Source organism: Coregonus clupeaformis, chromosome 8 (assembly GCF_020615455.1).
Source record: "Coregonus clupeaformis isolate EN_2021a chromosome 8, ASM2061545v1, whole genome shotgun sequence".
NCBI classification, from domain to species: domain Eukaryota; kingdom Metazoa; phylum Chordata; class Actinopteri; order Salmoniformes; family Salmonidae; genus Coregonus; species Coregonus clupeaformis.
In genome coordinates this window covers 38,138,099-38,282,277 of record NC_059199.1, presented here as the reverse complement: position 1 = coordinate 38,282,277, position 144,179 = coordinate 38,138,099, and the positions used below count along the sequence as shown (strand labels likewise).

The window sequence follows — 144,179 nt, the reverse complement described above, 5'->3', positions numbered from 1 at the left end:
CTAGAGAAATTTATCGACAAATATTACAACAACACGCAACACCCTAACATGACGGAAGATAAACGAGGAGAATCAATCTCCAAGAGAAAACGCGACTCCTCGACTGATACAGATGATTTATGCTTAAGTGTGGAAAGCGACCTGTTGAAATCGATAAATGACAAACTGAGCATACTAGAGTTGGTCAGTAATGATGTAAAAGAGTTGAAGGCGAGTCTTGAAATGAGTGATGGAAAAGCTGCGATAACGGAGAGCGATACAAAAAAACTAAAAGGGACAGTCACTAGGATGGAAACGGACGTTAAGGAACTTAAAAAGGAGAACAACTTTCTGAGAGAAGCCTTACTAGACATACAAACTAGATCGATGAGAGAAAATCTAGTACTTACGGGTATCCAGGAAAAAGAGGGAGAGATTACAGAAAAAATTGTGAAGGACTTCTTTCTTACAATGCTTCAAATTCCACTCGAGGCTGTCGACAAAATCCAACTCAAACGTGTACACCGTTTCGACTAAGAGGACAGAGATATGAGCATCCAATCGTTGCCAACTGTGCTTTTTTTAAGGATAAAGTAATGGTTAAAAGCCTAGGTAAAAGACTTGCTGGCACGAAAATAGGCATGAATGATCAGTTCCCGAGGGAGATTGCAGAACGGCGCACAGTTCTGTACCCAATCTTCAAGGAAATTAGATGAAAAGACAAGCGTGTTGCTCTTGTTGTCGATAAACTGTATATTGACAACCAAATGTTCCGCGACACAAAGACTACTCCATGGCTATTCTGAAAGTTCTAATAGAGGAGTCGAATAATAGAACACCCAATACTAGCCATGGTAGGGAGGGTAATAATAAAGCACATTTATTGTAGGTATAGTATTTTATAAAGGGATAAGAGTATTACAAGAAAAGATAACAAGCAAAAGAATACATCTTCAAATACAACAAAATTAGAACACAAGTACTCAATCAACATAGTGGAGATAAAAACATAGCAAACAGAAGACATAGTGGTCCTCTGAAGCTCAATGTGGTCCTCTGTAGCTCAATTGGTAGAGCATGGCGCTTGTAACGTCAGGGTAGTGGGTTCGATCCCCGGGACCACCCATACGTAAAAATGTATGCACACATGACTGTAAGTCGCTTTGGATAAAAGCGTCTGCTAAATGGCATATTATTATAGAAGGCACAGTATGTGTGGATGAATTGTGATGGAAGGTGTGGTGTGCGCTTTGGTGTTTGAATAAGTGTGGCGTTAAGTGAGTGAGAAAGGAAATGGTTGCATATCCCAGAACCAACGTGTGTCTGTGAGCAGGGGTTGTGAGAGAGAGCTTTCAATTTTGTGCAGATGAGGGATATACATTTTAAAATATAGTATCCATCTAATATATTTTTTTATTGTCCTATCATGATGGAACGATCCCCAACCCTATATCCTAGACACCCACCTGAGCGACCCATACATCAAAGAGAAGTCCCCATCTGTTTTATGGACCTGCTGTGAGTTGCCTACAGTGAGGGAAAAAGGTATTTGATCCCCTGCTGATTTTGTATGTTTGCCCACTGACAAAGAAATGATCAGTCTATAATTTTAATGGTAGGTTTATTTGAACAGTGAGAGACAGAATAACAACAAAAAAATCCAGAAAAACGCATGTCAAAAATGTTATAAATTCATTTGCATTTTAATGAGGGAAATAAGTATTTGACCCCCTCTCAATCAAAAAGAATTCTGGCTCCCAGGTGTCTTTTATACAGGTAACGAGCTGATATTAGGAGCACACTCTTAAAGGGAGTGCTCCTAATCTCAGTTTGTTACCTGTATAAAAGACACCTGTCCACAGAAGCAATCAATCAATCAGATTCCAAACTCTCCACCATGGCCAAGACCAAAGAGCTCTCCAAGGATGTCAGGGACAAGATTGTAGACCTACACAGGGCTGGAATGGGCTACAAGACCATCGCCAAGCAGCTTGGTGAGAAGGTGACAACAGTTGGTGCGATTATTCGCAAATGGAAGAAACACAAAAGACCTGTCAATCTCCCTCGGCCTGGGGCTCCATGCAAGATCTCACCTCGTGGAGTTGCAATGATCATGAGAACGGTGAGGAATCAGCTCAGAAATACACGGGAGGATCTTGTCAATGATCTCAAGGCAGCTGGGACCATAGTCAACAAGAAAACAATTGGTAACACACTACGCCGTGAAGGACTGAAATCCTGCAGCGCCCGCAAGGTCCCCCTGCTCAAGAAAGTTTGCCAATGAACATCTGAATGATTCAGAGGAGAACTGGGTGAAAGTGTTCTGGTCAGATGAGTCCAAAATCGAGCTCTTTGGCATCAACTCAACTCGCCGTGTTTGGAGGAGGAGGAATGCTGCCTATGACCCCAAGAACACCATCCCCACCGTCAAACATGGAGGTGGAAACATTATGCTTTGTGGGTGTTTTTCTGCTAAGGGGACAGGACAACTTCACCGCATCAAAGGGACGATGGATGGGGCCATGTACCGTCAAATCTTGGGTGAGAACCTCCTTCCCTCAGCCAGGGCATTGAAAATGGGTCGTAGATGGGTATTCCAGCATGACAATGACCCAAAACACACAGCCAATGCAACAAAGGAGTGGCTCAATAAGAAGTACATTAAGGTCCTGGAGTGGCCTATCCAGTCTCCAGACCTTAATCCCATAGATAATCTGTGGAGGGAGCTGAAGGTTCGAGTAGCCAAATGTCAGCCTCGAAACCTTAATGACTTGGAGAAGGTCTGCAAAGAGGAGTGAGACAAAATCCCTCCTGAGATGTGTGCAAACCTGGTGGCCTACTACAAGAAACGTCTGACCTCTGTGATTGCCAACAAGGGTTTTGCCACCAAGTACTAAGTCCTGTTTTGCAGAGGGGTCAAATACTTATTTCCCTCATTAAAATGCAAATCAATTTATAAAATTTTTGACATGCGTTTTTCTGGATTTTTTTGTTGTTATTCTGTCTCCCACTGTTCAAATAAACCTACCATTAAAATTATAGACTGATCATGTCTTTGTCAGTGGGCAAACGTACAAAATCAGCAGGGGAACAAATACTTTTTTCCCTCACTGTATATGCAGCCAAAACAGAAAAATAAATGCTGTCAGAGACCTACTTGAGCAGCACTGCCCCCTCAAGATTCTGAGCCTGCCTGGCAGGTTTGGTCCTACAAAGCCAGAGCCCCCTGATGGGAGAGCATAATATACAAGGAAATTCTCAAAGCTGCTAATGAGAGCCTTGACGACCTTGTACCTAGCCGGTGGGGATTCCGGTGGGGTACCCCCACCCAGGTAGTGGCAGTGCTGGCAACACTGGCTGCAGTAACTCATGGGGGGGGGGGTCACACTCTGACAATCAGAGAGGGCGCTTATCATTGTGGCCCAGGTGGCACAAAATAATCAAAGATCTGACTGCACGGAGATGCTGGGGGAAAATGGTTACAACGGGGGACCAGAGTGTTTGTGTCTCAGGTGAAGAGGGTGGATCTGATCTCCATCACCTAGGACTTTACATAGATTAAATAGATTAATCAAATCTCACATTGTTGTAAATTTTTGCTCAATCTTGCATGCTTTCTCAAACAGCTGTAACTGTATATGCATTCGTAAATCAGGTCCTTTCTTGAGTTGGGCTCTGGGATGTAACAACCGTTGAGTATCTGATTTTATGGTTGATTGTGGAGGAAAGGGGTTGAGTGTGTTAGAGTATGTGCCTGTGTGTTTATCCCACATCTGTTGCAAGGGAGTAAGGATGTTAGGGAGAATATAGGATGAACCACAATAATTGTTTGCTAAAATAATAATTGCTTGTCAAAAATGTAATGTAATACAATGGCAATCCGGGTTATAGGTTAAAATCCTACGCATGAACTGCCGACATTATTACGCATATTAATTGATAATGATGGAAAATAAGATATATTAAAATATCTTGCATATATATATACAGTGGGGAAAAAAAGTATTTAGTCAGCCACCAATTGTGCAAGTTCTCCCACTTAAAAAGATGTTAAATATTTTCCTCTAAACACCAATAACCAGTGGCAATTTTACAAAAAATATTGGTGGGGAAAACGCAATCAACAAAGCTCATACAGTGGGGAAAAAAAGTATTTAGTCAGCCACCAATTGTGCAAGTTCTCCCACTTAAAAAGATGAGAGGCCTGTAATTTTCGTCATAGGTACACGTCAACTATGACAGACAAATTGAGAATTTTTTTCTCCAGAAAATCACATTGTAGGATTTTTAATGAATTTATTTGCAAATTATGGTGGAAAATAAGTATTTGGTCACCTACAAACAAGCAAGATTTCTGGCTCTCACAGACCTGTAACTTCTTCTTTAAGAGGCTCCTCTGTCCTCCACTCGTTACCTGTATTAATGGCACCTGTTTGAACTTGTTATCAGTATAAAAGACACCTGTCCACAACCTCAAACAGTCACACTCCAAACTCCACTATGGCCAAGACCAAAGAGCTGTCAAAGGACACCAGAAACAAAATTGTAGACCTGCACCAGGCTGGGAAGACTGAATCTGCAATAGGTAAGCAGCTTGGTTTGAAGAAATCAACTGTGGGAGCAATTATTAGGAAATGGAAGACATACAAGACCACTGATAATCTCCCTCGATCTGGGGCTCCACGCAAGATCTCACCCCGTGGGGTCAAAATGATCACAAGAACGGTGAGCAAAAATCCCAGAACCACACGGGGGGACCTAGTGAATGACCTGCAGAGAGCTGGGACCAAAGTAACAAAGCCTACCATCAGTAACACACTACGCCGCCAGGGACTCAAATCCTGCAGTGCCAGACGTGTCCCCCCTGCTTAAGCCAGTACATGTCCAGGCCCGTCTGAAGTTTGCTAGAGTGCATTTGGATGATCCAGAAGAGGATTGGGAGAATGTCAGATGAAACCAAAATATAACTTTTTTGGTAAAAACTCAACTCGGTCGTGTTTGGAGGACAAAGAATGCTGAGTTGCATCCAAAGAACACCATACCTACTGTGAAGCATGGGGGTGGAAACATCATGCTTTGGGGCTGTTTTTCTGCAAAGGGACCAGGACGACTGATCCGTGTAAAGGAAGGAATGAATGGGGCCATGTATCGTGAGATTTTGAGTGAAAACCTCCTTCCATCAGCAAGGGCATTGAAGATGAAACGTGGCTGGGTCTTTCAGCATGACAATGATCCCAAACACACCGCCCAGGCAACGAAGGAGTGGCTTCGTAAGAAGCATTTCAAGGTCCTGGAGTGGCCTAGCCAGTCTCCAGATCTCAACCCCATAGAAAATCTTTGGAGGGAGTTGAAAGTCCGTGTTGCCCAGCGACAGCCCCAAAACATCACTGCTAGTGCTAGAGGAAATCTGGCCTAGCCAGTCTCCAGATCTCAACCCCATAGAAAATCTTTGGAGGGAGTTGAAAGTCCGTGTTGCCCAGCGACAGCCCCAAAACATCACTGCTAGTGCTAGAGGAAATCATCACTGCTACTGCTAGAGGAGATCTGCATGGAGGAATGGGCCAAAATACCAGCAACAGTGTGTGAAAACCTTGTGAAGACTTACAGAAAACGTTTGACCTGTGTCATTGCCAACAAAGGGTATATAACAAAGTATTGAGAAACTTTTGTTATTGACCAAATACTTATTTTCCACCATAATTTGCAAATTCTCAATTTGTCTGTCATAGTTGACGTGTACCTATGATGAAAATTACAGGCCTCTCATCTTTTTAAGTGGGAGAACTTGCACAATTGGTGGCTGACTAAATACTTCCCCCCCCCCACTGTATTTGTAAAAAGGATATGTATGTGTGTATATATATATATATATACACACACATATATAAGGCCCCGTGTAGCTCAGTTGGTAGAACATGGTGCTTGCAACGCCAGGGTTGTGGGTTCGTTTCCCACGGGGGGCCAGTATTAAAATGTATGCACTCACTAACTGTAAGTCGCTCTGGATAAGAGCGTCTGCTAAATGACTAAAATGTCAAATGTAAATATATTTGCGAGAAAAAAAACTTATGGGGGATTGGAAGTGATGCAGACAATTACATTGATGGAAGTTACAATCTGCAATAGTAAAGCTGATCTACCACCTAAAAGAACACGATTATTAATATTATGCGGAAACATTTGTGTGTGTTAACCACTTTTGTTACAGTATACGGTTATTGTTATTTCTAATATAAAACTTTAATTCTGAACTTTAAGCTTCTGGTCAGAATGTGAGCCTATTTATATTATTCAATTATTCAACGCATCAGCAGCTGATTAGTCCAGAAGTTGGATTAAAGACATCCATGGACCAATCACCACCGACGGTGTTGCGTTACGATGAACAAAAAGGAGGTGTTCCTGATTTTTCAGACATGCCCTATTGCTGCTTGGATCACATCAGAGGAAATTATACATTATAGTTACACAACTTCTTGACTTTTTGGTAGTGATGGGACACCAAAGTTTTCTGAAGCCTTTGGGGCTTTCACCAAAATGTGCCGAAAAACGGATTTGAACACAATTAATGACATCTGTTGGTCAGGAATAAACATCAGCATGTTTGATGTTTATATAGATGTTACCCTCCCACATCCATCAAAACCTCATGGTGCAATGGATATGTGTGAATTTTAATCAACTAAAGTTAGTTTGAATGTGGGGTTCACAATTTTTTTAACTGAAGATCGGTGGTATTATTTAGGATGCTGAAGACAAAAGATTATCATATGCTATACTAAATAAAATTAATTATTTGAACAACAATATGCAGATAGTGTGGTTTCACAGAAAATAATTGTCCGAACTTAGCCAGGACTCAATCCTGTACCTATGGTATCTGATTATTTCCTAATCCTTGACCCTTCCTTACCTGCTGAGCTACCATTCAGGTGGTTTATAATGAAAAGCACATTTGTCTATAGAGTACCACAGTATGAGTCATAATACCCATAAAATCTAGCAGTCAAACAGGGAAATGGTTCCAATCGTTTTCCCACCAATTATTGTTCCCGTAGGGGATTTTAGAAACACGTAAAATAAGGGCTGTGTTTTGTGTAGGCTTACCCTTGTGTGACGTATTGATAACCGTGTAAATCTCTCTAGGACAAGGTGACATCAATATATTCGCCTGTATTTACCCCCCAAAATGAAATGCTAATTAGCTGCTAATGTGGCTATCATAAAGAGCTACAAATGCCATGATCTGGATGAGCCTGCCGAATCGAGGCAAAAGTAAAAATCTCTGGATTAACTATCTAATGTTAGCTAAATGTAGTAATGAATAAATTGGCAAAATGTATTTAAATGGACAATTCGGTGAACTGTCTTGTGCAAGTTTTAAATTGACACAATACCTGTTAGCAAAGGTGTCAGCTAGAGATGACGTGCAGGAGCTTGCAGGGATTTGTAGTTTTGCATGGTGTCTACTTTGATGCTAATTAGCATTTTTGAATCGGAGAGTAAATAGAGACCAATATATTGATAAAAGTCACCTTGTCCGAGAGAGATTTACATGGTTATCAAAACGTCGCGCCAGGGTAAGCCTACACAAAACACAGCCCTTATTTTAAGTGTTTCTAAAAACGATTGTCAAGGAAGTGAGTTTGTGTTTATACAGGATGTACGGTCCCCACCTACCGTCAACCAATCATAAAAATGCGGAGCAATACGGAGCCCTCCACATTGCTACAAAATTTGAGAGGCGCACGGCAATGCAATATGAAGCTTGATTAGGCCTCTGCATGCCTCCAGAGGCTCCGCAATTGAGTCACCCTCCATACGAAGCTTCCGACCACATTAGCAGATCAAGCATAAATTGGCTTTAACTTCAAAGCAGTGTGCCCATGCGTGTATCACTTTATCAGAAGTAAGTCATCAATGACGTCCGAAGCTTCGTTTGATCACGTGCTTTTTCAAACCGTGTATAAAAGTTTCATCTGACCAGTAGTTTAGCAAGTAGAGAAGGGAGCTATGGAACATTCAGAGAAGTGGGGGTATGGGGTCGAATCCCGTTGAAGGCACATTATTTTGAAAATGTTTCTTTCTGCACTGTTGTTCAAATAATTTGTTTTATTTAGTATAAGCTTCTGTTTTAAGCATCCTAAATAATACCATAGATTACGTTTTTGAAAAATAGTCAATTTGAAGGAAAAAAAGAGAAGCATGATGAGAACCTGGTATTCCAACTGATTATAGGCCACTATATCCAATGATTTACCGTTGTGCCACCGTGTTACAATTAAAAGAACAGAGTCAAATACCTCTCTGATAATCCCACGCTGCTATTTATTGCTGACCAGCAGATGTCACTAATGTGCATTGTGAACAGATAATGACGCTCTGAGTAATTAACCGTTTTCCGGCACAATTTGTTGAAAGAGCCGAAACCTACAGAAAGTCTCGGTTTCCCATCACTACAGATTGCTATAGCATATGATGTGTTAGCTGATATGTAAAATACCTATCCAGGCGTTTTAAGAGCTGGCATGCATCAGCAACGCCTGGGCAGAGGAACACGCCCAACATGCATACCAATTAAAGATCTTGACTAATCAGATGCAAGGCCCATTTAGGGCCTAATCCAGCCCAGGTGTGCAGCCTGGTTGGTTGTTAAAAGCTACCTCAGTTTCATCAATTGTAGCATAGCAGAGGCACGCTGTCCTCTAACCTACAGAGTCACATTAGTTGTTGGCGGCATGGGCTTTATGATGGCAAACGCGCTCAGGGTGTTGTTAAAGCAACTGGTTTTGTTTTTACTGGTGGAAAACTTAATCTCTCCTACTTTTTCATATACTTACAGCACTGACACATGGCAACAACAACTTCCAAGCCGAACGTCGCAATTTGACAATCGTCCACCCTTTAAACAGCTTCCACTTCACCAACAAACAGTTTCCAGACCAGTTCGAGTAGAAACGGTCGCTGTGACGTGCTTTTCAGACTACATGGCGATAGTCGTGAAGGCTGATCTGTTTAAACTCGGTAATCTAATCGACGTGGATGACCTGCGCCTTGGAGTTGAACAGTACGAAGACCAAGAGCCTTGTAGGGCTACAGCAGCCGGAGACGAGTACAGAATATTTGCAGCACTATCGGACTGTGGAACCAAGCATTTGGTAATTGTTTTGTTTGTTTCAGTAGTTGACTTCTTGAAACAACCTTCCCTAAATTTTGTTTTGTGAATCCACAGATTAACAAAGACTCCTTGATCTACACAAACCTCCTGAGATATACACCCAGAACTACTCCAGATGGGGTTATTCGAATGGATGGTGCTGTAATCCCAATTGAGTGTCATTATGAAAGGTGAGTTTAGGCTATACTGTTGTGTGACGATCATATGAATACTGCATAGCCCTATTGGTTTGTTTACCGGCCTGTACTTTTTGTTTCAGGAAGTATAGCTTGGACAGTGCCTCTCTCCAGCCGACCTGGATCCCCTTCACCGCCGCAGTGTCAGCTGAAGACACCCTGCAGTTCTCATTGAAGCTTATGACAAGTGGGTATTAAATCCTGGAATGCATTGAATAGGGTACAACTTTGTTGACCCTTCAGATAATCAAAAGGATACCATCGCGCTCTCCCAGTAGCTTGGTTGAACCCGTGATTTGAATGTTCATATACTATGTAGCACAAATGCCCATCTGACATGCAAAATACGCAATCACATCCGACACCTTTATTAGTGACATTTCCATCAGTAATGTTATATAGTTTGCCTACTAAATATGGCCCTGTAAAAAAAAAAAAACTAATTTTAACCCATTATTAGATGCCCCTTTTGTCAATGTATTCTGTCTGGGGTCGCTTTAAAGAGCGACGCGCGATAACGTTAAAAGGCATCGTTGCAGTACGGTTTTGGGAACGTATCTTTCATATCAGCGAGACATATTCAAAAAACAAAGTTAAATTACTACAGCTTTTATAGGTTTCCCTCAGACATTTCCATGTGACAGTGCTTGTTAATGGAAAACATACAGAAGACAGAGGCGTACCTGTGGTAATTAGTTATCTGTATCTTCGAACACCTGGGTAAACGGAAGATTGACGCCACAAACGTGTTGTCACTGAAATACTGTCGGCTACAACTGTTACTGTGTTTTGCAGGTGTGAAATTACTTTGTGATTTGAAATAAGGCTTTGTTTCTAGAACCATACTGCAATTGAAAATGTAATCACATTTAGATGCTTTTGCTGCCAGAGGCAATTCACATCTAAACAGAACATGTAAGGTCCTTGGACTATAAGGAGTAACATTGGGCTCCTTTTTAGTTCATTATTGGATAACCTGTCTTTACTGCCACTTCCTGTCCAGGTGACTGGCTCTATGAGCGGGGTTCTGGAGTCTACTTCCTGGGTGATCCCATCAACATGGAAGCATCTGTCAGGGTTGCTCACCACACCAGGCTCAGGGTCTTTGTTAGCAGTTGTGTGGCCACACTGGACCCCGACAGCAACTCTGTCCCCAGATATGTCTTCATTGAGAATGATGGGTAAGCAGGGGGGAAAATGGCTTATCAAACTAGTGGCTACATAGAATGACTTTTCTGGCTGGCCCATAGAGAATGATAGAGGCCTCTTGGGACAAACGCTATTTGAGGGCTTCCACCATTTAAGACAACTGGGTGGGGATATCTATGGGTTGTAGCCTCAATGGTGCTGTCATACTCTATAATGGAACAGATATAAAGATGAGTGCTCTGTCTATGCGCTGTCCCTGTATAAACTATTTTCCCCGACATGGTGCTTGGCGGTTTCTTTGAGGGTTCTTCATTGGCTACCAAGGAAGATGAACCAATGCCCCAGTATGTATTTTCTATTGTCTCCCTCCAGGTGCTTGATGGATTCCCAGCTGCCTGGTTCCCACTCTGGTTTCATGCGTAGAACCCAGGACAACAAGCTCTGGTTCCACATTGATGCCTTTAGGTTCCACCAGGAGGACAGGGCAGAGGTGAGGGCAGTATTTTAAAAATGAGATGTTGTGGAGGGCATTATGGGTACTGTAGTTGGTAAATGATGCTACAGTAACATTTACAGCCATTATGTAGGCTACTGTGATTCTGTATCTTTGTTCTACTCATCCTGTTTTTTTTAATAGCTGTACATCACCTGCCACCTTATTGCAGTCCCTGTCATGGACCATGCAGAGCCTAGCAACAAGGCATGCTCCTTCATTGATGGCAGGTGTGAGACGTGATTTATTTCCTTAGCTACTCTTACTGGGCTGTGACCTATCCACTGGCATAACCATAGCATTTGTTAAAATTGTTCCTTGAATACTTCTTTCATACATTTCAGATGGAGGTCTGCCGACGAGAATGATTTGCTATGTGGCCGTTGTCTAAGCCTGAAGGGGGTTGATCAAGCTCCAGCACGACGTCCCCTCAGTCCAAGACTAGGTGGTAGCCGACCTGAACCTCGTGGCTACAGCAGCGAGTCCCCAGCTTCTGGTGACAATTGGAGGATTGGGATGAAGGCCAAGAAAGGTGTATTTGGCATCTTAATCCCTCTATTCCCCCTCCCCTCCATCTCAAAACACATTGCAGAAGAGGGTTCAAAGGGTGGGACCTCCATGGTAGAGATGGGAATTGAGGAAGGACTAATTGAAAGTGTCTTCACTGCAAATGTGTTAGTGACGCTTACCTTGCCTGTGTCCTTTTAGTATGGGACCAGGATACTACTTTGGGCCCCATGATGGTCTTCCCAACTAAACAGAAGAGTACACCTCTATCTCCACGGATGAGGGAAGGTATCGATATACCTGGCTTCCCCTCTGCAACAGGGGACCGGAGGCCCGTATCACCTGGCAGTCGTTGGAAGAGTGGCATGGACTTCAAGAGGGGTAATGTGACTATCTGAAATGGCATGACCTTATTCCTTATGTAGTGCACAACCTTTAAACCGGTAGTCTTGCTAACCCAACTCCAGGCAACCGCAGTGACTAGGGTCTGGTTTCAATGACTGACTCGTTTGGCAACTTGATGAAAAAATTAATAATAATCTGGGGTGGGTCCTCTTCACAGATGGCTCCCAACAAATCACGAGGCAGACATAACAGAACATCATGATTTGAAACCAAATTTGGCAGGGAACCTTTACAGTGGTTTTAGTGAAGGTAGTTTATGCAAACTAGCCACTTGCAAAATGCACTCATTTAAAAATAACCTCTGCTCTCCATCTTGCTAGCTACTATTTTGTATTTATTCAAGGGGATAAGGTAGTGATTTAGGCAGACTTAGTTCCTCTATGTCAAACTGACATTCTATTACGTACAGAAGTGTTAAGCCAGTGACATTTGTGGAAGGCAACCAGGATGTCTAGACTACTGCCCAGACCATGAGGCACTGGTCAAAAGTAGTGCACTCTCTAGGTAATTGGGTGCCATTTTGGACACTTGTCTTTTCATATCCATATAGGCTAGCAACACTGGCTGTGTTAACCTGTTACATTTAATTCCAGGACCTAATTTCGCCCAATCCCAAAATTCGGCTAGTCCCTTGGGCCTGAGGGTTGGACCCAACAACAAGCATGGCTTTGTTAGCTCTGCAACATATGATGGCTTCATCAGGCAGAAAGAACTAATTGCCCAAAGAGGTAATGACTGTACGTTACTGTTTTGCATGTATGACAATTGCATGTAGGCTCTGTGCTAAATAGTCTGTCCTCAGAGCTGGAGCCCACTCCAGACCCAGAGTTGATTCCTACACCTGAGCCCATTGAAGACCTTGGAGCAAAGGTTACCACAGAAAGAGGGTCTGATTCAAGATCTGGGTGACGATCGGTCTAAGATTGGAACCTATTGAAGAGGTATGTATGGGCTCGTGGTACTGCAATTTAGAAGGAAATGACCAGGGCATGGCAAGCAGGTTGGCATTCATTGGGATGGCTCAGCAGAATAGTCACTAGCTGCCACAAAGTAATAAGATCTGATTTTTAAACCTTAACCACACTAATGCCTAACTTTAAATTAAGACCAAAAAGCATACATTTTTACAATGTAGCCAATTTTGACTTTTCAGCTGGCACATCTAGTGGAAATTGCTCAGTTCCGCCTCCAGGACAAGATCCGTCCCAATAAATGCCAACCTGCACATAGCATTTGCCAGTATCACTTGTACATATCAGCCTCTGCCTTCAGAGCTTTTGATGTGGTTTCATAAAGAAGTTATGAAATGTTCCAGTCCACTAACACTTTTGTATTTCTAGAATTGAAGGTGCGGTTGCAGTGTTGGCCCATATTAGACTAGCTCCAAACAGCAGCACGTTCCAACTCACTGAGGGTGGTGCCGATCCTGATGTCCCAGCACACAAGGAGGATGACCCTACAACTATCAGCACCACCACATCTGCTCTTGGAGAACTAAACCAGTGAATGGACTACCACAGTACCACCAAACACTGATGTAATCTCAATCAGATATCTGAAAAGAACACGAGAAACTCAAGCGATGCCTGTTAACCTCTTTGAGAAATAAATTATTTAATGCTACTTTGACTTAGTTTGTCTTTACCATTATGCACGACATGCAGGAGTAATCTGAAATATTGCCTTCATTTGTGACGTGAATGCCCAGCAGGCTCAACCAACAATGTTGCACTTGGTCTGGAACACCTTCACTGTTGCATGTTGCTGTAAACTGACATTGCCAAGATTCACCTTTGGTTTGCATAGCCAGACATCACATCCTGGATTAATGTGAATCTTAAGGTTCCTGATTGAGCATGGAAGTCACAGGGCATTCCTAGGAAAATTGGGCTTGCAATGTGAACTCTAGCTGTAATGGGTGGACTGCGCAGGAGGTTGGTGGCACCTTAATTGGTGAACGGACTTGTGGTAATGACTGAAGTGGAATGGTATCAAACATGGTTTGCTATTCCATTTGCTCCGTTCCAGCCATTGAGCCATTTTCACCTCAGCAGCCTCCACTGGCGGACTGGAACTGTAAATCGGCACTGGCATTTCTAACTGGCCCTTCTCCTTAACCCCCCCCCCCACTACACCTTTTTTCGTGACTCCCATTAGCCAGAATGATTAAGTGCAAAATCCCAAATTAGACAGGCTCATTGGGCTAAAAATGAACCAGCCCAAAACTCCCGATGGCCAGTCTGCTCCTGAGGAATTTACATTTTAGTCATTTAGCAGACACACTTATCCAGAACAACTTACAGGAGCAATTAGGGTTAAGTGCCAAGTACACTTATAATACTGCACTTCTCCTGACATGCATCTTGTTCTTGCCTTCTCAAGGGATGCCATTTAACCAGCTGTCACAATCTCCATACAATCAGCACAAACCCCTCGGAATTTAGCGGTCAACAGTGCATCCCACTGAGCACATATTGATGTTCTTTATCAATATCTACCAGGACGCTTTTCCATTTCAAATAAGCGCGCTCTCCACTCCCATTTCTCCTCTTCAGCTGCAGCAAAATACAGATATGACTGCCCTGACGTCTTACCCACAATGCACCTTTTGATGCTTCTCCCTAGTCATGTTGATTAATGAGGTGATTTACACATTTGACTGTACAGGATTTTTTGCATCTATCAACAAGCATGAAGATTATATTATGCACAAACGTACATTTCTCTGTGTGTTAACCATTACAGTATAAGGTTGTTTTAAATATAAAAATGTAATTCTGAACTTTAAAACTCCGTCAGAATGTGAGCCTATTTATATTATTCAATTATTCAACGCATCAGCAGCTGATTAGTCCAGAAGTTGGGTTGAAGAGACCTATGGACCTATCACCGTCGAAGGTGTTGAGTTACCCGAGGAACAAAAGGGTGTAACTGATTCTTCAGACACGCCCTGTTGCTGCTTGAATAGCATCGGAGGAAACGAGACATTTTAGTTAAACGTTTTCAAGTCTCACTTGTTGACGTTTTGGGGTTTCTACGTTTACTTAGGACTGGAGTATACATTCTAAACTGAAATGGGAGCGTGTATGGCATTGTGTTCAATCGCCAGCTGTGTAAGTATCAATTATTGAACTTCCTATTTGTCGTTTTGCTCACTTTGTTAGAGTGAGAGTGTGCAATGACATTTGTTTGTGGGTGCTCATGTAAACACAGACACATTTTCTCTGTTTTCCCAGCAGGTATATTCTAATATGTTTTATGTTGATCTGAAGTCGTTTTAAATACTTACGTTTGGAAAATAAACACATGTTTTGTCGGTCAATGAACATGGTTTTATTTGCTGGAAAAGTCAGCAGTTTCATATTAGCCTAATTTCCGGTTTCTGTACAGTTTCAGTGCGTCACGCTGTAACCCTCCCCCCCACCCCAAATTACCCGCGTGACTGAAATGATTCCCTTTCATATTTCATGCCATGTTGCGGGCGAGTTCAATAATCATGTTAAATATATTTGATTTGATAGTCACTGAAAACGTTTTCTAGGCCTACTGGAACAATAAAACGTGAATGTCTTCCAATTTTGGGGACCCCCACACCACTATAATTACCATGTACAGAGTGATAGGCCTACTGACCCTTTATTGAAGAGTTTATACCACATTCTCACGTCACCAGAAAGCCCTGTCTGTCTGATTTTACCTACAATGTAATGGTTACACCCTCAGAGGCAAGGCTTGTGACTGCTGCTCCACTTTATGGCCTGCCCTGGTGCATACAGCCTGCATACAGAGCATTCGGAAAGTATTTAGACCCCTTTACTTTTTCCACATTTTGTTACATTACAGCCTTATTCTGAAAATGGTAAAAAAATAATAATCTCATCAATCTATACACAATACCCCATAATGTCAAAGCGAAAACAGGTTTTTAGAAATTTTAGCAAATGTATAAAAACAACAACAGAAATACCTTATTTACATAAGTATTCAGACCCTTTGCTATGAGACTCGAAATTGAGCTCAGGTGCATCCTGTTTCCATTGATCATCCTTGAGATGTTTCTACAACTTGATTGGAGTCCATCTGTGGTAAATTCTATTGATTGGGCATGATTTGGAAAGGCCCACACCTGTCTATATAAGGTCCCACAGTTGACAGTGCATGTCAGAGCAAAAACCAAGCCATGAGGTAGAAGGAATTGTCTGTAGAGCGCTGAGACAGGATTGTGTCGAGGCACAGATCTGGGGAAGGGTACCAGAAAATGTCTGCAGCATTGAAGGTCCCCAAGAACACAGTGGCCTCCATCATTCTTAAATGGAAGAAGTTTGGAACCACCAAGACTCTTCCTAGAGCTGGCCCTACGGCCAAACTGAGCAATCGGGGGAGAAGGGCCTTGTTCAGGGAGGTGACCATGAACCTGATGGTCACTCTGACAGCGCTCAAGAGTTCCTCTGTGGAGATGGGAGAACCTTCCAGAAGGACAACCATCTCTGCAGCACTCCACCAATCAGGCCTTTATGGTTGAGCGGCCAGACGGAAGCCACTCCTCAGTAAAAGGCATATGACAGCCTGCTTGGAGTTTGCCAAAAGCCACCTAAAGGACTCTCAGACCATGAGAAACAAGATTCTCTGGTCTGATGAAACCAAAATCGAACTCTTTGGCTTGAATGCTAAGCGTCACGTCTGGAGGAAACCTTGCGTGGTGGTGACGGCATCATGTGTGGGGATGTTTTTCAGCGGCAGGGACTGAGAGACTGGTCAGGATCGAGGGAAAGATGAATGGCGCAAAGTACAGAGAGATCCTTGATGAAAACTTGCTCCAGAGCGCTCAGGACCTCATACTGGGGTGAAGGTTCACCTTCCAACAGGGCAATGACCCTAAGCACACAGCCAAGACAACGCAGGAGGGGCTTCGGGACAAGTCTCTGAATGTCCTTGAGTGGCCCAGCCAGAGCCCGGACTTGAACCCGATCAAACATCTCTGGAGAGACCTGAAAATAGCTGTGCAGCGACGCTCCCCTTCCAACCTGACAGAGCTTGAGAGGATCTGCAGAGAAGAATGGGGGAAACTCTCCAAATACAGGTGTGCCAAGCTGTAGCGTCATACCCAAGAAGACTCCAGGCTGTAATCACTGCCAAAGGTTTTATTTTATTTTATTTCACCTTTATTTAACCAGGTAAGCCAGTTGAGAACAAGTTCTCATTTACAGCTGCGACCTGGCCAAGATAAAGCAAAGCAGTGCGATAAAAACAACACAGAGTTACATATGGGGTAAAAAAATACATAAAGTCAAAAATACAACAGAAAATATATATACAGTGTGTGCAAATGTAGCAAGTTATGGAGGTAAGGCAATAAATAGGCTATAGTGCAAAATAATTACAATTAGTATTAACACTGGAATGCTAGATGTGCAAGAGATTATGTGCAAATAGAGATACTGGGGTGCAAAAGAGCAAAATAAATAACAATATAGGGATGAGGTAGTTGGGTGGGCTAATTTCAGATGGGCTGTGTACAGGTGCAGTGATCGGTAAGGTGCTCTGACAACTGATGCTTAAAGTTAGTGAGGGAGATAAGAGTCTCCAGCTTCAGAGATTTTTGCAATTCGTTCCAGTCATTGGCAGCAGAGAACTGGAAGGAATGGCGGCCAAAGGAGGTGTTGGCTTTGGGAATGACCAGTGAGATATACCTGCTGGAGCGCAGACTACGGGTGGGTGCTGCTATGGTGACCAATGAGCTAAGATAAGGCGGGGATTTGCCTAGCAGTGATTTATAGATGGCCTGGAGCCAGTGGGTTTGACGACGAACATGTAGTGAGGACCAGCCAACAAGAGCGTACAGGTCACAGTGGTGGGTAGTGTATGGGGCTTTGGAGACAAAACGGATGGCACTGTGATAGACTACATCCAATTTGCTGAGTAGAGTGTTGGAGGCTATTTTGTAAATGACATCGCCGAAGTCAAGGATCGGTAGGATAGTCAGTTTTACGAGGGGCATGTTTGGCAGCATGAGTGAAGGAGGCTTTGTTGCGAAATAGGAAGCCGATTCTAGCTTTAACTTTGGATTGGAGATTCTTAATGTGAGTCTGGAAGGAGAGTTTACAGTCTAACCAGACACCTAGGTATTTGTAGTTGTCCACATACTCTAGGTCAGACCCGTCGAGAGTGGTGATTCTAGTCGGGTGGGCGGGTGCCAGCAGCGTTCGATTGAAAAGCATGCATTTAGTTTTACTAGTGTTTAAGAGCAGTTGGAGGCTACTGAAGGAGTGTTGTATGGCATTGAAGCTCGTTTGGAGGTTTGTTAACACAGTGTCCAATGAAGGGCCAGATGTATACAAAATGGTGTCGTCTGCGTAGAGGTGGATCTGAGAGTCACCAGCAGCAAGATCGACATCATTGATATACACAGAGAAAAGTGTCGGCCCAAGAATTGAACCCTGTGGCACCCCCATAGAGACTGCCATAGGTCCAGACAACAGGCCCTCCGATTTGACACACTGAACTCTATCTGAGAAGTAGTTGGTGAACCAGGCGAGGCAGTCATTTGAGAAACCAAGGCTATTTAGTCTGCCAATAAGAATGCGGTGGTTGACAGAGTCGAAAGCCTTGGCCAGGTCGATGAAGACGGCTGCACAGTACTGTCTATTATCAATCGCGGTTATAATATCGTTTAGGACCTTGAGCGTGGCTGAAGTGCACCCATGACCAGCTCGGAAACCGGATTGCATAGCGGAGAAGGTACGGTGGTATTCGAAATGGTCGGTGATCTGTTTGTTAACTTGGCTTTCAAATACTTTCGAAAGGCAGGGCAGGATGGATATAGGTCTGTAGCAGTTTGGATCTAGAGTGTCACCCCCTTTGAAGAGGGGGATGACCGAGGCAGCTTTCCAATCTCTGGGGATCTCAGACATTACGAAAGAGAGGTTGAACAGACTAGTAATAGGGGTTGCGACAATTTCGGCGGCTAGTTTTAGAAAGAAAGGGTCCAGATTGTCTAGCCCAGCTGATTTGTAGGGGTCCAGATTTTGCAGCTCTTTCAGAACATCAGCTGTCTGAATTTGTGTGAAGGAGAAGCGGCGGGGGGGTGCAGAGTTGGTGGCCGGGGTAGTGGTAGCCAGGTGGAAAGCATGGCCAGCCGTAGCAAAATGCTTGTTGAAATTCTCGATTATTGTAGATTTATCGGTGGTGATAGTGTTTCCTAGCCTCAGTGCAGTGGGCAGCTGGGAGGAAGTGCTCTTATTCTCCATGGACTTTACAGTGTCCCAAAACTTTTTGGAGTTAGTGCTACAGGATGCAAATTTCTGTTTGAAAAAGTTAGCCTTTGCTTTCCTGACTGCTTGTGTATATTGGTTCCTAACTTCCCTGAAAAGTTGCATATCGCGGGGCTATTTGATGCTAATGCAGTACGCCACAGGATGTTTTTGTGCTGGTCAAGGGCAGTCAAGTCTGAGGAGAACCAGGGGCTATATCTGTTCTTAGTTCTGTATTTTTTGAATGGGGCATGTTTATTTAAGATTGAGAGGAAATTACTTTTAAGGAACAACCAGGCATCCTCTACTGACGGAATGAGATCTATATCCATCCAGGATACCTGGGCCAGGTCAATTAGGAAGGCCTGCTCGCTAAAGTGTTTTAGGGAGCGTTTGACAGTGATGAGGGGTGGTCGTTTGACCGCGGACCCGTTACGGACGCAGGCAATAAGGCAGTGATCGCTGAGATCCTGGTTGAAGACAGCTGAGGTGTATTTAGAGGGTAAGTTAGTCAGGATGATACAGTGGGGAAAAAAGTATTTAGTCAGCCACCAATTGTGCAAGTTCTCCCACTTAAAAAGATGAGAGAGGCCTGTAATTTTCATCATAGGTACACATCAACTATGACAGACAAAATGAGGAAAAAAAATCCAGAAAATCACATTGTAGGATTTTTTATGAATTTATTTGCAAATGATGGTGGAAAATAAGTATTTGGTCAATAACAAACGTTTCTCAATACTTTGTTATATACCCTTTGTTGGCAATGACACAGGTCAAACGTTTTCTGTAAGTCTTCACAAGGTTTTCACATACTGTTGCTGGTATTTTGGCCCATTCCTCCATGCCGATCTCCTCTACAGCAGTGATGTTTTGGGGCTGTCGCTGGGCAACACGAACTTTCAACTCCCTCCAAAGATTTTCTATGGGGTTGAGATCTGGAGACTGGCTAGGCCACTCCAGGACCTTGAAATGCTTCTTACGAAGCCACTCCTTCGTTGCTCGGGCGGTGTGTTTGGGATCATTGTCATGCTGAAAGACCCAGCAACGTTTCATCTTCAATGCCCTTGCTGATGGAAGGAGGTTTTCACTCAAAATCTCACGATACATGGCCCCATTCATTCTTTCCTTTACACGGATCAGTCGTCCTGGTCCCTTTGCAGAAAAACAGCCCCAAAGCATGATGTTTCCACCCCCATGCTTCACAGTAGGTATGGTGTTCTTTGGATGCAACTCAGCATTATTTGTCCTCCAAACACGACGAGTTGAGTTTTTACCAAAAAGTTATATTTTGGTTTCATCTGACCATATGACATTCTCCCAATCCTCTTCTGGATCATCCAAATGCACTCTAGCAAACTTCAGACAGGCCTGGACATGTACTGGCTTAAGCAGGGGGACACATCTGGCACTGCAGGATTTGAGTCCCTGGCGGCGTAGTGTGTTACTGATGGTAGGCTTTTTTACTTTGGTCCCAGCTCTCTGCAGGTCATTCACTAGGTCCCCCCGTGTGGTTCTGGGATTTTTGCTCACCGTTCTTGTGATCATTTTGACCCCACGGGTGAGATCTTGCGTGGAGCCCCAGATCGAGGGAGATTATCAGTGGTCTTGTATGTCTTCCATTTCCTAATAATTGCTCCCACAGTTGATTTCTTCAAACCAAGCTGCTTACCTATTGCAGATTCAGTCTTCCCAGCCTGGTGCAGGTCTACAATTTTGTTTCTGGTGTCCTTTGACAGCTCTTTGGTCTTGGCCATAGTGCAGTTTGGAGTGTGACTGTTTGAGGTTGTGCACAGGTGTCTTTTATACTGATAACAAGTTCAAACAGGTGCCATTAATACAGGTAACGAGTGGAGGACAGAGGAGCCTCTTAAAGAAGAAGTTACAGGTCTGTGAGAGCCAGAAATCTTGCTTGTTTGTAGGTGACCAAATACTTATTTTCCACCATCATTTGCAAATAAATTCATAAAAAATCCTACAATGTGACCTTTCTGGAAAAAAAATTCTCATTTTGTCTGTCATAGTTGACGTGTACCTATGATGAAAATTACAGGCCTCTCTCATCTTTTTAAGTGGGAGAACTTGCACAATTGGTGGCTGACTAAATACTTTTTTCCCCCACTGTATCTATGAGGGTACCCATGTTTACGGATTTAGGGTTGTACCTGGTAGGTTCGTTGATAATTTGCGTGAGATTGAGGGCATCTAGTTTGGATTGTAGGATGGCCGGGGTATTAAGCATATCCCAATTTAGGTCACCAAGCAGTACGAATTCTGAGGATAAATGGGGGGCAATCAATTCACATATGGTGTCCAGGGCACAGCTGGGGGCTGAGGGGGGTCTGTAGCAAGCGGCAACAGTGAGAGACTTATTTCTGGAAAGGTGGATTTTTAGAAGTAGAAGCTCAAACTGTTTGGGCACACACCTGGATAGTATGATAGAGCTCTGCAGGCTATCTCTACAGTAGATTGCAACTCCACCCCCTTTGGCAGTTCTATCTAGACGGAAAATGTTATAGTTGGGGATGGAAATTTCAGAATTTTTGGTGGCCTTCCTAAGCCAGGATTCAGACACTGCTAGAACATCAGGGTTGGCGGAGTGTGCTAACGCAGTGAATAACTCAAACTTAGGAAGTAGACTTCTGATATTTACGTGCAAGAAACCAACACTTTTGCGATTACAGAAGTCAGCAAATGATAGCACCTGGGGAGTAGGAGTGATACTGAGGGCTGCAGGGCCTGGGTTAGCCTCTACATCACCAGAGGAACAGAGGAGGACTAGAATAAGGATACGGCTAAAGGCTTTAAGAACTGGTCTTCTAGTGCGTTGGGTACATAGAATAAAGGGGGCAGATTTCCGGGAGTTGTAGAAAAGATTCAGGGCATTATGTACAGACAAGGATATTGAAGGATATGAGTAAAGTGGAGGTAAACCTAAGCGTTGGGTAACAAAGTACTGAGTAAAGGGTCTGAATACTTACAGTACCAGCGTTTGGACATACCTACTCATTCAAGGGTTTTTCTTTTCTTTTTTTTACTATTTTCTACATTGTAGAATAATAATGAAGACATCAAAACTATGAAATAACACATATGGAATCATGTAGTAACCAAAACAGTGTTAAACAAATCAAAAATATATTTTATATTTTAGATTCTTCGAAGTAGCCACCCTTTGCCTTGATGACAGCTTTACACACTTGGCATTCTCTCAACCAGCTTCATGAGGTAGTCACCAGGAATGCATTTCAATTAATAGGTGTGCCTTGTTAAAAGTTCACAGCATCTCTAGACTTGAGTTTGCATGAATCATCAGAGAGCGGCGAGAGATGCCTCCCAAGGACCATTATCCTTCTGTGACATCATACAACACGTGCACAGCACTGGGTCTCTTCCTCAATTCATCTGTCCTGATTCCTCCCATCCTCTTCTCGCTTCTTCTTAAAACACTTTGGAAAGGGACCTTGGATCTCAACCAATGTGTTTATAGAAGGAGGCAAGGAGAGGGAAGACGAGGAATCATGGAAAGATGTTGATTGAGAAAGAGCACGTATCAGGCAGGGGGCTGTGTTAGTGTTCTTTGCTGTAATGTAATTTAATGAGTGGCAGCTCCTGTCATTGTCACTGGCAGGATTACCTTCAATAGAACCAAATCAAATTGTATTTGCCACATGCTCAGATTACAACAGGTGTAGACATTAGTCTTATGGCTTGGGGGTAGAAGCTGTTAAGAAGCGTTTTGGACCTAGACTTGGTGCTCTGGTACCGCTTGCCGTGCGGTAGCAGAGAGAACAGTCTATGACTAGGGTGGCTGGAGTCTTTGATAGTTTTTATGGCCTTCCTCTGACACCGCCTGGTATAGAGGTCCTGGATGGCAGGAAGCTTTGCCCCAGTGATGTACTGGGCCGTACACACTACCCTCTGTAGTGCCTTGCGGTCGGAGGCCGAACTATCAGTTGTCTGAGCTCGTTTGGATGGAAAACGCAATGGTTGCCGTGCCAATAAAAATAAAATACAGAAATGTGTCACTTTACAGTGATATGTTTGCTTATGAATCTTTCCCAACGATGCAGAGTTTAATAATATAAAATAGTAACCAACACAATAAATAAAATACACAAGAATGGAGCTGTATACAGGGAATAACAACAGGCGGTGGCGCACAGTAGATTTGTTGCACACACACACACTCAAACCATGCACGCATTTGCAAGATTATCTCATCTATCCTCTTATGCCTTCCTTCTCCCTCTGGCACACCAAAAATATGACTAGTTGTCTGTGTTGTCCTATCTATCTATCTAGGCATCGTGTCTGTGTGGCTCAGCTCCGTGTCTGCTGTCAGGATGCTGTCCCTCCACCTACAACTCCACTGTGTCCCGGCTGGCCTTCTCCTTCCTGCTACTGCTGGGGTCCCTGGTCTCTGTCATCATGATCCTACCTGGCATGGAGACTCAGCTCAAGAAGGTAACACCACATAACACAACCCTGGTCTTAGTTGCTTGATGAGGAGCCTTGCCTGAGACCTACACATTTGTGTTAGCTCCCTGAACTAATGCTAAGGGTTTAGCTCAGCGGGCTAACACAGACTTAGCTTGCAGGAGACCCTGGTTCGAACCCAGTTGGTCACACAAGCTGGTGTAGACGGCCCTGTGGTTGACAACGTTTTGACCTGTGTCATGTACATTGTTGGTTCTATTTTTACTATGTTTCTTCACTGATCTATCAGATACCAGGGTTCTGTGTGGGCGGAACCTCCATACCCATACCAGGCATCGAAAACAAGATGAACTGTGATGTCATCGTGGGCTATAAGTCTGTGTACCGCATGTGCTTTGCCATGGCCTGCTTCTTTTTTCTCTTCTCCATCATCATGATCCGCGTTCGCAGCAGCAAGGACCCCCGAGCCTCACTACAGAACGGGTATGTAGCGGCTTTTATAGGAGTGGATAGTGATGTTCGGGAATACAACGTTGCCCTCTGCTGGCCAGACCAGGGCAGTGCAGCATCCCCCACACCCTTATTTGTTTACATACCAGCTGAAAATATTAGGGCCGGGAGGATACCAGGATCGCAATACTCTTTGTATCATGGCAAGGAAACAAAACACGAAGCGGATTTAACTTCTTTAGGAAAAAAGCACTAATGTTGGAAACAAACATCATTATGGTGTCATCCAGAGTCACATTTATTGATATTCTAATCTATAGCACACAATGTTTTACATACAGCAGGTTAAGGGAGCAAATAGGTTGGGGTCTGCTTCATTTTTGATTTTTTTTGCCATGGAAAAAATATTGCGATACTGCCCTATAAAATATTACCGGTTTTTATTATTTTAATTTTTATGGTGCACACACGCACAGACACAACTTGTTTTTGTATGATGTTATGTATTGAATGAATGCCTGTGGCTTTGTCCACTCAGATTCTGGTTCTTCAAGTTCCTTATACTGGTGGGGATAACTGTAGGAGCCTTCTTCATTCCAGACGGGACATTCAACACAGGTATGCACTATTATATTACTACAATGTAAAATATTTTCCTCTAAACACCAATAACCAGTGGCAATTTTACAAAAAATATTGGTGGGGAAAACGCAATCACAAAGGTCATACAGTGCGGAAAAAAAGTATTTAGTCAGCCACCAATTGTGCAAGTTCTCCCACTTAAAAAGATGAGAGGCCTGTAATTTTCATCATAGGTACACGTCAACTATGACAGACAAAATGAGAGAAAAAATCCAGAAAATCACATTGTAGGATTTTTTATGAATTTATTTGCAAATTATGGTGGAAAATAAGTATTTGGTCAATAACAAAAGTTTCTCAATACTTTGTTATATACCCTTTGTTGGCAATGACACAGGTCAAACGTTTTCTGTAAGTCTTCACAAGGTTTTCACACACTGTTGCTGGTATTTTGGCCCATTCCTCCATGCAGATCTCCTCTAGAGCAGTGATGTTTTGGGGCTGTCGCTGGGCAACACAGACTTTCAACTCCTTCCAAAGATTTTCTATGGGGTTGAGATCTGGAGACTGGCTAGGCCACTCCAGGACCTTGAAATGCTTCTTACGAAGCCACTCCTTCGTTGCCTGGGCGGTGTGTTTGGGATCATTGTCATGCTGAAAGACCCAGCCACGTTTCATCTTCAATGCCCTTGCTGATGGAAGGAGGTTTTCACTCAAAATCTCACGATACATGGCCCCATTCATTCTTTCCTTTACACGGATCAGTCGTCCTGGTCCCTTTGCAGAAAAACAGCCCCAAAGCATGATGTTTCCACCCCCATGCTTCACAGTAGGTATGGTGTTCTTTGGATGCAACTCAGCATTCTTTGTCCTCCAAACACGACGAGTTGAGTTTTTACCAAAAAGTTATATTTTGGTTTCATCTGACCATATGACATTCTCCCAATCCTCTTCTGGATCATCCAAATGCACTCTAGCAAACTTCAGACGGGCCTGAACATGTACTGGCTTAAGCAGGGGGACACGTCTGGCACTGCAGGATTTGAGTCCCTGGCGGCGTAGTGTGTTACTGATGGTAGGCTTTGTTACTTTGGTCCCAGCTCTCTGCAGGTCATTCACTAGGTCCCCCCGTGTGGTTCTGGGATTTTTGCTCACCGTTCTTGTGATCACGGGGTGAGATCTTGCGTGGAGCCCCAGATCGAGGGAGATTATCAGTGGTCTTGTATGTCTTCCATTTCCTAATAATTGCTCCCACAGTTGATTTCTTCAAACCAAGCTGCTTACCTATTGCAGATTCAGTCTTCCCAGCCTGGTGCAGGTCTACAAATTTGTTTCTGGTGTCCTTTGACAGCTCTTTGGTCTTGGCCATAGTGGAGTTTGGAGTGTGACTGTTTGAGGTTGTGGACAGGTGTCTTTTATACTGATAACAAGTTCAAACAGGTGCCATTAATACAGGTAACAAGTGGAGGACAGAGGAGCCTCTTAAAGAAGTTACAGGTCTGTGAGAGCCAGACATCTTGCTTGTTTGTAGGTGACCAAATACTTATTTTCCACCATATTTTCCACCATTTTCCACCATAATAGTCTCCCGGTTGCGGCCGGCTGCAAATAAATTAATTAAAAATCCTACAATGTGATTTTCTGGAAAAAAAATTCTCAATTTGTCTGTCATAGTTGACGTGTACCTATGATGAAAATTACAGGCCTCTCTCATCTTTTTAAGTGGGAGAACTTGCACAATTGGTGGCTGACTAAATACTTCCCCCCCCCCCCACTGTATGCATCAAAACTGCTACACATTGAATGCACTAATCACCAATCCCAGAAATTAGTTTTGAGCCACACACACACAAATGTTATAACATTTGGGTTATGAACAGTTAATGGCTACTTCCCATATCTTTAGCTCATATTGCATGGAAGACCACGGTAGTCGAGCATACTTTTATAGAGTAAACTAGCTAGTAATTGGTCTGCATTATTGCAACACTGCGTGCGTCTGCCTGCCTGTTACAAATGGGCCCGGTTAACAATATGCAACATTTTATAACGCTATTCCTTTGCTTCATCTATTGAACAGTTACAGTTCCATCAAATTAATGTATAACTAACCTTTCTTTTACATGTGGTTCCATGGGTATTAGTCTGCCATCAAACATCAACAATAAGACATGTAGCCTATAGGATATTATAGCTAGCCTACCTCAAAATAGATGTTAGCCACTGCTTCATGATCCACCACCAACCACATAATGCTAAGTTAGAAAATTATTTGCTAGGAGATAGCAAAGCTAGTTGACATGTTTCACCTAGCTAAGCTACCTAGCTTGAAGATGGTGGTAACAGTGTGTGGTAAACAACTAGCTAGCTATGACGTTGACACATCAGTCCAATCAAAGTTACCGAGCATAAGATGTTGCTTTATCTGTGGCCAATGGCAATGAGCCTTCTTGGGCGGGCACTTCCACTGTAAATCAATGGAGCACCGAATAAGGGCTTTTGATGGCTAGCTCTCCCAGCAGGTGCTGCGGTGAAGTAGTGTCCCCACGAGTGACCAGACCCTCAGCCAATTACGCGCAACCAGAGAAGTTCAACGACGCCAGCGCTCTGTACTTTCTTTGTCTGCCTCTCCACCACAGAAAGCACTGAGCGAGGCTGGAACAGTTGCATTTTGGAGCTGCCTGACTAAACGAAAATGTACCAATACAATGAGAAAGCGACCACATACTTATTAGATCAAGCAATTTTTAAAAATACAATTAAATTGTTTGCTTACTGATATGCTATATTGTTGTGACATGAATTATCAGGAGTGAATGCAAATCTCCTGGATATTGGTGGGCCCGGCCCAAGTGACGCATTGTCACTGCCAATAACGTGTAGTCAATTATGGTCAATTAATCACCCCTTCCACATTTGACTTTTAACAAACTCACTGTGTGTGTGTGTGTGTTCCAGTGTGGTTCTACTTTGGCGTGGTGGGTTCCTTCATCTTCATCATCATCCAGCTGATCCTGCTGGTGGACTTTTCTCACACCTGGAACCAGTCTTGGCTGGAGAATGCTGAGGAGGGAAACAGCAAGTGCTGGTTTGCAGGTACTGATCGTTAATACAGTCTACTGATTGAAATGAGTGTAGTCTATCTCATTTAAATTCTGCCACAAGAGTCGCTAGAGCGTGATGGGACAAGGACATCACGGCCTGCAAAACCCTCCCCTAACCCGGACGACACTGGGCCAATTGTGCGCCGCTTCATGGGTCTCCCGGTTGCGGCCGGCTGTGAAACAGCCTGGGATCGAACCCGGGTCTGTAGTGACGCCTCTAGCACTGCGATGCAGTGCCTTAGACCGCTGTGCCACTCGGGAAGCCATAATCGGATGTGTTCTTATGTTTCCCCTCCCACAGCTCTCCTGTCGTTCACGGTGCTGCACTATGCCCTGGCCTTCTCTGCTGTGGTGTTGTTCTATGTCTACTACACCACAGGAGATGACTGCACAGAACACAAGGTCTTCATCAGCCTCAACTTCATCTTCTGCATCATCATCTCCATCATTGCCATCCTGCCCAAAGTTCAGGTGATGTTTCAGTCTCGAAAGAAAGATTGATACCTGCACACTGAAAGTTCCCATAGTTTTATTGAGTACGATGTTTCTTTGCAGGCTGTTTCAGTCTTGTTCCTCACTCTTTGAAATACATACACATCCTGAAGTTCATTCAGGAGTGTAAATATTAGCGATGTTTGCAATTATTAAAGATCATCAAAATGTTAACGCTGCAATATGTAACTACAATATGTAACTGAGTTATAGATCTGTCATTCTCATTGAAAGCAAGTCTAAGAAGTGGTAGATCTGTTCTATGTGCTATTTCTATGCTTTCCGTTCTTAAGTTTCGTTTTTGTCTTTTACTTTAGGTTTTGTACACCAGCTTCAAGCAGCTGAAAATACAATATTTTTGGTCATGGAAATATTTCAGTCGTTTAGATGGTACAAGGATTTTCTACACAATGACTGCTTGTTTGGTCACAAACTGAAATTAGGCGAACTAGTTGAATTTTAGCAACCAGGGAATGGCGGCGCAATTTCTGCATATTGCACCTTCTAAACAATGAGTGAATTATTTTTTAATGTGAATGTTGTTGAACAAAATTAGACTAATGTGTTTTGTGTGTCTGTGTCTTGTTTATTTACTTATTTATTTTCCACCAGGAGGCCCAGCCCAGCTCAGGCCTGCTCCAGGCCTCCCTCATCTCCCTCTACACCATGTATGTCACATGGTCCGCCATGACCAACAACCCCAGTAAGTTTCATCATGACCCTACTGATGACCCTGTTCAGCCATTGGTTCAGAGTCATGGTTCACAATGCTCGTAACCCTGACCCACATGGCTGCATACTGACTCATGTAAATCACTTAATGGGAAGTCTGCAACAAAGACTTTATGTGAAGAACCATATTCTACCCGAAAGATCAACTTGGGTCAGTGATCACTTCATCCAACATTAGATGAGTTGCAGCCAAAAATCACAAGAGAAATAGAAAAATAAACGTGACTCTAGCTCAGAATTAAAAGCTGATGATTTGTAGTTTTATTTAGGTTAAAAGCATAACATTTTGGCCTTCAATAGCCTTCATCAGATTGGCAATATTCTATCTCTCTCCCTACAGACCGTAAGTGTAACCCCAGCCTGCTGAGTCTGGTGAACAACACCCTCAGCCCTACACCTGCCCCAGGGCAAGATGTCCAGTGGTGGGATGCACAGGGCATCATAGGACTGGTCATCTTCTTCTTCTGCACTCTCTACGCCAGGTATGACATCACAACCTAGAGTAGGGTTCTCTCCAATCCTGGGGACCCACAGGACAGGACCGGGCACTCTTTGTAGCAGCCCAGACCAGAGACGCCTGATCTAAGTACTGGGCTAGATTAAACATGTGCAAGCCTGTGGATCCTCAGGACTGGATTTGAGAAACACTGGTTCAGAGCTCTGTTTCAAATGAAATCCAGACTATTCAAGCCTGTCCACGTCATCACTTCTCTGTTTTCCTAACGGGTTTCCTGCTCTTTCCCACTCCTCGCCTGCAGCATCCGTTCGTCCAACAACACCCAGGTGAACAGGCTGATGCAGACAGAGGAGGGCCAGGGTCTGGCTGCAGACGACCACGAGGCGGCCACGGGGGATGACGGGGTCAGACGGGCCGTGGACAATGAGGAAGATGCGGTCACCTACTCGTACTCCTTCTTCCACTTCAGCCTGTTCCTGGCCTCCCTCTACATCATGATGACACTCACAAACTGGTACCAGTAAGTAGCTCTGTTTTCTTTGGTTATATCTGAGGGGATAGAGGAACAGGGATGTGTACAGGTATAACTGAGGTGACTCACATTGTTCGACGCCTGGACACATGCGTCAGCTCCCCGACTTAATGCCTGGGCTTTAGGTCAGCAGGCTAAGAGTCTTGTGGGACTCAGACGACCCAATTTCAAACCATCACACATGGTCTACTATGTGTTTTTGAGATGGTAAATAAAATGTGATTGATCCTGATTTCTCCCCAGACCTGACGCAGACTACCAGGCCATGCAGAGCAGTATGCCAGCTGTGTGGGTGAAGATTAGCTCTAGCTGGATAGGCCTGTGTCTCTACCTCTGGACCCTGGTAGCTCCTCTCATCTTCTCTAACCGAGACTTCAACTAAAGGCATACACATTCCATCCAGGGCTAAGTCCCAAATGGCACCCCTATTCCCAAGTAGGAATAGGGTGGGTGTCTTTTCAGATTTGCTAAGGGACTTTATTGTTTGGCATGTTTTGATTTACATATTTTCATTGTGCTGCTTGAAGAAGGGGACCACTGTCATAATTATTATTATTAATTTTTTTTTTTGGGGGGGGCTGGTCTCATTGACTAGACATAACATAGTAAACAAATGTCCGGGACACTCAAATAAGTATTATATGCAACGTTTGGTATGGTTATATAAAACAGGTTACTTAAGGCAAAAACGAAAGGAGGGTGGTTGGACGGGGTGGATGGGTGGGCGAATCTCATCACTGACAACTTTAGCATTTTAGCTAATTGGCAACTTTGCAACTACTTAATACTTTTTAGCTACTTTGCAACTACTTAGCATGCTAGCTACCCCAAACCTTAACCCTTTAACCTTAATCCTTAAGAGTCTAAATAGTCATACCAAGGATCATTTAGTGATTTGATTTAGAATTTTATATAACATGGAATTTGGACTTGCTGCTATTTGCCCATAGAAACTCATTGAATAACAGATTCATACAATAAAAAATAGTAAAAAAAATGTATCAAAAGGAAGTTTGTTTTAAAGCGTCTGTCCTATGTCTGAGAGATATAAGATCAGGAAATTATAGTGAATTTTTTACCCATATTTAAAGATGCACTATGCAGAAATCGTACCTCCATTTACTAATTTCAGTTTGTGACAAAACAAGCAAGTATAGTGTAGAGAATCATTGTACCATCTAAACCACAGTGAAATATATTTTCCATAAGCAAAAATATTGAATTTTCAGATGTTTGAAACTGGTGTACAAAACTGAAAGTAAAAGATGCAAAAACTAAACTTAAACGGAAGCATAGGAATAGTGCACATAAAACAGATGAGACTTGCTTTCAATGAGAATGACAGTTCTATAACACACATTTCTATGTGAATTTGGTCAGGGAGCTCAAAAAGTTACACATTGCATACTTCCATATATGTTTTTAATGGTACCGGGCTACCTTCAGACGAGTCTTGTGAGGCTTGTGGGCATCCTAGAGCAAAACAACCGACATGTTCGTGAGAGTCACCTTTCCATCGAGGGGTCATATTAGTGTGTAGCCCAAGCTTTTCGGACGCTACAGACAGAAGTTGGCAGATCGGCGGTACCGACTTCAGACGAGTCCCGTGGGGGTTGTGTTAATGAGAGTCATCTTTCCATAGTGGTCATATTAGTTTGTAGGCCGAACCGTTCAGATGCTACAGACTTTTTCGTGAGAAGAGCGATTTTCGGGATGTCTCAAGGTCTGGCAAACACCTCTGTAGCTTGGCCACCTTCCACCACAGATGAGGAACACTTGCCATTGACGACTGCGGTGGATTGAGACGCAGACCATGCCCCCCAAAAAAACCTGTCTATCTTAAACAGACAGTTTTAATGGGGATTTTTTTTAGTATTATGCTAATTAGATTTTCACGGGGGTGCGGACGTAGACTCTAGGGGGTAACCACTAGCATAGCTAACGTTAGCCACCTAGCTAACTTTAGTCACAACAAATTGGAATTCGTAACATATCGTACAAATTACAATTCATAACATATACAAATTGTAATTCGTAACATATCATACAAAATGGATGATGGACATCCACAAATTATTACCTACCATACCAAACATTTATACTAATTTGAGTTTTCCGGATTTTTGTTTACTATTTTAAGTCTACCAATGAGTCCAAGTTGTTGTTGTTGGCCATACTTAAGGTTGGTTTTATCTTTTTTTGTGTGTTTAAAAAAATATATACATACAAATCAAATGGGCTTGGTTTCACGCTTTAATAATATTTCCTACCTTTTCTGGTCAGCAAATCTACTAAAATGGCTTATTAAGTCCTCAAATCGTATGATCACGATCAGTGTGTTCAACCAGCCAAGTAAATTCCACTCAGGTGTTTCTGCATTACCCGTTCCACTCCTCTTCAGATTTGCACAACATTTAGATCATCTCTCTTCACAATATACCTTGCTCAGTCCACCCACTACATTTTTGGCAGGGTGTCATCACTACAAATTAGCATAGTCTAGAGGGTGTTGTAAACATTATTACATGATTGTTCCTCCAATGCACTTTCTCTTGTTTTTTTGTTATTTGCTTTATACACATATCACGGTGTGTCTGATTACAACGTACATATACATTTCTTTTTATAGCTAAGGAGATTTGTAAAAGTGCCTTTAAACCTATAGATTTGCTACACAATACCTATTCAGTCAGACTATAGACTAGCTTTATATTCAAATGTTTTATGGTTTGTCATACAAATCTGTCATGTATCTCTAATGCCTCTCCTTATCATGATCAAATGTAATAAATCTGATAATCTCTGAAATGTCTTCCAGTGTTCTATTGTTATTTTAAGAGTTCATGGTGTCCTGTAGGTGGGACTGTTGCCCCTCCAAATTACTGTATATTTCTGCTAGATTTTCTTTGAGATTATTAGTTTTATGCACCTCTTTCAGATAAGTAGAAAGTGCCCTTGGCACTTCTTTTGGGACATATTAAAAATAGTGTCTCTGCCATTCTCCCTTCAAAAGCCAGAAATGTCAGCTCAATTCACATGAGGACAATCAATGCCTAATGCCGTCTACAAGTTAAATAGCATTTTCCATGTAATAGCTGCAGCAACCTTGGAATCAAGTGCTTTACTCTGTTCAACACTACTCTTACTTCATTCCGTCGGGGACATTCCAGAACATGAGAAGTAGAGGAAACCGACCAAAGACATGTCATCACATGATGTCATCACATGATGTCATCAGTCCAAGCCAACAGGGATTCCAGAACCTCCCATCGCCTCTGGCTTCATTCCATAACCCTGATCACATGACCAGGATTACGCTCCAGTAGGATTATTCTTATTTTCTTGTGACGCAGGATTACCCATGCAGCCACACCACACACTCTCTCTCTCTCGCGCTCTCTCTCTCTCGACAAGGGAGTGAGAGGGAATGTGATTTCCCCATCACAAGATCGGCATGAGGAGGGGGTTGAACACAAGCCCAACAGTATATTCATTGAGGACCAAATGGGTTCGGCTGGGGAGGAGGAGCACAGAGAGATGGGTCTGTAGCCAGTCCATGAAGTCAGCCTTGAATCATATCACCGCCATCAGACCGATTTGAGTGTGAGTTTACGCATAGCAGAATTACACACTGAAGTACTGTACACATAATGGAAAATAAAGTGAGTGCCATGCCATATTAATTTCAACTGACTGTTATGGTGGTCAATGTTAGTTTGGGCTTTGTGAACACACCACACACAATCACTTTGAGGTCCTTCCTTTCGCTCTTTTACAGGAAATAATCTGTGTATATATCTGAGTGTTTTTTGGTCCTGTACACTAGTAATTATATTTATATGATCTTGATGAGTGGGTGACTTTGTTAGTGTGGTGACACTGGGTCTCTGTGACAGACAGTTCGATAGCGGTGGAGTCCCCCTCACAGCAGGCAGGCAGACCTAGCCTACATAATGCTATTATATAATGGCCTGGCTGGGGGAACACACCATGCTATGACTCTGGCTGGGGCCTCCACTGTGGTGCGGTAGAGGAGAGAATCTGGGAAAGGTCTGTTGCATAAGCCGGTTAGGATCATGCTCTCACTCGGGATGAGGACTCCCACTGTGCATCTGGATACCTCTGTAGGTTGAGGTGAACACACAGGTAGAGGGAAAATGTATATTCTAGAGCAGGGCTCTCCAACCCTATTCCTGGAGAGCTACCGTTTGTAGGTTTTCACTCAAACCCTAATCTAGCACACCTGATTCAAAAAATTAGCTGGTTGATAAACTGAACCAGGTTAGGTACAACTGGCGTTGGAGCAAAAACCTCTAGTTGGCTAGCTCTCCAGGAACATGGTTGGATATTTCTGTTCTAGTGAGCTACTGGCTGTGCAGGCTTTTTCTTCAGCCCTACTCTGACACACCAGATTCAGTTAATCAACGTCATGGATCTATTACATTTACATTTTAGTCATTTAGCAGACGCTCTTATCCAGAGCGACTTACAGTTTTAGTGAGTGCATACATTTTTCATACTGGCCCCCCGTGGGAATCGAACCCACAACCCTGGCGTTGCAAGCGCCATGCTCTACCAACTGAGCTATTACTATAGATTAGAATCAAGTGTGTAGTAGGGTCAGACCAGATTCCTGCAGGAGGGAGGATAGCTACTAGCATCCCAAGAGGAGGATTGCTTGGCAACTCTGGTATAGAATATAACCTAGCAACTCTCAGTATGGAGAGCTACTGTCAGGTTATAATCTATACCAGAGGGTTGGCAGGTTAATCTGGCAACTCAGTATATAACCTGGCAACTCTCTGGTATGGTATATAACCTGACAACTCTCTGATATAGTTTATAACCTGGCAACTCTGGTATACAGTGCATTCAGAAATTAATCAGACCCCTTGACTTTTTCCACATTTTGTTACAGCCTTATTCTAAAATGGATTAAATACAAAATGTTCCTCATCAATCTACACACAATACCCCATAATGACAAAGCGAACACAGGTTTTTAGAAATGTTTGCAAATGTATAAAATAAAGTAAATCAGAAATACCTTATTTACATAAGCATTTAGACCCTTTGCTATGAGACTCAATTGAGCTCCGGTGCATCCTGTTTCCATTGATCATCCTTGAGATGTTTCTACAACTTGATTGGAGTCCACCTGTGGTAAATTCAATTGATTGGACATGATTTGGAAAGGCACACACTTGTCTATATACGGTCCCACAGTTGACCGTGCATGTCAGAGCAAAAACCAAGCCATGAGGTCGAAGGAATTGTCTGTCGCGCTCCGAGACAGGATTGTGTCGAGGCACAGATCTGGGGAAGGGTACCAAAGAATGTCTGCAGCATTGAAGGTCCCCAAGAACACAGTGGCCTCCAACATTCTTAAATGGAAGAAGTTTGGAACCACCAAGACTCTGGCGAGCTGGCCGCCCGGCCAAACTGAGCAATCGGGGGAGAAGGGCCTTGGTCAGGGAGGTGACCAAGAACCTGATGGTCACTCTGATAGAGCTCCAGAGATCCTCTGTAGAGATGGGAGAACTTTCCAGAAGGACAACCATCTCTGCAGCACTCCTCAAATCAGGCCTTTATGGTAGTGGCCAGACGGAAGCCACTCTTCAGTAAAAGGCACATGACAGCCAACTTGGAGTTTGCCAAAATGCACCTAAAGGACTCTCAGACCCTGAGAAACAAGATTCTCGGGTCTGATGAAACCAAGATTGAATTATTTGGCCTGAATGTCAAGTGTCACGTCTGGAAGAAACCTGGCACCATCCCTACGGTGAAGTATGGTGGTGGCAGCACCTTCCAACATGACAACGACCCTAAGCACACAGCCAAGACAACGCAGGAGTGGCTTCGGGACAAGTATCTGAATGTCCTTGAGTTGCCCAGCCAGAGCCCAGACATGAACCCGATCTAACATCTCTGGAGAGACCTGAAAATAGCTGTGCAGCGACGCTCCCCATCCAACCTGACAGAGCTTGAGAGGATCTGCAGAGATGAATGGGAGAAACTCCCCAAATACAGGTGTGCCAAGCTTGTAGCGTCATACCCAAGAAGACTCGCGGCTGTAATCGGGTCTGAATACTTAATGTAAATGTGATATTTCAGTTCTTTATTTTAAATTTGCTAAAAAAAATGTTTTAACTGTTTTTGCTTTGTCTTTATGGGGTATTGGGTGTAGATTGATGGGGGGGAACAAGCTAAATGTAGAGCAGTTAACTACTGAAGGCTTTAATGAGAAGTCTCAGAGGTCTTCTACTTTGTAGACGCACCTTTGGCAGCTATTACAGCTGTGAGTCTTGCTGGTAAGTCTCTAAGAGTTTCCACACCATTTTTCCATTATTCTTACAAATATTCTTCAAGTTTTGTCAAATTGGTTGTTGATCATTGCTAGACAACAATTTTCAGGTCTTGACATATAATTTTAAGTAGATTTAAGTCAAAACTAACTTGGCCACTCAGGAACATTCACTGTCTTCTTGTTAAGCAACTCAAGTGTAGATTTGGCCTTGTGTTTTAGGTTATTGTCCTGCTGAAAGGTGAATTCATCTCCCAGTGTCTGGTGGAAAGCAGACAACCAGGTTTTCCTCTAGAATTTTGCCTGTGCTTAGCTCCATTTCATTTCTTTTTTATCCCGAAAAACTCTCTGGTATAGAATTATTGCACACAGAGAGTCCATGCAACTTATTATGTGACTTGTTAAGCACATTTTTACTCCTGAACTTATTTAGGCTTGCCATAACAAAGTGGTAGAATACTTATTGACTCAAGACATTTCAGCTTTTTACGCTTTTAAATTAACTTTGACATTATGGGGTATTGTGTGTAGGCCAGTGAAAAGAAATCTCAATTTAATCAATTTTAAATTCAGGCTGTAACACACCAAAATGTGGAAAAAGTCAAGGGTGTGTATACTTTCTGAAGGCACTGTGAGAGAATACTTTTGGTTCAGGCTTATATATTTGATTCAGACAATACAATAATACTATAGGGAACCTCTTCACATACTGATGTATGATCATCAAGCAATTAAGGGTTCAGGCAGTGAAGCTGCGAGAAACCCTGTTGTATTTGTTGGCAGTCATCATTATTATTATTACATAGTAATTATTTATTGAATTTGGCTACAGAAAAGTCATTATTCAACATTTACTTACATTGTCTATTGTGTTACACTGTAACATAACTAATTTATATGGTAATTTTGGCTATCAACAGTAAACTCTGAAACATTTAACTGTAGCATACTGTAAATTATGGTGCTTTGTGGGAAAAAGTATGTATTTTAATAGTATAATACAGTCAATTTTACGATATTGTACTGTGTGTCATTACACAGTACTTGCTTTGAGATGTATGTATATTACAGTAGCAATACTGTAATATGCAATACGGAATTGTACTTGCCACTGAGCTGCCTGTAAGTTACTGTCAAATTCATGGCAACCCCTTTACAGTGTAGGCCTACTATTATGCATTGTCCCAGTCCCTCACCAGTATTTGTTCAAACTGAGATGATATCAAATATATAATATCATAGCCTTACATTTAGTTTTAAGTAGGCCTAATACCATTCCAGAGCCTTTACTGAGAAACAAAAGGCATAGCCCTGTTTTCTCCACTGTAGTGACTACAGTATGCCACTGCCAGCACTGCATGTTGTTAAAGTGGGCGGAGTATTTCTCTGGTCTCGTGCGTGCTAGTGCGGTGCGCTGGAACTGCGTGGATCGAAGCAGCATGTTTTTCGCGAGGACCAGCTGTGTGAGTGTGGGACACTGGCGCGCGCTGCTGTGTGAAATCGCAGCATCAGTTTGAAAAGGGACAAGGAGGAGAGAAGAGAGGACCATCCATCCCTATCCCGCCACCGTCACAAGAAAAATAACACTTCTCAACCTGGGCAGTCCGTTTACAGGGTAGGCTAGATTCTGAGAAAGTCTGCTCTGTTGCCGATTAGCCTACATGGCTCAAACAGTGCAGCTATTTTGACAGGTAGCACATTACAATTTTAGCATCTGGCGTTATTACCATAATTTAGCATACCGTTATGCCCCTGGTTGATACGTGGGGAGGTGATATGTGGAGGAGACACGGCAACTGCACTGCAACGAAGTGAAGTTCACCATCAGCCGCTCTGCAGGTATGGTAATGCTGGATACATTGTATCATTGTTTGGAACCTTCAAGAGCTCGCTAGCTACAGTGTAACTGTTTTTCACAGGAGATGATGATAGGCTATTGTGCATTCTCGCGCGTTGCAGGTCGCGTGCATAAAACCTCCTATCCAACAAAACAGCGACCTTTAGGAAATTTGCTGTTATGTTTTTGTGTATGAAGCAGAATGCCTTGTGATGCTCAAGGATTGCGTGTTGTGTGCATGTGTAGCTACTAGCCTATACCTGCTGCCTCTGTTTTGTACAGTATGGGGTCCATTCCAAGGCTTGGTTTGTCATTGTTCAAGTGTAATAGGTAGATATGAGAGAAGGAAGAGCGAAACCAGTGGTTCAGCTTGCCACACACAGTCGCCAGGCTACATTATGCAGATAGGAAACGGAACAACGCGATCAGACGGCCATGTGTTTTTATCTTTTTATCAGCCATTATTTTACAGTAGCCTAGGCTATTGACTCATCAAGGAAATAATAATGTATGAATAACAAAACCCTCTCGTTGATTGTCTTACCAAGAAATGTTGGTCAAAGATTATGCCATTTGCTTTTTCGAATGATTTGTCATTCGATTAGGTCATGATGTTGCCAACGTGCATCTCACTGATGTGAGTCGCTCTCTCAGGAATGCAAGAGCCCACAATCCCACATCAGCATCCGCGGGACAGGGATAACATGCCTCCTTTTCCCCTCAAATCTCCGAAAGCGAGAATAGCGAAATTCATTTATAACATAAAATGTAGGTCACATAATGTAGGCCTATTTCATAACAATTTTAGAATAGCTGGAAATGTAGTGGTCATTCTGCACAGCATGCCCTATGAATTGACTTATTCTGTGCATGGAATTCTAACCTGCTAGAATTCAATGTGACTGACGACGGAAGAGAGAGCATCCCGTACAGTCCGCGGGATTGTCAGCCGCACACGCAATCATATAGTTATCAATAAATATTAGCATACATAATCACAACTACTCGGCTCAGATTGCGGCTCGTTTGGGTTTAATATTATGTCACTGCGGATATACTGAAGCATGCAATGTCAATAGTTATATATATATATATATCCACTGTGCCTGTCTGTCTGCACAGATTCGGAACCTATTCATCGAGGTGCATCGCATCGCATCCTATCCCCGTCCACTGACACTAGCCTAAAATCAGATTTTACTCAATCCGCCAAGTAAATTGTCAGAAAATGACAATGGTAAGAATTAGATCGCCAGAGACTAGCCTATATTAGACTCCAGCCGAGTAGGTTTCTTGGAATGAACGGTGGCGTAACGCTGCCGCACCGCAGTCAGTGGCACTGTTGTGGACGACACTGCTGCGTCCATCCATTCGCCCCGGTGACGCTTTCTCCATTCCCCTCTAGCACGCACATAGCCTTCTGTTTGTTGCAAGCACCTCTTTCTTGGTGAAATACGGACACATTATATTGTCCCGCGATGCATTAGTTAATAATAGTATAGTATTACCCATGTGACAGTTGAAGTCCATCAACAGCGCAAGAGTGCTTGGATTTTCAATACCACGCGCTCCCACATATAAGTATTAACTGTCATCTTGCGTGTTATCAACACGATGGACTGTCGTAAAGACAGAGGGCATCTCAGGCCAAACTGTTGAAATGTCGGTTTTAGACACTTTAGAAATTGTTTTTGCTGCTTAGAATTTATAGAGAGAACAAGATGTATGTGGGCCATATCATGGTGTATTTTATTGATGCAAATATGATTTCCAAAATAAGAGGCATTGGACAATAAATGGTTCACAAGGATCCAAACTCAACACCAAAACCTTGATTTTTTTTCATTGAAGCTGCTTTTTGGTTTTGGCATTTTCGACATGTAGCAGAGCATTGAAGCTTTTTGACTCGTTTTTAGTCGTTCAGTGTTTATAGTTATTCTTTTGTTTTTTTTATCCTCATGTTTGTGTATGAAGCAGAATGTAGTAAATATTTCAGTTTTTATTTTCATTGTTTTTATTTGTTTTTTTCCTGTAAAGAACATTGTGTTGTATTCCATGTCTGAAATGTGCTGTATAAATAAAGCTTGATTTGATGATTTGATTTAGTTGGTTTAGCTGTTGCTGGCATTTACATGTTATTTAAAGTTGACGATTAGGGCCAGGAATCTGGTGACCCCAAACTGATCAGTCCTGACATTCCATGGCACCTAATGCTGTGCAGGGTTATTTGGTGTCAGTTTGACATGCAGAGGGAGGCGAGAGAGGGCACACTGTCTCTCTCCCTAGCTGTGGAAAGGTGGGATGTTTGGCATTCTTCTGACAGATTGTGTGTGTGTGTGTGTGTGTGACTTCATTGAGAGGGAATTTCCCCCACGGCTTCATGGAGAGCCCAGTGGCAACATTATGATTTATTTTCTCTAAGGCGTCCCTCCTCCTTACACTTAGACATACAGTGGGGAAAAAAAGTATTTAGTCAGCCACCAATTGTGCAAGTTCTCCCACTTAAAAAGATGAGAGAGGCCTGTAATTTTCATCATAGGGACACGTCAACTATGACAGACAAAATGAGAAAAAAAATCCAGAAAATCACATTGTAGGATTTTTAATGAATTTATTTGCAAATTATGTTGGAAAATAAGTATTTGGTCAATAACAAAAGTTTCTCAATACTTTGTTATATACCCTTTGTTGGCAATGACACAGGTCAAACGTTTTCTGTAAGTCTTCACAAGGTTTTCACACACTGTTGCTGGTATTTTGGCCCATTCCTCCATGCAGATCTCCTCTAGAGCAGTGATGTTTTGGGGCTGTCGCTGGGCAACACGGACTTTCAACTCCCTCCAAAGATTTTCTATGGGGTTGAGATCTGGAGACTGGCTAGGCCACTCCAGGACCTTGAAATGCTTCTAACGAAGCCACTCCCTCGTTGCCCGGGCGGTGTGTTTGGGATCATTGTCATGCTGAAAGACCCAGCCACGTTTCATCTTCAATGCCCTTGCTGATGGAAGGAGGTTTTCACTCAAAATCTCACGATACATGGCCCCATTCATTCTTTCCTTTACACGGATCAGTCGTCCTGGTCCCTTTGCAGAAAAACAGCCCCAAAGCATGATGTTTCCACCCCCATGCTTCACAGTAGGTATGGTGTTCTTTGGATGCAACTCAGCATTCTTTGTCCTCCAAACACGACGAGTTGAGTTTTTACCAAAAAGTTATATTTTGGTTTCATCTGACCATATGACATTCTCCCAATCCTCTTCTGGATCATCCAAATGCACTCTAGCAAACTTCAGACGGGCCTGGACATGTACTGGCTTAAGCAGGGGGACACGTCTGGCACTGCAGGATTTGAGTCCCTGGCGGCGTAGTGTGTTACTGATGGTAGGCTTTGTTACTTTGGTCCCAGCTCTCTGCAGGTCATTCACTAGGTCCCCCGTGTGGTTCTGGGATTTTTGCTCACCGTTCTTGTGATCATTTTGACCCCACGGGGTGAGATCTTGCGTGGAGCCCCAGATCGAGGGAGATTATCAGTGGTCTTGTATGTCTTCCATTTCCTAATAATTGCTCCCACAGTTGATTTCTTCAAACCAAGCTGCTTACCTATTGCAGATTCAGTCTTCCCAGCCTGGTGCAGGTCTACAATTTTGTTTCTGGTGTCCTTTGACAGCTCTTTGGTCTTGGCCATAGTGGAGTTTGGAGTGTGACTGTTTGAGGTTGTGGACAGGTGTCTTTTATACTGATAACAAGTTCAAACAGGTGCCATTAATACAGGTAACAAGTGGAGGACAGAGGAGCCTCTTAAAGAAGAAGTTACAGGTCTGTGAGAGCCAGAAAATCTTGCTTGTTTGTAGGTGACCAAATACTTATTTTCCACCATAATTTGCAAATAAATTCATTAAAAATCCTACAATGTGATTTTCTGGAAAAAAATATCTCAATTTGTCTGTCATAGTTGACGTGTACCTATGATGAAAATTACAGGCCTCTCTCATCTTTTTAAGTGGGAGAACTTGCACAATTGGTGGCTGACTAAATACTTTTTCCCCCCACTGTATAACAGCAGGAATAGGCCTGTGTGTGTGGGATCATGCAGTTGTATGTTCTAATGGTAAGTGTTGATTGTATGCTGTTGCATAAACCACTCCGACCCAGTTATTGATGATGATGAGGATCACAAGGCTGCTACTGTATTTTTTTAATTTTAAATTGAGGGAGGATGTCACTGTTAGGATGAATTTTTTGTGACCTCGTATTCAACTTGCCTCTAACAACACTAGTAGACGTTTGTCCGAGAATCTATTTGTGTGGTAGAATAGAAATGCCCCTCTCTCAGCTCTGGGGGTGACTGGGGAGAGGAGAGAGCAAGGACATCAGGACAATCACAATAGATGCTATTGGGGAAAACACCTCCAGTACAAGATGATCTAAAAACCTAAGGGATCGATGTAGAACAATAACACTATGAACATTCACACAGGTAAAATACCTTTTATATAAAACTTTAATAACCACTGAGTTTCACTTTCCACTGTCAACTATAGTGTTTAGCCAAAGCAAGAGCCTAATGCTGTGACTGTGACACTGATAGGCCCAGAGCCCAAACGGCACTTACCATGTTTGCCATTAGGACCAGAATGGGGTGCGGTTTCTTCTTGATACTAAACATGAGCACACTTTGAGGAGCAAAATAGTCTCACGAGTCATTCCTGCTCGAGCCAAAACACATACAGTGGTGGTATGGTAAACATTTAAGAAGGAACGAAGAGTCTCCAAAGTGCGGTCCTGAAAGTATGTGTGGGTTTTGCGAGTGTGTGCGTGTGTTTGTGTGCGTGTGTATGTGTGTGTGTGTGTGTCAAAGGTGTCTCTGTTCAGCCAAGGTTAGTCCAGCCTGGTGAGGATATTCATCCTACACTTGCTTCTGGACGTCCTGTCATTTTCCTCATCCCTCAGGTGTCAGTCACTAGTGTGTGTGTGTGTGTGTGTGTGTGTGGTGTCAGTCATCACACCGACCTTGGGAGCAGGTGAATGAGAGGAAACATTCTCTGCAGTGTCAGCCTATCCATCTCTCACACACACACACACATAGGAAAACTCCTAATCCTTGGTCCTAGACATAAGAGTACACAAACAGATATCCTTCTAGGGAGCCCAGTGAACCAGATGACTGATTATAGCCATGCATTGGGCTTAATGCTGATAATAATCTACAGGAAATGGCAGTCAGTTCAGTCCGCCATTGAGCTATATGGTCCAGTAGGCTACATTATGTCCAGCACTCATTACTCTACTAGACTGGACATCCGATTGGAACAACTGTTTGTTTCCATTATACAGTATCTTGAAATTCCTGTCCACTGTCCTAACCAACTCAAACACTCCACTGCTATTGAAAGCAAAATGAATAGTCACCAGTAAATCATGAATTCTATAAATGTGTGTGAGTAAGACAGAGAGAGAGAGAGAGAAAAAGACAGAGATTAAGAGAGAGTGTATTGTTACTGTATCAATGTTACTCTCTTAAACAAGTGTCAATTTATAGACACTCAGACATATCCAATAAGACAGTTATTGAAGCAGACAGAAGCCACAGTGAACTTGTTCTGAGAGGGGTCTTGTCTTGGCCATTAATCAGTAGGGCTTCCCCGGGTCAACACGGCGACAGCGGAAATGTTGAAACCGCTCTAAGTGAACATACTTCCTCCCTGCTGGCACCGTTTTACAGGATACCACAAGCGGAAATTACACCCCTTTTTCTCTCTATATCATCCTCATTAATGAAAGGGCACACAAACTTGTGTGTGTGTGTGTGTGCTCGCCCACGCATATGTGTACATAAACATTTCTAGGTGTGTGTTTGTGTGTGTGCGCACCTTATCTTTGTGTGTGTGTTCATGTGGACACACCACACCTTATGCTCATGTGTTTACAGTATGTATGGGAATGAGCTCACATGTTGACTGGGTGCTGTGTTTGGCCCGGAGCCCGACCCGTACATAGCCTGTAGCCCAGTCCTGTCAGGGGTTGGATGGTACTGTGCAACCCTGTTGGGGAGCATATGGACCCAGCCTGCTTTCACAGTGAGGTGGAGGGGCCCTCTCTCTGCCCAGCCTGCCTTCTCACCGAGGTGAAGGGCTTGGATGGTTCTGTTATCACACTATGAGCTTGGTGGGGAGTGTATGGACCCAGTATGAACCCAAAATGGCTTTTCAGTTAGGTGGAGGGGTGGATGGGGATCTCTCTGCTCTCCCTCTCCTGTGGAGTGCTGTGTTTGGCCCTGAGCCTGTCTCGTCAAAGGTTGGGTGGATCCCTGGAGGGGAGTGTATGGACCCAGTATGAACCCAACTTGGCTTCTCAGTTAGGTGGAGAAGCTCTCTCTTTCTCAGTTCTCCCTTTCTACTGTGGAGAGAGAAGTTTGGTGGAGGGGCCCCCTCTCTCTCCCTTTGCCCAGCCTTCCTTCCCAGCTAGGTGGAGAGGTTGGCTGGTTCTGTGTGACCCTGGAGGGTATTTTTCTCTCTCAGTGTCCAGCTTGCCTGCAGTGAGGTGCAGGACCAGGCTGTCTCTGCTCTCCCTTTGTCCTGTGGAGAGAGCAGCCTGTCAGGCCAGAAGGCCATCAGCTGTAGGGCTCATTCACAAGACACCTACAGCACACACACACACACACACACACACACACACACACACACACACACACACACACACACACACACACACACACACACACACACACACACACACACACACACACACACACACACACACACAAACACACACTACTGCTTACATAGTGGATGAAGGTCATGGGTTCTCTGGGTTGGGATAGAGGGCTAATGCCAGTGTGTTAAAAAAGGGCCTACAGTCAAGCTACCAATGCCAGTAGCTATAGCTACCCTATTTATTTGTTCATCTATTTATTTGTTTGAGTGTCCTCTTACAGTGGGGATTGGTTAGCAGATTTGTGAAGAATAGTTTTTTTAATTGATTAATTGGTCTTATATCAAGTGTTAAAATGTTAATGTGCCAAGCGTAGCTGTCCGCCTATAAGATAAAAGCTTTTATCGATATCTGTGGCAGGCTTCTCTCCCTCCCTCTCTCTCTCTCTCTCTCTCTCTCTCTCTCTCTCTCTCTCTCTCTCTCTCTCTCTCTCTCTCTCTCTCTCTCTCTCTCTCTCTCTCCTCTTACCCACTTTTCTCTCTACCTCCTTTTACCCTCCTTCTCTCTCTCTCTCTCGCTCTCTCTCTCCTTTACCTCCTCTTACCCCCCCTTCAATCTCTCTTTCTCTCTCTACCTTATCCTCTTCTCCATAATTGTTATAGATTCCTGGACAGGGGCTTGTTGGCAGAATGGTTCTCTGTTGGTGAAATAAGAGAACATATGGCTAGTCCCTCTCCCTCTATCCCCCCCACCCCTCTTCCTCTCTCTCTCTCTCTCTCTCTCTCTCTCTCTCTCTCTCTCTCTCTCTCTCTTTCTCTCTCTCTCTCTCTATTTTTCTCTCGTCCTCTCTCTTTCTTTCTGCATTACATCACCTTGATATGGGAGCTGATTGATTTGGCATTACTGCTCAGTGAGACCAAAGGGACCAGGAGAAAGCACTGGATCTGAAAGTGTGTTATTGGAGCTCAGTTCAACCAAAATGTGCTCATGCAACAGAGGTGGTTTGGTGAACCGCACTCTCGTGATGAGTAACCTTGCCAGATACTTAAAGACGTGTTTCTCGTTGAACTAATGCCTATGCTGTAGCTCAGCGGGTTAAAAACAGAGTATTGTGGCGTGCCGGAGAACCGGATTCGAAATCCTGGTCGGTCACACTCCTAACTCACGCCGAGTCAAAACAATCTGTGTCAAAGTGAACTTGATACAGAGAAATAGAGGGAGCCAACCTGGTGTTTAGTGTGTTGTGTGGCAGGCTTTGTCTTCCCAACAGTTTACTGCTGTACATCCTGCTGAACCCATCAGCCAGCTAAATGCATCACATCTACTCACTCTACTGTGTTTGGATCGATCCCTCTGATGGTAGTTACATCATAGCTCCCACTGCTGCCCAGCGTGTGTGTGTGTTTTAGTAATGTGGAGTTACATCACAAAACGCTGCTTCCCATTGACAAAATCCAGAGTAGACTGCCTGTTAAGCCTTTCTGCATGACGTTTTTAACAACTCTACGCAATCAGCCTCCTGGCTCTGTTACTAGTGGTTAGTGTGTGTGTGTTTGTGTGTGTGCATGTTATATTCTGGATCACATGACCTCTTCTTTGTCTCTACTAATTATTTTTGTCAATGAAAGTAATAACAGGTGCAGGTACAGACAGACACAATATAATGTTGACGTCCTCTTCCTGGTGACTGTTGAGAGTGTGTGTGAAGATTGTCACAGTTTCCTTGACATTGGTTAGTGTTAATCCCCTCCTCCTTCCCAGACTCACACCCACGCACTACAGTAGCCCTAAAGTGAAGCGTGTGGGTTCAAAGAAAGAACTAATGCGGGCAGTGACACTTTCTAAATGTAGCAGTTCCTCTTTCTACAGTATTTTCAACATGGTTTCTCTAACCACACAAAGCCTCCTATTCATGTCCTTTTTGTGATTCCCTTCATGGTCCTTTTTTTGTCCACTTCTCAGTCTGTCTGACTGTATTTATAACACTTTCCCATAACAGAGTCTTTGTGTGTGTTTATTTTTATGATTGCACAAAAAACCCATGTGTTCTGTTTATATCAATGATGTCTTACTGTGTTTGCGTAATGATTGCCCTGTGGTAAGACTCATACACTGAATGAACAAAAATATAAACGCAACATGCAACAATTTAAAGTTACAGTTCATATAAGGAAATCAGTCAATTGAAATAAATTAATTTGGCCCTAATCTATGGAATTCACACGACTGGGAATACAGATATTCATCTGTTGGTCACAGATACCAACAACAACAACAAAAAGTAGGGGTGTGTATCAGAAAACCAGTCAGTATTTGGTGTGACCAACATTTGCCTCGTGCAGCGCGACACATCTCCTTCGCATAGAGTTGATCAGGCTGTTGATTGTGGCCTATGGAATGTTGTCCCACTCCTCTTCAATGGCTGTGCGAAGTTGCTGGATATTGACGGGAACTGGAACACGCTGTCGTACACGTCGATCCAAAGCATCCCAAACATGCTCAATGGGTGACTTGTCTGGTGAATATGCAGGCCATAGAAGAAGTGGGACATTTTCAGCATCCAGAAATTGTGTACAGATCCTTGTGACGTGGGGCCGTGCATTATCATGATGAAACATGAGGTGATGGTGGCAGATGAAAGGCACGACAATTGGCCTCAGGATCTCATCACGGTATCTCTGTGCATTAACATTTCCAGCGATAAAATGCAATTGTGTACATTGTCCGTAGCTTATGCCTGACCATACCATAACCTCACTGCCACCATGGGCACTCTGTTCACAACGTTGACATCAGAAAACCGCTCGCCCACATGACGCCATACACGCTGTCTGCCATCTGCCCGGTACAGTTGAAACCGAGATTTATCCGTGAAGAGCACACTTTTACTTTTCCAGCATGCCAGTGGCCATCGAAGGTGAGCATTTGCCCACTGAAGACGGTTAAGACGCCAAACTGCGGTCAGGTCAAGAACCTGGTGAGGGCGACCAGCACGCAGATGAGCTTCCCCGAGATCGTTTCTGACAGTTTGTACAGAAATGCCTCGGTTGTCCAAATCCACAGTTTTATAATCTGTCCAGGTGGCTGGTTTCAGACGATCCCGCAAGTGAAGGAGCCAGATGTGGAGGTCCTGGGCTAGCGTGGTTACACGTGGTCTGCGGTTGTGAGGCCGGTTGGACGTACTGCCAAATTCTCTAAAACGACGTTGGAGGCGGCTTATGGTAGAGAAATTAACATTCAATTCTCTGGCAACAGCACTGGTGGACATTCCTGCAGTCAGCATGCCAATTGCACGCTCCCTCAAAACTTGAGACACCTGTGGCAAGTTTTGTGACTTAACTGCACATTTTAGAGTGGCCTTTTATTGTCCCCACCACAAGGTACACCTGTGTAATGGTCATGCTGTTTAATCAGCTTTTTGATATGCCACACCTGTCAGGTGGATGGATTATCTTGGCAAAGGAGAAATGCTCACTAACAGGGATGTCAAAAATTTTTTGATAAGCCTTTTGTGCTTATGGAAAATCTTTAATTTCAGCTCATGAAACATGGGACCAACACTTTACAGGTTCTGTTTATATTTTTGTTCAGTGTATATTTTTCCCACAAACTGCTGGCCGAGATTGAATGTGATAAACGTTGATTGTTATTGTTAGACTTGTGGAACTTTGTCATAGTAGCTCTACTAAATGGTTCATAATGGTGCATTATTTCATCATGTGAAAGGAATGGTCCAGAGGACTAGAACCACATGGTGTGGTTCTGGGTCTGCATAAAGGTTCTGATTTCTTCTGTTCTGTAGTTCGTGAGGTCATTCAAAAGTTAATTCACTGTAACATTGTACTGTTTCACTCTCACTACTTAGAATAAATAGCCGTAGGGGAGAGGGAGAGAGAGAGAGAGAGAGGAGAGGAGAGGAGAGGAGAGGAGAGGAGAGGAGAGGAGAGGAGAGGAGAGGAGAGGAGAGGAGAGGAGAGGAGAGAGAGAGAGAGAGAGAATCAAAATCAATTAGACTAAATGAGGTTGTGACGAGTACTGAGGATACGAAGAGGCAGGAGGCAGGACGCAGACGCAGGAAGGTAAAGGTTTACTTAACAATGAGAAAGAAAATAACAAAGAGCGAGTAAACGACACAACGCCAACAATTACACACAACAATGACTGAACAGTCCAGGGCTATATAGTGGTGGTGATGAGATGATGAGGTGCAGGTGCGCTGGAGGTGATTAGGGTGCGTTGGGTTTCCATTCCTGTATTGCCGAGGTGGTGCGCTCAGACCGGTGGCTCAGTAGACTGGCGAATCAGAGCGCCAGATGGGAGCAACGGGAGGAGACGTGACAGAGGTACCCATCAGGTTTCTATTTCCAAATGAAACTCTGAAGTGTCCTTTGTACAGACTGAGTAAATGCATACACCACATACATGTAATTAACCTGTTATTGGAACAGTTAATATCAGGGTTCTACAGAAATGGGCCACCCCACCACACAACGTACAGTATTGTACATGTCAACATGGTGGCGTGTCAGATTGGTTAGATCATAGGGGAACATATAAGATCCTGTCTGGTCAGGTCCTATTTACAACTTCATATGGGCCTTTCTCTGAACAGGGTCTTTAAGATGGGCGACCACATGACGGTCATGTCACCATTTTCTGTGGCTGTGAGGGAGGGTCTCTGTGGCCTGCCTGTCTGTCTGAGTCTGGTTTGTGTGTACCTGGGTCTCTGTGTGTGTGTGTGTCTGGGTCTGTGTTTGAGTATGCTTGGGTTTGGGTGTGTGTGTCTGGGTGTCTGGGTTTGGGTGTCTGTACATGTCGGACTACATACCGCCTGGCTAGCTGACATTAGACGGTCATACACTGTTGCTTCATTCCATGCCCATACCAACATACCACTTAATACACATGCCCAGTACATTCTAAGTAGTGGGCTAGTGTGTCTATTGGGGACAGAGAAAGAATAAGCCTTTGAGCTGCCACTTGTGGTGTGTTCTGCCAGGCAGAAGGTTATCTGTCTTTTATCCTGGTTGTCTCCTGCTATGGCTGCTGCCTATTGACTGGATGACCATTAGGCCTATAGTTAATTGATTGATATGATGGACAATGGGAAGATGGAGAGTGGAAACCCGAGCACGGGTATAGACAGCAGCAACCGGGAGAGACAGTACAGTAAGTCTTGTGTTTTATGTAAGAGCTTATATAAACACTGCTTTTACATAAGGATAGCTAAATATAAACTCAGAAACACTCTCAAAGTAAAGATAGCCACAACCAGTGGAGGCTGCTGAGGGGAGGACGGCTCATAATAATGGCTGGAATGGATTCATTGGAATGGTATCAACCACATGGAAACCACGTGTTTGATGTGTTTGATACCATTCCATTGACTCCATTCCAGCCATTATTATGAGCCGTCCTCCCCTCAGCAGCCTCCACTGGCCACAACGTGTGATTGCACAGGATTTATTCTCCTTGTGTGTGTGTGTTTGTTATTTCACCCCTTCATCATCTTCTCCCAGTTAGCTAACTGCTAGTGAATTTACTGTCTTGCTCTGAGGCGGTACAGTACAGTACAATGAATGCAGTGAGTTTCGGAGTCAATTAGGTTAAGCAGAGACAGGGTGGGGAATAGGGAGACTCAGACAGGCTGGGTGTATCTCTGTGATGTTATTCAGTCAATATGGCAACTAAAGGAACAAGTTGGTGGGCAGATTGAGGCTGGCATCGCGTTGTGGCAAATAGCTGTCCCATTCAAGGCCCAGCTGCCTGTGGAGGGCGAGGGAACACAACACACGCACACTGGCAGCTTTGTCACTGGCGTTATGGCTGTGATGCTGACAAGGCCTCTCTCTGTGCTGCCTGCTAATGCTGCAGTGGGATGGTCTTTGGTTAGGGCTGCCTCCTGTTTCTCTCTCCACTCTCCTACTGCCTCTCTTCCTCTCCTTTCAAAGCCAGCCAGTCTGTGTGTGTGTGTGTGTGTGTGAGTGGCCGTTCTTTAGCTACCCACTGCCTTGATGGCATTCCCTCAACACTCCACATGTCGGCAAGCTTTTAGCCTTTTGAAAAGTGAAACGGGTAAAAAGGGAAAATAACCTCCCTCTCTACCTCCCGTGGCATAAAGAGAGGAGTAGTGATGTCAGAATCACTGAATCGCCTGGACTGTGTTCAGCTGGATCTCTGTCAGGAGTACGCAGAGGGGAACGGTGTGTGTGGACATTCTCCAGAACCACTCTGAAAATCTGGAACCCTGTGAGCCTGTTATTTCCACCTGGGTCCCTGTGTTTTCAGCTTTTCCACTTAACCAGGTTTTTGTCAGAACGCAGCAGCAGCAATAGGCAACTGCGCCCTCGCTTCCCCCGCCTATGGAAAGTGAGAACTGAATGGGGAAACTTTGTTTTAAAAGTATAAGTCAAGAAAAAAATAACACCACCACCACACACCCTCCCTGTTCTCCCTCTCTGCCAGCTGGGCAGCCTGAGATCCCTGCCAAGAACAACATGACCCTCCAAATAAGAAGATCCCACTTCACTTTTACAATGAGAGAGAGAGAGAGAGAGAGAGAGAGAGAGAGAGAGAGAGAGAGAGTTGGGTCCGCTCACCAACCAAGAATTCACAAAATGGGACAAACACCAAATTGAGACTGCATGCAGAATTCTGCAAAAATATCCTCAGTGTACAACATAAACACCAAAAATGCATGCAGAGCAGAATTAGGCCGATACCCGCTAATGATCAAAATCCAGAAAAGAGCCGTTAAAATCTACAACCACCTAAAAGGAAGTGATTCCCTAACCTTCCATAACAAAGCCATCACCTACAGAGAGATGAGCCTGGAGAAGAGTCCCCTAAGAAAGCTGGTCCTGGGGCTCTATTCACAAACACAAACAGACCCCACAGAGCCTCAGGACAGCAACACAATTAGACCCAACCAAATCATGAGAAAACAAAAATATAATTACTTGACACATTGGAAAGAATTGACAAAAAACTGAGCAAACTAGAATGCTATTTGGCCTGACCCAAAATTAAGGAAAGCTTTGACTATGTACAGACTCAGTGAGCATAGCCTTGCTATTGAGAAAGGCCGCCGTAGGCAGACATGGCTCTCAAGAGAAAACAGACTATGTGCACACTGCCCACATGTGAGGTGGAAACTGAGCTGAACTTCCTAACCACCTGCCAAATGTATGACCATATTAGAATTAGAGACACATACTTCCCTCAGATTACACAGACCCACAAATCCAATTTTGATAAATCTATTGGGTGAAATACCACAGTGTGCAATCACAGCAGCAAGATTTGTGACCTGTTGCCACAAGAAAAGGACAACCAGTGAAGAACAAACACCATTGTAAATACAACCCATATCTATGTTTATTTATTTTCCCTTTTGCACTTTAACTATCTGCACATCATTACAACATTGTATATAGCCATAATATGACATTTGAAATGTCTCTATTCCTTTGGAACTTTTGTGAGTGTAATGTTTACTGTTCATTTTTATTGTTTATTTCACTTTTGTTTATTATCTATTTCACTTGCTTTGGCAATGTTTCCCATGCAAACAAAGCCCCTTAAATTGAAATGTAAGTTGAATTGAGAGACAAATAGAGGGAATAGAGAGAGAGACAAATAGAGGGAGAGAGAGAGAGAGAGAGAGAGAGAGAGAGAGAGAGAGAGAGAGAGAGATAGAGAGAGAGAGAGAGAGAGAGAGAGAGAGAGAGAGATGAGAGAGAGAGAGAGAGAGAGAGAGAGAGAAAGGAATTAAAGTTAGAGAGATAAAGTCCCCTCCTCCCCATTCATACACACAGACCGAAAGACATGCGTAATATACTAACTATTTGTCATCTCAGTGCACGTAGAGTAGAGTGGTGTCTCTCAGTGCACATAGAGTGCTGAGTGGTGTCTCTCAGTGCATGTAGAGTAGAGTGGTGTCTCAGTGCATGTAGAGTAGAGTGGTGTCTCAGTGCACGTAGAGTAGAGTGGTGTCTCTCAGTGCACGTAGAGTAGAGTGGTGTCTCTCAGTGCACATAGAGTGCTGAGTGGTGTCTCTCAGTGCATGTAGAGTAGAGTGGTGTCTCTCAGTGCACGTAGAGTAGAGTGGTGTCTCTCAGTGCATGTAGAGTAGAGTGGTGTCTCAGTGCACGTAGAGTAGAGTGGTGTCTCTCAGTGCACGTAGAGTAGAGTGGTGTCTCTCAGTGCATGTAGAGTAGAGTGGTGTCTCTCAGTGCACGTAGAGTAGAGTGGTGTCTCTCAGTGCATGTAGAGTAGAGTGGTGTCTCAGTGCACGTAGAGTAGAGTGGTGTCTCTCAGTGCATGTAGAGTAGAGTGGTGTCTCTCAGAGCACGTAGAGTGGTTTCTCTCAGTGCACGTAGAGTAGAGTGGTGTCTCTCAGTGCACGTAGAGTAGAGTGGTGTCTCTCAGTGCACGTAGAGTAGAGTGGTGTCTCAATTACCCTTCTCCTCACAGTCACAGAGCGGGCTCTCGCTCTCTCATTCATTCATACTCTCTCTCTTGCTCTGTTCCTCACTGGCTCACTCGCTCTCTCTCTCTCTCACTCTGTCTCGCCACCTCTCTTACTCACTCTCTTTCGGTCAGATCTGGAGGGAAAACCACCTGCCACCAGGTAAAGGACATTGATATTCTCTAACCTTTTAGTGTTAATAACTGTGTTTTATTCCACATTGTTCATTTACTGGATTATTGCCTGGTTAATGCTGTGTGTTTGGTGATTCTGTGAATGGTTTCCATGTGTGTTGTTTGTCCGTCCATGCTCCAGCACTCTGTCAGAGACCCCTGGGCCTCAAACACACACCCACGTGCGCACATGCACATGCACACACACACACACACACACACACACACACACACACACACACACACACACACACACACACACACACACACACACACACACACACACACACACACACACACACACACACACACACACACACCTGCACGCGGAAGCACACACACACACACACACACATACAGACACACAGACACACAGCCCTGGGAATGTCAGCGTTGCGTGAGTGTGTGATGCCCCCAGGGCTCTACTTCTCTGTCTTTCTGAATGACTGCTGATGAAGCTATGGTCGGTTTCTGACTCAATGCCCTGCTAATACTGTTCCTGAGATAATGTGAGAGAGAGAGAGAGGGAGAGAGAGAGAGAGAGAGAGAGAGAGAGAGAGAGAGAGAGAGAGAGAGAGAGAGAGAGAGAGAGAGAGAGAGAGAGAGAGAGAGAGAGAGAGAGAGAGAGAGAGAGAGAGAGAGAGAGAGAGAGAGAGAGAGAGAGAGAGAGAGAGAGAGAGAGAGAGAAAGAGAAAGAGAAAGAGAAAGAGAAAAAAAGAGAGAACTGGCAGAGAGAAAAAAGAGACATATCATCTTGAAATAATACATTGTCTGTGAGAGTAGGCCTTGGCGATGTGGCCAAAATATCATATCACAGTATTTTTCACATTTTTGACGGTATGACATTATTTGACGGTATTCTATGTTTTTGAATAAGAAAAGTTCTACATTTGCTTTATGAGTAGTGCGTGACCCTAGGTTGGCAACACATAAGTTCTAAGTGATTTCAATGGGTCTTTCTCCATTCTGATTGTTTTATACTGATCAATTCAACTTAAAATAAAAACAATTTCTGCATTTCCTGCACTCAGTTGAGATCATTTCCACACTGCCACGTAGAGCTGCATGATAGGGGCAACAAAACTTGGCCTTATTTTTTACCAAATGTTGCAATTGCGTTTTGACTTGCGATTTAGATCAAAACACTTGGGTGAACTGTTGGAATCATGGAAATAGAATGCTTATTTTAATTCTATAGTAAGAATATAAATAATAGTAGGCACTTTGAATGCAGTGTTTGACATGACAATAAATGAAAATGCCACGTAGGAGTTATTGTGACAGGGTAGGAACCAAAGTGATGGTTAGTGTTTCCTAGGGGACCCTATAATCTTTGGCTACATTAAATGTTTCTTCATGTAGCCAACATATTCATGCTTCGCCTATTCCTCTTTGATTTACAAGATACTGTTGCACAAACAACATGCTGATTTAGGCCTACACCAGCACTGGTATCAGGCTGTATTAGCTAGCTACGTTTGCTCTGACTCAGCACATTTATTAGCTAGCTAGCTAGCCAGCTAACTAGTGATTAGCTTTAATGCCTAACATGATTTAGCTAAAACTTGCTAAGAAAAGACAAACTAGCTGTTTGCAGATGTAAGAAACACAAACGAATAGTGCAATTATAGAATGCTTGTGGATTTATATTAAGAAGCAAAGTGGAAACAACATCTTTGTCATCAACATTGTTGCATGTGCTGCATTGACCATGCAGATTGAACACAAGTGTCTCCTGGTCAAGCAACAACAAACCCGCTCCTTGAGTGACAGGGGGTGGGGCTAGGTCTGTGTGGAAAGCAGAATGGAGAGAGAGAGAGCGGAGAGGGATGACTCAAGTAGCATAAAAATGGACGTTACACACAGTATATCACATTTAATAAACCAAACATTCAAATACCGTTATAGAAGGTAAAGTAAAAACCCAAACCGGTCCTTGCATCAATACCGGTATATAATAAAATACGGTACACCGCCCAGCCCTATGTGAAAGAGCGATGGAGGGAGAGAGAGATAAAGAGAGACAGAAAGAGATGTTTCATGTTGTTATTGAAAAAAGATATTGTTACATTAGCCATAACAAATAGTTTTTTGACAAGGTCGTTTCGCAGAGTATCTGTGCACAGTGTTGTTAATGCAGTTATTTTTTATTTATTTTTAGGGGGTAGATCAGCTTTGATACTGCAGATAGATTGTAACTTCCATCAATGTAATTGTCTGCATCACATCCAATCCCCCATATGTTTTTTTTTGTTGAGAAATAATAATAATAATAATAATATATATATATAAAAATCAGCCGTTTCCAGCTACAATAGCCATTTACAACATTAACAATGTCTACACTGTATTTCTGATCAATTTGATGCTTTTCTTTCAAAAACAAGGACATTTCTAAGTGACCCCAAACTTTTGAATGGTAGTATATACAGTGGGGAAAAAAAGTATTTAGTCAGCCACCAATTGTGCAAGTTCTCCCACTTAAAAAGATGAGAGAGGCCTGTCATTTTCATCATAGGTACACGTCAACTATGACAGACAAAATTAGAAAAAAAATTCCAGAAAATCACATTGTAGGATTTTAATGAATTTATTGGCATATGATGGTGGAAAATAAGTATTTGGTCAATAACAAAAGTTTCTCAATACTTTGTTATATACCCTTTGTTGGCAATGACACAGGTCAAACGTTTTCTGTAAGTCTTCACAAGGTTTTCACACACTGTTGCTGGTATTTTGGCCCATTCCTCCATGCAGATCTCCTCTAGAGCAGTGATGTTTTGGGGCTGTCGCTGGGCAACACAGACTTTCAACTCCCTCCAAAGATTTTCTATGGGGTTGAGATCTGGAGACTGGCTAGGCCACTCCAGGACCTTGAAATGCTTCTTACGAAGCCACTCCTTCGTTGCCGGGCGGTGTGTTTGGGATCATTGTCATGCTGAAAGACCCAGCCACGTTTCATCTTCAATGCCCTTGCTGATGGAAGGAGGGTTTCACTCAAAATCTCACGATACATGGCCCCATTCATTCTTTCCCTTTACACGGATCAGTCGTCCTGGTCCCTTTGCAGAAAAAACAGACCCAAAGCATGATGTTTCCAACCCCATGCTTCACAGTAGGTATGGTGTTCTTTGGATGCAACTCAGCATTCTTTGTCCTCCAAACATGACGAGTTGAGTTTTTACCAAAAAGTTATATTTTGGTTTCATCTGACCATATGACATTCTCCCAATCCTCTTCTGGATCATCCAAATGCACTTCAGACGGGCCTGGACATGTACTGGCTTAAGCAGGGGGACACGTCTCGCACTACAGGATTTGAGTCCCTGGCGGCGTAGTGTGTTACTGATGGTTGGCTTTGTTACTTTGGTCCCAGCTCTCAGCAGGTCATTCACTAGGTCCCCCGTGTGGTTCTGGGATTTTTGCTCACCGTTCTTGTGATCATTTTGACCCCACGGGGTGAGATCTTGCATGGAGCCCCAGATCGAGGGAGATTATCAGTGGTCTTGTATGTCTTCCATTTCCTAATTATTGCTCCCACAGTTGATTTCTTCAAACCAAGCTGCTTACCTGTTGCAGATTCAGTCTTCCCAGCCTGGTGCAGGTCTACAATTTTGTTTTTGGTGTCCTTTGAAAGCTCTTTGGTCTTGGCCATTGTGAAGTTTGGAGTGTGACTGTTTGAGGTTGTGGACAGGTGTCTTTTATACTGATAACAAGTTCAAACAGGTGCCATTAATACAGGTAACGAGTGGAGGACAGAGGAGCCTCTTAAAGAAGAAGTTACAGGTCTGTGAGAGCCAGAAATCTTGCTTGTTTGTAGGTGACCAAATACTTATTTTCCACCATAATTTGCAAAATAAATTCATTAAAAATCCTACAATGGGATTTTCTGGATTTTTTTTTCTCAATTTGTCTGTCATAGTTGACGTGTACCTATGATGAAAATTACAGGCCTCTCTCATCTTTTTAAGTGGGAGAACTTGCACAATTGGTGGCTGACTAAATACTTTTTTGCCCCACTGTACACTGCTCAAAAAAATAAAGGGAACACTTAAACAACACAATGTAACTCCAAGTCAATCACACTTCTGTGAAATCAAACTGTCCACTTAGGAAGCAACACTGATTGACAATACATTTCACATGCTGTTGTGCAAATGGAATAGACAACAGGTGGAAATTATAGGCAATTAGCAAGACACCCCCAATAAAGGACTGGTTTTGCAGGTGGTGACCACAGACCACTTCTCAGTTCCTATGCTTCCTGGCTGATGTTTTGGTCACTTTTGAATGCTGGCGGTGCTTTCACTCTAGTGGTAGCATGAGACGGAGTCTACAACCCACACAAGTGGCTCATGTAGTGCAGCTCATCCAGGATGGCACATCAATGCGAGCTGTGGCAAGAAGGTTTGCTGTGTCTGTCAGCGTAGTGTCCAGAGCATGGAGGCGCTACCAGGAGACAGGCCAGTACATCAGGAAACGTGGAGGAGTCCGTAGGAGGGCAACAACCCAGCAGCAGGACTGCTACCTCCGCCTTTGTGCAAGGAGGAGCAGGAGGAGCACTGCCAGAGCCCTGCAAAATGACCTCCAGCAGGCCACAAATGTGCATGTGTCTGCTCAAACGGTCAGAAACAGACTCCATGAGGGTGGTATGAGGGCCCGACGTCCACAGGTGGGGGTTGTGCTTACAGCCCAACACCGTGCAGGACATTTGGCATTTGCCAGAGAACACCAAGATTGGCAAATTCGCCACTGGCGCCCTGTGCTCTTCACAGATGAAAGCAGGTTCACACTGAGCACATGTGACAGACGTGAATGAGTCTGGAGACGCCGTGGAGAACGTTCTGCTGCCTGCAACATCCTCCAGCATGACCGGTTTGGCGGTGGGTCAGTTATGGTGTGGGGTGGCATTTCTTTGGGGGGCCGCACAGCCCTCCATGTGCTCGCCAGAGATAGCCTGACTGCCATTAGGTACCGAGATGAGATCCTCAGACCCCTTGTGAGACCATATGCTGGTGCGGTTGGCCCTGGGTTCCTCCTAATGCAAGACAATGCTAGACCTCATGTGGCTGGAGTGTGTCAGCAGTTCCTGAAAAGGAAGGCATTGATGCTATGGACTGGCCCGCCCGTTCCCCAGACCTGAATCCAATTAAGCACATCTGGGACATCATGTCTCGCTCCATCCACCAACGCCACGTTGCACCACAGACTGTCCAGGAGTTGGCGGATGCTTTAGTCCAGGTCTGGGAGGAGATCCCTCAGGAGACCATCCGCCACCTCATCAGGAGCATGCCCAGGCGTTGTAGGGAGGTCATACAGGCACGTGGAGGCCACACACACTACTGAGCCTAATTTTGACTTGTTTTAAGGACATTACATCAAAATTGGATCAGCCTGTAGTGTGGTTTTCCACTTTAATTTTGAGGGTGACTCCAAATCCAGACCTCCATGGGTTGATACATTTGATTTCCATTGATCATTTTTGTGTGATTTTGTTGTCAGCACATTCAACTATGTAAAGAAAAAAGTATTTAATAAGATTCTTTCAATCATTCAGATCTAGGATGTGTTGTTTAAGTGTTCCCTTTATTTTTTTGAGCAGTGTATATATACAGTGGTGAAAAATGTATTTAGTCAGCCACCAATTGTGCAAGTTCTCCCACTTAAAAAGATGAGAGAGGCCTGTAATTTTCATCATAGGTACACGTCAACTATGACAGACAGATCTCCTCTAGAGCAGTGATGTTTTAGGGCTGTCGCTGGGCAACACAGACTTTCAACTCCCTCCAAAGATTTTCTATGGGGTTGAGATCTGGAGACTGGCTAGGCCACTCCAGGACATTGAAATGCTTCTTACGAAGCCACTCCTTCGTTGCCCGGGCGGTGTGTTTGGGATCATTGTCATGCTGAAAGACCCAGCCACGTTTCATCTTCAATGCCCTTGCTGATGGAAGGAGGTTTTCACTCAAAATCTCACGATACATGGCCCCATTCATTCTTTCCTTTACACGGATCAGTCGTCCTGGTCCCTTTGCAGAAAACCCCCAAAGCATGATGTTTCCACCCCAATGCTTCACAGTAGGTATGGTGTTCTTTGGATGCAACTCAGCATTCTTTGTCCTCCAAACACGACGAGTTGAGTTTTTACCAAAAAGTTATATTTTGGTTTCATCTGACCATATGACATTCTCCCAATCCTCTTCTGGATCATCCAAATGCACTCTAGCAAACTTCAGACGGGCCTGGACATGTACTGGCTTAAGCAGGGGGACACGTCTGGCACTGCAGGATTTGAGTCCATGGCGGCGTAGTGTGTTACTGATGGTAGGCTTTGTTACTTTGGTCCCAGCTCTCTGCAGGTCATTCACTAGGTCCCCCTGTGTGGTTCTGGGATTTTTGCTCACCGTTCTTGTGATCATTTTGACCCCACGGGGTGAGATCTTGCGTGGAGCCCCAGATCGAGGGAGATTATCAGTGGTCTTGTATGTCTTCCATTTCCTAATAATTGCTCCCACAGTTGATTTCTTTAAACCAAGCTGCTTACCTATTGCAGATTCAGTCTTCCCAGCCTGGTGCAGGTCTACAATTTTGTTTCTGGTGTCCTTTGACAGCTCTTTGGTCTTGGCCATAGTGGAGTTTGGAGTGTGACTGTTTGAGGTTGTGGACAGGTGTCTTTTATACTGATAACAAGTTCAAACAGGTGCCATTAATACAGGTAACGAGTGGAGGACAGAGGAGCCTCTTAAAGAAGAAGTTACAGGTCTGTGAGAGCCAGAAATCTTGCTTGTTTGTAGGTGACCAAATACTTATTTTCCACCATAATTTGCAAATAAATTCATTAAAAATCCTACAATGTGATTTTCTGGATTTTTTTTCCTCATTTTGTCTGTCATAGTCGACGTGTACCTATGATGAAAATTACAGGCCTCCCTCATATTTTTAAGTGGGAGAACTTGCACAATTGGTGGCTGACTAAATACTTTTTTCCCCACTGTATACTACCATTCAAAAGTTTGGGGTCACTTAGAAATGTCCTTGTTTTTGAAAGAAAAGCAATTTTTTGTCCATTAAAATAACATCAAATTGATCAGAAATACAGTGTAGACATTGTTAATGTTGTAAATGGCTATTGTAGCTGGAAACGGCTGATTTTTTATGGAATATCTACATAGGCGTACAGAGGCCCATTATCAGCAACCATCAGTCCTGTGTTCCAATGGCATGTTGTGTTTTCTAATCCAAGTTTAGCATTTATAAAAGGCTAACTGATCATTAGAAAACTATTTTGCAATTATGTTAGCACAGCTGAAAACTGTTGTGCTGATTAAAGAAGCAATAAAACAGGCCTTCTTGAGACTAGTTGAGTATCTGGAGCATCAGCAATTGTGGGTTCGATTACAGGCTGCAGAGCTGGGAAGATTGTATCCCCCATATAAATAACATTCTATTGGTAGCAAGAATTTTGAATAATAATTTAAATTGAGTTTTGAATCCGGCGTCGTTTTGCGTATCAGTTCATAAACCATTTGCCATGGAATCGGTACGTCAAAAATCTCTTCCCAACTATTTTGCAATCTATATGGGACGGCTGTCAATCCTTTGGTCCTTAAATTAAACTGGTATACTTTTTTATTTTATCACAATTTTCTTTAACCAATTATGGTCTTTAATGCGGGGCCGACAGACAAGTTCCTTACTTTTTCCCCCTTCCACTTATCTCTTCCATTTTTGCGGTAATGCTGCAATTATTTGGTTGTAATTTTGGGTAGAGAAGACATTTCCATATGTTTTTGTTAGCTGCATGTGCGACATAACTTACTACATTTGCACACACTGTATATAGATGTTATATTTTTCTATTGTGTTATTGACTGTACGTTTTTGTTTATCCCATATGTAACTCTGTGTTGTTGTTGTTTTTATCGCACTGCTTTGCTTTATCTTGGCCAGGTCGCAGTTGTAAATGAGAACTTGTTCTCAACTGGCCTACCTGGTTAAATAAAGGTTAAATAAATAAATACAAATAACTCCACCAGTTCTACCTATGATATCATTTACAAAGATTATACCTTTTTTAAACATTATTTTAAAAAATAATGTTTTTTTTATCAATTAGTATATTTGAGTTTAACCACAATATTTGTTGCATTATTTGTTCTGTTGTTTCTAGGGGATGGCTTGTTTTAGAAATAGTGATATTTGGGAGGTGTTTTCCTTTTCTAATAACTTAAAGTGAGAGGTTGAAATCTGAATAAAGGGAAATAGGCCATTCTTTAACATGGGGTGATACAATCTTACTAATTTGCTAGAGAACCAGTTCGGATTTAAGTATAACTTTTGTATGACTGAAACTTTTAGTGTTAGGTCTAATGCTTTAATATTTAATAATTTCTGTCCTCCGATTTCATATTCATTATATAAATAGGCCCATTTAATTTTCTCTGGCTTACTGTTCCAAATAAAATTGAATCTTTTTTTCTCATATAATTTCAAAAACTGTTCGCAAGACCATAAGCAAATAGGTAAACTGGCCCCGTGTAGCTCAGTTGGTAGAGCATGGCATTTGCAACACCAGGGTTGTGGGTTCGATTCCCACGGGGGGCCAGTATGAAAAATGTATGCACTCACTAACTGTAAGTCACTCTGGATAAGAGCGTCTGCTAAATGACTAAAATGTCAATGTAATAATACTAAAGAGTTAATCAGGGTGATTTTTCCACAAATAGACAGGTATTTACCTTTCCATCATTTATTTATTTTGGGATATGTATTCTGAGTATATCCACATCACCATCAGACCATTTTATTGGTGAACTACACGGTAATGTAAAAATTGTATTTTTTTAGTGATCCAATACGTAATATAGTACATTTTCATAATTTGGTTGTGGATTTAAAAGAAAACATGAATCATCAGCGTACAATGACACCTTTGTTTTTAAGTCCTGGATTCCTAATCCCTTGATATTATTGTTGGATCTGATTTTAATAGCTAACATTTCGATGGCCATAATAAATAGATATGCCGATAGTGAACAACCTTGTTTTACTCCTCTTGACAGTTTAAAACTTTCTGAGAAATAGCCATTATTTACTATTTTACACCTAGGGTTACTATACATGATTTTAACCCATTTTATAAGAGATTCTCCAAAATGGAAATGCTCCAGGCATTTATATATAAACGCCAGTCGTACTTTATCAAAAGCCTTTTCAAAGTCAGCTATGAATAGCAGGCCTTGTTTCCCAGATTTTCATTGTGTTCTATTGTTTCCAGTACTTGGCTTGCGAAAGTATTCACCCCCCCCTTGGCATTTTTCCTATTTTGTTGCCTTACATCCTGGAATTAAAATAGATTTTTGGGGGGTTTGTATCATTTGATCTACACAACATGCCTACCACTTTGAAGATGCAAAATATTTTTTATTGTGAAACAAACAAGAAATAAGACAAAAAAACAGAAAACTTGAGCGAGCATAACTATTCACCTCCGCAAAGTCAAGTGGAGCCACCTTTTGCAGCAATTACAGCTGCAAGTCTCTTGGGGTATGTCTCTATAAGCTTGGCACATCCATCCACTGGGATTTTTGCCCATTCTTCAACACAAAACTGCTCCAGCTCCTTCAAGTTGGATGGGTTCTGCTGGTGTACAGCAATCTTTAAGTCATACCACAGATTCTCAATTAGATTGAGGTCTGGGCTTTGACTAGGCCATTCCAAGACATTTAAATGTTTCCCCTTAAACCACTCGAGTGTTGCTTTAGCAGTATGCTTAGGGTCATTGTCCTGCTGGAAGGTGAGCCTCCATCCCAGTCTCAAATCTCTGGAGACTGAAACAGGTTTCCCTCAAGAATTTCCCTGTATTTAGCGCCATCCATCATTCCTTCAATTCTGACCAGTTTCTCAGTCCCTGCCGATGAAAAACATCCCCACAGCATGATGCTGCCACCACCATGCTTCACTGTGGGGATGGTGTTCTCGGGGTGATGAGAGGTGTTGTGTTTGCGCCAGACATAGCGTTTTCCTTGATGGCCAAAAAGCTCAATTGTAGTCTCATCTGACCAGAGTACCTTCTTCCATATGTTTGGGGAGTTTACCACATGCCTTTTGGCGAACACCAAACATGTTTGCTTATTTTTTCTTTAAGCAATGGCTTTTTTCTGGCCACTCTTCCGGAAAGCCCAGCTCTGTGGAGTGTACGGCTTAGTATCGTCCTATGGACAGATACTCCAATCTCCGCTGTGGAGCTTTGCAGCTCCTTCAGGGTTATCTTTGGTCTCTTTGTTGCCTCTCTGATTAATGCCCTCCTTGCCTGGTCCGTGAGTTTTGGTGGGTGGCCCTCTCTTGGCAGGTTTGTTGTGGTGCCATATTCTTTCAGTTTTTTAATAATGGATTTAATGGTGCTCCGTGGGATGTTCAACGTTTTGGATATTTTTTTATAACCCAACCCTGATCTGTACCTCTTCACAACTTTGTCCCTGACCTGTTTGGAGAGCTCCTTGGTCTTCATGGTGCCATTTGCTTGGTGATGCCCCTTGCTTAGTGGTGTTGCAGACTCTGGGGCCTTTCAGAACAGGTGTATGTATACTGAGATCATGTGACACTTAGATTGCACACAGGTGGACTTTTTTAAACTAATTATGTGACTTCTGAAGGTAATTGGTTGCACCAGATCTTATTTAGGGGCTTCATAGCAAAGGGGGTGAATACATATGCACATACCACTTTTCCGTAATTTATCTTTGAGAATTTTTTGAAACAAGTTATTTCTTTCATTTCACTTCACCAATTTTGACTATTTTGTGTATGTCCATTACATGAAATCCAAATAAAAATCCATTTAAATTACAGGTTGTAATGCAACAAAATAGGAAAAACACCAAGGGGGATGAATACTTTTGCAAGGCACTGTATTATCTCCAATGTATCGTCGATCTAAAAAACCTGTCTGATTAGAATGAATAATGTCCGACAATACCTTTTAAATTCTATGCGCTATACATTTTGCTAGAATTTATGCATCACAACACTGAAGTGTAAGAGGCCTCCAATTTTTTTTATGGACTGGAGCTTTATATTTCCCACTTCTATCCTGTTTCAGTAATTAAATCAGACCTTCTTCTTGAGTGTCTGATAATCTACCATTTACATAGGAGTGGTTAAAACATGTTAATAACGGTCCTCTGAGTATATCAAAAAAGGTTTGGTATACCTCAACTGGTATGCCATCCAACCCTGGAGCTTTCCCGGACTTAAAGTCTTTAATTGCCTCCAGAAGTTCCTCCTCTGTAATTTCACCTTCACATTAGTCTTTCAGATAACTTTACATTATCAATAGAAAAATATAATTTGGTGAATCATTTGGTGAGTCATTTGGTGAGTCATTTGTAACCAGTTTCAGTAAATCATTTTTGGTAGCATTTCTATGTTGAAGATTAAAAAATAATCTGGTGCATTTTTCCCCATATTCCATCCAGTTTGCTTTATTTTTATAATATATTACACTTTCTTGAATAAGTTTCTCCATTTCTTTTAGTTTTTCTCTAATGTATTCGGAGCCTCTATCTTACAGTTTTTATTGCTATCTATCTGTTCTGTTAGACCTTCTATTTCCTTTGTTAGTATGAACTCTTTTGACCTAAATTGCTTTTGTTTTCGAGATGAGTATTGAATTGCATGGCCTCTAAAGGCACATTTAAAAGTGTCCCATACAATAAGGGGATTTGCTGTACTTATGTTATGTCGGAAAAATTCAGTTATAAATTCCTCTGTCCTAGTTAAAAACAAGTTATCCTCTAATAGGCTTTGATTAAATTTCCAATATCCTCGCCCACGTGGAAATTCAGTAAGAGTAATGTATATGCCAATTATATGATGGTCAGACCGCATTCTGTCCCCTATCAACACTTTTTAAACGTTTGGTGCCAACGAGAATGACATAAGAAAGAAGTCATGACGATTAGCTTGATTGAGTCTCCGCCATGTATATCTCACTAGGTCAGGATATTTAAGCCTCCCTATATCCACTAGTTCTAATGTATCCATGACATTCGTGATTGTTTGTAGTGTGATTTCCTTTACGGTCCATTGAGCTATTTAAAACAGTATTATAGTCTCCCACCATAATAACAGAGTCTTGTACTGCTTGCAGGGTTGATAATTTATTGCATATATTTTCAAAGAAGCGTTCATCATCATTATTTGGTCTGTAAAGGTTAATGAGCCATATCTGTTTATGGTCCAATAACATATTTAAAATCATCCATCTACCTTGCGGATCTGTTGTTAATGCTGTTGAATTCTGTTGTAAATTCTTAATGTCAAAATGTATTTTCAAATGTAGGTATTACATTTTGTATTTAATATGGTTTCTTAGTTCTTCATTGTCATCTCATGAACTGGATCATATTCTCAGTTTCTCTTCTGGTGGGATACATGTCTGTAGAGCTGGGATTAAAGCCAGGTAGTGATTTTTGGATTTGTATTTTTTTTTAGTACAAAAATATATGCTTTGTGGGAGGGAGGCATCTCAGTTGGCTTTCTCTCTCTCTCTCCCTCTCTCCTCTCTTTCCACCCCCATCTCTCTCGCTCTCTCTCCATCTATCTCTCCATTCTTCTCCCTCTCTCTCTTTCTCTCTCCCTTTCCATCTTTCTTTCTTTCTCTCTCTCTTTTCATCTCTCTCTCTACCTCTCTCAGCGAGGATGCTGGGAGATATATTTAGCTCTCCTTCCCTCCATCTGCTGTCGCTCTGCGTGGGTTAGGGGTGTTGCCATAGCAACCACAGCTGGGTGCATATAGGTAAGAGAGGAGGGACATTTTCTGGGTTTTAAAAAAGTGTTTTAAACTAAAACCAATTCAGTTATGTGTCATTTTTTGGTGGGAAATATGATTTGAAAATGTAGAAGACGAGGTAGTGGTACTAACCCAGTTTACTCTCCTTGAGAATGAGATGCCATTCCTAGTTTTTTAATGAGATCTTAGAAAATCTGGTTCCCTCTTGTGCAGATTTGGCAGTGTGTTATGGAGTTTAAGGATTGTGTGAGATATTATACTGAACAAAAATATAAACGTAACATGCAACAATTTCAAAGATTTTACTAAGTTACAGTTCATATAAGGAAATAAGTCAATTGAAATAAATGAATTAGGCCCTAATCGATGGATTTCACATGACTGGGAATACAGATATGCATCTGTTGGTCACAGATACCTTTAAAAAAAAGGTAGGGGCGTGGATCAGAAAACCAGCCAGTATCTGGTGTGACCACCATTTGCCTCATGCAGCACAACACATCTCCTTCGCATAGAGTTGATCAGGCTGTTGATTGTGGCCTGTGTAATGTTGTCCCACTCCTCTTCAATGGCTGTGCGAAGTTGCTGGATATTGGCCGGAGCTGGAACACGCTGTCGTACACGTCGATCCAGAGCATCCCAAACATGCTCAATGGGAGTGACATGTCTGGTGAGTATGCAGGCCATGGAAGATCTGGAACATTTTCAGCTCCCAGCAATTGTGTACAGATCCTTGCGACAACGGGCCATGCATTATCATGCTGAAACATGAGGTGATGGCGGCGGATGAATGGCACGGCAATGGGCCTCAGGATCTCGTCACGGTATCTCTGTGCCATCGATAAAATGCAATTGTGTTTGTTGTCCGTAGCTTATGCCTGCCCATACCATAACCCCACCGCTACCGTGGGGCATTCTGTTCACAACGTTGACATCAGCAAACCGCTTGCCCACATGATGCCATACATGTGGTTTGCGGTTGTGAGGCCGGTTGGACGTACTGCCAAATTCTAAATAAATAAGTTGGAGGCGGCTTATGGTAGAGCAATTAACATTACATTCTCTGGCAACAGTTATGGTGGACATTCCTGCAATCAGCATGCCAATTGCATGCTCCCTCAACTTGAGACATCTGTGGCATTGTGTCGTGTGACAAAACTGCACTGAGTGGCCTTTTATTGTCCCCAGCACAAGGTGCACATGTGTCATGATCATGCTGTCTTGATATGCCACACCTGTCAGGTGGATGGATTATCTTGGCAAAGGCGAAATGTACACTAACAGGGATGTAAACAAATTTGTGCACAACATTTGAGAGAAATAAGCTTTTTTTGCATATGGAACATTTCTGGGATCTTTTATTTCAGCTCATGAAACATGGGAACAACACTTCACGTTGCATTTATATTTTTGTTCAGTGTAGATTGGATATCAGGTAGATCAGGATGTTTGTTGCTGCCTATAACAAGCATCTTATTGAAAATGACCTGCTTCTCTGAGCCCAGGCAATAACTGTGAGATGCCAACAACTCCCGACGACACGCAATTTTACGGCACTCAAAATTGATACACACAATGAACACACTCCACTTGTTTGACAATTTGCACTGTTCCAGATTTAACAGAAGAATGTTACCTCTTTCTCAAAGTGTAAATGAATCTCTTACTGTAGAAAGTGCTACCCTTCCACAGTAAATGTACAGTGTTGGCTTCTATAATCGTCGTGTCTCCTCACGTGAACCGTTTCGTAGTCTCTTAGTCTACCTGCAGTATAGTACCTGTCTGACCTACATTCCATCATCCACTCTTGAAAAGTACCCTAGAGGTTGTCCTGGACACTGATTTGCATGCCAGAGGAACACCTAACACACTGACAGTCCATATAGATGTACTGTCCTCTATTATTAAGGGCATTTGGAAACAGAAGTAAAATGACTGGCCAAAAAAACTGTCTAGTTAATTATTCCGTTTATCACTGTGCTCAACATGTTATCAGTAGTTTTATATTGACCAGCAGCTAGCTACAGTGCCTTGCAAAAGTATTCATCCCCCTTGGCATTTTTTTCCTATTTTGTTGCATTACAACCTGTAATTTAAATAGATTTTTATTTGGATTTCATGTAATGGACATACACAAAATAGTCCAAATTGGTGAAGTGAAATGAAAAAAATAACTTGTTTCAAAAAGTTCAAAAAAATAAATAACGGAAAATTGGTGCGTGCATATGTATTCACCCCCTTTGCTATGAAGCCCCTAAATAAGATCTGGTGCAAGCAATTACCTTCAGAAGTCACATAATTAGTTAAATAAAGTCCATCTGTGTGCAACCTAAGTGTTACATGATCTGTCACATGATCTCAGTATACATACACCTGTTCTGAAAGGCCCCAGAGTCTGCAACACCATTAAGCAAGGGGCACCACCAAGCAAGCTGTCACGATCGAGGTAAGGAGTAGACCAAGGCGCAGCGTGATGAACAAACATACTTTAATTAGTTAAAGCATCAAAATACAAAACAAAACACGACTCGTGACGTCCACGGTATCAATGACCGAACACGGAACAAAAACCCACAACCACAAAGGGAAAACATACAGTTAAATATGGCTCCCAATCAGAGACAACCAGCCAACAGCTGACACTCGTTGCCTCTGATTGGGAGTCACTCAGGCAAACATAGAATACAACAAACTAGAATGAACACCAACACAGAAATACACACATAGAAATGAACACACCCTGGCTCAACATAATGAGTCCCAGAGCCAGGGTGTGACAGTACCCCCCCCTAAAGGCGCGGACTGCGACCGCGCCTCAACTAAACAAACCAGGGAAGGGCTGGGCGAGCATACCTCCTCGGCGGCGGTTCTGGCTCCGGCCTTGACCACCACCCTCCAATACACCCCCCATAGTGCCCCTGGTCCAGTCTGGCCCCGCCGGCTGGAGCAGGACTGGACTTAACAGGAGCGATCCTTACCAGGCTGTCGACTCGCACCCCTGGCTTGGTGCGTGGAGGAGGAACGGGCCTTACCAGGCTGACGACGCGCACCCCTGGCTTGGTGCGTGGAGGAGGAACGGCCTTACCAGGCTGACGACTCGCACCCCTGGCTTGGTGCGTGGAGAAGGAACGGGCCTTACCAGGCTGACTTCTCGCACCCCTGGCTTAGTGCGAGTGGCAGGAACAGGCCGGACCGGGCTGGCGACGCGCACCGTAGACTTGGTGCGGGTGGCAGGAACAGGCCGGACCGGGCTGGCGACGCGCACCGTAGGTTTGGTGCGAGTGGCAGGAACAGGCCGGGTCGGGCTGGCGACGCGCACCGTAGACTTGGTGCGGGTGGCAGGAACAGGCCGGGTCGAGCTGGCGACGCGCACCGTAGACTTGGTGCGGGTGGCAGGAACAGGCCGGACCGGGCTGGCGACGCGCACCGTAGGTTTGGTGCGAGTGGCAGGAACAGGCCGGGTCAGGCTGGCGACGCGCACCGTAGACTTGGTGCGGGTGGCAGGAACAGGCCGGACCGGGCTGGCGACGCGCACCGTAGGTTTGGTGCGAGTGGCAGGAACAGGCCGGGTCGGGCTGGCGACGCACACCGTAGGCTTGGTGCGTGGAGCAGGAACAGGCCGGGCTGGGCTGTCGACGCACACCGTAGGCTTGGTGCGTGGAGCAGGGACAGGCCGGACTGGGCTGGCGACGCACACCGTAGGCTTGGTGCGTGGAGCAGAGACAGGCCGGGCTGGGCTGGCGACGCACACCGTAGGCTTGGTGCGTGGAGCAGGGACAGGCCGAACCGGGCTGTGGAGACGGATAGGAGGCCTGGAGTGAAGAGCGGCCACCACCCGTCCTGGCTGAATGCCTACCCTCACACACTCTGTGTGAGGCATCCGCACAGGACGTACAGGGCGGTGAACCCCTGGCCTGGTGGCCTTCTGGATCCGCCCCCTTTTCTCCTCCGTCAGCCCGTCGTCCATGCCGTGTGCCCCCTAAAAATGTTCTGGGGTTGCCTCACGACCGTCCGACGACGACCCTGATCACCTGTTGCTCCTCTCTCCGTCGCCTCTCCACTGTCTCACTCCATGGCCGCGATCCATCCCGGCCAGGATTTCCCCAAGTCCAGGACCCTTTACCGTCCAATATCTCCTCCCATGTCCAGGCTGCCTGCTCCTGGACACGCTGCTCCTCTTTCGCCAGGGCCTTTCCGGCGCTTCCTCCCATGTCCACCCCAAGGGCTGCCCCTGGACACGCTGCTTGGTCGTTGCATGGTGGGTTTTTCTGTCACGATCGAGGTAAGGAGTAGACCAAGGCGCAGCGTGATGAACAAACATACTTTAATTAGTTAAAGCATCAAAATACAAAACAAAACACGACTTCGTGACGTCCACGGTATCAATGACCGAACACGGAACAAAAAACCCACAACCACAAAGGGAAAACATACAGTTAAATATGGCTCCCAATCAGAGACAACCAGCCAACAGCTGACACTCGTTGCCTCTGATTGGGAGTCACTCAGGCAAACATAGAATACAACAAACTAGAATGAACACCAACACAGAAATACACACATAGAAATGAACACACCCTGGCTCAACATAATGAGTCCCAGAGCCAGGGTGTGACACAAGCGGCACCATGAAGACCAAGGAGCTCTCCAAACAGGTCAGGGACAAAGTTGTGGAGAAGTACAGATCAGGGTTGGGTTCTAAAAAAATATCAGAAACTTTGAACATCCCACGGAGCACCATTAAATTAATTATTAAAAAATGGAAAGAATATGGCACTACAACAAACCTGCCAAGAGAGGGCCGCACACCAAAAGTCGCGGACCAGGCAAGGAGGGCATTAATCAGAGAGGCAACAAAGAGACCAAAGATAACCTTAAAGGAGCTGCAAAGCTCCACAGCGGAGATTGGAGTATCTGTCCATAGGACCACTTTAAGCCGTACACTCCACAGAGCTGGGCTTTACGGAAGAGTGGCCAGAAAGAAGCCATTGCTTAAAGAAAAAAATAAGCAAACACGTTTGGTGTTCACCAAAAGGCATGTGGGAGACTCCCCAAACATACGGAAGAAGGTACTCTGGTCAGATGAGACTACAATTGATATTTTTGGTCATCAAGGAAAACGCTATGTCTGGCGCAAACCCAACACCTCTCATCACCCCGAGAACACCATCCCCACAGTGAAGCATGGTGGTGGCAGCATCATGCTGTGGGGATGTTTTTCATCGGCAGGGACTGAGAAACTGGTCAGAATTGAAGGAATGTTGGATGGCGCTAAATACAGGGAAATTCTTGAGGGAAACCTGTTTCAGTCTTCCAGAGATTTGAGACTGGAATGGAGGTTCACATTCCAGCAGGACAATGACCCTAAGCATACTGCTAAAGCAACACTCAAGTGGTTTAAGGGGAAATATTTAAATGTCTTGGAATGGCCTAGTCAAAGCCCAGACCTCAGGATTACTTTATCCTATCCCAGGTATTCCTTAAAGAGGTGGGGTTTCAAATGTCTCCGGAAGGTGGTGAGTGACTCCGCTGTCCTGGCGTCGTGAGGGAGCTTGTTCCACCATTGGGGTGCCAGAGCAGCGAACAGTTTTGACTGGGCTGAGCGGGAACTATGCTTCCGCAGAGGAAGGGGAGCCAGCAGGCCAGAGGTGGATGAACGCAATGCCCTCGTTTGGGTGTAGGGACTGATCAGAGCCTGAAGGTACGGAGGTGCCGTTCCCCTCACAGCTCCATAGGCAAGCACCATGGTCTTGTAACAGATGCGAGCTTCAACTGGAAGCCAGTGGAGTGTGCGGAGGAGCGGGGTGACGTGAGAGAACTTGGGAAGGTTGAACACCAGACGGGCTGCGGCATTCTGGATGAGTTGTAGGGGTTTAATGGCACAGGCAGGGAGCCCAGCCAACAGCGAGTTGCAGTAATCCAGACGGGAGATGACAAGTGCCTGGATTAGGACCTGTGCCGCTTCCTGTGTAAGGCAGGGTCGTACTCTCCGAATGTTGTAGAGCATGAACCTGCAGGATCGGGTCACCGCCTTGATGTTAGCGGAGAACGACAGGGTGTTGTCCAGGGTCACGCCAAGGCTCTTCGCACTCTGGGAGGAGGACACAACGGAGTTGTCAACCGTGATGGCGAGATCATGGAACGGGCAGTCCTTCCCCGGGAGGAAGAGCAGCTCCGTCTTGCCAAGGTTCAGCTTGAGGTGGTGATCCGTCATCCATACTGATATGTCTGCCAGACATGCAGAGATGCGATTCGCCACCTGGTTATCGGAAGGGGGAAAGGAGAAGATTAGTTGTGTATCGTCAGCGTAGCAATGATAGGAGAGGCCATGTGAGGATATGACAGAGCCAAGTGACTTGGTGTATAGGGAGAATAGGAGAGGGCCTAGAACTGAGCCCTGGGGGACACCAGTGGTGAGAGCACGTGGTGCGGAGACAGCTTCTCGCCACGCCACTTGGTAGGAGCGACCGGTCAGGTAGGACGCAATCCAGGAGTGAGCCGCGCCGGAGATGCCCAGCTCGGAGAGGGTGGAGAGGAGGATCTGATGGTTCACAGTATCAAAGGCAGCAGACAGGTCTAGAAGGACAAGGGCAGAGGAGAGAGAGTTAGCTTTAGCAGTGCGGAGAGCCTCCGTGACACAGAGAAGAGCAGTCTCAGTTGAATGACCAGTCCTGAAACCTGACTGGTTTGGATCAAGAAGGTCATTCTGAGAGAGATAGCAAGAGAGTTGGCTAAAGACGGCACGCTCAATAGTTTTGGAAAGAAAAGAAAGAAGGGATACTGGTCTGTAGTTGTTGACATCAGTGGGATCGAGTGTTGACGGTGCCTTTAAACAGCTTGGAAAATTCCATGGCTTTAGAAGCTTCTGATAGGCTAATTGACATCATTTGAGTCAATTGGAGGTGTACCTGTGGATGTATTTCAAGGCCTACCTTCAAATTCAGTGCCTCTTTGCTTGACATCATGGGAAAATCAAAATTAATCAGCCAAGACCTCCACAAGTCTGGTTCATTCTTGTGAGCAATTTCCAAACGCCTGAAGGTACCACGTTCATCTGTACAAACAATAGTACGCAAGTATAAACACCATGGGACCACACAGCCATCATACCGCTCAGGAAGGAGATGCGTTCTATCTCCTAGAGATGAACGTACTTTGGTGAGAAAAGTGCAAATCAATCCCAGAACAACAGCAAAGGACCTTGTGAAGATGCTGGAGGAAACAGGTTCGAAAGTATCTATATCCACAGTAAAACGAGTCCTATATCGACATAACCTGAAAGGCCGCTCAGCAAGGAAGAAGCTACTGCTCCAAAACCGCCATTAAAAAAGCCAGGGGAGAAAGATCTTACTTTTTGGAGAAATGTCCTCTGGTCTGATTAAACAAAAATAGAACTGTTTGGCCATAATGACCATCGTTATGTTTGGAGGAAAAAGGGGGTTGCTTGCAAGCCGGAGAACACCATCCGAACCGTGAAGCACGGGTGTGGCAGCATCATGCTGTGGGGTTGCTTTGCTGCAGGAGGGACTGGTGCACTTCACAAAATAGATGGCATCATGAGGAATGAAAATTATGTGGATAAATTGAAGCAACATCTCAAGACATCAGTCAGGAGGTTAAAGCTTGGTCGCAAATGGGTCTTCCAAATGGACAATGACACCAAGCATACTTCCAAAGTTGTGGCAAAATGGCTTAAGGTCAACAAAGTCAAGGTATTGGAGTGGCCATCACAAAGCCCTGACCTCAATCCTATAGAAAATTTGTGGGCAGAACTGAAAAAGCGTGTGCGAGCAAGGAAGCCTACAAACCTGACTCAGTTACACCAGCTCTGTCAGGAGGAATGGGCCAAAATTCACCCAACTTATTGTGGGAAGCTTGTGGAAGGCTACCCGAAAAGTTTGACCCAAGTTAAACAATGTAAAGGCAATGCTACCAAATACTAATTGAGTGTATGTAAACTTCTGACCCAATGGGAATGTGATGAAAGAAATAAAGCTGAAATAAATCATTCTCTCTACTATTATTCTGACATTTCAAATTCTTAAAATAAAGTGGTGATCCTAACTTACCTAAGACAGGGAATATTTACTAGGGTTAAATGTCAGGAATTGTGAAAAAGTTAGTTTAAATGTATTTGGCTAAGGTGTATGTTAACTTCCGACTTCAACTGTATGTATTAAAATGTATTAAGAACAAATTATTTGGTGAAATGTATATTACTTAATGGGCTTTCAGTGAATTGCTATCATTAGAGAAGTCTGCTTGTTTGACAGTGCAAAGTTAGAATAAGGAGAAATTAGAACTCAAATGTGTTATTGTAGATGAGTATTTGACTAGATGCCGGAGTGTATTTTTTTCACAGCTGAATGACGTAATCCACTCCCTAATGGGAGAGGTGTTGGTGTTATCTTATGGCAGTGTCTAGCTGCAGACTACACCATTTGCATTTGGCCTAATTCTTTTTAGCTAGTGTAAGCAGCAGGGGTTGGGAGACTTTGGGGGAATCTGGATGAATGAAACTATTGGCTCTTCTGGCTGCAACAAAAGCTCATGAGTTGGGCAATCAAGAGGAAAAATCAGTTTCCCTTGTCTTGGGAGTGTGATCCCTGAGAAACACATAGAAGCTTATGATTGAGCAATGTGCAATGCACACGGCTGATTGGGAACTATTCAAGGGGTTATTAGTTGCAGAATCTGAAAATGGATGCTATGACTTGGAGTGTTTTTCTTCATAATAGTCAGGTAAATGAGATGCTAGTTTTTGTAACCAGATTCCAAATCACAGTTTGGTAAATAACACCTACATTTTAGGTGTACGTTTTTCACTTTTTATATCATGCCAATGTTTTTTGTTGTTGTTGACAAAGTGCAACTGAAACTGGTCACTATGAGAAATGTGCCCCTTTAACACGACCAAACTCCAAGTTTTGTTTCCAACTTGATCATCCATCATCCATCTTGATGAAATAACAGTGATGACAACCTTGCTTTTTAGCTGTTTGGTTCCCTCCCTTCAACAGTAATGTTTTTAGATCATAGTGGGCGGAGAGAGACTGTCAGTGTTTGTTTCTGCCATCTGTCTTCATGATGTAATTTCATTTTGTGTGTGTGTGTGCATCCATGTGTGCTCACTGTGTGTGTGTGAAAGAGAGAAAGAAGGAGAGATAGAGACTACCCCTCAGGTGGGTCTGTCTGTCATCTGATATTTTCTTTTTTCTTATTTTAGATCCTCTGGAGTGAACCAGAGGACACAGACATCCAACCAACAGTCCTGAAAACTGGATCTGAAAACCTGAATACCTGGCAACAGGACTATCTGACGGGACTGCCTCAGAGGCTCAGAGGGCAAAGTTGTTGACTCTGGGAGCCAACCAAGCTCCAAAATGGGATGCTTCTTTGGCTCAGGATGGAAAAGTAGTTCCTCATCACCGCATGACAAATCACAGTTGTTGCCCATCATCCATTAAATGAATGGCTTGACCTGAGTAAGTACTAAGTATGAGTACAGACAGCCTGAAAGCCAGTACAAGACAGATATAACTAAGGAACAAAATACTCATCATACACAAATCTCAGAGTCCGTTAAATGAATAGGCTTGACCTGTGTGGCCTGTCTCAGGCGGAGGGATCCCAGGTGTCTACCTGAGGTTGTTGTTCCGTTTTATGGAGGCGTTGCACAGCCGCAGCCGCTTGCCGACTGGGGAGCAGTCCGGAGGTCACGACCAGCCTCAGCCAGGAGAGTCTGCTCTGCCTCTCCCAGAACCTCAGCCTCTCAAATCTCCCTCCTCCCAGAACCATGAACCGCAGACACAACAGACTCACTCCAAACAAGGAGGCCCTCAACAACAACAACAGCAGCACCATGGACAACACCACAAACTGCCTAATAAGCGGGAGCGCAAGCGTCTCAGACATCAGAGGCAAAGCGTTGATTCTGACACCCCACCAGCGGAGGAGGGTAAGCATGCAAAGGGAGAGGCAACACCGACCAGAGTGGCTCGGACTTCGTCTGGCAGGACCCCGGCGACTCCCTCCTCATCATCCACCTCCACCCAGTCTACAGAGGCTCCTGCCACAGAGGAGAACCAGGAGGGCACCCTAAAGCAGAAACGGGAGCGTAAGCCTGGAAAACCTGGGAAATATGTGTGCTCTTACTGCGGCCGTGCCTGTGCCAAGCCCAGTGTCCTGCAGAAACACATCCGCTCCCACACAGGAGAGAGGCCCTACCCCTGTGCTCCCTGCGGTTTTTCTTTCAAGACCAAGAGCAACCTCTACAAGCACCGGAAGTCCCATACCCACAGGGTGAAGGCCGGCCTCGCCTCTGTAGAGCCCAGTGCTTTAGAAGAACCGGTGCCAGAGTCAGAAGACGAAACTAGACAGCAATTGTCTGCTGCCTCCTCCAACTTGGAGAGACAAGGCAGCGTAGCCAACGAGAAGACCCATGAAGACACTGAGAGGCCTACAGAGCAGTCCAGTGGGATGGACAACTCCTACGCTGTCAAGAAGAGGCTGGCCATGCGTTTGAGCCGAGGGAAACGTGGCCCTCTAGGCTCGTCTGACTCGATCAGTTCCTCGTTGGGTATGGGGAGTAGAGGCAGCACAGAGTCTGGCTATTTCTCTCGTTCTGAGAGCACTGAGCAGTCACAGGACAGCCCACCCAACGTAACAAGTGCCAAAAGCTACGCAGAGATCATCCTGGGGAAATATGGCCGTCTGGGCCACCTCCAGAGGATGTCCCGGCATCAGGACCAGCAGCCTTCTGGAAGCCAGGGACAGCAGGAAAAGAGCATCCCATTCACAGTGCCCAAGAAGCAGGTCATTGACCACATCACCAACCTCATCACCATCAATGAGGCTGTGGTGGACACAAGTAAGATCGACAGCGTCAAGCCCAGGAGGTTCTCTCTGTCTAGGAGAAGTAGCACAGAGTCTAACTCTAAGGTTTCTTTATCTCTGAAAGAGCCACCTGTAGTCCACCACAGCACCAACAACCCTGGAGACCCAGGCTTTAAGAGCAGTGGTTCCATCACTATGGGTGTTCCGTGTGAGAAGTTCCATCATCACCAGTCACTACACATGGATTCAACGGCAGGCCAGACATCCACTTCCATGGCTCCTCTTCTGAGAAGCCTCTCTATGCCCTCTGCTGCTAGTTCAACTAATGCCTCCTCTGGCGTCTGCCCACAAAACTTCCGCCTTAGCCAATCTTTCGATGAACGGTCTGAAACACAGTCTCGCCGCATTGGGATGCTACGACGCCAGCCTGCTATCGAACTACCCCCAGGTGCTGAATTCACTAAAGAGGGACATAGTTTACTCAGTAGCTCCAACACGCGCTCCAATCACAATATGTCCGTCGTGCCTCCTGACCACAAGCAATGTCAACCAGAGCCGTACGAGTGTGAGTCCTGTGGCATTGTATGTAAGAACTGGGAAGGTTATAAGGCACACAAGAGAAGTCCTTGTATAGCACGACTTCCCCAAGAGAGTCTTGGTACAACAAAATGCCAGCTGGACCGTTCACAGTTGATGCACTATCCGATCAGCAGACCAGGGGCTTTGGCAATGCGCAAGAGAAGGAAAGAGGAGAGTTTTGAATCTGATGATCCATCCTCTCCTGTTTCTTTATCCATACCCACCTTGTCCACATTGGTGCATGACAGAGACGAAAAAAGTGTAGCATGCAATAGAAACTCATGGTCACGGTTAGAGCAGGATCGGGGAGGGACATCAAAAGGTTTCTCAGTGATTCAGCATACTAGTTCATTTGAGAAACAGGACACTTTGTTTACAGAGAGTCAAGGTAAAGAGGAGGCGCATATTAAATTCCAATCTCATGAGGATGCATCCCAAAAACAACTGCAGGAACACTCGTCCAAACCAACACCTCGCAAACTGGTGCGCCAACACAATGTTCAAGTCCCTGAGATATTAATCACTGAGGATTCCAACACCAATGTTATTGAGTCTGTTCAGACACAGTCAGAAACAGCATCCATAATGCCTAAACAGACCAAGAGGACAGAGGAGTTCCAGTGGCCACAGAGGAGCCTCACCCTGTCTGGGGTACCCATCGAGAAGCTGCCCCCAAAGAAGAAACGTATTCGCCTGGCCGAGGCCGCCCAGTCTTCAGGGGAGTCCATGTCCAGCTTTGACTCCATCTCCCTGCCTCACAGCCCCAGCCAGGACAGCTGTGCATCCCACGCATCTAGCCACTCTGCATCCTTTGAGGAGTCCACCAGACCCGGAGACATGGAGACCCTGGCTGGGACACCATTGAGGAGGTCCAGGGCCCCTAACATGTTGACCGTCCCAGGGCTGCATCATCACAAAAGGGAGATGCGGCGGTCGGCCTCAGAGCAAGCACCTCACGACCCAAAGCAGCAATCTGTTTTGATGGCAATGTCGGAGATGCGAAGCAAGTCTTTTGACTACAGCAGTTTGTCCCCTGAGCGCTCGGCGGCCGGCTGGAGAGACAGACGCAAATGTCTCCTTATGAGACACACTGCGGTCAGGGACCCAGAGGAGGAGGAGCAGCCTGCTAAACCTGCAGAACTAAAGCTGAACCCCAGTTCCTCCATTTTTGCCAAACACACAGCACTAAAGGTGAACAACCCTTCTCACTGCAGCCCCAGTCCTGACCCTGTCAGTCCCAGCACTTCTTCTAAACTAAGCCCAGGTCCTCAACACCTTAGTCCGGCCGCTGGTTCCCCTCTGTCAGGCGAACCCACGTCCTGTAACCCTCTTTGCCAAGAGCCCCCCTCACAATGGAAACTGGGTCAAAGTATTCAGTTGACTGGACATTGCTCTGAAGACCTAGCCTCTCAGAACTCTGTAGAATCTCCTGATCCCCTCCAGAGGGTATCCCCATCACCTCTCTGTTCAGGGAAGCCTGTAATTATCTCCCTCCGTCCTGTCCACACCTATATCCACCCTGCCCAATCCCGCCCTATCTACCCTCCCCACCCCCTCCCCACCCAGTGCCCATTAGGGATTGCTAGGGCCCACTACCTTCCAATATCCACAGGCCTGAAGCTGGAGATCCCAGTCCCAACTCACAGTCATGATGGACATTCAGAGTTTGTAACACATCCTCCGCAGATCCTCCACCCTCACCCTAACATCACACTCAGCCCAGAACTACTCCGGCCCTCCATATCACCAGCAGTAGCAGTAGTCCGGCTACAGGCAGACACCAACACCCTAGCCAGTGCCATATACACCACTCTGTCCCAAACCACAACATCTAGGTCCCAGGAACCTGTGTGTTCTGGATTAAACAGTGGCAATAGAAATACCCCAACGTCTGAGCATAACAGCCACCTGGTCATGACTCTGCCTGCAGGCAGCAAGAGGTTGTCTGAGACTCTGCTACCAGTCAGCCAGTTGACTCTGCCTCCAGGCAACCACTTGGCTTTGCCTCTGCCTCCAGGCAGCCAGTTGTGGTCTGCGGAGGGCTGTAGATCTTCAGGCTCAGGGAGCAACAAGCGCATGTTATCCCCTTCAAACAGTGTCGATTTTAGCCCCGATTCCAAACAGCAGCAGAAACGAGTGAAGGAGGAGGAAGAAGAAGAGGAGAGTTGTGTAGGAAACGTAATCACGGAAACATCAACAAAAGAAGAAGAGGTTGAGATTCCAACATGTTTACCTAGGGTGTGTACTCCCATAAGTCCAGAAGGACCTTCATATCCAACCCTCCAGTCCACCACCTCTCACAGCTGGTGTTATCTAAACTACGTCAAGCCAAACCCCACCACCTCGACTGACCAGCCCTCAGTGTACTCCTCCTGGTCTACCAGCGAGTATGACCCCAACCCTCCAGGCCTCTCCAGCAAGACAGCCCTATCCCTGTTGGACTGCAAGCAGAGGGTCAGCCCCACTATCTACACCATGTCTCCCATGTCATCCATCCCGGCAGAGACCCCACCAGAGCCTGCCGACATGAAGACGCCATGCCCTTCTGAGGTAAGTAGACTTTACTGGAGGCCTCCTCATAGAATGGCCAATGTGAAATATGGAATACTGTATGCGTTTAGTTATTTTACCTTGTCCCATACTGTACTATGTGTTGTAGTCTTTCATACTATATTTTGTTAATGATCCAATACAGTCTTACATTTAGTTACTTCTCATTTGAAGCGTCTAGGCCTATATTGTAAATTGTAATGCTACAGTATAATTTAGATAAGTACTGAGACACATAAGTTATGATGAATTCCCCCCATCCCTGTTTCCTTGGCCTGATCTTGCTGGAGCAGGGTTGGTGAATTTGCCCTGCATGTCTCTCTCGAGTGTAGGTACATGCCACTCTGCCTGGCGACAGCCACCGTGTCGAGACAACAGAGCAAGAGCAGTCCGCAGAGGACAAGGAGCCAAAGAAAGAACGAGAGAAGGAGGAAGAGAAGGAAGAGGCAGAAAAAGAAGAGGAGGCCCAGTCGACCAGCAAATGTAGAGAACCTCCACCTCGAATCTGGATCTGTGAGGGAGGGTGAGTAGTCTATGACTGATTACATTTTACAGTTGAAATAACACTTCCCAATATTACATAATTTAAAAATGCAAAGCTTCATTGGCTTTACATTCATAAAGACATTAGAAACTACACTCAGCCTTACAAGTGTTTCTCTATACGGTGCAAGCCATGGTACATGTGTACCATGGCAGTGCGGGTATTTAGTCTCTGTGTCGTGTGTGTAGTGCTGGGAAGTGTTGTCATTCCCCTCTGCAGGACATGAGAGGCTAAGGGTTGGCTGTCTGACTACACCAACAGAGCCTGTCTGTTGAGTGGCCCTAGCCAGGAAATGACCAACAACTACCCATCTTCCTCTACTGTACCCTGTAGATGCTCAGTTACACCCAACACAGTCAATGGTTCTGGCCATTCAGCTGTAGAGGGGAGGAGTGGCCGATTTCATTCCCATTTTAGATGGTGATTGATTGAATGAATGAGAACTGACATGATTTCTCTGTGCTTCTGGGTTTATGTGTATCTATTTGTAGACAGAGAACATAAGAGGGATACTATTTTCAGAGGAGAGAGAGGAAGGTATATACCTAGATGAAGAAAGTGTTGTTTGATACTAACTCTGCTTCTCTAGTAATGGGACTTATGTAGGATGTGTCAGATAGGAGAAAGAGCTGTGAGAGATTGAGAGCGCTCTGATTCATCTATGTTCATTTACGTTAATCCACACAGCTAGATTGAATCACACTGAGGTTATAAAGCAGACATAACTGAAACTTCTGAGAACACTTGGTCTCCTCTATCATATCTGTGATTGTGCCACTGAGGTGCCATCTGTGCGTTCCTCTGCATCTCTCCGAGTACCCCTGGGAACCTGTTGTTTTTGTCATGACTCAGGTTCACAGCCTTCTTCTCATCAGCCACATCCCAGCTAGCACATAACGTCTTGAGAACCATATGTTTCTTAGAGCTTGGTGAGAGCGTGGTTGTCCTATGGCCGTGATTATCCCACAACTTTCTGGGAATGGTGCAGGATAGTTGCTTGGCTTTGGAACATTCTCAGCACATTTAAGGAATTTGACCCCAAAATAATCTATATTTTCTTGCTATTTCATTAATTTAACAGAACATTTCCTAAAAGTTCAAACATGGTTACATTTAATTTCAATTATGGTAATGTTCTAGGAACGTTCTCCAACTGTTTTGACATTGGGAATGTTCTCAAATAGTTCAGAGAACGTTAAGGCTTTAGTAATGTTCAGAGAACGTTCTAAGAATGTTTTTAAAAACATACATTCCGTCTAAGAACCAGATGCCCATAGGCACAAGGGCACGTGCCCCGTCAGCATTGTCCTTTTTAGTTTTTGTTTAAGATTAAATAAATAAAAACCTAGAGTCTATTGACGCACCTGTGCGTCACACCGTGATGTCATTTTCATTATTGAATAGCTCCCCGTGTGTTTATGCTAGAGACTTTACGTTTCTTGCAGTGGCTATTCCATAACATGGGGCTTGTTAAAGCTGTGTTTTCTACACTTGAGAGGATCCAGACAAGAAAACCATAACGAAATCGCCTGTAGAACCCAAAACCTTTTGAGCTACAAACTAAAAAGATGAAAGATGAGACTCTCACGAACACGACAGTGTCATTTGTTTTGCTCTATGACATCCACAAGCTTTACGGCAGTCGTCTGAACTCTTTGACGCAGACGTCATAATTTCGAAGAGGTCTTCTCACAAAACTGACTGTCCAGATTGAACCGTTTGAGCTAACTAATATACTTACAGGGGTCCTAAAATTCCAAATCAAATAGCTAAATTAGCAATTTTATGACCATCCTAAAACAATTCCATATGTTAGCTTAGTAGATATTGCGATCTAAGGGCTTAGACCTACAGGGGTTTTTAATGACTAAACTTCATTTTTAAGCCCATGTTTTATCATAATTATTTATGTCAGTGGTATAAAGCCACTTAGCAATTTTATGAAGCTGGCATTAGCTAGCCAGCTAGATAGGTTCCCAATCTCTCAACCTCATAACTAGCTACCAAGCCATTACAGGCTATCAATCAAGTTAGAGTAGCTTGTCTAACTATCTTACACCTCAGCTCCACTATAAGCATTGCTCGCTTTGCCATTAGTGTCACGGTCGTCTGACGAATGAGTAGACCAAAGCGCAGCGCGTTGAGTGAACATGACTTTATTAAGATAAAGTACACTAACCAAAACAATAAACACTGACGAAACGTGAAGTCCAACAGTACACGACTGAACACGGAACAAAAACCCACAAAAACACAGTGCAACCACAACAGTTTAAATATGGCTCCCAATCAGAGATAACGAGCCGACAGCTGTCACTCGTTACCTCCGATTGGGAGTCACATGAATAATCAAGAACCACCACAACATAGAAATGAACACCTAGAAACCAACATAGAAATACACCCAAAAGAAAATGAACAACCCTGGCTCAATAATCAAAGTCCATGGAGCCAGAGTGTCACAGTACCCCCCCCCCTAAAGGTGCGAACTCCGGGCGCACCAGCATACAGTCTAGGGGAGGGTCTGGGTGGGCGTCTGTCCATGGTGGCGGCTCTGGCACTGGTCGTGGTCCCCACCCCACCATAGTCACTACCCGCTTACGTAGCCTCCTCCAAATGACCACCCCCAACTAAACCCCCACAGGATTAAGGGGCAGCACTGGACTAAGAGGCATCACCGGACTCAGGGGCAGCACCGGACTAAGGGGGCAGCACCGGGCTAGGGGCAGCACCGGGCTAAGGGGCAGCACCGGACTAAGGGGCAGCACCGGGCTAAGGGGCAGCACCGGACTAAGGGGCAGCACCGGACTAAGGGGCAGCTCCGGACTGAATGGCGGATCCTGGCTGGTTGGCTCTGGCTGATCCTGGCTGGCTGGCGGATCCGGGCTGGACGGCTCTGGCGGATCCCGGCTGGACCGGCTCTGGCGGATCCTTGCTGGACGGCTCTGGCGGATCCTGGCTGGACGGCTCTGGCGGATCCTGGCTGGACGGCTCTGGCGGATCCTGGCTAGACGGCTCTGGCGGATCCTGGCTAGGACGGCTCTGGCGGATCCTGGCTAGACGGCTCTGGCGGATCCTGGCAGGACGGCTCTGGCGGATCCTGGCTGGACCCGGCTCTGGCGGATCCTGGCTGGACGGCTCTGGCGGATCCTGGCTGGACGGCTCGTGGCTGGCTGACGGATCTGGCTGCTCATGGCTGGCTGACGGATCTGGCTGCTCGTGGCTGGCTGACGGATCTGGCTGCTCGTGGCTGGCTGACGGATCTGGCTGCTCATGGCTGGCTGACGGGTCTGGCTGCTCGTGGCTGGTTGACGGATCTGGCTGCTCATGGCTGGCTGACGGATCTGGCTGCTCATGGCTGGCTGACGGGTCTGGCTGCTCATGGCTGGCTGACGGATCTGGCTGCTCATGGCTGGCTGACGGATCTGGCTGCTCATGGCTGGCTGACGGATCTGGCTGCTCATGGCTGGCTGACGGATCTGGCTGCTCATGGCTGGCTGACGGATCTGGCTGCTCGCGGCTGGCTGACGGATCTGGCTGCTCATGGCTGGTTGACGGATCTGGCTGCTCATGGCTGGCTGATGGTGCTGGCTGGGCGGCTGGCGGTGGAGGCGGACCCCAGCCTCGGATTGCGGTCATCACCTCCAGCAGGGCGGCTCCCATCTGCAGGAGCTGCTCTTGCTGGCCCCGAACCTGGGCTTCCAGTCTAGTATGGGCTGCGTCGGCTCCTGCTGATTCCATAGCTGGTGTATGATTCTGTCTGGCGGAAGGCTCTGGCTGATCCTGTCTGGCGGAAGGCTCTGGCTGATCCTGTCTGGCGGAAGGCTCTGGCTGATCCTGTCTGGCGGAAGGCTCTGGCTGATCCTGTCTGGCGGAAGGCTCTGGCTGATCCTGTCTGGCGGAGAGCTCTAGCGGCTCCCGGTCTGGCGGACGGCTCTGAAGGCTCATGGCAGACGGGCGGCTTTGCAGGCTCAGTACAGACGGGCAGTTCCTGCGGCGCTTGGCAGACGGACAGTTCAGGACGGCGTTGGGCAGACGGGCAGTTCAGGCGCCGTTGGGCAGACGGGCAGTTCAGACGGCGTTGGGCAGACGGACAGTTCAGGCCCCGTTGGGCAGACAGGCAGTTCAGGCGCCGTTGGGCAGACGGGCAGTTCAAGCGCCGTTGGGCAGACGGGCAGTTCAGGCGCCGTTGGGCAGACGGCAGACTCTGGCCGTCTGAGGCGCACCGTAGGCCTGGTGCGTGGTGCCGGAACTGGAGGTACCGGGCTGAGGACACGCATCTCAGGGCTAGTGCGGGGAGAAGGAACAGGCCGGACCGGGCTGGCGACGCACACCGTAGGTTCTGTGCGTGGAGCAGGAACAGGCCGGGCTGGGCTGGCGACGCACACTGTAGGTTCTGTGCGTGGAGCAGGAACAGGCCGGGCTGGGCTGGCGACGCACACCGTAGGTTCTGTGCGTGGAGCAGGAACAGGCCGGGCTGGGCTGGCGACGCACACCGTAGGTTCTGTGCGTGGAGCAGGAACAGGCCGGGCTGGGCTGGCGACGCACACCGTAGGTTCTGTGCGTGGAGCAGGACCCGGCCGGGCTGGGCTGGCGACGCACACCGTAGGTTCTGTGCGTGGAGCAGGAACAGGCCGGGCTGGACTGGCGACGCACACCGTGGGCTTGATGCGTGGAGTAGGAACAGGCCGGTCCGTACTGGGAACACACACCACTGGCTTTAACTGGGGATCAGGAACGGGCCGGACCGGACTGGTAACACACATCAGTCTCTCACGCCGTGCCGCAACAACTTCCCTTCCTCTACTCGCCAATGGCCCCCGTAATCCGATAGCCTTCTCTCCACGTCTCCCTGTGGCAGCCTCCTGCTGCCCAGCCGCCTAAGCCATGTGCCCCCCAAAATCTTTTGGGGTTGCCTCTCGTCCTTCCGACGATGGCCCTGCTGATGCCGTTGCTCCTCTCCTGCCAGGTTCTCCCCCTTCATCGCCCTCCGGTACCGGACGGCCTCCTCCTGCGTAATATGTCCCCAGCCGAGGAGGACATCCACCAGCGTTCTCTCCATACCTGGCGCTTCCTCCCCAAGAAATTCTTGGGTAGTACTCTCGGGCTTCCAGCCTTGCCTCCGTGCTGCCTCCTCATATCGCCGCCTCTCGGCTCTAGCTGCCTCCCGCTCTTCACGAGGACGGCGATATTCTCCCGGTTGATCCCAAGGCCCCTTACCATCCAGAATCTCCTCCCATGTCCATGAATCCTTTATGGGAGTCCATAAATCCTGTGTAGGTAGGTCCTGTTGCCGCTTGACACGCTGCTTGGTCTTTTTGTGGTGGGTTTTTCTGTCACGGTCGTCTGACGAATGAGTAGACCAAAGCGCAGCGCGTTGAGTGAACATGACTTTATTAAGATAAAGTACACTAACCAAAACAATAAACACTGACGAAACGTGAAGTCCAACAGTACACGACTGAACACGGAACAAAAACCCACAAAAACACAGTGCAACCACAACAGTTTAAATATGGCTCCCAATCAGAGATAACGAGCCGACAGCTGTCACTCGTTACCTCCGATTGGGAGTCACATGAATAATCAAGAACCACCACAACATAGAAATGAACACCTAGAAACCAACATAGAAATACACCCAAAAGAAAATGAACAACCCTGGCTCAATAATCAAAGTCCATGGAGCCAGAGTGTCACAATTAGCGTCGTGTTAATGTGATGTTCTACCTGCTACACAGAGCACATTGTTTTGAGAGCTGAGAGGGGCAGAGGGGAAGAGTGTCTTTATTCTATTTCCCCCTACTGTCCCATATTCATTGATTATGCGTAAGAACAGTGCCTTCAGAAAGTATTCACACCCCTTGACTTCTCCCACATTTTGTTTGTTGTGTTAAATTGATTAATTTGAGATTTTGTTGTCACTGGCCTACACACAATACCCCATAATGTCAAAATAGAATTATGTTTTTCGAAATGTTTACAAATTAATTGATAATGAAAAGCTGAAATGTCTTGAGTCAATAAGTATTCAACCCCTTTGTTATGGCAAGCCTAAATAAATTCAGGAGTAAAAATTTGCTTAACAAGTCACATAATAAGCTGCATGGGCTCTGTGTGCAATAATAGTGTTTAACATGATTTTTGAATGACTACCTCATCTCTGTACCCCACACATACAATTGACTGTAAGGTCCCTCTGTCGAGAGGGAAAATGGTTGTCTAGCAATGATCAACAACCAATTTGACAGAGCTTGAAGAATTTTGAAAAGAATAATGGACAAATGTTGCACAATCCAGGTGTGGAAAGCTCTTAGAGACTTACCCAGCAAATTCACAGCTGTAATTGCTGCCAAATGTGCTTTTACGAAGTATTGACTCAGGGATGTGAATACTAGTGTAAATTAGATATTTCTGCTTTTCTTTTTCCATACATTTGCTACAATTTCTAAAAACATGTTTTCACTTTGTCATTATGCGGTATTGTGTGTAGATGGGTGAGAGAAAAAAATCGAATTAATACATTTTGAATTCAGGCTGTAACACAACAAAATGTGGAAGGCACTGTACAATAGCTGTACAATTATACTTTAATTACACAAGTTGCTTTTGTTTACATTGTGAATGTAGCTAGCTAGAGTTTCTGCTAGCTAGTAGCTTCTTGACTACATAAATCCTAGTACAATAACCAGTGGTGTAAAGTCGAGCCATAGGCAACCAAAATCAACTTTATTTCTCATTATTTCAATTCACAAGATGGCATGAACGCGCGCGTCAGCCATCGAGAATTGAACTTCTGCGATTCTTGAGCTTGGACACTGCCATTGGATGTGACGCAATGCTAGCGCAACATGGGAAGTATAGCAGCTTTCACTGATTTTAAAGGAAGCATTTCCTCAATGGCTATTGTGTAGCAGGGCCGTTAGCTGGTGTGCCTGCTGGCAAGAAAATACTCAAATTGTTATGATACTATATATCAGTGTGGCAGTTGTACTAAACTCATAAGGCATAAAAGTTCTTAAAATAATCAATGTGCATCATTAATTAAAATGACAATTGAACTGGTCAAGAGGTATACTTAGAAAAATAGACATTTGTGACATAGAATTAGGCATAATGATTATTAGGCATAATGACCACCTCCCCTCCTCCATCCTCATGTACTTTGTGTCCCCTCTGAAATAATGGGTGCATGACGCCCCTGCTCAGGATGTTAAGAAAACGTTCCTTAAAAACCACTAGAATACTTTAGTAACGTTCAGAGAATGTTCTAAGCACGTTATTTAGAGATTTATACTTTCCGTTCTCAGCATCATCAAAACTCTCTCTATCCTCTATCTTGTTAAGTGTGTTCAGGTGTGTTGGCCGCGCCCACTAATTTGCCACACCTGATCTTAATGAGTGCTTGTTTCCTTTGTAATGGGGTCTGTTTGAATAGACTAAAATGAACAGGTGTATGCGTAAAAAAACAAGCATGCTAGCTCCATCCTGGTGGCGCAGTGGAGTCATTCCATGGATGGAAAAAATAAGATTATGGGTTCCAATCTCACTGATGTTGTGTCACAATAACAAATGGATGTGTTTGCATGATTAATGCCTAAATTAATTAATTTCCGTGTGTCCTATCTGTGCTTGGAGTTCAACAAAGTTAGCTAGCAGTGTGTGTTATTAAGTCTTATTGTAACATTCAGTGAAAGGATGTTATTCAGAAACCTCCAAATAACCTATCATTTCCGTTCTCAGAGCGTTAATAAAACCTCCAAGGAACACGTTCAAGGAACCAAAGTAAAATGTTCTCAGAACTGGCAAAATGTGGCTTTGTTCCCACAACCAATGTGAAACCAAAAACATACGTTCCCACAACTTCCAAGAAACCCAATGTGCTAGCTGGGAATGACTCATCTCTATTCCCGGCTGCGCTGTGTGTAGCTCTGAGCCCACCAACTCCATCTGTTCGGGCCGGTGTGTGTGTGTGTGAGGGATGATAAAACAAAGCAGTGAAAGACAGAGGAAGTCAAACAATGAACTTTCAGTATGGCTACATTACGGTGGAGTGTGGGCTGACTGAGGGAGGATTTAGTGTAGGCTGTCTCGCTGAAGATAAAGCTAGGGGCAGGATCTGTGAATGGGTGTCAGAGTAAACTATGAATTGTGAGTTGGTTGGTGGCCATCATTGTGCCTACATGCTGTATATCAGTTTCGGCGTGTGGGATTTTTTGTCATTGGGCACGTACACACGCATACATCCACACGCACATACACACACACACACAATTGAAATACTTCCACAAATCACATTACATCATAAAGGATTCAAACATTTCAAAGGTCGTTGATGCAAGGAGACTTAAGGAAACAAAAAGCACCTTCTCCTCCACACAGCTAGGCTGCCCATAATGGCTGAAACAGAGCAGTACCTAGACAGTGGTTTTGCTCTACTCTTAGGCAGCCCTGCAATCTGAAGGCCATGTACCGTAAGCCTATGTACGTGCCCCAGACTGCCAAATATCAATGCCACCCAGACTGCCCAAGAATGATATGAGGGACTGGTATTTAAGGAGCTTTTCAGAGAAGGCCTGCTCCATGTAACAATCAACACACACACACACACACACACACACACACACACACACACACACACACACACACACACACACACACACACACACAGAATTAAGCATGTTAGCTATCATTGTAATTCCTGTTCCTATTAATAGAAAGGTGTTTTATTTTCTGTTTATTTGGAGCAGCTGGTCTGAGCCCAGGGTTTCCCTCCCTCTCTTGTCTGTTTTTATTGGCTGGCTGTTCCAAACCCTGTGTTTTTATTGGCTGGCTATTCCAAACCCCGGCTGATGTTGCAGGCTTTCTGTGTTTGGACTGGGGTTGGGTGGTGGTGGTGTGAGAGGGTGGTGATGGGGGTTAGAGTCCCACTGCAGGGCCCCCACTTCAGCTTCACACAGAGGGGCTTTTATAACCCCAAACCAGAACACACTCCAGCCCAAAAGCATACACACAGAAGGGCGTGTGCCAAACAGATACGGTGATCAATGGAAACTTTATAGCAGCTTGCAGGTGCTATATACAGTATAAAGAATCAATGCGTATTACAGACATATGGACTGTGGTTTCATCAGGGGTGGAAATGAACTCACCACTAAAAATTTCACCCGGGATTCAGATCAAAAGATCAGAACTTTTGAAACTCTGTTCACTCACGTTTCACCAGTTTGAAAAAAAAAAAAAATGACACAAATATATATATATGTATTCACTAACTGTAAGTCGCTCTGGATAAGAGCGTCTGCTAAATGACTAAAATGTAAATGTAAAATGTTTTGGTGATATCACAAAGGTTTTTTGGTGCCAGCAATACCTATACATAATAAAACTACACTACACTAATTAAAAAATGTTCTCTGTCTCTCTCATCCCTTTAGCTACAGGTCTAGTGAGGAGTATGTGTACGTGCGGGGTCGAGGCAGGGGCAGATATGTGTGTGAGGAGTGTGGTATCCGCTGTAAGAAGCCTAGTATGCTCCGTAAACACATCCGCCTGCACACCGATTCACGACCCTACGTCTGCAAGCACTGCAACTTTGCCTTCAAAACCAAAGGTGAGCTATGGATAGACACAGGATTGCAGCCTTGTTGTGGTTACAAATAGTCACAGGACTGCAACTTTTTAGTGGGTATGGATAGGTACTGGGATTGCTGCCTTATTGGGACCAGGTCTCTCTTAAAAAATAGATTTATAAGGAAAGGGTACTGCTGACCTGCTTGGAGTTAGCATCTCTGTTCATCCAGTTTGTTAGGGATGTCTCGGGATGGTAATGTGAGGGTTCTCTGTTGTTCCAGGGAACCTCACTAAACACATGAAGTCCAAGGCCCATGGGAAGAAATGCCATGATGGGCCAATGACCGGCCCTTCCCTGGAAGAGACTGAGGCTGATGAAGGTAGGACGATGTTATGTTGCTGTGTCTACCTTATAAGTATCCAATAATACTTTGTTGTGTTGTGTTGCCTTATACTCCCCCCCTTCCTCTCAGGAGGCAATGAAGACTGCTCAGTCTGGCCAGAGACAGGACAGGACGAGCACCAATTCTCTGACGTCAGTGAAACTGAAGATGACTACGATGACAACGAGTATGATGATGAAGATGATGATGGTGAGGAGGAGTCCTGGTCCCATGAAGACCCTTCCACCACCTCCACAAGCCACCTGAACCCACCCAAACCCCCAGACCAGAACAGAACCACCCCAGACCGGGACAGGACCAGACCATCTGGTTCAAGCCCGTCCAGCCAGCCTCAGATACTGAATTCCCAGGAGCCAAGCCTCTGTTACCCTGCTGGTTCCCCCAGCAAGAAGAGAGCTCTGTTCTCCCGGAGGAGGCACCTGGACCGCGCTGGTCACCGCTCCCCACTGCACTGTCCATCACCAACCCTATCTCCATCTCCATCTCATCGCCTGTCCTCATCTCCAGCCCCAGCCCTATCTCTGCCCCTAACCCATCACATGTCTCCTGCTCACTCCCTATCCCCTAGAGGGGACCTGTCTCCTCTCCGCTGCCCTTCCCCTAGGCATAACCTCTCTCCTGTCTCCTGCCACCCCTCTCCTCCACCACTCTCATCCCTGTCCCCTAGGCATAAACTGTCCCCTGCCCCCTGTCACCCCTCCCCACCCTCCTCTCTGTCTCTGCTAGGTTGTCATGTCTCCCCCTCCCTAGAGAGACATCCGTCCCCCCTAAGAGGCCTCTCACCTGTCAGGCCCAAGTCCCCCAGTGGTGGCTCCCCTGCCCCTCAGGCTACCATCCCTGCTGAACACAGAACCTGTCTGCCCAGAGACCCATCTTCAAATCCCCACAGGGACAGACCTGCTACAGATACAAGCTCCAAGGCAAGGCTTGTGAGTATTTCACTGTCTCTCTCTGTCACCGCTAGAACACAACACAGACACACTTTGTGTCCGACCTTGTTGATATTTGATCAAGGTAGCTATGGAAGACTGTTTGGTTCGCTATTATTTTTGTTGTATAATTGGCTATAACGTGGTGACGGATTGGTTTGATAACCACAGTGCTGCTCACTCACCTGCGACGTAATCTGTCTCTGTTTGGTTAGTCGGTTCGGTTCAGAGATTAAAATAAACCCCTTTCTGCACACAAAGCAGTTCCTGTGCAGGCTAAACAGCCAAATTCAAGTAAAATAAACATACAAAACAAATATAGATATGCAGGCTGGTACATTCAGGGTTATTTTAAAGTCACACCTTTCTAGGAAAAGGAAGGAAGGGTAACTCTACTTTTATATAATTCAAACCAAACCAACAACACAAAACCTAAAAATAATGTGAGAGATCCCAAATAGACACAAATGTGTTTGTTCTGGGCAGTCGGTGATAAAACGAGACACACACCTATCATTAGATGTCTGAGATTGTAACCACAAGGACTGTCATCAGCCTCTAAATTTGTATCAATGTCTCAGTCAGCTCACCTGATATAAACATGGTATGTTTCTTCCAAGTCGTGTTGACGTTGTGGTTTGGTTGTGTCGTGGTTCTAACCTTTACACCCTTCCTTCCCCTCATCCCCACCCAGATGAAGAGCTACTCTGTTCAGGAGGACAACGAGCTGCGTCCCCCTCTCCTGCCCCCCAGGACTAGACCATCCAGAGGGGGCCATGGGGGTGTCCTCAGCCACCTGCCTCTCCACTCCCAGCAGCTAGCCAGGACCACCAACCTGATGATCCCCATTGGGGGGATCCACATGATACAGCCCAGGACCAGTCCACTCTACAGCCTGGTGACTAGCCCTGTGGCAGCAAAGGACACTCCTACTCCAGCAAGGATGGACCGGTCCATGGCAGCCCAGAACACCCCTACCCCAGCAGTAATAGACCGGTCCAGGTCATCGCAGGACTCCTCTACCTTAACACGAATGGACCGGTCCATGACAGCCCAGAACACCCCTACCCCAGCAGAGATGGACCAGTCCAGGATCAGGAGAGCTGGACTGGACAAAGGGCCACTTAGTTGGCCTTCATCGTTGAAGGACCATCAGAACACTCTGAATGAGGATGCTAGGCCTAGCACTAGCATTCACACCAGCTACCAGGACAACAGGGTAGGACAGGGAGAGGCCGGGGCCGGGTGTAGACAATCAGGACCTCTCCCAGACAAGGCAGGTATGGCCCATGTACAGGTGTGCACCATGATACCAGAGAATCATGGGAGTTTGAGTCAAAGGGAAGAGACTAAACTACTGTTCACTGGGACAGAGGTAGCAGGCAGCTCACACACTACAGGCGCCCGGACGAGCACAGAAGGGGAACCACACACACAGAAGGAGATACAGATACACACGTTAGAGGAGGAAGTGTTTAACAAGTGACTACCCAAGGCCAAAATACCTTCTTCTTTCCAGATTAAACTCTGATAGGAAGGAGCACCTTTAGGGATCAGTGCAACAGACTTGTCTTGGGTACATCTGATATGGCATCGTATTTCCTACATAAGGGATACGGTACCATGTCAGAGACAGATATGGTCTCAGAGCTACAAACAGTTCTGGTTTTGAGACTGAAGAAGACAAAAGGAATCCAAGAAGAGCACTCGGGAGCATACGGCTTCTGACTATAATGTGATTATGTAATTAAATGAATAATATATAGATATGTTGAATATGCAGTATATGTTTTGTAATCTTTTTTTACTCTCTTCTTTTGTTTGATGTCATTGCTGTTAATTTATTATTGATGTGCTCTTATGCAATTCTGTACTATCCTCTGTGAGAGCTGGAATGAAATGTAGATGATAAAGATTTTATTTAGTTAATCTCGCCCCCGTCTACCCCTTTGATAACTCTATAATACACTATACTACTCTTGCTGTTTTTATACTGTATGATGTACAGGTGTAGGATCTTCATTTGACATATATTGTCCCAGCAAAATAATCCTGCATCAACAGGATTTGAATGTTTAGACTATAATGTTGCTTGATCGGTGGTTAGGCTGTTAGCTGGTCAAAGGTAGGCTACATGAAAAGTGCAATACTGTTAATATAACCGTGTGTTAGTGTGGGTTTTCAGTGAATTTATGTAAATCACAAAGCTCATCTGCATTTCCTGCGGTGCAGGAAAATTCTCAGCAACAAAAGCGTGGTCAAATGAAGATCCTACACCTGTAAGACCAAATATAGGAAGGTACTAGAAATCTACTCACCTTGACTAGTATTTTGAAGTGCAATTTCTGTCAAGATTGTGGCTTGAAATGTCATTCTTAATGACTGTGATTTATTGTTTATTTTAAAGCTGGAATCCTTAATGGTGAAACCGCCACGTCCATTTGCGATATTACAACAACAAAGAAGTTACTGCAAACAACGAACACTATTGTTTTTCAATCGAACATCATTGCACGCGCGATAGAACAGCAGAATATGTACTGCACATTTTTTTTTTACAATGTAGGGCGACGCTCCTCACCTCTGCTTCATCAACAAAACAAAAACAATGGCCATGTGGCAGACAGTGGCGCCGTTTCCCCTACTGCGGATTCCATCTTTAAAGATTGTTCATTTTTTTATGTTGTCTGTTTGTTTTGAAGAATCAGGGTTAGAATAATATCTTATTTTATACTATCTCGTTGAGACTAAATCTTGGAATAAGAATACGCATTCGGGGTAGAAAAGCTAACTCCACTCATTGGATATTCATATAAATATATATTGTTTTGATCATCTGCTGTACATGGTGCAGTCTATATTTATTGTCATTGTCATATAGTAATAACAGGTCGTTTTTATAAAGGAGGCAGTTTCCATATTTGTCATTTTCATGTGTCTTTTACCATTAAAACTCGTTTTTACAGATTTATAAAAAATTGTGTCCCTGTGTATATTTTCTTTCGACCTTAAACATTTGGTTCTGTATAATTCAATGCAGAATCATTCAACAGTGCTACGGTATATATTGTATTGTATATCGCCACCTTGTGGCTGCTAGTGTTAGTCCCTCACTAGTCCAGTACATTTGTACATTTCAGTCATTCAGCAGACGCTCTTATCCAGAACGACTTACAGTTAGTGCATTCATCTTAACATAGCTAGGCGAGACAACCACATATCGCAGTCAGATACTAGTCACAAACTAGTCATGTACAATGCCATGGAGTGTATGGAGCAATTTAGAATTGCAATTTCTATCTGCAACCCTCCAAACGTTATCACCTTCTGAGTTTTCTATAGCTCTATTCCCTCTTCTTTAGCTATAGGACGTAAGATGTAACCAATACGGTAATAGTGCCACCTTATATGACAGGCAAAGTGGAACTTTCGGCATATTGCTTGGCCCTATCTATTTCCCTCAGGGGCTAAGGTGTGGACTTGGGATAGTGGCTCAACTACTATTAGCCCCTGCCCCCTTGTGGAGATCTGAGAGGATTATGTAGATATAACATAGTAATAACACCACCAGCCAGGTGGAATTGTTGCCATATTGCGTACACCGACCTATCCACTTCTCTCAGATCTACACTAGTGTGTAGGGTGCATAGGGGTTATATGGATTGATTTGGTATGGGGCATCTACAGTATGCTCTGGAGTAGCTGCTGCGGTTCAGACTGTTTCTTTGTCTCACTATAAGGACAATGTCTTTGTCAGCCACTAGATGTCCCTAGCATCAAGCCACTGGAGACTGTTGCTCAGGACTGCAGTTTGCTGAAAACGATGACATCATCTAGTTAAGATAATGGCCATCCATCCCTACTGTATTTCACCCAGAAATTGACATAAAGCATAATTGACATAATTATAAATTTCCAATTAGCCATGGTTGCATTTCAGTCAATATATTCCCAATGTAATTTAGGATTGGTAATGTAGTAGAGTCTCATTCTAATGAGAACTTGTTGAAATTAAATAATTGAATATCTCGGCTACCAGATATAATATGGATTTTCAAGTGTTAGTTCTGGCCATGATATCCAATAGGTCAATGAGTATGTTGAGTGAGGCGTTGGCCCTGCTCCAACATCCATACTAGCATACCACCTATGAAGTAATATGTTGGGCACACATTCTATCTAAGTATGCTTTTATGGACATTGGAATGTAATCTTTGAGGAATTTCGTGAATAGCAGTAAACCCGGTTGTACCAATACAGCCATCTGGCTGGCTAGAGTTAGAAGTTAGTTACACATTCCCATATACACTGAACAAAAATATAAACGTAACATGTAAAGTGTTGGTCCCATGTTTTATGAGCAGAAATAAAATATTCCAGAAATGTTCCATGCGTACAAAAAGCATATTTATCTCAAATTTTGTGCACAAATTTGTTTACATCCCTGTTAGTGAGCATATCTCCTTTGCCAAGATAATCCATCCATCTGACAGGTGTGGTATATCAAGAATCTGATTAAACAGCATGATCATTACACAGGTGCACCTTGTACTGGGGACAATAAAAGGCCACTCTAAAATGTACACACAACACAATGCCACAGATGTCTCAAGTTTTGAGGGAGTGTGCAATTGGCATGCTGACTGCAGGAATGTCCACTAGAGCTAATGCCATAAGCCGCCTCCAATGTCGTTTTAGAGAATTTGGCAGTACGTCCAACCGGCCTCACATCCGCTGACCACATGTAACCATCCAGCTTCTTCACCTACGGGATCGTCTGAGACCAGCCACCTGGACAGCTGATGAAACTGCGGGTTTGCACAACCAGTGAATTTCTGTACAAACTGTCAGAAACCATCCCAGGAAAGCTCATCTGCATGCTCGTGGTCCTCACCAGGGTCTTGACCTGACTGTAGTTCGGCGTTGTACCAGGCAGATGGCAGACAGCGTGTATGGCGTCGTGTGGGTGAGCGATGTGAAATGAGTGCCCCATGGTGGTGGTGGGGTTATGGTATGGGAAGGGACAAGCTACTGACAACGAACACAATTGCATTTTATCGATTGCAATTTGAATGCACAGAGATACCGTTACGGGATCCTGAGGCCCAATGTCATGCCATTAATCCGCCAACATCACCTCATATTCCAGCATGATAATGCCCAGCCCCATGTCGCAAGGATCTGTACACAATTCCTGGAAGCTGAAAATGTCCCAGTTCTTCTATGGCCTGCATACTCACCAGACATGTTACCCATTGAGCATGTTTGGGATTCTCTGGATCGATGTGTACGACAGCACGTTCCAGTTCGCGCCAATATCCACTTCACACGGCCATTGAAGAGGGGTGGGACAACATTCCACAGGCCACAATCAACAGCCTGATCAACACTATGCGAAGGAGATGTGTCACACTGCATGAGGCAAATGGTGGTCACACCAAATACTGACTGGTTTTCTGATCCACGCCCCTATCTTTTTTTTAAGGTATCTGTGACCAACAGATGCACATCTGTATTCTCAGTCACGTGAAATCCATAGATTATGGCCTAATGAATTTATTTCAATTGACTCATTTCCTCATATGAACTGTAACTCAGTAAAATCTTTGAAATTGTTGCATGTTGCATTTATGATTTTGTTCAGTGAATTTATAGTGCCTGTGGAGTAATAAGGACACCATCCCTGGATTGCTCCTAGGCAGATATGATTCATAGTTAGTGACCCTGAATCACATATCACCATATAAACACCTGGACTATCATCAAACATTTGTTTTATTTTTGGAGGTGGGTGTTGAGCGGAAACTTTGAGTCAGAAGCTGTTATTGCTTTATTTCTTTGAAAGTCTAGTAATTCACTGAGAGGTATGTGATATGATGTGCCGGCGGATATGTTGGTTATTATGGTCAAAGCTGGTATATAATGTTGATAGAGGCTTGATACAGGATTTGCTATGGTTTCAAGATTCAGCCCTCATTGTTTCACTCCCAACCCCCACTCATAAAGAGGTGTTGGGCCACATTCAAATACATGTTTACATTCTTTACCCTGTGTCATCTCTACATACTCATACCAATGGAATTGACAGGATAAAGAAGTGAGAGGGAGTGGGGCAGTCTGTGCTTAAAGGCAGGTGTGTTTTAATTGTTGCTCCATCCCCGCTAAACCCGTGTGACCTGTATAATATAGAAACTGATGTTGGCTTTTGTTCTTGTTTTATAGCAATCATTATCTCTCTCAGAAAAGTACGACATAATGCTAATATCCTGCCCTGTCATATCACAGACCTCCCACATTCTAAACACATTCCGAACTGACTATGGCATTGCTCAGTCAATGATACAACGGAACATTTTCTGTCTGTCATTTTAGACATTATTTAACTCGAGTCTACGTGCTGTTATCTTTCAGTATGCTTCTCTATGCTATCCTGTCTGTGGTTTCCTTCATACAAATAATATTTAGGGGGTTTTATTGGGTGCAGACAGATGGGCCTCCTGTAGCTCAGTTGGTAGAGCATGGCGCTTGCAACGTCAGGGTTGTGGGTTCGATTCCCACGGGGGGCCAGTATGAAAAATGTATGCACTCACTGTAAGTCGCTCTGGATAAGACCATCTACTAAAATGTACAAATGATTAATTGTGCAGATACTGTATGGTATTGGCTGATACGACTCACTCAAATGCAGTCGTCTCATTTTATGAGTAAAATAAGTGTAAAAGATAATGACTGCCCACCTATGTCCATACATGTCTGGCGGATTATTCCACTTTGTTTAGTCACTTAGTTTTGTCACCGACTCTCTCTTTCTCTGTGTCTGTCTCACTGTCTGTGACCTGTTTTAATGAAGGGAGGTGATGATGATTGTGCCAAGGAATCCGCTCTGTGTTTGTCATCTCGCCACCCTGCATTCCTCTCTCTCTCTCTCTCTCTCTCTCTCTCTCTCTCTCTCTCTCTCTCTCTCTCTCTCTCTCTCTCTCTCTCTCTCTCTCTCTCTCTCTCTCTCTCTCTCTCTCTCTCTCTCTCTCTACCATGTCCCCCCCCCCCTCGTGTTGTCTAGAAAGAACAAGGGAGAGCGGGGTTTGGGGGGATGGAGGGGTGGGGGGTCTTTCTCCAGACCGGTTCCACCTCGCCAGCCCGCGCAATGTTGGACAAATATTTGCTTTGGACAACTTTTTTTTCCTAATGGAACAAATTGTTTCTGAAATGCCATTGTTTTGTGGATTGTGACATCACTTTGGCCTTTCCTCCATGGCCCCCCTCCCCCTTACAAAGACTGCATGTTCCTACAAAGTGTTTTTTCCCCCTCTCATTGAAGAATGTTGTTTTTCGAGTTGAGGTTGTCCCCAGTGCACCTTTAGCTTGCCTTTGATGGTATAGCTATATCATGTCTGGCCAAACAGCAGCCTACTGCACCGCAGGCTTTTCCACATGGAACATCTGGGGGATTTACAGTAAAAACACTGGCATATAAAACACAGTGATTACTGTTCCTAAACTGCTGTTGACATTCTGCAGGGAATAGTTTCAACATTTGGCTGCATGGGTACTAGCGAGATAGGAGGTTTCAGTATCCAAATGCAACTTATGGGAAAGATAGGAGGTGTCAGTCTCCAAATGTAACTTATTCCTCACTGACCACAGGTGAATTGGAGTCGTCGATGCCGATGCTATTTGCTGTACTCAATAAGACTTTGTAAAATCTTTATATTTTAGATGCTTAGCTGTAGACTATAGTATTGGAGTATGGCATCACATAGCCTACCCCTCTGAACCTCACAACACAACGTTTTACTTTGTGCATGAATGAACTTACCTATATTCCACTCTGATCAACAGTATTCATATCAGTAATCCTTTAAACTATGTATTTACATGCATTATCTGGTGGTATTCCTTTATCTGATGCACGTAGTGCTTTTCACTTCCACTGCCTGATCATGTGCTACTGGAATTTACCACTGAATCACGTAGTCTTCCTTCACCACTGATAGGAACAGGAATACCCAGGAAGATTTGCATGACTTTGCTAGTCTTTTGTCTATCTAGATTGACACTCCACTATGTAGGAGGGCAGCTCCTTCCCTCAGGCTGATCAATATTTACAGCTGTCTTGTTAGAGTGGAAGGACTGTGTGATTGGCCATGCAAACGGGCAGAAGGGTGTATGTCTGTGTGTGTGTATGTGTGTGCTTGCATGTGGTGTGTGTGTGTGTGACTGTGTGTCGGTGTTAATGTGTGTGTGTGCTTGTGTGGGCCCCCTGGGGGTCATGTGGCGTGTTCTACACTATCTCTGTATCGGGGATCATGTCACACGTCTGTCAAATTGCCGACACTGAGATAGCGTGTGTGACAGTGGGGTTGTCCCGGATGCATCTGGCTCTGACCTCTCTGTTCCACGGGGGCGCTGGGTCTTGCTCTGATTGCTCCCTCTGCTGTGAACATCACCAGCCCTGAGGACCTGTAGTGGCAGCATGCAAAACAACAGTCCCCATCATCAGCCACTATCTTTACAGCCTTTCCTTTTACTGATGACACCAGGTCTTCCCTCCGCCTACAGGTTTCCCTCTCCTGCCTGCCTTACGTCCCGGAAAAATCCAAAGCATTCCCAGATTCCAAGCCTTTTCTGGTGATTTCCTGTCTCTGTCTCTGTCAATGACAATGACCGCCATACTCCATAAGGGTTACAACAACTACACAATAGCAGTTAATTCATTTTCCTTCTCTCTTCCTGTTGCCTGGAATGTGTCAAGAGTGAGAGGCAGGCAGGCAGCTGCTGAATGGTGATCATTGTGAAACAACATGGGTAGGAGGTGTGGTAAGGTAGGTGACATCACAGAGTTGGGGCATAAGTAGAGGGCCAGAGGACACTACAGCACAAAGCACCTGTTGCCTCTCTCTTTCTCTTTATTGGCATCACTCAGGACTGTAAAGCTGTAGCTACTATTACTGTTAACTCTACTCTATTGTCTTGTGGACTCTTGGATATTATTACATTCTACGTCTTCAGAGATACTCTATCAGAGAATAACTATGGCTCTATCACTGAACTCCATCCTGGCTCTCACCATCATCACACTCTGTGTGCTCCTGCAGGAGGGTAAGCTATAACTTTTTATTAAACATTTATATCACTTTGTTTTATTATATAAGTATTACATTTTCTTTTCATGAGGCTATTAAATGGAACATGAGGGGTCATAGTTTAGTTGAGATGTCAGAGTTGGCTGAGGTGGTGCGGGGAGATCCAGAATAACATGATACAACCCACAATGACAAAAGATGGAGAAACATTTACATTTTATTGTCACACACCGGATAGGTGCAGTGAAATCTGTTGTATTACAGGGTCAGCCAAAGTAGTGCGGCGCCCCTGGAGCAAATTAGGGTTAAGTGCCTTGCTCAAGGGCACATTGACAGATATTTCACCTTGTCGGCTCAGGTACTCGAACCAGCAACCTTTCAGTTACTGGCTCAATGCGCTAACCTCTAGCCCACCTGCCACCCTGATGTTAAAATTCCTGCTGCACCATATATGCTTAGTCTTGTCATTACTTAGTTTCACTCTCAGAATGATAGCTCAGTTAATCGCTGCTCTTGCAGGTGTACTGAGAGTTGGGTGGCTCATGGCACATGCTACCTGTTGCCAGACTCTTTGACCTACTCCCCCAGTTCCCCCTACAGAGATATAATACAATTCGAAGATAGGCTATAATCATCCTCTGTCTGATTAGATGCAGATTATATTGGCACGGTTCAACTCCTATCACATTATATTATCACTGCATTTGACTTGAAACAACTCAGTCTTTGTTTGACTTGAATAACCTTTCATAACATATTAGTTATAAATCAAAGTCCAAATGTGTTTGACAAGACCTGATGCATAGGAGAATGGGATGGCAGTTAGCCTACATGTACTTCTCTGTATCAGTGAAAAGGGATTTTGATTAGGATGTGGTTATGTGTATTTGCTCTGTGCTGATTGTCAAATTGCACAGTCATCCGGTGATTCTGCTGAGTTATAACCAGGCTCTTAACCAATGATCTTTTCTGTCTCTATAGGTTTTGGGCTCCCTGTATCCAGCCAGCCTGAGCTCCCTGCCCAGTCCCCATCCCAGAACAGCCCACACCACACCAGGGTTAAACGATGCTCCTGCAGTAACTGGCTGGACAACGAATGCATCTACTTCTGTCACCTGGACATCATTTGGGTCAACACTCCCAATAAGATCATCCCCTACGGTCTTGGCAGCCCCTTGTCCCGACGTCGCCGCTCTACCGGGCGATGTGAATGTGCCCACCCAGCCGACAGGACCTGCTCCAGATTCTGCCACAACAGGTGAGCTCACCTTCAGAGATAAGGAACTTCTACCCTCCTTCCCTCCCTCATCCTCTCCAACTCCTTCCCCGCCTTGCCTCCCTGCTAGATACCAGATTGTTACAAGCCAGTGACTATCAGTGTCAGTCAGTCATCTGTGACCTGCCTGTATCAGGTTGTATCAGGGCTGCTTGTGGAGGAGATGCAGGGAGGAGGCGTATTGTCTTTAGATGTGTAACTAGGGGAGGAGGGAGGAGGGGGAGGGAGGATGGATGTGGGAATAGCCTGCATGTTCTGGAGGCTTAGAACTCCCTTACAGACAGGTCCATTAGTCATGACACTATTTTTGGAATGTTTTACCGGCGGGAATGTCTGTTTTATTACTACAGTTATTGCTGTTATGACATACCAAGGTTGAGGATTAGTCTGTGTGTCCCAACGAGGTTTTATCCTGCTCTGTGAAAAGTCACTGAGAACAGGCTGTAGGGCATGAGGTACAGACATTACTGGGTTGAAATCCATAGCCAATCGTCTCTCACTGCTAGTATTGTAGAATTCTGTGGTACAGAATCCAGTCTCATGGCCCTTAAGGAGTAGTCTAAATAATGTTTTCTTGGTTTGCTCTCATTTTGACATGGTTGTTCTTTCTGTCTGCAGCTCAGAGAACCCCAGATTCGTAGTGGTAGGCCCCTCAGACCAGACCCTGGACCAGACTGTTAGCAGTCCAGACACAACCAGCAACGACCTATTGACCTCTCTCAGGTAAGAGAAAAACAAGATACCATCACAGCCTCTTAGGAGCAGTTTCTCAGACCTAGGTTAATCTTATTGCTGGACTAAAAAGCATGCCCAATGGAGATTCTCCATTGAGGATGTTTTTTCAGGCCAGAAGTATTGGCCAATAGAGAGATCCCACTAACATTCAGCAAGTTTTTTTTGTGTCTTTGAAAAGACAACATGGAATCTGATCTTAACCTGATGTTTCTCTCTTTGTTCTTTACAGAAACATGGTCCAATCCAACATGGCTGCCATAGAGAAGGGTGCTCCCTCCAGGAAGAAGAACGCCTCCAGAGCCAACAGACTGAACATCAGGTAGATGAGGAGGAGGTAGGAAGAGGAGCTTGAATAGCTCCAGAGCATCCGAACAAAGACCGCCTGGAGGAGATTAGGGAGTCCTCCCCAGGGAAGACAGAGAGGTCCTGAGAGGAGAGGCCCTGAGAAGAGGGCAAAGATGGAACACTGCCCACTGGCTGCCCGCTGATTGTTGTATACCACACAGTGGACTGGATATGGACATTATCTGGATATGAGTCTTGGACTAATCTAGCTAAGAGTCTGGCTTAGAAGACTAGGGAGGTTTATGTGTGTCCTCTGTGAACTATGACAGTCTGGACTAGAATGGTTACTGACTGTTTGCTGGGCATGGGTTGTCATCATGTCCCAAACATAAATACACGTTATGTGTCTGAGCACCTGAAATGGGTGGATGCAAGCCAAGGCATTCTGGAGGGATCTTAGCCTATGTTCAGTTTACAGGCTTACTTCATTAGTGCCTTGGAAATATTGACCACTATTCTCATTTTGATTTTGATCCTTACTTTACCTGTCGCAAGACATGTACTATATCATAAAAACATATTTTTTAATCCTCTGTATCAGAGATTAATTGCCAGTTTATAGTGATTGCCATGCATGCATTTAAATTACTTGAAATATTTTTGGCACATGAAGGACATTACTTTAAGGGACAGGGAATTACTACAAACACAGCCTTCCTGAAGCAGCAGATAAAAGCAGGTCTATTGTCATGACGGAAGTATTTATTGCATAGCCACTGTTGATTGTTTTGATTGTAGACAGAGTGAAGGCAGCAGGTTTCAATGGGTCTGCTCCTTGCCAAATGTGCAGTGATTGTTTTTCTGCTTTCAACAAATGTCCATTAATGTCCATGTTAATACCCGTTAGGAAATTATGGCACTGCACTTTTGTTCTAATGCCTTCAAAGGAATGTGTTTTAATGTCCAGTACACTTTAGATGACTTGGGCTGATAGCTGTACGCCAGCCACTGTCTGGCCATAAGGCATTTACTGTAAACACTACATCAAAAAACAAGTCTTCCACTGATGTTCAAGTCCAATATTACAATGCTGTATATTTATGATATTATTATTTATGTATTTGTTTGTGTGTTGTTTAGGAATTTGTGTATCAAAATGCTGGACTGTGCTTTTGTTTTATGAACTGTTGTTATCTCTAGAAGGACAATTCACCCTCAATAGTCTATTTAGCAGTCAAGGACACTATAGGAAGTTGAAAGAAATGTTTACTCATAAAATGTGTTGTTATCTACTGTACAAAACTCTGAAATTATTTATTTAACTTATTTGTGGGATATATTTATATATTTGTGTTGTGTGAGTTTACCACTTTTAAAATGTAAGGAAATAAATACTAAAATGAATGCTCTTGCTTTGTTTGATTATTTCATAATGACAATTGGTTCTTGTTTAAAGTTTAAAGTTGTATTGGCACGTGCACAAGTACGGTGAAATGCCTTTCTTGCAATCTCTTTCTCAAAAATGCAGTAATCAATATCAGTAGTACTATAAAATAAAGTAGAACAAAAACACACGAGAAATAGAAATAACACGAGAGAGTAAATAAGTTATAGGCTCTGTCGTAGCCGGCCGTGACCCGGGAGACCCATGGGGCGGCGCACAATTGGCCCAGCGTCGTCCAGGGTAGGGGAGGGAATGGCCGGCAGGGATGTAGCTCAGTTGGTAGAGCATGGCATTTGCAAAGTCAGGGTTGTGGGTTCGATTCCCACGGGGGGCCAGTATGAAAAAAATAATGTATGCACTCACTAACTGTAAGTCGCTCTGGATAAGAGCGTCTGCTAAATGACTAAAATGTAAAAATGTAAATGTTATATACAGGGTCAGTTCCAGGGTCAGTGCCAATTCCATATTTACAATGTGCAGGGATACTGGAGTGGTAGGGGTAGATATGTATAGGGGTAAGGTGACTAGGCATCAGGATATACATTATTATAAACAGAGTATGATGATTGTATGGGAGTGCGTGTGTGTAGAGTCAGTATGAATGTGTATGCGTGTGTATTGGAGTGTATGTGTGTACTTGTTTTCCTACATTATCAGGACACCAAAGTCATAACATTTCACCCAAATGTCCTGAAAAGGTAGTAAAACAAGAACTTTGTTTTAGGGTTAGGGTTAGGTTTAGGGTTAGGGTTTTTGGGGTTAAGGTTAGGGTTAGGTTAAGAGTTAGGGGTAGGATTAGGTTTAGGGAAAATAGGATTTTTATGGTCAACATGTTTACCCTCCAAAACATCCTGAAATTTCACGAAAACAAAGCTAAGTGAGTGAGTGAGTGTGTAGAGTGTGCATGGAGTCAGTGCAAAACATAATCATAATAACATATTGAAGGGTCAATGCAGATAGACCGTGTAGCCATTTTGTTAGCTATTTAGCAGTCCTATGGCTTGGGGATAGAAGCTGTTCAGGAGCCTGTTGGTGTCAGACTTGTTGCTCCGTTACTGCTTGCAGTCCTGAAGCAGAGAACAGTCTATGGTTTGGGTGGCTGGAGTCTTTAACAATTTTCCGGGCCTTCCTTTCACACCGCCTGATTTAGATATCCTGGATGGCAGGGAGCTCGGCCCCAGTGATGTCTTGTACGGATTAATATTATCCCAAAAATCTACCAAATTTCAATACCGGGAATAATTCATATTTATCCCAAGAGTCCCTGGAAATACTGCAAAAATCGAAATGCCCATTTCAAGCGTTTAAAATTAAGATATGGTCACTCAGGGTTCTCCCAAAATAAGATTGTTTTTGCGCCACATTGCCATCTTGGCTGCGCCATTATGTACAGATTTCACAGCAAGTGAAAGTGATATTTAGTAATGATAGAGTAACTTTGATTGCCAATGAAATTGTTGTCAATTGCAAAACAGGCCGTTCATAAATTCAGAACGTTATCATGGCCCTCAATTAATTCAGTGCATTTCAACAGTAGGCCTAGGCTATCTCCACACAGAGCACGCTCCAGGACGCACAGAGCACCCCGAATAGGCCATAGCTGTCATGAGCACTCTCTCTCCCTGGTAGCAACATTAATTGCATTCAATTATCTTCCACTCTGCTCACCTCCCTCTCTCTACTCAGCCTAACTAGCTCCACCTGCCCTGCTCTGCTCTTGTTACCTGGCCAGCTGCACTGCATTTCCCACTCACCATCCTCACCTTGCCTCACTCTGTTCTAATTACTCTGCCAGCTGAACTGCATTTCCCCACTACCTCTCCCAGTATATCAAGCCCTGGTTTTCAGCCAAGCCCTGTCAGATCGTCTTCAAACCCGGACCAGTAACCTGCCTGTCTGCGCTCTGACTCCTGTTTGTGATACCGATCCTTTCTTGACTGCCTCCTTGTTCTACTGCCCCGTCTATCCCAACCTGCCTTCTGGACCTCGACTACTCTCCGATCTTCAGCCCCTCCGGTAACTCGTTTCTGCCTTCTGTCTCTCACCACGATATTTGCCCAGCCCTGATCTGTACTTCTGCCTGCCATTCATATTGCTGTGTGTGTGTGTGTTCCCCCAGGTCTCCGACCACCAGATGAGCGTGCCCAGACGTTTCACCACCCTCAGCCCGATACGCCGCTCCATCACTGGGGAACACACACACTAAGCACTTGGACTGGACACCCCCGGACATTTGGTGACCCCGGAGCACAGGTACCCACAGGAGGACCCTGAAAGACCCCTGACACCCCTGGGACTCCTCTTCCCGCCTGTAACCTTGAATAAAGAACTCTGAATTTGAACTTGCGCTCTTGGGTCCTCTTCTGTTCGTGACAGAACGATCTGACCATCATGGACCCAGCGCACTCCCTGACCACGATGGAGGAAGAGCCAGAGAGGACTGCCCTACAGCGACTGGAACGCTCTGAGGGAGACATAAATCGGATGGCTGGCGACATCGCTTCCCTTCTCCAGCTATTCAACCAGCAGCAACAACAGTTCCAACTGCAGCAACAACAGCTAGCCCAAGCCCTGCAACTACTCTCAAGCCCGGCTACTCCACCTGCACCCCCCTGGTCCTTTTGTTCCTGTACCACCGATACTCCTTCATCCCTCCGCTGGAGGTCCCAATGCTGCAGGCCCGGCAGTGCTGCCACCAGATCCCCACGCTCCTGAACCAAGGATTGGGAACCCGGAACGCTTTGATGGCAACCAGAAGCAAGTAAGACCATTCTTGAGCAGCTGCCGAATCCAGTTTGCACTACAGCCCAGGACTTTCTCAACAGAGGGAGCCAAGGTGGGGTATGTCATCACACATCTCACCGGTCGAGCTCGGTTGTGGGGAACGGCGGAATTCGACCGGCAAACCCCAGCCTGTGCCTCCTTCAGTGCCTTTGAGGAGGAGATGTTAAAGGTCTTTGACCTAGGCTCGCCAACAGCCGAAGCGTCACAAGCTCTGCTCACCATCCGTCAGGGCAATCGGACAGTGGCAGACTTCTCCATTGACTTTCGTACCCTGGCCAGTCAAAGCTCGTTTAACCCAGAGGCACTGGTGCAAGCCTTCCTCCATAGCCTGGCGGACTATATCAAGGGACCGAGCTTGTTTCCCATGACCCGCCCTCAACGCTTGATGCCGCCATTGACCTTGCCGTTCGCATTGACCGCCGTATACAGACCCGGGAGGAGGGAGAAGGGCCGTCTCAGTCAACCTGCCATCCGTACTCGGGTCGATACCGCTTCTGTCCAGCCCCTGCCTGTCAAGTCCCATAGCCAACTCAATCAGCCTGAGCCCATGGAGATTGGCCGTGCCTCTCTGACTCCCGAGGAGCGTCGGCGCCGTCTAAGCTCCAACCTTTGCCTCTACTGTGGTGGCGAGAATCACCGTGTCGCTACTTGTCCGGCAAAAGCCGCAGCTCACCAGGTGTAGGGGAGATCCGGGTGAGCTCAACAAGCCTTCAGTCTCCCTCCATCCGAAAGACCCTGCTTCATCTCCGCCTTCAGCTTTCTGACAAGACTCATACATTGGCCGCCCTTGTGGATTCCGGGAGCCGAAGCAAACATCATGGACCCTGAGCTTGCACAGCAACTGGGCGTGAACCATCATCAACTGACACAACCCATTCCTGCACGAGCCCTGGATGGGCATCATCTTGGCACTGTCACCCATATCTCCGCCCCTGTGACAATCCTGCTGTCAGGAAACCACCAGGAGTCCATCCAGTTTCACCTCCTACACTCACCTGGCCAACCACTCATTCTTGGATACCCGTGGCTCCGTCAGCACAACCCCCACATCGACTGGGGAGACAGGAACAGTCCGTGAGTGGGGAAGGAGTTGTCACCAGACCTGTTTAAGGGGGGCCACCCTGCCCGTTCACCGGGAAGGATCTAGCGCTACCTCCGACATATCCAATGTTCCGGCCTGTTACCACAGCCTGAAAGAGGTGTTCAACAAATCCAAGGCGACATCTCTACCCCCACACAGACCCTATGACTGCGCGATTGATCTCCTGCCTGGCACAGCACCTCCCAAGGGTCGTCTGTATTCACTGTCAGCCCCGGAAAGAAAGGCCATGGAGGACTACATTAATGACTCTCTTGCCTCCGGGATAATTAGACCGTCGTCTTCCCCCGCAGGAGCGGGATTCTTCTTTGTCGGCAAGAAGGACGGTTCTCTTCGTCCATGCATAGATTACCGGGGTCTGAACGACATCACGGTTAAGAATCGCTACCCACTGCCCTTACTTTCGTCTGCCTTCGAACTGCTGCAGGGAGCCACTGTATTCACTAAGCTGGACCTTCGCAATGCCTACCATCTGGTGCGGATGAGGGAGGGAGACGAATGGAAGACAGCGTTCAACACACCAACCGGCCACTATGAATATCTCGTCATGCCCTTCGGCCTCACCAATGCCCCAGCAGTTTTTCAAGCCCTAGTGAATGATATCCTCAGGGACATGCTAAATACGTTCGTATTTGTGTACCTTGACGATATTTTAATATTCTCAAAGACTCTGTCAGAACACACGCACCACGTCCGGTTGGTCCTGCGCCGCCTGCTGGAGAACTCTCTTTTCGTGAAGGCAGAGAAGTGCGAGTTCCATGCCAAGACCGTTTCATTCCTGGGGTATGTGGTGACCGAGGGCAGCATTCAGATGGATCTCACGAAGGTGTCGGCTGTCACTTCCTGGCCAGTTCCTGAGTCTCGGAAGAAGTTGCAACAGTTCCTGGGCTTTGCCAACTTTTATAGGAGATTCATCAGAAACTATAGCACAGTGGCTGCACCCCTCACGGCGCTAACCAGCACTAAACAACCGTACCAATGGACATCAGCTGCTGATAAGGCCTTCAATATCCTCAAGACATGTTTCACTTCTGCTCCCATCCTCCAGATGCCAGATGCAGCAAGGCAGTTTGTGGTGGAGGTAGATGCTTCGGACGTGGGAGTGGGTGCAGTGCTTTCTCAAAGAGCAGCTGAGGATGGCAAGATGCACCCCTGTGCCTTCTACTCCCGTCGGCTAACCCCTGCCGAATGCAACTACGACATTGGGAACCGCGAGCTGTTGGCTGTCAAGCTCGCCCTTGAAGAATGGCGGCACTGGTTAGAGGGGTCAAAGGAACCATTCGTAGTGTGGACAGACCACAAGAACCTGGAGTATATCCAAACAGCCAGGAGGCTGAACTCCCGTCAACAGCGGTGGTCTCTGTTCTTTACGCGCTTCAATTTCACGCTCTCCTACCGCCCGGGATCTCGCAACATCAAACCTGATGCTCTTTCCCGGATGTTTCAGAAGGACGAGACCACCGCCATGACAGCTCCCATTCTTCCCAGCCACTTGGTCGTAGCGGCCCTCACCTGGGAGATCGAGAAGCAGGTCATGGAGGCTCTTCGGGACCAGCCAGGTCCAAGCACCAGCGCCCCCAACCGTCTGTTTGTTCCAGCAAATCTCAGGTCACCTGTGATTCAGTGGGGGCACGAATCCCGTCTGGCCTGTCATCCCGGCATCACTCGCACCCTTCATCTGGTCCGCCAGCGGTTCTGGTGGCGGGGGATGAGACGGGATGTCCGAGAATTCATCCGAGCTTGTCCCACTTGTAACCGAAACAAGACTCCCAACCAGCCTCCTGCTGGGTTGCTGCAACCCCTACTCATACCCAAGAGGCCCTGGTCCCACGTTTCACTGGACTTTGTTACGGGCCTTCCGCCCTCTGACGGACACACAGTCATCCTTACCATTGTTGACCGCTTTAGTAAGATGACCCACTTCGTGCCCCCTTCCCAAACTACCCTCTGCTAAAGAGACCTCCCAGGTGGTCCTGGAACATGTGTTTCGTATCCATGGCCTACCCCAGGATATAGTGTCAGACCGGGGCCCGCAATTCTCAGCAACCTTTTGGAAGGAGTTCTGTCATCTCCTTGGGGCCACCGCCAGCCTATCGTCTGGATTCCACCCGCAGTCAAACGGCCAGACTGAACGCATGAACCAGGAGCTGGAGAAGGCACTGAGGTGTGTGGCTTCCCAAAATCCCCGGGCCTGGGCTCAACACCTGCTCTGGGTGGAATATGCCCATAATTCACTCACCAGTTCCTCCACCGGGCTCTCCCCCTTTCAGTGTGTCTACGGGTATCAACCTCCACTGTTTGCCAGCCAGGAGGCGGATGCCACCTGTCCGTCTGCTCTTGCGTATGCCCGCCGCTGCCGCCGCACTTGGGCCCAGGCTCGCACTGTGCTCCTGAAGTCTGGAACCAGCTACGCCGTCGGTGCCAACCGACGGAGGACCCCAGCACCTACTTACCGGGTTGGTCAGAAGGTCTGGCTGTCTGCCCGGGATCTGCCGCTGCGGGTTGTATCACGAAAGCTGGCCCCTCGCTTCATTGGTCCTTTTCCTGTGCAGAAAGTCATCAGTCCAACGGCGGTCCGACTTCAGTTGCCCGCTTCCATGCGGGTCCACCCCACCTTCCACGTCTCCAAGGTCAAGCCGGTCCATGAAAGTCCCCTGGTCCCTGCAGCTCCGGCGCCACCTCCTCCGCGCCTCGTAGATGGCGGTCCTGTCTTCACCGTCCGGCGGCTGCTCCGCTCTAGGCGAAGGGGTAGGGGTCTCCAGTACCTCGTTGATTGGGAGGGATATGGTCCAGAGGAGAGGACCTGGATCCCGGCCAGGAGGATAGTGGACCGGACCCTTATCACTGACTTCCACCGACTACATCCTGATCAGCCTGCAATCCGTAGGGGCCGTCCAAGAGGGGTCCCTAGCCGTCCGGCCCGCCCTGCTCCTGTCTCAGTGCCTGTCCTGTCTCCCGACCGTGACCCTCCAGCTCCTTCTGAGGATGAGGAGATTCACTCGGACCGCTCGGAGGAGTTCTGACCCGCCGCCTGCTCCCCTCCACCCTCCCGGCATGATGTTGTTCTTGGGACTTCTGGGGCCGTCCCTTGGAGGGGGGGTCCTGTCATGAGCACTCTCTCTCCCTGGTAGCAACATTAATTGCATTCAATTATCTTCCACTCTGCTCACCTCCCTCTCTCTACTCAGCCTAACTAGCTCCACCTGCCCTGCTCTGCTCTTGTTACCTGGCCAGCTGCACTGCATTTCCCACTCACCATCCTCACCTTGCCTCACTCTGTTCTAATTACTCTGCCAGCTGAACTGCATTTCCCCACTACCTCTCCCAGTATATCAAGCCCTGGTTTTCAGCCAAGCCCTGTCAGATCGTCTTCAAACCCGGACCAGTAACCTGCCTGTCTGCGCTCTGACTCCTGTTTGTGATACCGATCCTTTCTTGACTGCCTCCTTGTTCTACTGCCCCGTCTATCCCAACCTGCCTTCTGGACCTCGACTACTCTCCGATCTTCAGCCCCTCCGGTAACTCGTTTCTGCCTTCTGTCTCTCACCACGATATTTGCCCAGCCCTGATCTGTACTTCTGCCTGCCATTCATATTGCTGTTGTGTGTGTGTGTTCCCCCAGGTCTCCGACCACCAGATGAGCGTGCCCAGACGTTTCACCACCCTCAGCCCGATACGCCGCTCCATCACTGGGGAACACACACACTAAGCACTTGGACTGGACACCCCCGGACATTTGGTGACCCCCGGAGCACAGGTACCCACAGGAGGACCCTGAAAGACCCCTGACACCCCTGGGACTCCTCTTCCCGCCTGTAACCTTGAATAAAGAACTCTGAATTTGAACTTGCGCTCTTGGGTCCTCTTCTGTTCGTGACAATAGCGTTGTCGAACTATACAAACTTTTTAACGGCAGTCAAACAAATGTCAAATGACCAAAGTTGCTAAGCTTGCTAGATAACCTCGAAAGAATGACTGAATATCTCCTATTTGGCAAAATCGAGTTGACTATACAGATAGCAGATCAGCTCATGAATAACGTGGAGATGAAGAGAGGAAATTGTTTAAATATCAAGTACAGTATTTTAAAGGGGACCAACTCTTAAAAAAAATATATCCATAGGCCTATCTAATCTCATACCGTTTGTTGATCACACATTCTCTTCCGAAGCTCTCATATGGGCAGCAATATGAGACAGTGCAGAGAATCAGTGGAAATGTTATAACGGTATTTTGACATGCATAAACGAGACGTGCTTTGATAATGCAACCTATGGATTAGAGAATAAAGTTAGGAATTTTCATGAGACAGGAGTCAGGATCTTGGGTTTCAGTGGGATTGGGACGATAGGAAAATAGCCTAGCCTCTATATAAGGCTACTACGTGAGTCAATACATACATACTACACTTGATTTAGGCTACATTATTGCATGCTAAATGTTTCTGATTAGTGATAGATGAGCAAACAAATAAATGATCTACCACTTCCACCTGTCCAACCAGAGATCAATTAACCGAATATACAGACAGTAAAACAAAACAAAATCCCTATGATTGATTATCAGACATGTCACTGTCAGTGGGTGCTGTAGGTGGGTGTGGTGCAGGAATCAGGCGCAGGACGCAGAAACTTAGTCCAAAAGACTTTAGTGAAAACTCACTCAATACACGAGCCAAAAAGCCCGGAGACGAGAGAATACGCACACAGGCGTAAACCAAAATGCGCACTAACATGTGCGAGAACCCTCCTAAACAGAGGAGGAAAACAACGAAGTACGGATGACCAACAGTAGCGCACAAACACGACAGCGAGGACAATCACACACAACACCTGACAAACACAACGAGAACTTATAGGACACTAATGAGCGCTAAACGAAAACAGGTGTACAACATCAAGACAAAACCAAACGAACATCGAAACATACAACGGTGGCAGCTAGTACTCCGGAGACGACGACCGCCGAAGCCTGCCCGAGCAAGGAAGAGAGGCAGCCTCGGCCGAAACCGTGACAGTACCCCCCCCTTGACGCGCGGCTCCAGACGTGCGCCAACTCCGGCCTCGGGGACGACCAGGAGGACGCGGAGCAGGGCGCGTCGAGTGACTACGGTGGAATTCTGTCAGGAGAGACGGGTCCAAAATGTCTCTCCTCGGCACCCAGCACCGTTCCTCCGGGCCGTACCCCTCCCACTCCACGAGATATTGGAGACCCCCATCCGACGTCTCGAATCCAAGATGGACCGCACGGGAGTACGCCGGTGCCCCCTCGATGTCCAATGGGGGCGGAGGAGTCTCTCTGATTTCATTTTCCTGGAGTGGACCAGCTACCACCTGCCTGAGAAGAGACACATGGAACGAGGGGTTAATATTCTTATACTCAATAGGTAGTTGTAATCTGTAACACACCTCGTTCAATCTTCTCAGGACTTTAAACGGCCCCACAAACCGCCGACCCAGTTTCCGGCAGGGCAGGCGGAGGGGCAGGTTTCTGGTAGAGAGCCAGACTCGATCACCAGGTGCGTACACCGGCCCCTCACTGCGGTGGAGATCGGCGCTCGCCTTCTGACGACGGAGGGCCCGCTGCAGGTGGACGTGTGCAGCGTTCCACGTCTCCTCCGAGCACCGCACCCACTCATCCACCGCAGGAACCTCGATCTGGCTCTGCTGCCATGGTGCCAGAACCGGCTGGTAACCTAACACACATTGGAAAGGGGTTAGGTTAGTTGAGGAATGGCGTAGGGAATTCTGGGCCATTTCTGCCCAGGGAACGTAACGTGCCCACTCCTCTGGCCGGTACTGGCAGTATGATCTAAGAAACCTACCCACATCCTGGTTCACACGTTCCACCTGCCCATTACTCTCAGGATGGTAACCCGAGGTGAGGCTCACCGAGACCCCCAAACGCTCCATAAACGCTCTCCAGACTCTGGAAGTGAACTGGGGACCTCGATCAGACACAATATCCTCGGGTACCCCGTAGTGCCGGAAAACGTGGGTGAATAGAGCTTCGGCGGTCTGTAGGGCAGTAGGAAGGCCCGGCATAGGGAGCAAACGACAGGCCTTAGAGAACCGGTCCACAACGACCAGTATAGTAGTATTCCCCTGCGAGGGGGGAAGGTCAGTGACGAAGTCCACCGAGAGGTGAGACCATGGTCGTTGTGGAACGGGCAGGGGTTGTAACTTACCCCTAGGCAGATGTCTAGGCGCCTTAAACTGGGCGCACACCGAGCAGGAGGAGACATAAACCCTCACATCCCTCGCTAACGTGGGCCACCAGTACTTAGCACTAAGGCAGTGCACTGTCCGGCCAATACCAGGATGTCCTGAAGAGGGTGACGTGTGAGCCCAATAGATCAATCGATACCGAACCTCAAGCAGGACGTACGTCCGACCCTCCGGGCATTGAGGAGGACTAGGGTCGGTGCGCAACGCCCGCTCGATCTCAGCATCGACCTCCCACACTACCAGTGCCACCAGACAAGACTCCGGCAGTATGGGAGTGGGCTCCACGGACCTCTCCTCCGTGTCATACCGCCGAGACAGTGCGTCTGCCTTACCGTTCTGTGACCCAGGGATGTACGTGATCTTAAATACGAACCGGGCCAAAAATATGTTCCACTGCGCCTGGCGAGGGTTCAGTCTCCTAGCTGCCCGGATGTACTCCAGATTACGGTGGTCAGTCAAAATGAGAAAAGGGTGTTGAGCCCCCTCCAGCCAATGCCTCCACACCTTTAGGGCCTGTACCACGGCTAACAGCTCCCTGTCCCCTACGTCATAATTTCGCTCCGCCGGACTGAGCTTTTTGGAATAAAAAGCACAGGGGCGGAGTTTAGGTGGCGTGCCGGACCGTTGCGAAAGCACGGCTCCTATACCGGCCTCTGACGCATCCACCTCTACCTGAAATGGTAAAGAGGGATCCGGATGCGCCAGCACCGGAGCCGAAGTAAACAGGTCCTTCAGCCTCCCAAAAGCCCTGTCCACCTCGGCTGACCACTGCAAACGCACCGGACCCCCCTTCAAAAGAGACGTTATGGGAGCTGCCACCTGTCCAAAACCCCGGATAAACCTCCGGTAGTAATTTGCAAACCCCAAGAACTGCTGCACCTCTTTAACAGTGGTTGGAGTTTGCCAATTACGCACGGCTGACACCCGGTCAACCTCCATCTTCACCCCTGACGCAGACAACTGATAACCCAAAAAGGAGATCGACTCCTGGAAAAACAGACATTTCTCTGCCTTGACATACAGGTCGTGCTCCAACAGCCTCCTCAACACTCGGCGCACCAGGGCCACATGCTCGACTCGAGTAGACGAGTACACGAGAATGTCATCTATGTACACGACCACCCCCTGCCCCTGCATGTCCCTGAATATCTCATCCACGAATGATTGGAACACTGAAGGAGCGTTCATCAGCCCGTATGGCATGACAAGATACTCGTAATGCCCCGAGGTGGTACTAAACGCTGTCTTCCATTCATCGCCCTCTCTAATGCGCACCAAGTTGTAAGCGCTCCTGAGATCCAATTTTGTGAAAAAACGCGCCCCGTGCAATGACTCCGTCATGGTCGCAATCAGAGGAAGTGGATAACTGTACTTCACCGTGATCTGATTGAGACTACGGTAATCAATGCACGGGCGTAACCCTCCATCCTTCTTCTTCACAAAAAAGAAACTCGAGGACGCAGGGGTAGTGGATGGCCGTATGTATCCTTGTCTCAGAGATTCGTCTATGTAAGTCTCCATAGCTCTTTTCTCCTCTTGAGACAGAGGATACACATGGCTCCGTGGGAGCGCAGCTCCTGCCTGGAGGTCTATCGCACAATCTCCTTGCCTATGAGGAGGTAACTGCGTCGCCCTCGACTTACTGAACACAATAGCCAAATCCTCATACTCGGGGGGAATGTGCAATGCGGGCACCTGGTTTGGACTCTCCACCGAGGTAGCCCCCACGGAAACACCTAAACATCGACCCACACACTGGGCAGACCACTCCATCAGAGCCCTCTCCTGCCACGAAATAGACGGATTATGGATACTCAACCAGGGCATTCCCAGCACCACCGGATACGCAGGCGAGTCGATCAGAAATAGCTCGATAATCTCCTCATGACCCCCCTGCGTACACATCCTAAGTGGTGCCGTGACTTCCCTGATCAAGCCCGATCCTAACGGACGCCTATCTAGGGCATGAACGGGGAATGGGACGTCAACAGGAAGAAGGGGAATCCCTAATTCTACACAAAATTTTCTATCAACAAAATTCCCAGCCGCGCCTGAATCTACCAGCGCCTTATGCTGGGAATGAGGTGCAACCTGTGGAAATCGCAGAGGTATACAGACGTGCGCAACAGAGAGCTCTGGGTAAGTGGGGCGCCTACTCACCTGGAAGGACTCCCCAGTGCGGAGCCTGTCGTCTTCTCCCCTAGGAGACCCTCCCCAGCACCTAGCCGCGGTGTGTCCTCCACGGCCACAGTTGGTGCAGAGGACGGCCCCCCTCGTGCTCCGACCCCTCCTCTCTCTAGCTCCATAGGGCTCGGCTCGGAGGTGCTGGAGGATGGAATGGACGGACCCCCCTCGGAACGTCCGCGGGTAGCCAGCAGGGTGTCCAGCCTGATGGACATGTCCACTAACTGATCGAAAGAGAGGCTGGTATCCCTGCAGGCCAGCTCCCAACGGACGTCCTCTCGTAGACTACAGCGGTAGTGATCGATGAGGGCCCGCTCATTCCACCCTGCATCCGCCGCTAGAGTTCGGAATTCTAAAGCGAACTCCTGGGCGCTCCTCCTCCCCTGCCGGAGGTAGAACAGACGCTCCCCCGCCGCTTTCCCCTCAGGTGGATGGTCAAACACAGCCCTGAAGCGGCGGGAGAACTCAGAGTAGGTGATGGTGGTGGCGTCTATTCTCCTCCACTCGGCGTTGGCCCATTCCAACGCCTTGCCGGTAAGACAGGAGATGAGGGCGCCGGGTGTACGGTGGCCAGGTATAGCTCCACCTGTAGAAGGAAGCCCTGACACCCGGCAGCGGTCCCATCATAGGCCCTCGGGAGCGAGAGCCGAATTCCCCTGGGTTCCGGAGCTTGAATGGGCTGACTGGCCGATGGTGATGGCACGGGAGGTGAAGTTGTGGGTGTCCCTCTGGTCTCCCAGCGTTGAAGGGTGTTAATCACGTCCTGCAGGGCGGTCCCGATACGAAGGATCTGATCGTTCTGCTCACGGACCCTATCCTCCAGAGACTCAGGTGCTGCTGCGGCTCCTGCTGATTCCATCCTTATGGTGTGTGATTCTGTCAGTGGGTGCTGTAGGTGGGTGTGGTGCAGGAATCAGGCGCAGGACGCAGAAACTTAGTCCAAAAGACTTTAGTGAAAACTCACTCAATACACGAGCCAAAAACAGGCGTAAACCAAAATGCGCACTAACATGTGCGAGAACCCTCCTAAACAGAGGAGGAAAACAACGAAGTACGGATGACCAACAGTAGCGCACAAACACGACAGCGAGGACAATCACACACAACACCTGACAAACACAACGAGAACTTATAGGACACTAATGAGCGCTAAACGAAAACAGGTGTACAACATCAAGACAAAACCAAACGAACATCGAAACATACAACGGTGGCAGCTAGTACTCCGGAGACGACGACCGCCGAAGCCTGCCCGAGCAAGGAAGAGAGGCAGCCTCGGCCGAAACCGTGACAGTCACAGGCTTTTGGTCATGAATAGGCCAGGCTACTACGCGAGTGAAGAGCAACATCCACTCGTATAACATGCGATGGCACTGTCCCAATCAAAATGGTGTTGAAATGATCATCTAGGTGACCACACACGACTATTGCTTGAAATTAGTATAACGGTTGTATATGACTTTGAGAGTTTCAGTATAAGCAAGAATTTGATACATGCCTTCAATTGCATTAGCTTACTTTATTCCAATATTTTCATCATTCAGTTGATCATAACTAAGGTGAGTTTTCCTCTCTCTGCGCTTTTTCTAGGCCCAATGGCTATATCCTCATCTCCTCACTCTGCTGCCACCCACCTCCGCCGCACTGTTCTCAACACCAGTTTAAATCAATATAGCCTACTATTTTTATGGCGAATCTATGGCGACTTTGTGTGAAGTAAATACACTAGGCTAAAGCCTTCCATCCTACAACCTGTTTGGATAATGTGCTATTAGATTTCTTGCCAATCTGCTGCTGCAGATGTTGTGTATTCTGTGGAATTGCATTAGTGCTACATTGGGGGAAAATGCTGTAATTTCCCAGGAAATGGGAAGAGTGGTCGTGGGATCCCGGTTACCTGCGTTAATCCATAATGTAATGGGCTGTCCGCACCACCCTCTGTAGCGCCATGCGATCGAGGGCAGTGTAGTTGCCAAAGAAAGCAGTGATGCAGCCATTCAAGATGCTCTCTTTGGTGTAGCTGTATACAGTGAGGGAAAAAAGTATTTGATCCCCTGCTGACTTTGTACGTTTGCCCACTGGCAAATACATGATCAGTCTATAATTTTAATGGTAGGTTTATTTGAACAGTGAGAGGCAGAATAACAACCAAAAAATCCAGATAAACACATGTCAAAAATGTTATAAATTGATTTGCATTTTAATGAGGGAAATAAGTATTTGACCCCCTCTCAACCAAAAAGATTTCTGGCTCCCAGGTGTCTTTTATACAGGTAACGAGCTGAGATTAGGAGCACACTCTCAAGGCAGCTGGGACCATAGTCACCAAGAAAACAATTGGTAACACACTACGCCGTGAAGGACTGAAATCCTGCAGGGCCCGCAAGGTCCCCCAGCTCAAGAAAGCACATATATAGGCCCGTCTGAAGTTTGCCAATGAACATCTGAATGATTCAGAGGAGAACTGGGTGAAAGTGTTGTGGTCAGATGAGACCAAAATCGAGCTCTTTGGCATCAACTCAACTCGCCGTGTTTGGAGGAGGAGGAATGCTGCCTATGACCCCACGAACACCATCCCCACCATCAAACATGGAGGTGGAAACATTATGCTTTGGGGGTGTTTTTCTGCTAAGGGGACAGGACAACTTCACCGCATCAAAGGGACGATGGACGGGGCCATGTACCGTCAAATCTTGGGTGAGAACCTCCTTCCCTCAGCCAGGGCATTGAAAATGGGTCGTGGATGGGTATTCCAGCATGACAATGACCCAAAACACACAGCCAAGGCAACAGAGGAGTGGCTCAAGAAGAAGCACATTAAGGTCCTGGAGTGGCCTAGCCAGTCTCCAGACCTTAATCCCATAGAAAATCTGTGGAGGGAGCTGAAGGTTCGAGTTGCCAAACGTCAGCCTCGAAACCTTAATGACTTGGAGAAGATCTGCAAAGAGGAGTGGGACAAAATCCCTCCTGAGATGTGTGCAAACCTGGTGGCCAACTACAAGAAACGTCTGACCTCTTTGATTGCCAACAAGGGTTTTGCCACCAAGTACTAAGTCATGTTTTGCAGAGGGTTCAAATACCTATTTCCCTCATTAAAATGCAAATCAATTTATAACATTTTTGACATGTGTTTTTCTGGATTTTGTTGTTGTTATTCTGTCTCTCACTGTTCAAATAAACCTCCCATTAAAAGTATAGACTGATCATGTCTTTGTCAGTGGGCAAACGTACTTTTTTCCCTCACTGTAACTTTTTGAGGATTTGAGGGCCCATGCCAAATGTTTTCAACCTCCTGAGGGAGACGAGGTCCTGTTGTCTTCATCACGACTGTGTGCATGTGTGGGGACCATTTTAAGTTTTGACGCCAAAGAACATGAAACTTGAAGCTCTCGACCCGCTCCACTCGCCCCCCACCCATTTCCTGCTGTCCACGATCAGCTCCTTGGTCTTACTGACGTTGAGGGAGAGGTTGTTGTCCTGGCACCACACTGCCATGTCACTGACCTCCTCACCTGTAGGCTGTCTCATTATGGCCGGTGATCAGGCCTACCACCGTTGTGTCGTTAGCAAACTTGATGATGGTGTTGGAATCGTGCGTGGCCACACAGTCTTGGATAAACAGGGAGTACAGGAGGGGACTAGGCACACACCCTTGTGGTGCCCCCGTTTTGAGGGTCAGCGTGGCGGAGTTGATGTTGCCTACCCTCACCACCTGGGGTAGGCTTGTAAGAAAATCAAGGATCCAGTTGCAGATGGAGGTGTTCAGTCCCAGGGTCCCAAGCTTGATGACAAGCTTGGAGGGGACTATGTTGTTGAATGCTGAGCTGTAGTCAATGAACAGCATTTTCACATTCCTCTTATCTAGGTGGGTGACGGCAGTGTGCAGTGCAATTGAGATTGCGTTGTCTATGGATCTGTTGGGGCGGTAGGCAAATTGGAGTGTGCCTACGGTGGCTGGGATGATGGAGTTGATGTGTGCCATAATCAGCCTTTCAAAGCACTTCATGATTACAGATGTGAGTGCTACAGGGTGGTAGGCATTGTGGCAGGTAGCCTTAGATTCCGTGGTTACAGGAATGATGGTGGTCAGCTTGAGACATGTGGGAATTACAGACTGGGACAAGCAGAGGTTGAAAATGACCGTGAATATGCCTGCCATTTGTTCTGCGCATGCTCTGAGAACGCGCCCTGGAATACCGTATGGCCCCCTGGCATTGCAAGTGTTGACCTGATTAAAAACCTAACTCATGTCGGCCTCGGAGAGCAAGATCCCCCAGTAACCTGGGTCGGAGGGGGCCCTCATGCACGGCTGGATGATCCGTAATGGACTGTAGTCCATGCCACATGCGGCTTACTTCGGAGCCTGTGTAATAGGATACCACCTTGTTTAGTCATCAGCCGTAGCCTCTGGGTTGGCTGCGATAGCAATGTGTGTGGTAGCCCTGTCCATTAGCTTAGCGCCAACCTCTGTGTTAATCCAGGGCTTTTGATTGGGGAAGCAGCAAACCTTCACTGTGGGGACAATGTTGGCGAAGCATTTCCTAATGAAGGGAAAGGGGATACCTAGTCAGTTGCACAACTGAATGCATTCAACTGAAATGTGGCTTCCACATTTAACCCAACCCCTCTGAATCAGCCCTGTGACGGAGGTGGTTAGCTCATCGATGCTATCGGCGGAGTCACGGAACGTATTCCTGTCAGCGCTAGCAAAGCAGTCCTGTAGCACAGCCTCCGATTCGGAGGACTATTTCTCAACGGAGAGCATCACGGGTAGTTCCTGTTTGTAGACAGGAAGCAGGAGTCATGATCTGATTTGCCAAAGGGGTGATGAGGGAGCGCCTTGCATGCTTGCTTGTGGGTAGAGTAACAGTGGTCTTTATCGCCACTAGTGTTGAAAGAGACGTATTGATGGAAGTTGGGCATCACAACGCGAAATCAAAATCACCAGCAACAAGGAAAAAAGCCTCGGGGTGCATGGTTTCCTACTTGTTTATAGCTTCGTACAGTTCGTTACGTGCCAGCTTGTTGTTTTTCTTGTCATGCCGTGCAATATATGCAGCAGTCACAATAACAGGTGAAAACTCTTGGGAGTTAGAAGGGTCTGTATATGACCATCAGGTATTCCAAGATGGGTGAACAATCGGTCGAGACTTCCAAGGTGCTAGAGTCAGCACACCATTTGCTGTTGAAGACGAGGCATACCCCTCCCCCTCTCGATTTCCTCGAATCCAATGTTCTGTCCTCTCGGTAAATGATTGTCCGAAAACCATGTTTCAGAAAAGCAGAGAATAATATGGCAGAATCCCATTGATAGCAAATCCACGATCGGAGGTCATCCCTCTTTTTATTATCAAGTGACTGTACCAATAGAATGGAGGGAAGAGGTGGCCAGTTTTCCCTTTGCCTTAATCTCGCCAGGACTTCCCCTCTCCTGCCTCTTTTTCGCCAACATTTCCTCTTGGGTAGCCCGAAAGATTTGACGGAATTCAGGGCAGATGAGTGGAAGTCGAAGTTGAAGCCGATCTGATGTTCAAAAGTTATTGTCGATCATAAGAAATTATAGCGGATACATTTTGTGCAAAAAAAGATAAACGCCAAAAGAATCACAAAATTGGGAGCTCGCAAGACAGGAGCCATATAGTATGGCGACATCATTCAGTACAGTAACGAATAACTGAATGAAAGCTCAATTCAAAGAATCCTTAACACAAATCTCAGATTACATTTAAGTAGACGCTCTTATCCAGAGCGATTTACACGAGCAATTAGGGTTAAGTGCCTTGCTCAAGGGCACATCAACAGATTTTTCACCTAGTCGGCTCAGGGATTAGAACCAGTGACCTTTCGGTTACTGGCACAATGCTCTTAACCACTAAGCTACCTTCCGCCCAGATGTCTCAATTTATTCAAATATATTTTCTAAATAATTCCAACCCTTACAAAAAAAGATTGCAATTTTGAAACTGCAGTAAAAGTGCAGTAACTGCAGTCAACTGTGGTATTTTACGCAGTAATGGCAGAATAAATGCAGTGTACCAGTGGTGTAAAGTACTTAAGTAAAAATACTTTAAAGTAATACTTAAGTAGTTTTTTGGAGTATCTGTACTTTAGTATTTATATTTTTGACATCTTTTAGTTGTACTTTTTACTCCATACATGTTCCCTGACACCCAAAAGTAATCGTTACATTTTGACAGAAAAATGCTCCAATTCACACAGAGAACATCCCTGGTCATCCCTACTGCCTATGATCTGGCACTCACTAAACACAAATGCTTCATTTGTAAATTATGTCTGAGTGTTGGAGTGTGCCCCTGGCTATCCGTCAATAAAAAATAAAATAAAAATTGTGCCGTCTGGTTTATACTTTTACTTTTGATACTTAAGTACATTTTAGCAATTCCATTTACTTTTGATACTTAAGTATATTTAAAATCAAACACTTGTAGACTTTTTCTCAAGTAGTATTTTACTGGGTGACTTTCACTTTTACTTGAGTCATTTTCTACTAAGGTATCTTTACTTTTACTCAAGTATGACAATTTAGTACTTTTTCCACCACTGCAGTGTACTGCAGTTGAACTGCAGTTATACTGCACTCTAACTGCAGTTACACTGCAAAATTACTGCAGTAAAAAAAAACGGTGTTATTTTGGAGTTATACTGCAGTGTACTGCACTCTGACTGCAATCTTTCTTAGTAAGGGAACATTCCAACTGACAGCTCGAGTCTTGAAAGCAGTTGAATGATTGAAGGCAGTTGGAATCGGAGATTGTACCTTTAACTGTTTACCCGTTGAATCACATAGGTGTACTACGTGCTCAGAGCAGGCACACAGTGTACCCTCTCAAGATCACAGAGGGAGAGTGAGGCAGTGTGTGCACTGTATACTATACATGTTATACTGTATGATGTGTATGTTACATAGTGTCATTCTAGTGGTAATCTCATTGTGGTGTGTTGTGTACCATAGACAGCTGTTCACTCTAGATTACAGATTCTAGATAGGCTGTTCTAGGAGCCATGCAGTTGAGTTCAGAGATAGGTGACGGCCAGCGAGTCCCTTCGCTGAAGTACTTCCCTATGGAAGTACTTAATAATTATAGCCAAGCTCGTCCATTACACTCTGATTGAGATCGATTTACTCAGTGCATGCATGCATTGTGCAATATCGTTGGGCAACTCAACTCTTCAATTTGTTGTTTATTAAAATACAACTGATGGTTGTATTTTGCACGTACAGTATAGAAAACATCCTGATAACCTAAAACCATTCAGACCCTCACTGCCTTACGGAACTATGGATAGAAACTATAGAGCTTTTAGTCAGAGCTTCCATTGCTGTCCACCTGCGGTTGTTTGTGTGAGGGAAAGAGGGTTACGTTGGGACAAACAATACTCTCTGACTCTGCACCTGGGTCTGCATTCATAGTTCACCCAATCACCTCCTTCCTCTCCTTTCCTCTCTTCCTCTCGTATTTACACACAGACATCATTATAGATAATACAGGCACCCCAGCGAGGCTTTACTAACTGTGGTTAAATAGCAGACTTAGTATAAGAAACCAAAACAGGATGCTTTTCCTACATTCCGGAAAAATTCCAGACAGCGCAGGAGAGAACGGAAGAGAACTGGAGGGAAAAACCGGGAAAAACCGGGGCATGTCTGCTGCCAGGAGAACTGATACACAGCTGATATGGATGGAGACTGAACGTGGCCAAGTTAATCACTTGGTTGTCATAACATTGCTGTATTGTTTTCTTTTATTTTATGTGTGCATATGTGTCTGATTGTGTGTGTGTGTGTGTGTGTGTGTGTGTGTGTGTGTGTGTGTGTGTGTGTGTGTGTGTGTGTATGTACAGTTGAAGTCGGAAGTTTACATACACTTAGGTTGGAGTCATTAAAACTCGTTTTTCAACCACTCCACACATTTCTTGTTAACAAACTATAGTTTTCGCAAGTCAGTTAGGACATCTACTTTGTGCATGACACAAGTAATTTTTCCAACAATTGTTTACAGACAGATTATTTCACTTACAATTCACTGTATCACAATTCCAGTGGGTCAGACGTTTACATGCACTAAGTTGATTGTGCCTTTAAACAGCTTGGAAAATTCCATAAAATGATGTCATGGCTTTAGAAGCTTCTGATAGGCTAATTGACATCATTTGAGTCAATTGGAGGTGTACCTGTGGATGTATTTCAAGGCCTACCTTCAAACTCAATGCCTCTTTGCTTGACATCATGGGAAAATCAAAAGAAATCAGCCAAGACCTCAGAAAAAAAAGTCTGGTTCATCCTTGGGAGCAATTTCCAAATGCCTGAAGGTTCCACGTTCATCTGTACAAACAATAGTACGCAAGTATAAACACCATGGGACCACGCAGCCGTCATTCCGCTCAGGAAGGAGACACGTTCTGTCTCCTAGAGATGAACGTACTTTGGTGCGAAAAGTGCAAATCAATCCCAGAACAACAGCAAAGGACCTTGTGAAGATGCTGGAGGAAACAGGTACAAAAGTATCTATATCCAGAGTAAAACAAGTCCTATATTGACATAACCTGAAAGGCCACTCAGCAGGGAAGAAGCCACTGCTCCAAAACCGCCATAAAAATAGCCGGACTACGGTTTGCAACTGCACATGGGGACAAAGATCGTACTGTTTGGAGAAATGTCCTCTGGTCTGATGAAACAAAAATAGAACTGTTTGGCCGTAATGACCATCGTTATGTTTGGAGGAAAAAGGGGAACACTTGCAAGCCGAAGAACACCATCCCAACCGTGAAGCACGGGGGGGCAGCATCATGCTGTGAGGGTGCTTTGCTGCAGGAGGGACTGGTGCACTTCACAAAATAGATGGCATCATGAGGAAGGACAATTATGTGGATATATTGAAGCAACATCTCAAGACATCAGTCAGGAAGTTAAAGCTTGGTCGCAAATGGGTCTTCCAAATGAACAATGACCCCAAGCATAATTCCAAAGTTGTGGCAAAATGTCAAGGTATTGGAGTGGCCATCACAAAGCCCTGACCTCAATCCTATAGAAAATGTGTGGGCAGAACTTAAAAAGCGTGTGCGAGCAAGGAGGCCTACAAACCTAACTCAGTTACACCAGCTCTGTCAGGAGGAATGGGCCAAAATTCACCCAACTTATTGTGGGAAGCTTGTGGAAGGCTACCCGAAACGTTTGACCCAAGTTAAACAATTTAAAGGCAATGCTACCAAATACTAATTGAGTGTATGTAAACTTCTGTCCCACTGGGAATGTGATGAAAGAAATAAAAGCTGAAGAAAACATTCTCTTTACTATTATTCTGACATTTCACATTCTTAAAATAAAGTGGTGATCCTAACTGACCTAAGAAAGGGAATTTTTACTAGGATTAAATGTCAGGAATTGTGAAAAACTGAGTTTAAATGTAAACTTCCGACTTCAACTGTATATGTGTAACAGTGTTGCTTCCGTCCCTCTCCTCGCCCCTACCTGGGCTCGAACCTGGGACCCTCTGCACACATCGACAACAGTCACCCTCGAAGCACCGTTACCCGTCGCTCCACAAAAACCGCGGCCCTTGCAGAGCAAGGGAAACAACTACTTCAAGGTCTCAGAGCGAGTGACGTCACCGATTGAAATGCTACTAGCGCGCACCGCTAACTAGCTAGCCATTTCACACCGGTTACATATGTACAGTATACAGTATGTGAGTGTATGAGTGGGCATTTGTGTGTGAGTGTGAGGGTGATTGTGAGTGTGCGTGTTGGTTTGTCTCAGTGTTTGTTTGTTTGCTGTTATTCAGCTCCAGCCATAAGTTCCAGCAGTACCCAGACTACAGACTGTGGTTCTAGAACAGACTGGTATCTGAACATTCCTTTACTTCCTGGGTTTGTTTCAGCCAGGGGACTGTAGTGTAGGTGACTGGTAGGGACCAGAGGGGACTGTTGTTGGGGACATTCTGACAGGGCTATCACGGCTGTTTGAGCCAGACACCGTCTCTCCTGATACTAATCAGCTATGTGTCTGGGCTGAGAGGAGCTGAGATGAGCAATAAGGAAACACAACAAGGAGACAGGGGTTAGGGATCAGGTTAAAGGTCAAGTTGTTTTACATGACGTTGTGTCATGTAAGCGGAATGGAAGAGCTCTGTGTAGTAAACAACGGCAGTACAGTAGAAAGAAAAATCATGGTGACAGTTTTGTGACGAGTACTGTGTTGCATTCCTCTAAGCGTACTCACAAAGTCACAAAGTCAAACGATGAGCCATCATTAGCCGACGATCTGAACTTTCCAAGCTTTCTATTCTTCTCCAAGTCTTTGTTACATTCTTAACCATTGTATGTCTTCTGTAACTTGCTAGTATGAAATTAGTCATTATAACTCAAGTTTACATTAACACAGACCACTAAGAAGAAACATTCCTTTATCCGTACGATACATAAATCCGATGTGTTCACTGTCGGTCGATGACATGTCTCTACTGGATGGCATGTCTGCTTCATAGTTTAGATAGTTATCTGTGTTTCTGTGCTGTCCCGGCACACGTACACCTGATGGAGCCGATATCCACACGATGAGAGAGAGAGAGAGAGACGGACAGATGGTGGGATGCAGTGCTACAGTGTTAACAACCAGCCACTCTGTAAACAACCAACTATCCTCCACTCTATAACCACAGATGGATACCCACAGACTACAGATGGATATCTTAATTTCCCATTCACATGTGTGAGTGATGGCCATCTCCTGTCCTCTCCAGCATACCAGAGGAGATTGCAGCAGACTGCAGAGGCAGGGAGCTGGAGGGATGGTGGACGGCCTGTACCCGTACCTGCATACCACACCATGGGGACAATGTAGACCAGCACATCCCCTGTGTCCAGGTGGACAGGGGATTCATACATACATCCCTGGGATGAGGACCACACATGTACAGTGAGGGAAAAAAGTATTTGATCCCCTGCTGATTTTGTACGTTTGCCCACTGACAAATACATGATCAGTCTATAATTTTAATGGTAGGTTTATTTGAACAGTGAGAGGCAGAATAACAACCAAAAAATCCAGATAAACGCATGTCAAAAATGTTATAAATTGATTTGCATTTTAATGAGGGAAATAAGTATTTGACCCCCTCTCAACCAGAAAGATTTCTGGCTCCCAGGTGTCTTTTATACAGGTAACGAGCTGAGATTAGGAGCACACTCTTAATGGGAGTGCTCCTAATCTCAGTTTGTTACCTGTATAAAAGACACCTGTCCACAGAAGCAATCAATCAATCAGATTCCAAACTCTCCACCATGGCCAAGACCAAAGAGCTCTCCAAGGATGTCAGGGACAAGATTGTAGACCTACACAAGGCTGGAATGGGCTACAAGACCATGGCCAAGCAGCTTGGTGAGAAGGTGACAACAGTTGGTGCGATTATTCGCAAATGGAAGAAACACAAAAGAACTGTCAATCTCCCTCGGCCTGGGGCTCCATGCAAGATCTCACCTCGTGGAGTTGCAATGATCATGAGAACGGTGAGGAATCAGCCCAGAACTACACGGGAGGATCTTGTCAATGATCTCAAGGCAGCTGGGACCATAGTCACCAAGAAAACAATTGGTAACACACTACGCCGTGAAGGACTGAAATCCTGCAGCGCCCGCAAGGTCCCCCTGCTCAAGAAAGCACATATACAGGCCCGTCTGAAGTTTGCCAATGAACATCTGAATAATTCAGAGGAGAACTGGGTGAAAGTGTTGTGGTCAGATGAGACCAAAATCGAGCTCTTTGGCATCAACTCAACTCGCCGTGTTTGGAGGAGGAGGAATGCTGCCTATGACCCCAAGAACACCATCCCCACCATCAAACATGAGGTGGAAACATTATGCTTTGTGGGTGTTTTTCTGCTAAGGGGACAGGACAACTTCACCGCATCAAAGGGACGATGGACGGGGCCATGTACCGTCAAATCTTGGGTGAGAACCTCCTTCCCTCAGCCAGGGCATTGAAAATGGGTCGTGGATGGGTATTCCAGCATGACAATGACCCAAAACACACAGCCAAGGCAACAAAGGAGTGGCTCAAGAAGAAGCACATTAAGGTCCTGGAGTGGCCTAGCCAGTCTCCAGACCTTAATCCCATAGAAAATCTGTGGAGGGAGCTGAAGGTTCGAGTTGCCAAACGTCAGCCTCGAAACCTTAATGACTTGGAGAAGATCTGCAAAGAGGAGTGGGACAAAATCCCTCCTGAGATGTGTGCAAACCTGGTGGCCAACTACAAGAAACGTCTGACCTCTGTGATTGCCAACAAGGGTTTTGCCACCAAGTACTAAGTCATGTTTTGCAGAGGGTTCAAATACCTATTTCCCTCATTAAAATACAAATCAATTTATAACATTTTTGACATGCGTTTTTCTGGACTTTGTTGTTGTTATTCTGTCTCTCACTGTTCAAATAAACCTACCATTAAAATTATAGACTGATCATGTCTTTGTCAGTGGGCAAACTTACAAAATCAGCAGGGGATCAAATACTTTTTTCCCTCACTGTAGGTTGTATGGTTATGCTGTACTGTATCTGCATGTTGTGTGCGTTGCATGTGCTCTTTAGGCTACTACTGTTAAGGCTGCTACTACTGCTAGACAGGCTACTGTGTGTAATGTACTGTATGTGGCTTACAATGTAGCAATCATCATACTTGTGTTTACTGCCATCCAAGGTCAGTTAGGCCCATTGATGTATGTTTTGGAAGGCTGAAGGCTGGAGAGTTGTCAAAACTCACACTTGTAATTTCCACTCCCTTTATCTCAGAGTAAATGAGGAAGACTGTGAAATAGCGAACCTGACATTTGCTTTCTTTGGAGAACGAAAGAGGACATTGAAACTCCTTCCAAGAAAAATGCAAGGCCGTGATGATGTGTGTTGTTTAGGACTTTGATATCAACACGTGCTGCTGTGTCAAGACCAGGATGACTTCAGAAGACAAGGCTGGTTTAAGAGGCTTCCTGACTTTAATGTTCTGAGAGGAGGGACGGAACTCCCATCTCCAGAGCAGGGAGGGGCAGGTAGAGATTCTACCAAGAGACAGAGGTGATGCATGGAAGAGGAAGAGAACTAGCCTCACAACTTCCATGAAAGCAACTCTGAAATTGTTCTAATTGTCACGAATTCTGCCGAGACTGCTCCTCCTCCTTGCTCGGGCAGGCTTCGGCGTTCGTCGTCCCCGGAGTACTAGCTGCCACCGTTGAATGTTTCGTTGTGCGTTTGGTTTGGTCTGTCTGTTACACCTGTGTCCGTTTGAGTCTGATTATGTGCCCTATAAGTTTCCTGTGTGGTTTTCGTTAGTTTGTGTGTTATTGTCCGCCTGTCCGTTGGTGTAACCTGTGCAGTACTCTGGACTTTGTTTATTGTTACGCACTGTGTTGCGTTGTCGCTCGCCTCCTTTGTTGAGGCCCTTTATTTTGGTACTGTTTTACAGTTAGTAAAGTCTTGTTTGACTCAGCCCATGCGTCCTGCGTCTGACTCCTCAACCGCATCCACATCAACACTGACAGAATAACACACCACCATGGAGTCAGCAGGAGCAGCGGCGGCACGCAAGTCGCTGGAGGAACGGATCAGCGATCAAGACACCATGATCCTGCAACTTGGGGCCGCCATGAACGAGGTGTCCAACACTCTACACCGTTTGGTCACCGGTGAGGTGCCCACACCTTCGCACACCTTACCATCACCATCGGCCAGTCCTCCTCTCCCAGCACCGGAACCCAGTGGCATTCGGCTCTCACTCCCGAGGGCATATGATGGTACCGCAGCCGGGTGTCAGGGGTTCCTCCTGCAGGTGGAACTATACCTGGCCACTATCCACCCGGCACCCTCGGGATACGAGAGCGTCTCCGCCCTCATCTCCTGTCTCTCCGGCAAGGCGTTGGAGTGGGCCAAACGCCGAATGGAAGGGAATAGACGCCGCCACCATCACCTACGCGGAGTTCTCCCGCCGCTTCAGGGCAGTGTTCGATCATCCACCTGAGGGGAAGGCGGCGGGGGAGCGTCTGTTCCACCTCCGACAGGGGAAGAGGAGTGCACAGGAGTTCGCCCTGGAGTTCCGGACTCTAGCGGCGGATGCGGGGTGAAATGAGAGGGCCCTCATCGACCACTATCGATGCAGCCTACGAGAGGACGTTCGTCGTGAGCTGGCCTGCAGGGACACCAACCTATCCTTCGACCAGTTGGTGGACATTTCCATCCGTCTCGACACCCTGCTGGCTACCCGCGGACGTCCCGAATGGGGGTCGTCCGTTCCATCCTCCAGCACCTCCGAGCTGATTCCCATGGAGCTCGGGGGTGCTGGCGCTAGGGAGAGGAGGAGAGAGAGCCCGAGGGGGGCCGTCCCCAGCACCAACGGTGGCCGTGGAGGGCACACTGCGGCTAGGTGCTGGGGAGGGTCTCCTGGGAAAGGGGACAGCAGGTCACGCACTGGGGAGTCATTTCAGGTGAGTAGGCGCCCCACTTACCCAGAGCTCTCTGTTGGTCACCTGTGTATACCTGTGAGATTTCCACTGGTGGCACCTCATTCCCAGCATAAGGCGCTAGTAGATTCAGGCGCAGCTGGGAATTTTGTTGATCGTGAATTTTGTTCTAGGTTAGGAATTCCCCTTCGGCCGGTGGAAGCCCCCTTCCCTGTTCATGCCCTAGACAGCCGGCCGCTGGGGTCGGGGTTGATTAGAGAAGTCACAGCACCACTTAAGATGACTACGCAGGGGGTCATGAGGAGATCATTCAGTTTTATCTGATCGACTCTCCTGCGTATCCTGTGGTGCTGGGGCTTCCTGGTTAAGCGCCCATGATCCTACCATTGCGTGGCAACAGAGGGCTCTTATGGAGTGGTCTGCCCAGTGTGTAGGGAGATGTCTAGGTGTTTCCGTAGGGGCGACCTCGGTGGAGAGTCCGAACCAAGTGCCCGCAATGCGCGTTCCCCCTGAATATGAGGATTTAGCACTTGTGTTCAGCAAGACTAGGGCAACACGGTTGCCACCTCATAGACAGGGGGATTGTGCGATAGATCTCCAAACAGGAGCGGCACTTCCGCGGAGCCGTGTGTATCCCCTGTCTCAAGAGGAGACAGCGGCTATGGAGACTTACATAGCCGAGTCCTTGGAACAGGGATACATACGGTCCTCCACTTCCCCGGTTTCCTCGAGTTTCTTCTTTGTGAAGATGAAGGACGGGGGTTTGCGCCCGTGTATTGATTACCGTAGTCTCAATCAGATCACAGTTAAGTACAGTTATCCTCTTCCTCTGATTGCGACTATGACTGAATCATTACGCGGAGCGCAGTTCTTCACAAAGTTGGATCTCAGGAGCGCGTACAATCTGGTGCGCATTAGGGAGGGAGATGAATGGAAAACAGCATTTAGCACCACCTCGGGTCATTACGAGTATCTCGTCATGCCATACGGGTTAATGAATGCTCCTTCAGTCTTCCAATCCTTTGTGGACGAGATTTTCCGGGACATGCATGGGCAGGGTGTGGTAGTGTACATCGACGACATCCTAGTGTACTCTTCTACACGAGCCGAGCATGTAGCCCTGGTGCGCCGAGTGTTGAGGAGGCTGTTGGAGCATGACTTGTATGTCAAAGCAGAGAAATGCTTGTTTTTCCAGGAGTCCATCTCCTTTTTGGGTTATCGATTGTCCGCGTCTGGTGTGAAGATAGAGGTTGACCGTGTGTCTGCCGTGCGTAATTGGCAAACTCCAACCACCGTAAAAGAGGTGCAGCAGTTCTTGGGTTTTGCTAATTACTACCGGAGGTTTATCCGGGGCTTTGGACAGGTGGCAGCTCCCATTACGTCCCTGCTGAAGGGGGGCCCGGTGCGTTTGCAGTGGTCAGCTGAAGTGGACAGGGCATTTGTTAAACTGAAGAACCTGTTCACTTCGGCTCCGGTGCTGGCGCATCCGGACCCCGCTTTACCATTCCAAGTTGAGGTGGACGCGTCAGAGGCCGGTATTGGGGCAGTTCTGTCGCAACGGTCCGGCACGCCACCTAAACTCCGCCCCTGTGCGTTCTACTCTAAGAAGCTCAGCCCGGCGGAGCGTAATTATGACGTAGGGGACAGGGAGCTGTTAGCCGTGGTTCAGGCCCTAAAGGTGTGGAGGCATTGGCTTGAGGGGGCTCAACATCCTTTCCTCATTCTGACTGACTACCGTAACCTGGAGTACATCCGGGCAGCTAGGAGATTAAACACTCGTCAGGCTAGGTGGAACATGTTCCTGACCCGGTTTGTTTTTAAGATCACGTACATCCCAGGGTCCCAGAACGGTAAGGCAGACGCCCTGTCCCGGCGGTATGACACAGAGGAGAGGTCCATTGAGCCTACTCCCATACTGCCCGAGTCTTGTCTGGTGGCTCCGGTGGTGTGTGAGGTCGATGCGGAGATCGAGCGGGCGTTACGTACCGACCCTATTTCCCCCCGAGTGTCCAGTGGGGCGGACGTACGTTCCGCTCGAGGTTCGTGATCGCCTTATTTTTTGGGCTCATACTTCACCCTCCTCTGGACATCCAGGTATTGGCCGGACAGTGCACTGCCTTAGCGTGAAATACTGGTGGCCAACGTTAGCTAGGGATGTGAGGGTTTACGTCTCCTCCTGCTCGGTGTGCGCCCAGTGTAAGGCGCCTAGACACCTGCCCAGGGGGAAGTTACATCCCCTGCCCGTTCCACAACGACCATGGTCCCACCTCTCGGTGGATTTTGTTACCGACCTTCCCCCCTCCCAGGGGAATACCACCATTTTGGTCGTTGTGGATCGGTTTTCCAAGGCCTGTCGTCTCCTCCCAATGCCGGGTCTCCCTACTGCCCTACAGACCGCTGAGGCCCTATTTACCCACGTCTTCCGGCACTATGGGGTTCCCGAGGATATAGTGTCTGACCGAGGTCCCCAGTTCACCTCTAGAGTCTGGGGGCCGTTCATGGAATGCTTGGGGGTCTCGGTGAGCCTTACCTCGGGTTACCACCCAGAGAGCAATGGGCAGGTAGTACGAGTCAACCAGGATGTGGGTAGGTTTCTGAGGTCCTATTGCCAGGGCCGGCCGGAGGAGTGGTCAAGGTATATCCCCTGGGCAGAGATGGCACAGAACTCTCTCCGCCACTCCTCCACCAAACTAACCCCTTTCCAGTGTGTGTTAGGGTATCAGCCGGTTCTGGCACCATGGCACCAGAGCCAGATCGAGGCTCCTGCGGTGGATGAGTGGATTCGGCGCTCGGAGGGGACGTGGAACGCTGCACATGTCCATCTGCAGCGGGCCATCCGTCGACAGAAGGCGAGCGCCGATCGCCACCGCAGTGAGGGACCGGTGTACGCAGCGGGAGATCGAGTCTCGCTCTCGACTCGAAACATGCCCCTCCGCCTGCCCTGCCGGAAGCTGGGTCGGCGGTTTGTGGGGCCTTTTAAAGTCCTGAGGAGATTGAACGAGGTGTGTTACAGGTTACAACTGCCTATTGATTATAAGAATATTAACCCCTCGTTTCATGTGTCTCTTCTCAGGCCGGTGGTAGCTGGTCCACTCCAGGAAGGTGAGATAGGGGAGCTCCCTCAATGTCCAGTGGGGGCGGAGGGGTCTCCCTTATCTCGTGGAGTGGGAGGGGTACGGCCCGGAGGAACGGTGCTGGGTGCCTAGGAGGGATATCCTAGATCCATCCCTCCTGACTGAGTTCCACCGTGGTCATCCCACGCGCCCGGCTCCGCGTCCTTCTGGTCGTCCCCGAGGCCGGGGTCGGCGCACGGCTGGAGCCGCGCGTCAAGGGGGGGGGTACTGTCACGAATTCTGCCGAGACTGCTCCTCCTCCTTGCTCGGGCAGGCTTCGGCGTTCGTCGTCCCCGGAGTACTAGCTGCCACCGTTGAATGTTTCGATGTGCGTTTGGTTTGGTCTGTCTGTTACACCTGTGTCCGTTTGAGTCTGATTATGTGCCCTATAAGTTTCCTGTGTGGTTTTCGTTAGTTTGTGTGTTATTGTCCGCCTGTCCGTTGGTGTAACCTGTGCAGTACTCTGGACTTTGTTTATTGTTACGCACTGTGTTGCGTTGTCGCTCGCCTCCTTTGTTGAGGCCCTTTATTTTGGTACTGTTTTACAGGTAGTAAAGTCTTGTTTGACTCAGCCTATGCGTCCTGCGTCTGACTCCTCAACCGCATCCACATCAACACTGACACTAATCATTAACTGCTTCATCATTATAACCAGTAAAGTGCCAGTGTTAGTTCACGAAAGGAAAGGGTGGTCATTTTCTTTATGAGGGGGAGGGGGGGAGAAGAGAAGAGCTGATATTGAGTAGACAGACAGACAGTCACTGTAGACTATGCTTAAATATGGTCATGGCTACATGTAAGCACATCACTACCTTTGCACAGGTCTAGACCTGGTTGCTGTTACAGTTAAATAACAATTTTACCCAGTCACCACCATCAAGGTAAGGCCTCAGGCCATCTCCTTCCAGACTGTTGGGGGTATTTACTCAGTTACTTATTAAGAATTTTATCACCTTCTCAAGGCTGCAGGAGGGCGACCTAGCTCCTTTATGTGCCCCACAGAGAGAGAGAGAGAGAGAGAGAGAGAGAGAGAGAGAGAGAGAGAGAGAGAGAGAGAGAGAGAGAGAGAGAGAGGCATTCTCAGAATGTGTCCAGCATTATTAGTCATCTAAATGTTCGACAGTCACACAATCTGCCAAATGTTGTTTGATTTGCTGGGTAGGGGGCATTCTGAAGAACTTTGTGAAGTGGACACATTCAGGTCTGTCTCCTACCTGTCATGGTGTTGCTTTCATCAGTGTGATTTATTTTCACCTGATCAGTATTCCCGGACTTCATAAACAAACATTTGTCGGTAACTGTCTGGGGTAATCTTTCTCAAGTTGGCTATAAAAATCATGACAAATGTGTAAAAAGTTTCTTGGAAGTTCAAGTTGGTTTCAGAAGCACTCACACATCCTCATTCTGTTATATTACATTTAAACAACTCACTAAATGTGAATAAGACGTTTCTGGGAATCCCACTAGTTCAGGTAAAATACAGTAAGATCTACAGAAAATGATAAAGGTGAAGGTTTTGTTATATAAAAGGAGAAGGTTTTGTTCTTGTAACTTGGCAAAATTAAAGTGGCCAGTGATTTTCAAGTCTGTATGTAGGCAGCAGCCTCTCTGTGCTAGTGATGGCTGTTTAACAGTCTGATGGCCTTGAGATAGAAGCTGTTTTTCAGTCTCTCGGTCCCAGCTTTGGTTCACCTGTACTGACCTCGCCTTCTGACCTCGCGGGGTGAACAGGCAGTGGCTCGGGTGATAGTTGTCCTTGATTATCTTTTTGCCGTCCTGTGACATCGGGTGCTGTAGATGTCCTGGAGGGCAGGTAGTTTGCCCCTGGTGATGCGTTGTGAAGACCGCACCACCCTCTGGAGAGCCCTGCGGTTGTGGGCGGTGCAGTTGCCGTACCAGGCGGTGATACAGCCCGACAGGATGCTCTCAATTGTGCATCTGTAAAAGTTTGTGAGGGTTTTAGGTGACAGGCCACATTTCTTCAGCCTCCTGAGGTTGAAGAGACGCTGTTGCGCCTTCTTCCCCACACTGTCTGTGTGGGTGGACCATTTCAGTTTGTCAGTGATATGTACGCCAAGGAACTTAAAACTTTCCACCTTCTCCACTGCTGTCCTGTCAATGTGGATAGGGGGGTAGTCCCTCTGCTGTTTCCTGAAGTCAATGATCATCTCCTTTGTTTTGTTGACATTGAGTGAGAGGTTATTTTACTGACACCACACTCCGAGAGCCCTCACCTCCTCCCTGTAGGCCGTCTCATTGTTGTTGGTAATCAAGCCTACTACTGTTGTGTCGTCTGCAAACTTGATGATTGAATTGGAGGCGTACATGGCTACGCAGTCATGGGTGAACAGGGAGTACAGGAGGGGGCTGAGCACACACCCTTGTGGGGCCCCAGTGTTGAGGATCAGCGAAGTGGAGGTGTTGTTTCCTACCTTCACCATATGGACTACCTTCAACCGTATAGGCTGATATTGAGTAGACAGACAGCACAGTCACTGTAGACTATGCTTACATATGGTCATGGATATATGTAAGCATATCACTACCTTTGCACAGGTCTAGACCTTGATGACGTATGTATGTAGAGTCTAGTCTTATTGTCATAATGTATAGTTGTCTTGTCTGATCGCCCTTGTTTGTTCAGTCAGAGATAATCCCTTAGTTGTCTAAAGTGAGGTAATTATTATAGACTGATTTCTATGGAGGGCTCATTGTCCTTTGTAGGATCATGGCCAGGGGTGTAAAGTACTTAAGTAAAAATAATACAAAGTCCTACTTACAGTGGGGAGAACAAGTATTTGATACACTGCCGATTTTGCAGGTTTTCCTACTTACAAAGCATGTAGAGGTCTGTAATTTCGATCATAGGTACACTTCAACTGTGAAGACGGAATCTAAAACAAAAATCCAGAAAATCACATTGTATGATTTTTAAGTAATTAATTTGCATTTTATTGCATGACATAAGTGGCCACTAGAGATCCTGGTTCGAATCCAGGCTCTGTCGTAGCCAGCCGCGACCGGGAGAACCATGGGGCGGCGCACAATTGGCACAGCGTCGTCCAGGGTAGGGGAGGGAATGGCCGGCAGGGATGTAGCTCAGTTGGTAGAGCATGGCAAGGGTTGTGGGTTCGATACCCACGGGGGGCCAGTATGAAAAAAATAAAAATAATGTATGCACTCTGGATAAGAGCGTCTGCTAAATGACAAAATGTAAATAAGTATTTGATCACCTACCAACCAGTAAGAATTCCGGCTCTCACAGACCTGTTAGTTTTTCTTTAAGAAGCCCTTCTGTTCTCCACTCATTACCTGTATTAACTGCACCTGTTTGAACTCGTTACCTGTATAAAAGACACCTGTCCACACACTCAACCAAACAGACTCCAACCTCTCCACAATGGCCAAGACCAGAGAGCTGTCAAGGCTGAGGTGTATGATGTGTGGAAGTCAGGCGCAGGACACCGAAGCTTAGTCCAACAACATTTACTGAGAAAAACCACCAGGCAAGGATACAGTAAACGGCCTCAACAAAACAGAGGCGAGCAATACGCAAACTATGCGTATAACAAAAATAACAAAGAAACAGATACAAAAACACGCAGCACTACGGACAGGCGAAAAACAACACACAACCTAACCAATACAACACAGGCAACTTATAGAACACGTAATCAGACACAAGCGGACACAGGTGTGACAGACAGACAAAAGCAATCACACATAGAAACATTCAACGGTGGCAGCTAGTACTCCGGGGACGACGAACGCCGAAGCCTGCCCGAACCAGGAGGAGGAGCAGCCTCGGCAGAATCCGTGACAAGAGCTGTGTAAGGACATCAGGGATTAAATTGTAGACCTGCACAATGCTGAGATGGGCTACAGGACAATAGGCAAGGATCTTGGTGAGAAGGCAACAACTGTTGGCGCAATTATTAGAAAATGGAAGAAGTTCAAGATGACGGTCAAACACCCTCGGTCTGGGGCTCCATGCAAGATCTCAACTCGTGGGGCATCAATGATCATGAGGAAGGTGAGGGATCAGCCCAGAACTACACGGCAGGACCTGGTCAATGACCTGAAGAGAGCTGGGACAACAGTCTCAAAGAAAACCATTAGTAACACACTACGCCGTCATGGATTAAAATCCTGCAGCGCACGCAAGGTCCCCCTGCTCAAGCCAGCGCATGTCCAGGCCCGTCTGAAGTTTGCCAATGACCATCTGGATGATTCAGAGGAGGAATGGGAGAAGGTCATGTGGTCTGATGAGACAAAAATATAGCTTTTTGGTCTAAACTCCACTCGCTATGTTTGGAGGAAGAAGAAGGATGAGTACAACCCCAAGAACACCATCCCAACCGTGAAGCATGGAGATGGAAACATCATTCTTTGGGGATGCTTTTCTGCAAAGGGGACAGGACGACTGCACCGTATTGAGGGGAGGATGGATGGGGCCATGTATCGCGAAATCTTGGCCAACAACCTCCTTCCCTCAGTGGGTCGTGGCTGGGTCTTCCAGCATGACAACGACCCGAAACACACAGCCAGGGCAACTAAGGAGTGGCTCCGTAAGAAGCATCTCAAGGTCCTGGAGTGGCCTAGCCAGTCTTCAGACCTGAACCCAATAGAACATCTTTGGAGGGAGCTGAAAGTCCGTATTGCCCAGCGACAGCCCCGAAACCTGAAGGATCTGGAGAAGGTCTGTATGGAGGAGTGGGCCAAAATCCCTGCTGCAGTGTGTGCAAACCTGGTCAAGACCTACAGGAAACGTATGATCTCTGTAATTGCAAACAAAGGTTTCTGTACCAAATATTAAGTTCTGCTTTTCTGATGTATCAAATACTTATGTCATGCAATAAAATGCAAATTAATTACTTAAAAATCATACAATGTGATTTTCTGGATTTTTGTTTTAGATTCCGTCTCTCACAGTTGATCATAGTGTACCTATGATAAAAATTACAGACCTCTACATGCTTTGTAAGTAGGAACACCTGCAAAATCGGCAGTGTATCAAATACTTGTTCTCCCCACTGTATGTCGTTTCTTTGGGTACAGTGAGGGAAAAAAGTATTTGTTCCCCTGCTGATTGTGTACGTTTGCACACGTCACAGAAATGATCAGTCTATAATTTTAATGGTAGGTATATTTGAACAGTGAGAGACAGAATAACAACAAAAAAATCCAGAAAAACGCATGTCAAAAATGTTATAAATTGATTTGCATTTTAATGAGGGAAATAAGTATTTGACCCCTCTGCAAAACATTACTTGGTGGCAAAACCCTTGTTGGCAATCATAGAGGTCAGATGTTTCTTGTAGTTGGCCACCAGGTTTGCACACATCTCAGGAGGGATTTTGGCCCACTCCTCTTTGCAGATCTTCTCCAAGTCATTAAGGTTTCGAGGCTGACGTTTGGCAACTCGAACCTTCAGCTCCCTCCACAGATTTTCTATGGGATTAAGGTCTGGAGACTGGCTAGGCCACTCCAGGACCTTAATGTGCTTCTTCTTGAGCCACTCCTTTGTTGCCTTGGCCGTGTGTTTTGGGTCATTGTCATGCTGGAATACCCATCCACGACCCATTTTCAATGCCCTGGCTGAGGGAAGGAGGTTCTCACCCAAGATTTGACGGTACATGGCCCCATCCATCGTCCCGTTGATGCGGTGAAGTTGTCCTGTCCCCTTAGCAGAAAAACACCCCCAAAGCATAATGTTTCCACCTCCATGTTTGATGGTGGGGATGGTGTTCTTGGGGTCATAGGCAGCATTCCTCCTCCTCCAAACACGGCGAGATGAGTTGATGCCAAAGAGCTCGATTCTGGTCTCATCTGACCACAACACTTTCACCCAGTTCTCCTCTGAATCATTCAGATGTTCATTGGCAAACTTCAGACGGGCATGTATATGTGCTTTCTTGAGCAGGGGGACCTTGCGTGCGCTGCAGGATTTCAGTCCTTCACGGCGTAGTGTGTTACCAATTGTTTTCTTGGTGACTATGTTCCCAGCTGCCTTGAGATCATTGGCAAGATCCTCCCGTGTAGTTCTGGGCTGATTCCTCACCGTTCTCATGATCATTGCAACTCCACGAGGTGAGATCTTGCATGGAGCCCCAGGCCGAGGGAGATTGACAGATCTTTTGTGTTTCTTCCATTTGCGAATAATCGCACCAACTGTTGTCACCTTCTCACCAAGCTGCTTGGCCATGGTCTTGTAGCCCATTCCAGCCTTGTGTAGGTCTACAATCTTGTCCCTGACATCCTTGGAGAGCTCTTTGGTCTTGGCCATGGTGGAGAGTTTGGAATTTGATTGATTGATTGCTTCTGTGGACAGGTGTCTTTTATACAGGTAACAAACTGAGATTAGGAGCACTCCCTTTAAGAGTGTGCTCCTAATCTCAGCTCGTTACCTGAATAAAAGACACCTGGGAGCCAGAAATCTTTCTGATTGAGAGGGGGTCAAATACTTATTTCCCTCATTAAAATGCAAATCAATTTATAACATTTTTGACATGTGTTCTGGATTTTTTTGTTGTTATTCTGTCTCTCACGGTTCAAATAAACCTACCATTAAAATTATAGACTGATCATTTCTTTGTCAGTGGGCAAACGTACAAAATCAGCAGGGGATCAAATACTTTTTCCCTCACTGTATCTGCACTCTAATTTACTATTTATATGTTTGACTACTTTTACATCACTAAATTCCTAAAGAAAATAATGTACTTTTACTTCATACATTTTCCCTGGCACCCAAAAGTACTCGTTGCATTTTGAATGCTTAGCAGGACAGGAAAATGGTCCAATTCACACACTTATCAAAAGAACATCCCTGGTCATCCCTACTGCCTCTGATCTGGCAGACTCACTAAACACACCTTTTGTTTGTAAATTATGTCTGAGTGTTGGAGTTTGCCCATGGCTATCCGTAAATAAATACAAAAACAAGACAATTTTGCCATCTGATTTGCTTAATATAAGCAATTTGAAATGATTTATACTTGTACTTCTATACTTAAGTATATTTTTGCAATTACATTTACTTTTGATACTTAAGTATATTTCAAACCAAATACTTTGACTTTTACTCAAGAAGTATTTTACTGGGTGACTTTTGTTACTTGAGTCATTTTCTATGAAGGTATCTTTACTTTTACTCAAGTATGACAATTTAGTACTTTTTCCACCACTGATCATGGCCACATGTACGAATCAATACCATCTCACAAACCCAAGAATACCACAGCCTTGTCTAAAGTGAATGGTTTCCAATAGGACAGAAGGCCTTCTACCATGCAAGGGATCTCATCACCTCTGAGCACAGTTAATGAGGGGAAATGATGAGAAGAAGAGGTCAAAGTTTAGCCGTCATCATTGTTACGTTCAGCTACACTAGCTGTCATGATCATTGTTGGCCTTTTACACATAAGCCCACTGGCATGTTCATGACTTGATGACAATTGCCTAGAATAGTGTTGTCATTTGAAATCCAATAATGGTAATTCTAGAGTAATGATGACTATGAATGGGATTATAACTACAGTATAAGAATCCATTTAGAGTAACAATCCATTACATTCTCATAATTCTGCGCTGATATCTTGAAAAAAAGTTTTATTGTCACATACACCGGATAGGTGCACTGAAATGTGTTGTTTTACAGGGTCAGCCATAGTAGTACGGCACTCCTGGAGTAAATTAGAGTTAAGTGCCTTGCTCAAGGGCAAAGTACAATTCTTTGCTGAAGCAAATCTATTCTATTTATATTCCTAGGCTCAGCACACACTCACTACTGTGGTGTATGATAGTTAGAGGGATCCGGGCTGGTCCATTGAAGCTAGTGATATAGGGGTATTCCACCTGGACGCCTTATTAAACAGATATAACCTCAACATGATTTGCATCCTAATGGCATCCTTCATCACCCTTCCATTAAGTCATACAGGGAATCATCCCAATTATGCTGTTAATCTTCTAACGTCAGCATCAATGTTGAGACATTACATTTTCATGACCTTCCTCTACAGTCACATGTGGCAGTGAAAGGTCCACAACATTAGTGGCAAATCTTCATCTAATCTGGATAGGAGGATTCCTCATGGGTATCTTCCTTCTTCCTGGTTGGTGAACACACACATCTGGACGGAGACACTCACACACACACACACACATGGATGAGCAGACACACACACGTGCACAAGAGCACACATGCACAGGCATGCATGCGGGTGGGCGGGCGGGCATGTGCACACACACACATACACACTCACAAACACACACACACACCTGCACACACACATGCACACAAGCACATATGCATGAATGCATGCACACATACTCACACTTACACATAGGCAAACACACATTTAGATAAAACTTTATTGCTACTCTGTCGTTGATCTGATGTTACCCTGTTGCCGTTGATATCTTGACCTGCAGAAAATGCCTCAAAGTATGATTAAAGTACATCTGTCACCAAAACATTGAAAGGTCATCATTGTGCATCACAGTAACGCCTACATGGGAGAATGTTCATCCTCTTATTCACATTCCCTTTAGGCACATAATACTGGATAAGTAAGCTAGGCCACTGGCCACCTGACACCAAAACATTTGGAACCCTTTTTTCTAGTGCACACAGTAATACCTAGTTCATCCACACATTTTTCACGTTCCATTGAGGCACATAAGTGAACTAGGCTACTAGCCAAAACCCTATCAAACCTATGTCAGTGTTATGTGCCATAAATGTTATGTGAATTAAAGGATGAGCGTCTGCTAAATGACTACAATGTAAAAATATAAATATTATTCTTAACCACATACTACAGCACTAGATAAGTTACAGTAACTAAGCCACTGGCCAGAGCCTATCAGAGACCTACATCTACACCAGGCCTGAGCCCTCTGGCTGACATTCAGCATCAACACTACTGGGTGGATCCCACCCAAATACCACAGCCTCAGACGCATTGTTTTCATTTTCCACTCTAAGTTTATCTGACATTTTCCAGACGTTTGAGCCTCCTAGTTTTAGTCTTTAGAACCTTCAGTTGAAAACCAAGACCCTAGCCTTCAATAACCTCCATTATCAAGGTGCCATGATGCATCAGGGGCCTCAGGATACAGGTTGTCAACCTATGTTCCAAAGAGGAAGGAAAATGAGGACGACATGATATGGGGTGACATGTTGAGTAGTGAGGAGGCGGTTGGTTGTGGTACTGGTGGACTTACGCATGAGAGTTGGATAAGGGTTGGGTGGGCATTTAGGGTGATGTAATGGAAGTGGCTTGGTGAAGCCTGCTCTCTCTGCACAACCTTGCCTGAGTTTGTGTTAACCCCTCAAGCTTTAGCTTCAGGATTTACCTCAGCAGGCTAACACAGTATAGCATGCAGGTGACCCTGGTTGGTCACACTCTCCTGCAGCAGGAGTACGGGCCATTGCTAGATGTAGCAAATGTTGACTAGGTCTTATCTTCTATAGTGATGTCAGACATAAGGAAGGGGCAGTGCTTCCTTTAGCAAATCTCTAGCGAGACCCTCCCCTGGTTGGCATGCAGAAAGAAGACACACACGGCCCTGGCACGCAGGAAAAACATGCGCTCATCTCGCTGCCCAATCTCCCACTGCCAGGGTCGTGAGTCAGCAATGACTAGGACTGGATACCGATACCGTTCAGTTTTCTTAATTAGTGTAGAGAGCAGTAAACTGGGATAGCTTTCTGGCTACCTGTCTGTTCTTGGCAAGATCAGAAACTTTCCATAATTGGTTGGCCTTGTTTGATGAGTAAGAGTACGAGAAACAAATATAACTTACAGTAACGTCGGAGGTATCTAACATATAGTGCATTCGGAAAGTATTCAGACCCCTTGACTTTTTCCACATTTTGTTACGTTACAGCCTTATTCTAAAATGGATTAATCT

The 144,179-nt window shown here is 45.7% G+C and overlaps 4 protein-coding genes across 4 annotated transcripts; all 4 read left to right on the top strand.

Moving 5' to 3' along the window:
• The first annotated feature begins 8,648 nt into the window (after positions 1-8,648).
• Positions 8,649-13,510, top strand: LOC121572907 (zona pellucida sperm-binding protein 3). Its single transcript, XM_041884942.1, has 11 exons — positions 8,649-9,137; positions 9,212-9,327; positions 9,417-9,520; positions 10,337-10,514; positions 10,855-10,972; positions 11,120-11,205; positions 11,320-11,507; positions 11,684-11,863; positions 12,481-12,615; positions 12,690-12,828; positions 13,228-13,510. The coding sequence occupies exons 1-10, from the start codon at positions 8,718-8,720 to the stop codon at positions 12,794-12,796; spliced, it is 1,632 nt and encodes a 543-aa protein (XP_041740876.1). The 5' UTR covers positions 8,649-8,717; the 3' UTR covers positions 12,797-12,828; positions 13,228-13,510.
• Positions 13,511-14,841: 1,331 nt separating this feature from the next.
• On the top strand, positions 14,842-30,520 carry LOC121571939 (serine incorporator 1). The gene is made up of 10 exons (XM_041883736.1): positions 14,842-15,000; positions 23,443-23,604; positions 23,867-24,060; positions 24,566-24,645; positions 27,568-27,705; positions 28,015-28,184; positions 28,818-28,908; positions 29,278-29,419; positions 29,696-29,914; positions 30,170-30,520. The coding sequence occupies exons 1-10, from the start codon at positions 14,962-14,964 to the stop codon at positions 30,306-30,308; spliced, it is 1,374 nt and encodes a 457-aa protein (XP_041739670.1). The 5' UTR covers positions 14,842-14,961; the 3' UTR covers positions 30,309-30,520.
• A 7,134-nt stretch (positions 30,521-37,654) lies between these two features.
• On the top strand, positions 37,655-93,647 carry LOC121571940 (transcription factor HIVEP3). The gene is made up of 7 exons (XM_041883737.2): positions 37,655-38,069; positions 75,381-80,119; positions 80,452-80,642; positions 90,101-90,276; positions 90,518-90,616; positions 90,710-91,569; positions 92,264-93,647. Exons 2-7 carry the CDS (start codon positions 75,818-75,820, stop codon positions 93,053-93,055), a joined length of 6,420 nt encoding a protein of 2,139 aa, XP_041739671.1. The 5' UTR covers positions 37,655-38,069; positions 75,381-75,817; the 3' UTR covers positions 93,056-93,647.
• Positions 93,648-100,466: 6,819 nt separating this feature from the next.
• Positions 100,467-104,323, top strand: LOC121572908 (endothelin-2-like). The gene is made up of 4 exons (XM_041884943.2): positions 100,467-100,668; positions 101,634-101,910; positions 102,547-102,651; positions 102,893-104,323. Exons 1-4 carry the CDS (start codon positions 100,602-100,604, stop codon positions 102,984-102,986), a joined length of 543 nt encoding a protein of 180 aa, XP_041740877.1. The 5' UTR covers positions 100,467-100,601; the 3' UTR covers positions 102,987-104,323.
• The last annotated feature ends 39,856 nt before the right edge of the window (positions 104,324-144,179 follow it).

Bases quoted from the DNA above. Each gene is read 5' to 3' on its own strand.
- LOC121571940 (XM_041883737.2), top strand. From the start codon at position 75,818: ATGGAGGCGTTGCACAGCCGCAGCCGCTTGCCGACTGGGGAGCAGTCC. The intron at 80,643-90,100 runs GTGAGTAGTCTA...TCATCCCTTTAG, and splicing joins ATCTGGATCTGTGAGGGAGG to CTACAGGTCTAGTGAGGAGT. The intron at 90,617-90,709 runs GTAGGACGATGT...CCTTCCTCTCAG, and splicing joins AGAGACTGAGGCTGATGAAG to GAGGCAATGAAGACTGCTCA.
- LOC121571939 (XM_041883736.1), top strand. From the start codon at position 14,962: ATGGGAGCGTGTATGGCATTGTGTTCAATCGCCAGCTGT. The intron at 15,001-23,442 runs GTAAGTATCAAT...CTATCTATCTAG, and splicing joins TGTGTTCAATCGCCAGCTGT to GCATCGTGTCTGTGTGGCTC. The intron at 24,646-27,567 runs GTATGCACTATT...TGTGTGTTCCAG, and splicing joins AGACGGGACATTCAACACAG to TGTGGTTCTACTTTGGCGTG.
- LOC121572908 (XM_041884943.2), top strand. From the start codon at position 100,602: ATGGCTCTATCACTGAACTCCATCCTGGCTCTCACCATCATCACACTC. The intron at 100,669-101,633 runs GTAAGCTATAAC...CTGTCTCTATAG, and splicing joins CTGTGTGCTCCTGCAGGAGG to GTTTTGGGCTCCCTGTATCC. The intron at 101,911-102,546 runs GTGAGCTCACCT...TTCTGTCTGCAG, and splicing joins TCCAGATTCTGCCACAACAG to CTCAGAGAACCCCAGATTCG.
- LOC121572907 (XM_041884942.1), top strand. From the start codon at position 8,718: ATGGGCTTTATGATGGCAAACGCGCTCAGGGTGTTGTTAAAGCAACTG. The intron at 11,508-11,683 runs GTGTATTTGGCA...GTGTCCTTTTAG, and splicing joins TGGGATGAAGGCCAAGAAAG to TATGGGACCAGGATACTACT. The intron at 11,864-12,480 runs GTAATGTGACTA...ATTTAATTCCAG, and splicing joins TGGCATGGACTTCAAGAGGG to GACCTAATTTCGCCCAATCC.